Raw genomic sequence first — 144,179 nt, forward strand, 5'->3', positions numbered from 1 at the left:
AGCCGCTGCACCAAGTGTGGGAAGCAATATCAAACCGACGCCTGCGACAGACTCGATGAAGCCGATCCCGTTTGCGCCAACTGCGGTGCTGCTCACAAAGCTACAAGCAAGGCCTGTCCGAAGTGCACCGAGTTCATCGAGATCCGGAAGAAAGCATCGACGAGAAACCAACCAGGCCGCAAGAAAATGCCGGAAATTAATAACCAGAACTTTCCACCGGTGCCACGACGGCCGATTACAGTGCTGCCACCGCTGCCACTCAATCAACGATTGGCTGCTGCTCGTGCCGCTGCTACTGCTGCGGGGGCCGCCACCGCTCACGTTCAAACTGCCGGAGTCCCTGCAAACTCAGGTCAAGAGACGACTGCTGCTTCACAGCCGCAGGATCTCCCCACAGTCCCTGGCCTAAACTGGCGTCAGGATGGACCGTCCATACCGCAGCCCGAAATCAACGATGTTTCGTGCTTCATCGCAGTGGAACTAATGGTCACCTTCCTCAAGATGCACGAACATAACATCGACATCGCCATCATCATGGAAACTCACCTGAAACCGGAGATGAACGTTTTTCTTCCTGGATAACGGCTCGTGAGGCTGGATCGGACAAGCTCTGGGGGTGGTGGAGTGGCCATCGCTACCAGAAACAACATCTGCTGCCGGCTGCTACCCAGTTTTTAGCTGAAAATGATTGAAGCATTGGGAGTGGAAGTCTCCACACCCGTCGGCCCCGTCACGATCATTCCGGCATATTGCCCGAAACAAGCCAACAAGCCTCGTTAAGTGCGTTTCACGTTACAGCGTCACCATCATCGGCGTCGTGAAGCAATGTCATCCGGGCGAGTGAATTTACCTTTTCAGGGCAACGAATTCAAATACAAAAGGAGTTAATAAAATAGATTTTCGAATAATTAAAATAAACTAAGAGCCAACACGTTTGCTCCGACCACTCTCGGACTTTGCGCTACGTATTCCAGATCTTAGATTTAAGGTATTCAGCACCTATTTCTCTTACCATCGGCCTATACTTACTGATATAGGTAAGTAGTAATATCATGATTCAGAATTTAATGTCACAAACCAACTTTTAAAATTATAGGTATCATTAATCACTATTTTTCATCAGCTACACGGTAGCCATCCCAAACGACCAAAAGGACTCCAGAAAAAAATAAGGCCCTTCTCAGGGCCACCATTTGAAAATCAACCAGCCCCTTTCAGGGCCAACAATTCAAAAACGGGAATAGTTAAGATAATAGATTATCGATCAATTAAAAGAACTAAATGCTCAAGATATTTGTTCCGTCCACTAGCGGTTCTACGTCAAGCTTCCGTTCGTATCTCTAGGCACAGACCCTTTAACTTTTTCAACTACTTAGATCAACTTTGAGTAATATTGAGTAACTCTATTTTACTCGGTGCAAACATATGAACACAGCTGGCTTTCCCCTAGGTTAAAAATTATAATTTGAAAGGTTTAAATTTTAAATATTAAGTGCATATTTTAAAGATTAAATTTTCAAATGGTCATTTTTAAAATTTACATTTGAACTTTTTATTTTAAAATAATAATTTTAAATCTTACTTTAAATTTAAAATAGTTCAAACTGAAAAGTTAAATGGTAAATGTTGAATAATAAATTTAAATTTTTAAGTGTATTTTCAAGTGATAAACGTTGTATGATGAATATAAATGCTAAATATTACATGTTGATTTTATGTTCTGAATGTTGAATTTTAAATGTAAAATGCTATATGATAAATTCTAAACATGAAATGTAATATGTTCAATGTATATTAAATTGTTCATTTCAGAAATTAAATTTCAATTGTTAAATGAAAATTGGTTATATGTTAACTTATTAAAAGTATTCAATGTAATGTAATGTATTATGAATGACACATATGAATTTCATAATCGTTATTTATGACTGATGTTCGTCTAACATGTAGTATTTAGGATACACCTTTGACCATTTAATTTACCCGAGTGTTGAAAGGCGAGTGGTCAACACACGGGCCCCGTAATCTCAACGTCCATGGTTCGGTTCGAGTCTGCACCGTTTTATTATTTATTTGTCAACAATATTTTTCATAAGGCAAATCAATGAAATTCATACCGTTTTACGATGGCTGAAATTCCTAATTCTCATAACATTCTTACGTGTTTCTGAAACACTAAAATATTAATTAATTTAGAATTTATAAATTCAAACCTTAAATAAAAAATAAGTACCATGTTTGATTACTTAGATATTGGACTGGAATGATAAATTGAAAGTAGGCGAAGATAAAACAGAAATCAGCGCTTCTCTCCAAGACTGCTAAGCTGAAACACAAGTTCCAATAAAAATATGTTTTTTCTCAGTGTAGTTCCACACAACCGCAGCCCCGTTCGAATTTATATTTTTAGCCACAATAATGTACAAAACACATGAAAAAATTTCCCATTATATACTGCTGTGCAATGAACTTCAATTGTGACTTTGATCGGTCGATGATTAACGCACGTGAGTAATTGAAGAGCCTAATGGCCGAAACAAGTGAGTACATAAGGGAAAGTGGGTCAAGATGGCGATATGGGGCAAGTCGAGCATCGTTTCTAAACCACATCTTTTAACCAAGGTTGCAAAGACTCATTTCAGCTAAAACAATGTTTTTCTAAATTATGAAATAATTAGATGCCATGATCAAATTTTGAATTGGTAGGATACAAAAAGAGGTTGCAAAGAATGTGTTTGACATATTAAACCTGTTTATTTCACTTCATGAGAGTCACAATCAGCGATTTTTCACAAACTCACTCACTCACTCAGCGATCAGCAAATCGCTGATTGTGACTCATAGAAAGCAAAATTTACAGGTTTTATGTTTCCAACGCATACTTTGTAACCTCTTCTTGTAAGTTACAAGTAAAACATGCCATCATACCATCTTTTGGTTTTATTATTCCGAAAAACATTATTTTAGCTGAAATGACTCTTTGCCACCTTGCTTTTAACAATTAAATTAGGAAAAATGGGTCAAAAATACTAAATCTCATGCTGCGTTCATTCAAATTCATTCCACACACAACAATATAAGGAAATTGATCAATGATTGTTGATTCAACATAAAGTGCAGTTAAGACTAGTTGATGATAAAAATTAGAAAATATAGGAATAAATTGTAATTCCAAATAAAATTTCATGAAACTTTTAATCTTTGAAAAATAAAACTAAATGTACCAATTGGGATTATACAATAAATATTCAAATAATTTTTGACAGAAAGACTATGTATGCCTGCAATTTTTGTTGACCCATAGTACTGACACTTGCCAGAAAATCTAAAGTATAATTTTGATTTTTTTTTTAGAAATGTAACAATTTTGTAATCAACAAGTAAAGGATTATAAGCCAACCCTTGAAGCTAGTGTAAGATTATAGGAAAAACATATTTTCTGAACAAAATACTGAAATTTTAATCCAGTTCTGCTATGGTGGCCATCTTGCCCCACTTTCCCCTAAATAACCCCAAACGAACAATGCGAAACCTGGTGGGAGCTGCGCGCACTTTTTTTTTCATCCTCTCGTGTATGCTCATACACGACTCGCTCGACTGATGAATCAATGATCTTACTGAGTAGAACCGTCTGGAGAGCAAATAATCTTGCCCTGACCATGGCTTTGGCTAGAGAGGTCAAATTATTGACGTCAAGCATCTTGAACCGGTCAAGATGGCTAGCGAAGTGAAAAAAACAGGTATCCCAATGTTAGAGAGTGACTCAGTGATTCGGGCTGATTCAATGATGCGTGGATTTTCTAAAAGTTCAATTCCCGTTCATTGTCTCAGCATATCATTGAAAAATTCATTTTGCCCCGACGTTGAGTTTTACCCCAGAGCCCTGATTTCGGTGTCACTCATGGTGGTAGGCTCCAACCGGTATTATCCTCGGATTAAATCCAGATCAAGAATTTACAGCTGCTTTGACGTCAACATCAGAGTTAATCAACACAACTCTATGCAGACATTTGGCAGATCGTCCAAACAGTGTCGGAATTAAAAGTTAATCCAAGGTGGAGCTTACCGCCATCAATGATGGGGGCCTTCCTTAGCCTAGCCGGCAAAGGCGCACATATACAAAGCTAGATCAAACTAGAGGCGACAGGTTCGATTAGGACTAGCGCTTCATTATACACGAATGCAAAAATGGTATAAAGTTCCTGTTGGGACGTAAAAGCTAAGAAGAAGAAGAAACAGAAGAAGATCCCTCAATGATGATGTCACGAGAGGCAAATAAAGCTGCTTGAGATACAGCCTCAGCTCTCAAACCCCTTAACCCAATCGTCCCGCACCGGTCCGATGCAAATCCAACCTCCACCACCCGTGGGTAGAAACGTAAAGTCGAGCATGAAAGTATAAACAAATTACTTGGATGTTGACGAGCCGGTTTGATCGTTGGAGGGTCAGCATTGATTCACTCGACGTGCTCTCAAGCGAGAGCCAGCAAATGGCAGTGGCACACTGATGAAGAACGATGGAAGTCCCACTGCGTGACCTTGGCATAGACGCGCTATTATAGGCGGTCGTTCTCCCTTTCCAGCATCTTCTACACCCCAAACTGCGCTACGGCTGACTATAGTCATAATCGCAAGGCCACCACTGTCTGTAGACGGTGGTGTCTACGGGCGAGCGAGTTTTTCTAATACATGTACCGTAAAACGGGGTAACTTTGATAGTTTTTTAAGGTATATTAAAAATATGTTTTACAACAATGAAAGTTTTTCAAATTACTGGGGATCCTAGAATCAATTCGTTAGTAATATGTTTAACGGAAATTAAAGCATTTTTACTATTTTTTTTAAAACATCAATATTTTGATTTGGGGTTACTTTGATAATGCTCGGTGAATGTAGAGAAAAGTGGGTGAAACTCAAACAATTTAGTTAAATAAATAAGAAACTTTGAATGAGTATCTAATTAAAAAACATGAAGTAATAAGAATACAACATTAATTTTGTGATGGTTATATCGTAAATACATTTCATAAGTGATGGTTTGAGTGTTTTTTTTCAAACAGGCGAAAAACAAGAAAATTGTTTTTAAATATGTTTGGAAATTATGTAACACATACCTACTATATAAAAAAAAAACTATCTACGATATCAACGGAAACACCCTAAGCTACTATATATAACCAATGTTTCCAATTTGGAAAAAGCACAAAGAGTTAATTCAATCATTAGGTTCTACTATCAAAGTTACCCGCATTATCAAAGATACCCCGTTTTACGGTACTTACTAATACAGATGGCTTGAACAAAACCGACCGACGAGATGAACTTGGAACGCGACCGGGTGTGAACGCTTCAAATCGAATGAAAATTAAAACAACAGATGCAATGGTGACCGTTGCTCCGTTTGAACACTGATAAAGTTGTAATGACAGTCAAGAGAATACACTGAATTCTGTTTTTACGCGATTTATTTTTTTCTATTTTATCAAATCCATGCGTCCTTTAAGGAGCCATGATCAGAGCTAGTAAATATCACGGCCATCATGTGACAATGAGAAAACAGGCCTTCTCACTATCACGAGACGAAGCATCATTTCATTAGCTTTCTTGTTATTTTCCAATGATGAAGCACTCATGAGAATAATTCTTATGCGGATTTGACATCAACATTTCAACCGTATATTATCGGTAGAGCGAATATAGTTTTAAGATTTCCTCGCTACAAGCAACTTTAATAGCAATAAATGAGCTAGTATTCAAGATGATCAAAACACTGTCACGTTCTGTCATGACAAAAAAATCGATGAGATTTTGAAGAAAATCTCTATCATGTTTTCTCATCCGAGGATAGTGACAAGTATCTCTGTAAATATCGCGTGAGATCTTTCATTGAAAATGACATTTGCCAGCTCTGACCATGATTGTAATTTGGTTACACACAATTTTCCCCTCCCCTAACTAAAGCTACGGTACGGGTAAAGCTAGTCTGCAATCAGCTCGCCAAAAAAAAACTTAAAAATACTTATCTAAACGCTACTATGTTTTATTTAAAATGTTTCGGTACTTGGACTTGGCCTTTCTCAGGGGACATAAAGTGATGCCGTCTTTCGTTGAGCGCAAAGAGTTTTACGGTCTTGATGATGATGATATGGATATGGAACTACCACTCACTGTAGCAAGAAAATTTTCGGTAGACGGTGAACTATCTTCGCTGTTCGACTTGATCATGTGTAATAACCTCTAATTGTTCTCAACCTGCCATTGTATGAAGGGCCAAATACGGTTTGGGTGAATCCGTGGTCAATATCGCCCACGCGCTTCCACGGGATAAATGAGAATCTCCTACCAACAACAAGATCATACAACCGGTTAAAAGACAAGCCCCCAAACAGGAGGATGATTCAATGAAGGGGGGCCCTCTATTCACGAAATGTTAAGGACAGAGACTTGGAATTTCCACTCTCCCCATCCATTTCGCTTCAATCGTAACCCTCCCGAACCCAACATCTAGTGATTCATATAATTCCCAAGTAAAAAATTTGGCTTTATTATGGTTCTGAAGACCATGATTTAGACTTGTAGCATGCTTTAAAACCTCAATAAAACTTAAAATGTTACTTGGGTTATGTAATGTCAATTAAAAAAAATCAAACAATAAAAACTGGCTTACCCTTATGATGAAACAACTTCAACCTATCCGATTTCCTCTATATATATATACATGGTATTATTTGTGAAATGCATGCAGAGCTTGTTTTACTTAATATACAGTACTTTCAAATTAAAAGTTCTCGGCTAAAGTATTTTGAGCGTGCATCTCACAATTTGAGTTCATATTCCTGTTCTTTTGCCAGTTTCTCGATTATTTTCTACTTACTAGTAAGTAAAACCGTTAGCATCTTTGAGTAATTACTTTTTTCATTTCCAGTGTTTATACATCCTATCAGTTTTGCTTTCATCATCTGAAATTTCGTTACTTTCTTCTTTATACATCTATTCAGCTAAAACATTTGTTTTCCTTTTCGTCCTCCAAAAGCACCCCCATTCGTTGTGGTTTATACGATGATACTTACTCAAGTCTTGGTTTAGTGAATCTATTCAAGTTAAGCTTCTTATTTTCCTGTCGAAATTCATATTAAATGCTAATCTGATGGGATAATTATGATACTCAAAATAAAGGCTGACTAAAAGTAAGTATCACTTCTCTAGTGTTGGGAGTCGAAATTCTTTAACAGTGGTTTGTTAACATTTATATAGAGAAAAACTGGTGCAAGTTTGATCAAAGTAGTCGATCGCGTTCAAATATAACGTTAAATGGAACTCGAAAGAAGCAACGGCGCCGGTGGTATAGTGCTAAGCGTGATTACCTCTCACCCCAGCAGGACTGGGTTCAATCCCAGTCGGCGCCGCCGGGATGTTCTGAGGCATAACATCTCTGATCACGCCATCCTTCGGATGGGAAGTAAAGCCGTTGGTCCCCGATTCATGAGTTGATGGGTCGATAGGTAGGGTCCAGGTATGGGAGCTGCCTTCCTGGCACGTCGGTAGCATTGGTGCTCAGCACGGAAAACAAGATCGACGGAAAAAACAAACCAAAGGAAAAAAAAACTCGAAAGAAGAAGAAAATGTTGTGCACAAACACCTGGAAAATCTGAAGTGGTCCGGTTCCTAACCAGCTTGGATGCCGAAAACAACATGCCGAAAACCTACAAGGAAACCCTGAGTGTGCAAAGGAATCAGCGGACCTACTTACAAAACTGGAACCAGGGATCGTCAGCTACGCATTACACGGACAGAATTTTTTTTGTATTGAACCAAACAAAACTTTAGTTGTATTTAAACAAACAATTCCGGTTGAAATTATATTGCATTTTGTTGTTTCAATAATACTTATTCATATAAATTCAAAAGAGGATTCTTTTTGTTTTAATAAGCCACTTTTCAACTGCAACTCCAACAATAGTTCATTTTAATTTAGCATTTATTTGCTGTGTCCATTTCCCGGGCCATGAATGCAAAAATAACTACCAACCATTCCCTCGTTTTCACCCGGACAAAAATGTAAACAATAACAAAACTTGTGAATTTCGGGAAATAAGTGCAAAATTTCCGAAAATCTTGAGACTTGAGGTAAGTAAGTATGCTGCAGTTCGAGCTGCAGTTGCCAAATATAATCAATTTTCTGTTTTTTTCCTTGATTTTTTTTCCGTCGATCTTGTTTTCCGTACTGAGTACCAATGCTCCTGACGCCAGGAAGGCAGCTCCCACACCTGGACCCTACATATCGACCCATCAACTAATTAACTGGGGACCAACGGCTTTGCTTCCCTTCCGAAGGATGATCAGTGAAAAAGAAAACAAAACATAAAAAAAATCGACCATATTATTTCCGGAGTGGTTTGAGATTTGAGCGTAATTGCATTTGCAAATAAATACGTCAATCACTGATTTCTCGCGAATAAAAGCTCAATCTCGAAAATTAATAACACTATGAGATAGAGGAATGATTCCTCTATCATTTGGTATAGTTTGTTTGTGAGATTGAGCTTTTATTCCAGAGAAATCAGTGATTGACGTGTTTGTTTTCAAACGCAATTACGCCCAAATCTCAAATCACTCCGGATTTTTGAATCAATAAACATATTTTTATTTCTATTGCGTGAATTTTCAGACTTCTATTATAAATATGATTGAATCAACAAGAAATCTCTTTTCAATACAAACATTTTTGTTGTTGACCCAGCTGCCAAATTTGACAGCTTACGTCAAAACCATGGAAGCTCTTGTAAATTCGAAAAGATTTTCTTTTTGATTTAACAATCCATGGGTTTTGAGGAACAAAAATACTGGATTGTTGAAACAATAATGATTTCTTTTTGCAGACAAAACAAAATGAAATTTTTATTGATTTTACGTCAAATATTATTACGTTTAAAATATTTTTTTCTGCGTGTAGGGTATTGAGGTAGCCAGTAAACATCCGAACCGGCACACGCAACTCAACCTTCTAAATGGCGGCCAAAGATACGAAACGTGGAATTCTGATGTCAGCCAGGATGGGAAGCGTAGCATGGAATTGCTTCCACTCATCCTGTAGCTTCTGCGGGAGCGGGCGGTCCCATTCGTAGGGAGCTTTGTCTTCGTTCTTTAGTTTCCAAAGTCGCTGCATGAACAATTTGGCAGTGGCTATAGTAGGTCCAACGAGGCCTAACGGATCGAAAATCTTGACAATGTACGAGATGACCTTTCTTTTCGTAAGAATCGGTGCTGGTACTGGAAGATCGACGTTGAAACGGAGCATATCCGTCTTCGTATCCCATACAAGGCCAAGTGTGGATACTGACTGATCATCTTGCAAATCATGGAAAGATTTGATCGCCAGATCTTCAGGCGAGATGCCAGCCAAAGCTTCAGGAACGTTGGAATCCCACTTCTTCAGCGGTAGACCAGCCGATGCGAGCATGGTAGATATTTGACGACGTTTTTCTATGGCAGACTCCAAGTTGTCTGCGCCAGTAAGGAGATCATCGACGTAAAAATCTTCGACGACAGCTTCTACTGCTTCTGGGTAATTGTCTTCTTCGTCTTTCGCTAGCTGCTGCAGTGTACACACTTAAATTTTTTCGCCGAGATTCCAACAGCCGAGTAATTCTGCAATTTATTTTGCTGAGAGTCAGTCAAACAATTGCCGAGACTCAGCTAACAAATAAAATTTTGCTGAGATATCAGCTAACAAACAGATATTTTGCAGTGATATCAGCAAAAGTGAATGCCGAAGTAATCGGCTGTTGGAGATTTTACCGAGCTAGATTAAGTGTGTACGTGTTGCCAAGAATGGGGCGGAGGATTTTCCATTCGTAACCGTGAGGAGCTCGTATGTGTCGATTGGATCTGATGGCCTTCGACGAAATAGAATCAGCAGGAAAGTGGAAAATCTGACGGTACATTTTCTCTACGTCAGCCACAATGGCAACAACGTGAAACGGAAGCGGATGATGATGGTGTCGAGATTCTGCTGCACAACTGGGCCGACGAGGAGTGTGTCGTTGAGCGACATTCCGGAGGAGGTCTTACAGGAAGCGTCGTACACCACGCGTACCTTTGTGGTGGTGCTGCTCTCCTTGAATACCGGATGATGCGGCAGATAGCAATGCGGAACTTCGTCGTCAACAGAATTGAGCTTGCGCATGTGATCGAGGCGGAGGTATTCTTCGACGAAATTGTGGTAGGCTTTCTTCAAGGCAGGATCTCTTTCAAGGCGGCGCTCAAGGCTGTAGAAGCGGCGTGTGGCAATTTCTCGGGACTCTCCGAGTGTGACTTGCGGATCTTCGGACCGAGGAAGGCGTACGACGTACCTTCCATCGTGAGTTCGAGTGGTAGTAGTGGCATAGATCTCTTCGCACAATTTCTCTTCTGAGGAATGCGTCGGGCCATTATCGACGGCTTCAAGCTCCCAGAAACGTTGAAGTGCTGATTCGAGGGATCGGTCGGTGGTCGATATGTAGCATGCTGGCCCAAGTAACAAATCTAGAGCTGCTTGGCTATATTCAAAATTTATAAAGGTTTTATTGCAGCTGCAACCATTACCTACAGCTTTATGACGGTCATATAAAATGCAAGTCATGAAACATCCTTATAGCTATCTACAAAACCCCTATAAAGCTAATTAAAAAACCAACTGATGCTTATGCTAATTTCACTTATGAAAGGTTTTATGATTGCTTTGAAGTATACAAAAAAGTAATATAAATTGCCCTTATAAAACCAAAAAATAAATCCTATCGTTGCTTTATAAGTAAGCGCAATAAAACTAGTTGGCCATGAAACAGTTATTTTAAAACAATTATAAGCATTCAGTTGCAACTTGTCAGAAATGTAAATAGGTGGTTTATTTTTACAACATAGAAAAGAATAAAAACTTTCCGGCACTTCCAAGCGGAGCGCAAAGAAAATCAACAAAATTGTTAGCATGAGCATGAAAACATTTCGTGTATACGTATACGCGACGTAGTGTGCGTAAGAAAAACGTCAGCAATCTCCATGATTCTTCCGTTCTCGCTCGCATATACATGGGGTGACACGGTCGAATCTTGGTCGAAATACATGGAATGGTGACAGTCCTAGGGCAAAAAGGTTGAAATCACGCATAACTTTTCAAAAAGGTTAATGTACCATTCAAAACTTATAGGACTATATAGGAATATATAGGAATATATAGGAATATATAGGAATATAGTAATATAGGAAAATAGTAGGCTGTAAAGTTTTAACGTATTAAGAAAAGTTGTTTATTTTATCAAGATAACCAACTTTGACAAAGTCGTGAAGTCTTCGAAACACAAATTCAATGCATTAAAAAAAGTTATAGAAAAAAAATCATGTTCCACTAAAATTAAGAAATCTACAAAACACCAAAATATACCTCTCTCAAATTTTGATATTTTGTTTATCGAGTATTGCTTAATTTTTGCTGAAAATGTCAAAATTGTGTTTCTTTTTCTCGTTTTTTCAACAATTTCTTTGAAATTTGAAGCTTAATCCAAAATGTTTCTTCACAAAAGCTGTTTATTTAATGTATTTTCATAAGAGAAAAATATAACATTATAAATCTGTAAGCAAAAAAAAAACCGAAACAAAAAAAAATCCATATTTTCGACATTTTTTTTCTTTAACTCCATATAACTTGGAACCAGTAGACTGTGGAAATTTTACGTCTTTGAAAGAGCTGTTTGTTTTGTCAAGATAAACAACTTTGCCGAAGGCATCAAGTTTCCAAAACGTCAGAGAAAGAAGTTAGATTGTGACACCATCTTTGCGGAAGAGTTTTGAACTATTTGACATAAACCAATAGATGGTCCTTATTATGACGAGAAATTTTGCCTAAGACACCAAGTCGCGGAAATGCTTCGTTTCGGAGTTATTAATTTTGCTCCGCTAGGTTGCATTCCTGACCCAGTGTGCAATGTAAGCATTAGACATTTTAAGAAATTGCGCTTGGTGTTTTTCTTGCCTGCTGTCTTTTGTCGCCATATTGTCATTATGAAAATGCCATTAGCCTTGGAATAAAATCCAAGAAATTTCAATAAAATAATGGCTAAATAAGAGATCCGAAATGATTTCCAGTGTGCATTGGTATGAATTTATGTATTGAGATCTATTTTCTGAAAAATTAAGGTGATTCCATCAAATTCATTTGATTTCTGAAACAATCTTTTTTGTAAACTTGAATTATTTTGGAGGCGCATTTATTTAACGCTCATATTATCTCAATATACACGATAACATTTCAAGCGCATATGTTTTGGAACTTCTAAAAAGTAATATATTTTCTTTAATATTTTCACTAATGTCGCCATGAAACAAAATTGATTGCATGGTGATCTTGACACCAACACTCAAACCTATTTTTACCGCTAAAGATTTCCATTTGGAAAAAATAAGTTTCAGCAGAACAGAACAACAACAAGCTAATTTATGGCGGTTGCTTTGAAGCCAATACAAATTAAATTGGCTTTATAACTGATTTTCACCAAAGCGTAATAAAACTGCTTGGATACAATATTACTCTTATAGAGGCTATGAGAACCTTTTGTAGAGTATGAGGCTTCCTGACAAAAGGTTTTAAGACAGCTTTATTGTGATTCTCAAACATGCTTTATAAACCTTATCAAGAGTGGTCCACTAAGCTGTATGACGATCTTATAGCGGTTATCAAAAGGTTGTGCTGGAGCTATTAATTTTATTGGCGGTTTTATGAAATTGATCTCAATAACCACTAATAGAGTGCAATAAAACAAGAAATGCTACTTGGGGGTGGTGCATCAGCTGAATTGGTGGACGTTTTTCCAGAAACTGCCCACCCGAAGTGTGTTTCGACCAGCAATGGTAGACCGTTTCCGAGTGTGGATTTCGTGGTAGCATTCCCCACCGATGATGATATCGATCATGCCCGGAATATTGAAGTGCGGATCGGCCAGTGGAACGCTTGGTAAGTTCCACGCAGCTGTGTTGATGGCGATAGTCGGAAGATTGGCAGATGGTTTCTTCATTACGAGAAATTCGAGTGTGGTGGAAAAAGTGTTCGGTTTCGATTTGATCGTAGCCGTGATTTGGCGTTTGATCTGCTTGATGGATTCTCCTAGTCCTGATACAGCAACGTCCACTGCAGTACGCTGCGTGACAAGAGCGTTTGCCAGCCGCTTGGTGATGAAGTTGGACATCGATGCAGAATCTAGGAGCGCTCGTACGGTGAATTCCTTGCCGTGTTGATCGACGACGATTACAACAACCGTTTCCAGTAGGACCGTGTTGTGGTTCGATTGGATAGCCATGCTAACTTCCGGTGGATGCGCTGATCCAGAGGTCCCCGCGTGCGCTGACGTGGATGGAGTTGGTTGTTGCATAGGAGGATTTGACGGTACGGCAGGAGTCGTCCTTTTCGGAACTGCGTCGTGCAGCGAGGTGTGATGCTGCAACTAAATTTGGATTTGCAGGCCCGCGCTTGATGACCAGAACGAAAGCAGTTCCAACACAAGCTTCGCTGGGTTACCAACTCTCGTCGTTGGGATACGGACAGCTTGTTGAATGTCGGACACTGGTGTAGTAGATGCTTCTCGTAACATGCAGGGCAATGAAGAGTGTTCGACTTGACTTCACTTGTAACAGCATTGACAACGGACTTGAATGTGGACAATTTCTTCGGGTTTGGACCGGCCACCTTGATGCTAGTCCCTTGAGAGCGATGTTGTAGATCACTTGATACAGACTTCAGCATTCGAACTTGCTGGATGAGGAATTCAATCAACTCATCGTAGCTTACGTCATCCTTCTGACGCGTTTCTTGTTCCCAAGAACGTAACGTAGATGCGTCGAGCTTATTGCCGAGGATGAAAGTGAGGGGAGTATTCCAGTGCTTGATTGGTTCACCGAGCTTTCCTAACGCTTTCACGTGCCGCTGGAATTCGTCGACCAATGTGTTTAGCTCCTGTGCTGATTCACGCTTGATTGGTGGTAGTTCGAACAGTCCTCGAAATAACTCCTTCCTCAGGAACCGCTTATTGTCGTAGCGCTTCATCAATGCGTCCCACGTAGACGCATAATTGTCTGCCTGAATGTCAACGCTTTCAAACGGCTTCTTTGCTTCTCCCTCCAACGATTGCAGCGGATATTGGAGTTTGTTGACGGTCGGAATGTCTTCGTTGCTGTGGATCATCGACAGAAAGTTGTCCCGGAAAGATAGCCATCTTGATTCATCCCCGCTGAACTTCGGCAGATCGATCTTCGGCAACCGATGGTGAAAACTCGATGCTGTGTGGTGAGCGAAGGTGTTGATCATCGTCGAATTTAATGGAGGCTGGCCGTTGTCCATCTTGGAGAGTAGAAATCCCTTCAGTACGCAGTACCGATTTTCGAATCCGGTGCGTACCTCGATGTGATCCTCGAACTGATCGATATCTAATTTCTCTATCTCCCCTTGGACCTGTTGAAACTCCTTGTTGACCTTGTCCAAGGTTTCCAACCGAACCGATACTTGGTTGACGTCCCGCTCATGGTTGTATTCCGCCACGAACCTTTCCACCACATCTCGTATCGCCAACACTCGCTTAAGGATCAGAATGTTTCCTTCCAGCTTCTTTTCCGCCTTGTTTGCCATCTTACTCACCACTCGAATCACGCGCGAGAACGGAAACGACACGTTTATCTCGTAATGATTGCTCCTTCCCGACGCGACGTGCCGTTTCTACACGAACCCAAACGAAAACAGCACAGAATCGAACGAATTTATCCTTCCCGGCGCGATGTACTGTTCAAACGCGATCAATACGACGGAAGTACCACGAAATTCGATCGATATAATCCTTCCCGTCACGTCGTGATACTTCTACGAACGCGAACGACCGAAAAGGACACGTGAAATCGATACGATCAATCCTTCCCGTCACGACGTGCCCTTTTTTACGATACGCGTGTCCGCTAAAACGCCACAAATATCCATGTGCCTTGGACGGATTGATCATTCACCGTTTTATGTTGTTGATTTCCACCACCCAGTACGGTGTACTAATTTCAATGCGCGCCACTGTATGCGCAAGTGCAATTAATAAAACAGGCAATCAATTTACCAATCAGCCACCAACGATAATCAATTTGCAAAAAATCGTTAATTATGCCGCCTCTGCTTAGCAATTCCACCGTACTAATTATGTTCACCTTGTATGCGCTTCGATCAATCGGATCGGTCATGCGATGTTGTCATGCAATATTCGATTATGCCGCCATTCCTTGTCTCCTTATATTGGCGCGAAATATTGGCGTTGGCCGTGCGTGAAAAGGCCCAAACTTCTCCACAGAGAATGAATAGAGTGAATGGCCTACCTTTGTGTGGTCACTGCCTTTGACCACTTACCGCGATGGCGCTAACTTGCCTACGACGCTGATTCCTGGCTTGGGTATGTCCTCCGATCCGGCTCGAAGGACCAATGTTCGAGCAGTGGGCTCTGTATTTGCCGGGATTCGGAGGTGTTTCTTTCCGTTCGGCCTTCGAACGGCGCACAGAAACCACTGAGGAAGTTGGCACGCTGAAACACTGCTAATGTTCCACCTTCACGTACGTACACGACCGTTGGCTATCTTTCGGACATACAAAAAGTTCAATTTACACTTTGACTGATTTACTGTTACCGACGGATGGATAGCGAGACACAATAGGTAGTCGACAAATCAGAAACGACCGGCTTTGGGATGTTGCGAACGGTTCCGCGGTATATTTGCTACTGATCTACAATGTCCCTATACACATTTCTGGTGTGTGGTCAAGTGCAATTGAGTGACCACTGGATTGAACAATCTCTCTCGCGTGAGAATTGACGATCCTCATTAGGGTGGGTCATATTTGTTGTTGTTAGTCGCATTGGATCGATTTAGTTTTAATTTCAATGGTTTAAGGATTTAGCTTTAGTTTTATACTTATGATTAGGATTACGTATTTACAATATTTACAACACTAAAGATTTTATTATAATCAGTGGCTACTGATCAATAAATTCGGTGGATAAATTCGGGTTTTTTATAGCAAGTGAATGAAAGCAACCCTGATTCCTACTGAAATAAGTTAAATACAATTAACCATAACTGTTCAGTGACAAGAGTGCTGCTAGGGTGTGGACCGTTTACAGTATCCAAACACAATATACAAATTCATGCATTGGTATTGGCATCGAAAGCTCTCAATTAATAACTGTGGAAGTGCATTTTAAACACTAAGTTGAGAGCACGCAATAAGCTAATATGCGCTAAGCAATAAGCTTGAAATGCGAACAAGAAGAAGAAGAAGCCTATGATGCGGATGCGAAAATATATGTTAATATTAACATTCAATTTACGGGAGGTAAATCACTAAGCTGTCGACGGATTTGATTCCTGGATTCGGTCAACATAAAAAGCAAAGGTTGGTTAGTGATGGAAGCTCTCGGATAAGAAATTTAGGTTAGTTGAAAGCAGTCTTTGGTTTCAGCTTAACACCACAGCTAAATCCTAATCAAAAATGACAAGTTCCTTCACACTTCTTCTGCTTCTAGGCTTTTACGCTTCTGTATCGAGCGTTTTGCCGACTAACAACTTAGTGTTTTATTAAATGCACTTCCGCAGCTATTAATTGAGAGCTTTCTATTTTGCACACTGTGTGGCAAGCACAATAACACTCTATGCTCAGGGAAATCGAAAAAATGTCCAACCCGAAAGATTCCCTCGACCGGACCGGGAATCGATCCCGCCCTGTAACACCGTGCCTTTACTGAATAGGCGATCTGAGGCCCCTTCCTCCACGCTCCAGCTAGGTTTCTCACACCGGCGGCGGTAGTCCCATCGTGAGGCTATTTAGCACGTTTGTGGCAAGTCACTTAACTACCCGCTCACTGGCTAATTCATGGCTGTTTCCAGTTCTAGCGGTTGAGATAAGCAGCCTGTGCGATACAGCGAGCCCACTCAAACACTACACACAATACAATCCGCGCGAAAAAAAAGGATTGAAAATACGTCGAATAACGATTGCTGATTGCCTATATACAGACAGCCACACACAACCGATCACCACCGACGACGACGACATGTAAGCGCCGAAAAATGAGCAGAACCCGTCGAGTCAGTCAGATTAATTCCAACCTCCGATCGGGCGGGACAGAGAGCTGCAATCTCTCGCGTGTAGTCGAGCAGCAGTTGGCAGAACTCGAACTGCAACGGCGACGGTGCATTATTCAACATTCTTGCTACAGAATGCTGCAGAACGTGTGGAATTGCGTCTAATAATAGTGTAACTCTAACCCGGATTATCAGCTATGTCGGTCGTGTAACGAGTGTGTGCATCAATTACATGCAAGTGTCAATTGCTTGAAGAAACTCCAGCTCATTGTTCAACGGGAAAAAAAAGCACTTACGTCTACTACAAGTAAATAAGTAGTGGGTTAACGTGCATTGTGGTTATCAATATCCGAAACGCGTCATCGTTCCAAGGGTTCATGTGTGTGTGTGTGAATTTAGGTGATAATAAAGTGAAGAGCACAGTCGCAGGCAAGCACGTGTTTTGAAATCATAAACCCAATCGAAGGGCGGGTTACTCGACTGGATGTACGAACTTGTGTGAAGTTATAGCTGCTTGCCGGCGAGTGTGTGGCATTATAGCCGGCTTCGTTTGTTATCAGTATCCAGTCGGTGCTGGTTGGTTTATCGGCAAATTGCGTTTGCCGAACCATATGCGAGCGGAAAGGAACAGTGTTGTCAGTTGGTTGTGTAAAATAGCAGTCATAGCTGGAGTGTCTAAAGCCTCTTCAAAGCTTAGGCCTAACTAAAGCCGCATGATGTCTTTCGATATTGACCTTTGATAGTTGTCTCACATCGTCATGTGTTCGTCGTCGTCGTCGTCTTGTGAGGCTTATGGACATGGTAGAAAAAATATAGCCATCAAGTTGCTTGTTAGTCAACAAGTGTGTGGTGTGGTCGGTCGTAGAAGCCACGCTAAATTAAACGCTGTCGTGATACCTCGGTAGCTGATGGTAATGAAATTTGTGGTTGAAGCCAAAGAGCACAGTATCAGTTACGACGGCATGGATGTGGCCAAGCGGTGCAGTGCATAATGTAACATTGTGGCTACATCCTTACCTCTCCACAAATGTGGGAGCATCTTGTGTATTTTAATTGTGTAATGTGATAGCTAGAAGTAGCATGTTTTAGATGAACTTATCTGAAGTGCTACATAAGTTATAGCAGAAGAAATTAATCAACTTCGATACAGAGAAACGTTTGTTTCTAAAATCCGAAGCTTTTCGAAACATCGCAAATCAAACCAGTTTCAACGGAATTTTACCATTTATTATAATAAATGAACCATAAGGACTGTTCAAGTAATAAAACGGACACACACTTTCAGCCCACGTCGGAGACGAACCAGCCCAGGGCTGAAAGTCTCCTTAATAAAGATATAAAAAAAATAATAATTTCAGCTCCAACTTAGTAATTTGATTGCTTAGCTTAAAGCTTTCTTCACCAAGTTTTAAGCTTTACTTATAGGCATCATATAAAAAATAAACACTTTATGTTAAGCAGCATGTAATTTTTACGAAATTTTAAATCACATGTGCTCTAAAATGCAATTTTTATACTCATGTCAGTATAACTTGAACACCAGGATAAATTTTGCAACTGTGTCAAGCCAGATATTTTTTATTTCAGTTCTTCTAAAAGATGCTAGCCACAAAATCTTTCACCCCCTCCTCCCTTAGAGCGTGACATAATATATGCATCACCCCTTACAGGGACTAAGAATTTAAATTTCATTATTTGTGCTGTGTAAAATATTTACTGGAATCGGAAAAGAGGAGGACTGAACAGTATGAGTACTGAGTATCGATAAGTATTTAAGATGGTATTTTAGGTGTTAGCCTTAGTTTCTCACCGCGTTTCAAACAACCGTACTGTCTAATTTCTCAAAATTTCACTTCCTCTCTCGCGAGATACAACTATTCGCTTTTACATCCCTGATCAGGAGACGCGTAGACTGAACCCATTGCTGATTCGTTCTTTTCTCATCTTCCTACCGAACGAGAGCTATTCAGTGTTACCACATTTTTTTCCAATTTCAATCTGCATTTTCACCGTAAAAAATCTTTTTTATCTATATCTGGCTGACAAAAATCTGTAAAACATTCTTATAGTTTCCTCATTATGATCTTAGTGCACATCACTGTTGTAAAAATATCAAAAAATCAAATATCACCAACAAGCAATACGAAACTAACGATTTTAAATTGGCTCACTACTTGACTAGCCTATTGGTCCCAAGCAAACGATTAACGTACCCCATTCTAGTCGAAATTCTAGTACTACACAATGTTTGTTTTGATTCGCTATGAAAGTTTGACAGATAAAATGAGGAGTTAGTGGATTTTCCTATGTTTCGAGGGGTGAATCGATTAGCTTGGGACCGAAGAGAGTACCAGAGCTAAGCCAAAAAGTTGAGCACGTTATTTCGGGACCTTCTATTCTTATAGTTACCTCTATGACACAACTGTGGTTGATATTGCAAGCTGTGATGTCGCAGCTCGCAATATCAAGCTTACAAAACTCACCAACTGCAAATATCTCCAAACTGTGGTGAGATTGAGTTTCATGATTTTAGCTTTACACCCGAATGCAACCGAAACTTCCATAACGTGTCTTCCACCGGTGAATATAAAAAAGAGATAGCATTATTATACCTTCTCTTTCCGAGAAAACGAGGTGCATCGGAATCATTTTTGCGTGGATTCAACTCTCAGCATTAATCGAGGCTTCAACTTTACACGTTGTGAATAGTCTCGCAATATCAAAGGAGCTTGTAAAATCAACATCAAACATTATATTTTGCTCCCATATCACGCGTGACATAGAGAGCGGAAAAATATCAATTTGCTAATGATCATGCCACAGACAAACAGACATAACACATTGAATATTTCTCACTGTAAAACATCGTCACTAAAACATTACCGCCATCTGTTGAGTACACTGTGGTGGGTAGTACGCTAAACAGATGGCGGTAGTGTGTATGCGTCAAACGTATGGGAATTGAATATGCGCGCCACAGATGGCGGTACTACCAACTATGATACTTTCAAATTGACCGTTAAATGCTTGTTCGATGAACAACTTGCGAGTGTTATGTCTGTTTGTCTGTGATCATGCCATCACTGGTGCGGATCTTCGTGAATCTCCTTTGAGTTCATTCAAAGTTCAGAAAGAGTTTGTTCAAAGTTTATAATCTTGAAAAATGATTTAAGATTGCTTTCTAAAGACTTGATCTGTATCTTTTCAACAAAGCTAAAAATACAGAAAATAAGTCCCAGTAGTGAGAGACCAACCTGAAAATTTCTTTTATGAAGTAATAATCACATTTTCCTAGAATTTGAATTTGGTATGTCCGCAATTACGTAAATCTTTGCCTGGTAATTTTCTTTCAACTCAACAATTTGAGAAAATGAAAAATCGAGCATTAAAAGTTTATAAAGCATTACTTGTTAAATTTTAATGATCGATATTTTATTTTCTCAAATTCTTCTAATCAAATCATATATATATCAAATATCCACTTTACTTTGGGGTGAGTTGTTAAAACGGCTGGTTAACCAATTCCACAAATCAAAAAAAATGAATTAACCATAGTACCGGTCACCATGTGATATGGTTCATTTAACAAAAGATAGGAAAACTAACAGAACATCTGAACAGCATAAGTCCGTTGAAAATTAGTGATTGTAGGCCAAACTGCCACCCGTACAAAATGGTTCGGTGTTTTAACATGGCCGCCATAAAGTAAGGATATGTTTGGAATGGGATCGACGTTAGAGAGGGTCTAGTGTAAGAGAAGAGTAGATTCATGCCTAAGTTATTTGCAATCAAGATAGGCACTGCTCGATTGTCTCTGGCTTTGGCAGTTCGTTTGTCTCAAAACCAGCCAATCTGCTCCTCTCTTATACTAGAGCCTCTCTAATCGACGTGTAGAAGCAAGAAATTTATGTCTAACGTCGGTTTGGAATTGAAGATGGCTACATCTGGTTCACGAAACAACGTCATATCCCAAGTAAACACTAAGCACTTATAGGTTGCACTCTTTCAGCATTACATGCCAATATAATTTCGTTCATTTAGAGCCGACTAACTTTATAAAATTTCGCAGAAATAATTGGCCAGTAAAAGCTTGTGCTAATTATTGAAATAGCTTTAGAGAATGCTGATATTACGCACGGAGTGAAACGTCAAACTGAGCATAAGATTGCATGCTTTGTTTTATCGATATGAAATGTACCAGATGAAAACAAAAATATTGATGACTCTCTCCATCTCTTTCACTCATACGCATACTGCTGTGTTGGGCTAGTATAGAATTTTTTAATGTTTTTGATTTTAAGACTCGAACAGAGGACCAAAGTTTAATGATTTGACAAGCGTTTTTATTATCGCTGCTTTCCTCCTCCCTTCCTTTCATTGGTGAAATGGTGAGCGATCAACCGAGCTTTGAGCTCGATCTTGTGAGCATGCGCAATGTGTTTGTTCGGTTTGCGATCTATCGTTGCGTCCGTGTTTGGGATGTTTCGTTACATGCCTGAATTTTGTTTGTTTTTTTTATGTGATCCCTATTATAGAAATTAAAGACGTAGTCCTACGTCAAAAAACTTCGGCTTGTACTGATTCTGTGATGGGGTCTTCCAAAGAAATTTTAAATATTGTTGTTTTGGTTGATTAATGAGCTTGACCAATATCTATTGGTATATCATATCAAATCATCTTACCAAGGTTTTGTACAAAAAAAAATGATTCTATAAAATGTAGTTTGTTTGATACAGTATGCTTTATGAGCTAACATAGCATTTTTCGTAAGATCCCTAGCAACATTGCAAGTTTTGTCGAGATTTTAAAGCATTCTACAAGTCTTTATCCTATGGTTTACGTTTCCTTCTAGCATAATTCACAAATTCCCGAGACATTTATGAGGGGTCGTAGAGTTCTCTGCATCTCTGTTAAGTAAATGTTGGACTAACACACCTTTCCTATCCCTACCAGTTGTAAGGACGTGGCCAGGACAATCCTTAACTGTTGGAGCGGGATAGGTCTTTATCTGGGAGATAGTGATTATTTCCTACCTACTATCTGTCCAGTAATAGATATCCGTCTTGCTCCTAATAGTTTTGAATTCGTACCATTGTGCAACTTGTTCAATGCTAATGCTAATACTTATTTTAAAGCTTTCTACAAGTCTAAATCATTGTCTACAGAACACTTATAAAACCATAAATGTTACGTTCAATGAAAGTGTGTTGTTACTTCGTACGTGAAGTTTGAGATTTTCAGAGTTGGTTCGAAATGCTATCTAATATGAAGTTAGTGGTGATAATTTATTTGCTAGAGAAAGGCCTGAAGAGGGCAGGTTGATAGATCCGCTAGAGTATGGCAGTATAAAAATTGAATAGAAGGTGAAAATAAGCGAAGGATTTTAAATTGGCTCACTACTTGACTAGCCTAGTGGTCCCAAGTACATCTATAAGTGTACTCCATTCTAGTAGTACACTATGTTTGTTTTGATTCGCTATAAAAATGTGAAACATAAAAATTAAGGGGTTTTTTGTTTGCTGTTGTCTGATGACGGCTAAGACCATGGTTGGTCCATCTTGCCAAAATTAGGGGTTCGTGGATTTTCCTATGTTTCGAGGGGTGCATCGATTGGGACCGAAGATTGTACCAGAGCAGAGCCAAACAGTTGAGCACGTTTCTTCGGGACCTACTGGTCTTAGAGTTACCTCTATGGTACTAGTCAAACACACACTCCTTTACCTAACTCATACATGAGGATGAGGAGACTTCAAGTATTTCTTCAAATCTACAGGCAAAAGAGTGCGCGTTCGACATGCTCATATACTGTCTGCGACTATGGAATAGTTCTAGCGAAGTTTATCACTACTTAAAGCCCCACGTTGCCGCAAGCATTTCCAGGCGATGATGTGTGATTATGTAATTCTTCTTTACCCAACTATTGTTTGACTTCTTTCGTCATGACCAACGTAGTCATCTCAGAGAGAAGCGCAGTAGGGTGGTGTTGCATGCTGTACCATCATCAGCATTTTTGACGGGTTTTTCCCTCTGTTCGGGACCTAACACCAGTAATTTGATCTATTGTAGTATATCCCGAGTCCTTAGTTTAGTGCATGTCGTATTACTCCATCACTATTAGTTGGTTGGTTGGTTGGTTGTCTTTGTTAAGGAGATTTTCAGCCAGACGCTGGTTCATCTCCGCCATCACTATTGAGAAATGATGAAGTATTCGATTTTTTTACTGTTGCCATTCTCGCATTTATCGCAAGGATCCGACTCTTATTGAAAGGTCTCGCTATTTATACCCTTCGGAGTGCTGAAACACCCTCCAAAGGGGGGGCACTTTGTCAGTCAAAATTGGATTCCTTAGCAACAAAATTTAGGAATGACACTGATAATGACCATGCATCAGAACCCAAGTCTTAACAACTTTAAACTAGATAACAACGAATAGAAGATTAGGAATCACATAGATGAAGACTAACTAACTCATTTTTTCCTTGCTTCAAGATCATCCTCGGTGGACAAAGCCGAGTCTTGTCACTATCAACAAGGCATAAAAAATAACAAGGACTAAGATGTGTTCCTTGGATTACTGAAAAATCCTGCTCCCCTAGTTTGAAGTAGTCAGGACTAGGAATCGGTGGTAGATCTTACATCCCGTAACGTACCACGAGAAGGTGATCTACCCACGTTACGGGGCATTGTTGACCATTACGCCCGCCTTGAGTTATTACATTCAAACAAAGTGTGTTGTTATTTGGGATGCTTTACATCTTTTAAAAGAAACCGAAACTTATTTGTGAACACTGTACAACATGTATAGTAGGACGTTGGGCCTGAAAAACCAGGAAAATTTGTGATTGGAGCGTAGACATACAACAATTTCCGTTTAAAGAACACTTTTTTTACTATAGGATAAAGATAAGCTAGATTGTGTATTTATTTCCTCGCTTTGACAACACCATATATCTGACAACACTTCTGATAAGAAAGACATAAACATTCTCAAAGCGCGCGCCTCATCGATGGGTGGGGTACTGTGGATATCGAAAATCATAAATTTCAAACCAGGTGTTCAAATTAGCTCGGCTTAACCTTCATCTGGTGGTTCTTTTGTAAACTTACATTCAAAGACTCTCCGCTCAAAGGGAACCACGTTTGCGAGCTACAAAAAAAAAAGCTGAAAAGTCACTCTCCTTCAACTCACAGATGTTTCACCAATCCATGATCATGGTAGGACCGAATTTCAAAGGCACCATATAGTGTAACAACAGTTCTTTTTATTGTTATAATAATTTGAAGGTTAATCACACTGCGCAAGAAGCAAAAAAAGTACAGAGAACGGTGTTTATTGTTAACTATTTACTGTGGCGAACAGTGAGAAGCAACGAAAAGCGAAATCCAGCTGAATAACGAAATTTTCTTCTGCAGTCGTTTAGCACAAAAGCAATCATCCTAGTGCGTGGGCAAGAGATTCGAAAGCGAAAGCAAACAAAAATAAGTGATAAGAAGTGCCAAGCAAATTGCCAAAAAAAAAATACGAAGAGAGTGATTAAATTAAGGTTTGCGAAAATCTTCTTCGTTCTTCTCGCTGCCTGATAGTGAAGAAGAATAGTGACGGTGCAAAACAAGTCTGAATACACCGAATAGCTTCCACACAGCCGTGCTTCCAAAATGACCCTGCCAGACACACTAAATCCCGGCCCGGAGGTCGTCGATCAGCTGCGGCAACTGTTCAAGCAAAGATTGGAGAAAGATGCGGCGAAAATTCCCTGTAAGTACAAAATAGAACGGAGCGTATTATTTAGTGGCCGGTGCTATATGATGCAAGCGCATGTATTAGGGTGGGTTACAGCTAACATTTAAAAAGAGCGGAAGAGCCTAAATGTAAACAAACCAAATTTGCCACATACAGAGAGAACAGTTTACTAACTATTGAACAAACACGAAAAAGTAAAAGAAAACATCGTTCCAAATCATAAAAAATCCTTCTAAGGGAAATGGACCTAAGATTGGGCCCATCGCTAAAAATCTGCTATTTATCAATTTTATCTAGATGAACGCGTCATTGGAACGGTACTAATGGATATTTTTGGTTGCTATTGAAAATTTAGTCGATTGCTGAATTTATGTATGGGCCCAAATTAGAGGCATTAAGACCGACATTACATCCATTTCCCCTATGTGGCGTATATCCAAATGTCAACTCAATGATGCATCGGGTTGTTAACCTTGTATGTATGTATGTAAGGTAGCCACCATTTCTTCAAAGATCTTGTCTTGTATGCAGCTCCACTTAATAGCAAGATCAATTTGAGCTACCGATCTGAATTCACAATATCGCTGTTTGAAGGGCCAAAAACGGGGGGGTGGACCCGTAAGCAGAGACACTTACGCGAAATCCACGGGAATTTGAGAATCTCCTTCCAACGATACGATCCAACAAATCGAATAACGCAATTCGTAATACTTATTAAGCTTTCTACAGGATGGTTTGTTAAGAAGGGTGCGTCAATCTCACTGAAACTGTTGGAGTAGAATTTACACCACCACAATCGAATCGGTAGGATAAAGAAAATGATAGTGTTTATTCCCTCCTAGACTCCGGTTGTCATACCACTCCATCGTCCAGTTTCAGGTCAAATGATACCCTGATGCTCCCACCCAACCCAGTATTTATTTATATAATGTAAATATATGTAATGGTGAAATGAAGTATATCGGAACATTAAAATATGAAATGTAGGGAATACAATTAAATGGATGCAATAAAAATTATAAATATTGTACACATAATAAGATGCACCTCTATGTCTCCTCTGCTTACAATGGTAGGTGGATGTAACACTGAAATGTTAAGGTTATAGTAATAATAGCAAGTAAATATGTTTAGCTCGAAGGATACTTACTATTCTCTTTTTAGAGTAATTGAAAAAGAGTGATGAATAACTAACAGGACTAACAATAAAATTGAAATTGAATCTCATCTAAATGATGTCATGCATGACGAGAAACAAAACCTGAAAAATAATTATTTATGTATGTAAGTTATCCACTATCCCTTCCGATCTAAATTCACAAGAATAATAAAATAATTATCAAGCTAAAATTAAACGATCCATAAAATATTATGAGAAGTGCGCAACATAATAAGAAATACAATGAGATATATATGTTAAATTGTATAGTTTTGCTTTGAGTAAAATATAAAATAATCAACGTACTGCAATTCGTCAGGTGAATTCTTTTATTAAATGATTTCTACATGATTTTTTATAGGAAGGGTTTTTGTAGCGAGATACCTTTTAACGAATGTTCATTGCTTCAATTAAGTGTACAGCTACAGTACCCGTTCGATCCTGACATGGTTAGATTTTGGCCACACAAATTTATTGGGTTTGTTGCCAAAATCGACCGGGTACCGTACTATAATCGATGGGAACCAATTGATAAGATAATGTAGAATAATTTAGTCATGAGCTGAAAAATAAAATGAAAAAAATATGATATGGCAATGTTGCTATCCCATCAATAAGAAAATGAGATAAAATAATATGTCATGAAATATATGACCAACAAACATATTGAATAGTAAAATCTTATATAGTTTGAAACGTAATTATTCTCTGTTGATTTATGCAACCATCTTCCCCTGCACTGTTATATAAAACATTTTATAATCATTATATAACTGTCGAATCTCTCGCTAGTAAAGATACATCGATACTTGTCCCCGGCAACAACAAAATTAACTTTTCTGAAATATTAATATAGGGGAATTTACGTATTCTCGGCAACCTAAGCAGCGACCTTCTTTCTATAGCCTTTTTCTCTGAAGAACGCACACATATGCAGTATTGGTTTGTTTACAATCTTTTGCTGCCAGCTGCTCTAACAATTTCAGTCGAAAGAATTGTCAAAAACTGTTTTGAAACGCTTTTACAAAGCTCCAATCTTCTCTAGTGAGAGCGAGTATTGTCGGCAACCAGTTTTTTTTCGGCAACCGTTCCAATTGAACTGCATGTAAATCTGCTGTTCTATTATCGGCAACTCGAAATCAGCTACAATTTGTAGTGCGTGTGTTTCATTTCAAGAAAACCCTGCTAGATTGCTTTTTCTCAGTGGTAAAAATATAGTCAATTGAAGCTGAAAGCATAAAGAATCGTTTGCATGCATTAGCGAAGTGTTTTCGTAAGAAAATCCAGTGAAAATAGTGTTTCAATTTGGGTTGCCGAAAATAGTCTGGCATGCCGAAGCCGTTATTTCCCCTAGCATTTTTCCACATTTCCTCAGCCAGACACTTTTAGGAAAACTCCCTTCAACCCAAGATTCAGACCTCAATTCTAGACTAGACTAGAGATACTAGACAGTTAAGCTACCAAAACGAGATACCCGCTGCAATATTGAAAAGGATTATGATGTAAGATTAGCCTATTTTAAAATTATTAATTTTAATCTTGATTAAGGATTAATTATATAATAAAATAGAAAAAGAACATACATTAAATTAGTTATGTTAGCATCTGCTGCAATGTGGAACAGTAGTAGTGTACCCGTTCGATTCTTGTAACAAGCCTGAAAATTTAGTGTTAATAAAATCTAACGGTTCTATTTTGAAACATAATTTATGATTTCGTTGATTTTTGACTGCCGTTAGTTATCTTTATGACATAAAAGTTATTACAATGTTATTACAATGAGCAAAAATACATTACACGGTTACGGATACACGGTTAGAAAAAAGTACCCAAAATTAAGTTCTTTTCACTCATCTCGGCACTATAGTGCAGGAACCCAAAAGTAGGTAAAGCTGGTCAAAGTAATTTTCATTTACTTGTGTGCAGTTCGTATGGAATTTTCCACTGGCTTTTTAACCAAAAGTAAGTTAGTTGTACCCAACAGTAGGCAAATATGGTTATACTCAACGTTGGGTTCCCACACTTTACTACCCCTGTTGGGTGGTTTTACTCCTCCGTTTTTGACAACATTAGAAGGAGAAAAGGAGACAAACTAGTCAAAAGTAGGTAAAAGTGAACTTTCCGTTGGATACTTTTTTCTTACCGTGTATAAGAAAAACCCACCAAAAATAAAAATAGACAACAACATACACGGCAAATGAATCCGACTCATATCCGAGCCCATGCAAACTCGCAAAAGCGCAGGTCATCCACAGAATGAGTTAATCTCCAATCAAATATGAGTAAATATCTCCCATTAATACCCGAGCAGAGATCCACCTTATCCACACCTCCTCGAACCCAGTGAACGGGACGCAAACATGAGCCAAATTCACTTGCCGTACACCCTGCAACCCGCGTCACTGAGTATTATTCAACGGCAGTGTATGTGAATCGCTCTTTCGAAAAAGCATTAGTTCACCCATAGGCAGATAGCTTAACGACATTTAAAGAAGAATATACTTGAAGCAGCTTACGATGAGCAGACAAAATGAAGGATGGACAATGTTGTCAGCTGAAACCGAATCGATCATAAATTGCTAGCATGTGGAACAAATAAATCGGTTAAAATAGCTTAATTTAGCAAACCAGTCATTCTTACTGAAAAATAAGTTATTTAAATGGACAATTGGTATACAATAATTTCAATAAATATCAGTGAGTGAAGAATATTTCAATGATTTTTTCAATGAATTGAATTAACAAAAAACTTATCTTCTGTAATCCTCCGGTGTTCTGGCATCCCAGTAACAAAAACTCAGGTATGATGATATTTTGAATGCAAGATTCAGCAGGTCGTAGCTTTGGTTTGCAGAAAACTATCACTCACACCACAAACCTATTTGCCTCGGACACCATTTTGTTCGTTGCTTTGTCATCTTCTGACCAATTTATCGTTTAACGGGCATTAAAAAAATTACAACACTTGGTGCTCCAATCACCATTTCAATTTTGTTTTCCTTTGTTAAAACTGAGGTCTCAACCACCGCTAAATAAAAAAACTTTCCTCATTACGGAATGAAATCATTTTCTACAAAACACTTTATGCACTACACATTGACTCTCGTTGCACGAATCAACACAAACAACCGCTCAACACGCCATCCTGAAGAAAACTGATGATGCATCGGGTTGTTAACCTTTGCATCAAAACTACGAAGTACAGTGCTTTCTCGATTTTGTCAGTCCCTTCGCAAATTTTAGGCTGACAAAAACGGGAAAATTACAAATTCGACTTTAAAGACATCGGCGTTACGGATGAAGCTGACGATTTTTGGACAAAGATTGTTGAGCTGCGGAAAAACGATGATAATTTCTTATTTCCATTTCTTCGGCGGCTACTGAAGGCGATTCTTGAATAACCGCATTCTTCCGCGTCGGCTGAACGAATATTTTCAGCCCAAAACCTCAACAAAACTTAAACACGAAACAGATTATCAAACAAAACGCTGGTTGGAATATTAAGAACAAAGAATTGGCTGAAAATATTTTGAACTTCTAGCTCAGTTTCAATCCCAGTAGACATGCAAAGCAAGCTCAACTCTGCAATGTATGTCACTAATTCACAAAAAAACGAAGACGAGGAAGAAGATTTCAGTTATTTTCTGCAGATTTTAAGCAAAGTTTAATTTGTTATTGTTTGATATGGTAAGTTATCCTAAAATCATTTTAAAACACCTAAATGTAACAAAAATGATAAAATACACAAATATATCTCAAACAACTGTCTGATTCACCAAGTATTTTTATATTTCTTAAATGAAGTAATAAAATTGGGTTGTTAGCGCAATGCTTTAAATAAAACAGCAAAAAAGGTTATATTTCATTTAATTCCACTCAATTAATTTTGGTATCCATGACATTTTTATACGTGTGATCATGACTTTTTTACCTAGGGGATGACTACTTAAGGGGGTTAGGTTTTGATAAGTTCTTTAATGGAAATGACACTGATGACGACTGCACATTTTAGTCGAAATATGTATCTGTCATGGATACCAAAATTAATTAAGTGCAATTAAATGGAAGATAACCGTTTTTGCTGTTTTATATTTCTTAAACAAAGTATGCATAGTACTTGTAAAACCAGCTATTGATGTTAGATCCGGAGGGCAGAGTGTCTTATACCAATCGACTAAGCTCGACGATATCGACAAATTGTATGCGTGTGAGTGTGCACGTGTTAGTACGAGTGGTTCCGAAAAATCGAAATTTGTAACCATTTTTTTCAAAAGTTCTTCCATCGAATAAGTCTTTGGAATTGCAAATTTAGTTCTAGTAATAACCAGTATTTGTATTTTCGTTGTAAAAATGAAGTGAGAAATGGTCGTTGCACATCTCGGACTTCAAGTGTAAAAAATCATTGGTGTTGATTCAAATGTTAAGATTTACCTACTCTTTGCAAATCTATAGTAAACTTTGATCCTAATCGAACAAATTTCAACAACTGAGTGAAAAGTTATTAACAAATGAGTAGTTGGTGTATACAACTGTGCATGCCAAGCATGTTGGACAATTTTTGACCTATGATTATCTTAAATAAATGAAAGTAAATTTGGATGGGTGTTTTTGTATCACATACAATGACAAAAGAGCAATAGTTTGTATCGCTTAACGCGATTTGTTTACATTTGTTACTTAGGTCATTTTGAAAAGTGACGCGAGCATTCCACTCTCACAAAATTTGCAAACCAAGACGGGACAACAAACAAAAAATCCCGAGGGTGTATTTCCACGGCTTATCACCAATGTTGGCAATTCAAACGGTGGAAGATCGGGGGTGTAACAACATGTTAGAAATTATCAGGGCCTATGATGTTTTCTTCTCAATTTCACAGCAAAAACTTTTTTTTTGTTTTTAGTGATGCATGATCTTAGATTACACTATTAACTATATGTCAAGCTAATAAAATCATCCAGAAAATGGGAGGCCGGGAAATGGGATTATATTTTTGGTCATCAAAATTTGGAAGCGGTTTTCTTAATATGGTGATTTTGAAATTCAACCCTTTTCAAATATTAGCCTGGAAAGATTAATTTCCATGTCAAATATTCACACATTGAAGCAGTCCCAATAGCAGCATTAAAAATTTGTTTGACTCTACCCGCTCCGATTTGCATTACATTTTGTATAATTCAAGCTGAACATTGCATAAGGTTCTAAGTAACATTGACAGATTCTCTTCGTCGACTTTCTCTTTGTATTCCCACGGCCATGTGAAGACATTCTTGGGTATTTTCAGCACACAGATCGATAGCTTTTATCTGGCATCTAATACGACGAACACAACAAGAAACGTGTTGCAAGTTCCCCGGTAGCGGTAGTACCATCGGACACACAAAACAGAACACTAATGGGCAAGTGCACCAACAAAACAAAATGGGGCCGAATGTTAGTTTAGCATTGTTTTATTCGCACCCAATCTCCCACATTCCTTCTCCTAAATCACGCTTCCTGCCACCTTCCTCTCCCGATCCTTCTTCCTTTTTCTCTACTAATTTCCTAGCTTATCGATATTACTCACATACATATCTTCTTCTTCTCGGTGCGGGGCACCATCTTCGTTGCCGTACACATGACACACAGCACCGCGCCGTTCTCTTGCCTTGATCTATTCTCGACGACTCCGATGATGGCCTATCGAAGAAACAGCTCCGAAGTGGGTCTCGCACGACACGCCAACGTCGCGGGACTAAGACCCTGAAAGCACTCGCCTGGTATTGGTGCTTTGTTCAAGCCAAGGTAGAAAAAAGAACCCTAGAAAAGTGGGCTAGTTTACTTGTCTGAAGGCAATTTCCTCGAGTTATTTCTTACCTCCGTGGAGGGCCTCTTTCGCTCTGAATCCGGTCTGGTCCTCGCTTCTCTGCGTCAGCAATTGGCTCTATTCCACAGGAAAACACGTTAGTTGAAAGGCGACTGACTGAATGGTTTTCGTTACCTTATAATTTGAAGACAGCAGCCACTGAGCAGTTGCTGTGTTAGTGCTACGTCTGAACGGTAATTAGCAGATCGCAGATCGCCGGATCGTTTGCTATTCCGATTTGTTGCAACCAACTTTCCTCCCGGGATGCGTTCTCGCCGTGCCGGACGAACGTTGCTGGACAACCACACTGACGTCGTTCAGGTGAAATTTTTCTCACCGTGCAAAATGTCACTGGGCAAACGTGCAATGTCGACGGATAAAACGCGGATCGCACTCCCGTCGTAGAGAATCGAGAAACCGCACTTCTCCACCGAATAATTTAACGCCACGCACTTCTTTCAACCAGCCAATCTGGTTTTTCGTTAACTGCGCTCGGTGCGAGCGACTCACTCACCGACGAACAATGAGCTTCTGCTGACCGGAAATCTTCCTGCTGTTGATGTGCGTGAGGGATTTCATCCACCAAGCAAATTCCTTGTATGTGCGACGTTTTCCAGCGGGTGTGTGTCATGACAGCCCTGTTCTTCTCTCACTTGTGTTTACGCGTGAAATATTTCGATTACAGTTGCTTCGACTTAATCCGAACTCGAAATGATTCGCTTCCAACAAACGTATACGTAACAAACGGTTTTGTGCTCAAGTTATTACGAAAGAGAAGGTCGACGAAGAGAATCAATAAATGTTAGTTTGGACATAATGCAATGTTCAGCTTGAATTGTTTGTTATGGGCATTCATTCACGTTTGAGCTAAATTTGCGTCATTTTTAAATTTAATTTTTTTTTTCAAAATACAATGACTTTCAATGAATAATAGAATCTTTTTGCTCAGAATTCGAACCGAGTGGAGGTCTTGGACAAAGTTCTTCTGCACAAATTGCCAATAAAGTTGAGCACTGACAGTTCCTTTCCATTTCCCCCACTTACTTTAAATTTCTCCCGCAAATCCAAATCGCCACCAAATTCGTTCAAACATGGCCCAGTATTTGAGGACCTCAATACAAATCGAATGAGTAATGTGAAACCGGGAGTTGTCTAATTTGACCCACCCTAGTGTGCATTACATTATCTGTTGGCGGTGTGCTCGTACATAATGATGTTTATGGTTAACTGAGATAAGGTTTCGATTACTTCGCCATCAGAATGAATCGAAAAGAATATTAATGAAGTTGAAGAGCATCGCAATGCGGTTGAAACCGCTTCGGACTGGAGAAGGATGTTTTTCGTGACTAGCAAGAGCTAGTTGCAATTATCTATTTGCATTTACAAAGTTGCCTATGCCAAAAAAATAACCTTCAACTTAGAAGATTCCAATTCCGTTGTCAAAAGCATAGAGTGATTGATGATGAAGAAATTGCCATGACGAGTAGAAAGCATTTCACATTCTACCTCTCTCAGTCAGAATTCCATGAAATATTAACATATCAAATTTTTACTAACGCCTAATTTTTTAAAATGACTTATTCGATGTGTTTCAATAAATCATAGCACGAAAATGGCTATTATAATCGAAATTGAAAGGGTAAAGAGTGTCCCACATCAAATTGGACCACGGAAAACGCTCTAGAAAATTACCTAGTTGACCGATCCTTTTCAAACTTTCAGACAATAAAATATAACTCATTAGTAAGCTTTTGGCATATTTCATTTAACTTCAATACCATAACCGTACGCTCGCACTTTACGCTTAACTCCACTCATTAGGTTATGTACAACATCTGGCTGTAGCTTATTCTGTATGGAAACTCACTTTTTCTTCATGTCGTCCTCAGTTTTGAACTCCTTGGGATGCTTCCGTATTTTTCGATGGGCCTTAGTTCCGGTGCGTTGGGGGGGGGGGGGCGGGTCATGTCCGTGGGTACGAAAGTGACCCCGTACCACACAACGCGACCACAGGCTCCATCAAGACGATCATTTCGATAAATGAAGTAATTTGCGTCCCTTTTAACCTTATGGTCAGGTTTAAGGAACGTTTCAATTATTACGGCGATACGCACGTTATGAACTCTCAAAAAGTTAAGTTAATCATATTCATTATCTTTAGGAGATCCAGCATTCCAATTCAAAATATTTAATGATTTAAAACCCATTACTGAATTTCAAAGTCATGACGATATCGTTCGCAAAATTTTACTCCATCAAACATGGAGTTAGATTTGAGCATATTAGTAATCATGTCGATTAATGATTTCTGAAAAAAAATCCATTCTATAAGCAGTAATGCTACGTAATTCGAAATCAGCAACATTTCCGTTACAATTATGATGGCTAGAATTTTAATTTCGATTTCTGCCAGCTGCAATAGCAGCATAGGTAACACCATTTAAGGCCGGCGCACAATAGATACGTTTTCAGGTTTTTTGACAGATAATGCATGGGCTAACTGTCAAAAAACCTGAAAACGTATCTATTGTGCGCCGGCCTTTACTTGCTGAACATTGTTAGCAGCAGGTAAAGTTGAAGAATTTATGCCAAGGGAGCTGTTTGTACCTATGGGTACGAATGTCCGCTGACCGCTGTTAACAGCAAAGAAATTAGTACCTGGTCGGGAACGTGCAGCGTTTCCTGTCTGTTACTTAGAACGAGAATGTAGGATCGCTTTGCGAGTCGTACATTCCCAAACATTAGATTTGTGGTTTTCACCGCAATTTGAATATTTGATTTCTTAGAGGAATCACCACAATTCATGCATTTAGAAATTTTTGGTCCCCCAAGTGACCCCATCCCTGGCACTTACGGCACTGGGTGAGGTTTTGGAAATTTCCTCGAGTCTTCCTGAAATGTTCCCCCTTCACTTGGACATGGAGCATAAGGCTAGCTTTTTTCAAGGCCTTAAGATTGGTTAGTTCAGGTTGTATCACTGTGTAAGCTAGGCGGACACAAAAGCCGTTGCCTGGCTGTTGCTTTAGTCACTTTAGACTCGCACAACTTCTTACCGCACATAACTACTAGATACTATTAGCCTACAAGTCACACCGAAACAATTAACGAGATCACGCTCCTTCTTCCAACATTGTCTAGAACAAAGTGGACGAGAAATTACTGTGATTCCTCAGATAAGGACTTATTTAAGACGTATGACTTCGGGGAACGGAATTCCAGCGAATTTTGTAAGTCACGGTCATGAGAATTTAGTTGAATAGATCTCCCTCTTGAACCGTTACAATTTGCTCGTCTCATTCCTTCTCATTGCTAACCAATTCAAAGGGTGGTTAAGAAGAGTTTCTCAAACCGAATAACAGGAGCACGAATAGTGAGTCGTTCATAGATGGTTGTGCAAACGATACGTTACAGTTACGAGAGTTACGCGACTGTAAATTAATTGTATGCTATTTAGCTTTTCGAGTTCGATGGGCTACTGTTACAAATATGATCTAGAGATTCACCACTGGGCGGACCTTTCAAGAAAACCTTGAACAGACGTTTAGTGTTGGAGTCGTCAGTAAAAATGTGTGCTGCTTCTCAATAAGATACTTGAGAAGACGTTTGAATCTGTTCAGGGTTTCAGCCAATGCACAGCATTCACCCCGACGGCCAATTTGAAGTGGAAGCTTGAATTTAACGAAGTCGGAAGTGGTTATCACAATACGGGGGACCTTTTCCTTCTTAGCATCAAGCGGGGAAAGTTTAGTGGAATGTTGTCTGGGTGATGGATCATTCTCATCATCCGTGAGCATATCAAATTGATTGCTCAAATAAATTTCATCAGAAGGGGGATCAAGAAATTACCCTTTTCTTTTGCGTTTAGGCGCCATAGCTTGCACGCAGATTACTAGAATATATAATTTCCCAAATCGATATCCAAGCAGGATAACCTCGGGTAGGGTCCAATAAGGAACGAAGAGAATTAATAGTCGTAGAAAATTTGAGGTAATATTGAGCACTGAAACGTGCTGTTTAAATTTGTTGCTGCTTCTGGTAGCAGTAACACCATAAAGGTAACTTTTTGGCTCAGCTCTAAAGGGTGATACGGTCAAAATTTGGTCAATATCAACTTGACGTATTTCTTTCAATTTTGCATTTAAAAAACCTGAACACCCCTCATTTTGAAGGTGTGTGTGTGTAGAATGTTGCTCCTATTTTGATTTTGGAATTCACTCTTCAGTTGTCAAAATGCCGTCCAAGCAAGAAGAGCAGCGTATCAAAATTTTGCTCGCGCATCGCGAAAATCCGAGCTACTCGCACGCAAAGTTGGCAAAATCGCTAAAAGTTGCCAAATCAACCGTTACAAATGTAATTAAAGTGTTTGGGGAACGTTTGTCGACAGCCAGGAAGTCTGGATCGGGGGGAAATCGAAAACCGGAAGCCGCTGAGATGACAAAGAGAGTTGCCGGTAGTTTCAAGCGAAACCCTAACCTCTCTCTCCGAGATGCCGCAAATAAGCTGGGTGTATCGTTTACAACCGTGCATCGAGCCAAAAAACGAGCCGGACTATCGACTTACAAGAAGGTAGTGACTCCAAATCGCGATGATAAACAAAATACGACGGCCAAAGCGCGATCCCGGAGGCTGTACACGACGATGCTGACGAAGTTTGACTGCGTGGTAATGGACGACGAAACCTACGTCAAAGCCGACTACAAGCAGCTTCCGGGACAGGAGTTTTATACGGCAAAAGGAAGGGGAAAGGTGGCAGATGTTTTCAAGCACATGAAACTGTCAAAGTTCGCAAAGAAATATCTGGTTTGGCAAGCCATCTGTACCTGTGGCTTGAAAAGCAGCATTTTCATAGCTTCCGGGACTGTCAACCAAGAAATTTACGTGAAAGAGTGTTTGAATAAACGTCTGCTGCCTTTCCTGAAGAAACACGGTTGTTCCGTACTGTTTTGGCCGGATTTGGCATCTTGCCATTACGGTAAAAAGGCCATGGAGTGGTACGCCGCCAACAACGTGCAGGTGGTTCCCTAGGACAAGAACCCTCCCAACACGCCAGAGCTCCGCCCAATTGAGAAATACTGGGCTATTGTCAAGCGGAACCTAAAGAAGACCAAAAAAACTGCTAAGGGCGAGCAGCAGTTCAAGGCAAACTGGCTTTCTGCGGCGAAGAAGGTGGACAAGATGGCTGTACAAAATCTGATGGCAGGGGTCAAGCGTAAGGCCCGGCAATTCGGATTTGGAAAAGCGGAAGTCTAACTGAATATTTTTCCTGAATTTTATACTAATTGAACTTGAAAAAGAAATTTAATTTGATTTTTTAAATAAACGATTTCACCGATTTACACGCGTTTTCCCTTGACCAAATTTTGACCGTATCACCCTTTAGTACTATCTTCAGCCCCAAGCTAATCGATGCGCTCCTCGAAACATTGGAAAATCCACGAACCCTTCATTTTATTTGTCAAACTTTCATAGCTAATCAAAACAAACATAATGTAGTACTAGAATTTCGATTAGAATGGGGTACGTTAATCGATTTGCTTGAGTTTCCACCGGTTGGTAACACTTCCTTCAGCAAAAAGCAAATAGATCTGCACGGCAAGAGTGCACAATGTGGACTGTCACTAGGAACAGCTATTTTATATTCGCAACTGAATATTTTACGTACCTACCAATCTAATCACCAAGAAGGAAAAACTCCAATTTAAAACCATGTGGAATTTAACAACAACAACTGAAAATGATGACTCAGAACTGTTTTTTTTATTGAATATGTATCATACTGTCGCTCAGTAACGCACACGTGTCTCGAGAACAGGGAGTTGAAATATAATTACATGCGATGAAGTAAACTAATTATCTTCGTAAATGGCAGTTTCTCAGCCTGATTTCATTATTTACAACCATCATAATGTATCCGGTCTACGCCATCTACACATTACAGTCAACGTATGTATTGATTACCTTGGACATCATCAACAAAAACAGTACGATAGAATCCCCCCCCCCTCCTCCTCCTCCAAAGGTGGCGTACACTCTTTCAACGAGAATTAACAACAAATAACCTTTAACGTAGGGTAGAGAACGGCTTCAGCTTCCCCTCCACCAAGACCCTATTCCAAGCATGGGGTAAACAGAGCCCAATAAGAGACGCGCGGAGAGAATAAAACTAAATCGAGTTGCACGGCCAACTAAGTTATTTTGTTTGCAATGTTTGGCAACCCGTAGTTTTGTGTAAACTTCTTTTTAATTTAAGCGACTATCGTCTGCTTCAGCGTCACGGTGAAACGAATACTATTTTGACCGAATACTTTTGTAGTCATTATTTGGAAAATTCCATTGTAATACACGGCATCCTTCTGTAAAAATACACCGAATAAAATGTGACAACATGTTAGTTTATGGTTTCCCAAAGATAGCGTCGTCAGGGAAAAGTGGTTTCAATTCTGTCGGTTTCTTCCCGATCAAAGCATAACGAAATACTCTCGATTATGTAGCGTAAGAAATCTTCCATATTGATGTATTATAATTCAGATAGATTTCAATTACGATTTAGATTTATCCGTGGCATTGGATAGCGGAAAACTATTATAAATCTCAAACATTAAATTTCAACCTCAATCACAATACTTCCCACGCTTTACCTCGTGCAGCACTACTGTTTATTATCATTGCTCGATTGGAACCGCTTTTGACGGTTCGATTGAAACTTTTGGTTTCAGTCTTCGTGCGTCTTTTACTTAACGGGGGGGGGAATCATTTAAAGGGTGGAACGATCAAAAAGTAGTAACCTCAAATATTGTGTAATTATTTTTAGCGTGCACTTGCAACAATAACAATCGTTGATTTTCTAAAGCGTGTGTCTACAAAATCTCTTGTCATTTTTGGTTTTGGAATTTTGCATTCAGTTTTTAACATGGCTACCGTTATAGACGTTAAATTCAAATCATTCTTTGTGAAAGCTGATTTTAAACGGATTCCTGGTCAAGAATTGTATACTGCAACAATAACAGAACTAGTTCAGGACAACTTAGGCAAACAAATCAGATGATACTTACCTTACCAATAAGGCCTTGTTGTCCTCTGCTGTCCGAAGAAGTCGTCTCCACTCATCTCGATCCATAGCCACACGTCACCAGCCTCGTAGTCTACGAAGGGTCCGCAGGTCGCCTTCTACTTGATCGATCCACCTTGAACCATTTTCACTGGGTCGTCGTGCGGCATTCTTACGACGTTCCTAGCCCACCGTAGTCGCTCAATTTTTGCAATATGGACGATGGATGGTTCTCCCAGCAGCTGGTGCAATGCGTGGTTCATTCGCCTCCTCCACGATCCGCCATCCTTCTGCACTCCACCGTAGATGGTACGCAACACCTTCCGTTAGAAAACACCACGTTGGTCCTTCACGAGCATAGTCCAGGTTTGGTGGCCGTAGACGACCACCGGTATAATCAGCGTCTTGTAGACAGTCAACTTCGTGCGGCGGCGAATTTCATTCGACCGAAGCGTCCTCCGAAGTCCAAAGTAGGCACGATTCCCTGCCATAATGCGTCTATGAATTTCTCTGCTGGTATCATTTTCGGCGGCCACCAGTGAGCCCAAATACACGAACTCATCGACCGCCTCGATTTCGTCACCGTCAATCTGAACTCCGAGTGGGAGGCTAACATTGTCTTCCCTAGAACCTCTTCCTTGCAAGTATTTTGTCTTTGATGCGCAGTCCAATCCTCCTAGCTTCAGCCTTCAATCTGATGTGCGCCGTTGTCTCAAAGTTCCGTGCCATAATGTCGATGTCATCGGCGAGGTCAAGAAGCTGGATGGACTTCCTGAAGATTGTGCCACTCGTGTCTATCCCAGCTCTTCTGATCACACCTTCTAACGCGATGTTGAATAGCAGACACGAAAGTCCATCATATTTCCGTAATCCCCTTAGAGATTCAAAGGTACTCGAGAGAGTCCCCAATACTCGAACAACGCCCATCACTCGATCCATCGTCGCCTCGACCAATCACGTTAGTTTATCCGCAAATCCGTACTCGTGCATAATCTGCCATAGCTGATTTCGTCGTAAATCGATGAACAAATGATGTGCGGGCACGTTGTATTCGCGGTATTTCTGCAGAACCTGCCGAATCGCGAAAATTTGGTCCGTGGTAGCGCGGGCACCCATGAATCCCACCAGGTATTGCCCCACGAACGCTCTTGCAAATGGTGACAGACGGCGGCATAGAATTTGGGAGAGTACCTTGTAGGCGGCGCTCAGCAGTGTGATCGCACGGTAGTTGCAGCAATCCAACTTGTCGCCCTTTTTGTAGATTGGGCATACGACACCTTCCATCCACTCCTCCGGTAATATCTCCTCCTCCCAAATCTTGGCAATTGCCCAGTGCAGCGCTCTAGCCAGTGCTTCACCACCGTATTTTAATAGCTCACTTGGTAGTTGGTCTACACCAGTTGCTTTGTTGTTCTTCAGCCGACCGATCTCCTCCTCAACTTCTTGAAGATCAGGGGCCGGTAGCCTGTCGTCTTCTGCGCGTGCTCCAAGGTCTGTTGCCGTGCCACCTTCGTTTTCTGCTGCTTCACCGTTGAGGTGCTCGTCATAGTACTGCTTCCACCTCTCAATCACCTCACACTCGTTCGTGAGAAGGTTACCGTCCAAGCCCTTGCACATATCGGCTTGCGGCACGTAGCCTTTGCGCGAACTATTTAGCTTCTCGTAGAACTTCCGTGTGTCGTTTATGCGGTACACATTTTCCACCGCCTCACGATCTCGGTCTTCCTGCTGACGCTTCTTCCTTCGGAAAACCGATTTTTGTCTGTATCGATCCACATTCAATCTCCTGCGGTGCATTCTCTCCTCTCGTGCATTCTTCTCCTCTACTAACAGTTTGCATTCGCCGTCAAACCAGTCATTTCTTCGGTCCGGGATTGTAGTACCTAGTGCCGCTGCAGCAGTACTACCTATGGCGGAACGGATGTCCCTCCAGCCATGTTCAAGAGAAGCTGCGCCAAGCTGCTCTTCCGTGGGTAGTGCAACTTCCAGCTGCTGCGCGTAGTCCTGGGTAACTTCGGCGTCCCGTAGTTGCTCAATGTTAGATCGCGGCGTTCGACTTCGACGGGTGTTATGCACCGTCAAGAGTTTTGAGCGCAGGCATACTGCAACTAGTCGATAATGTCGGAGAAGAATTTCCCGTCGATTAGAACGTCATCGATTTGGTATTCTGTGTGTAGGTCAGGTGATCTCCAGATGGTTTTGTGGATATCCTTGCGGGGGGAAAAAGGTACTTCAAACTGCCATTCCTCGAGAGGCTGCAAAGTTCACGCATCGTTTGCCGTTGTCGTTTGATATGGAATGCAGGCTGTTTGGCCCGATTGCCGGTCTATACATTGCCTTCCGTCCTACCTGAGCGTTCATGTCGCCGATGACGATTTTCCAGCTGCGCATAGAACGCTTCTTTCTCGTCGTCGGGTCTCCCTTCGTGTGGGCAGTGCACGTTGATGATGCTGTAGTTGAAGAAACGGCCCTTAATCCTCTATCACGCGTTGGCGCATCTTACCCAGCACTACAAAGCCGGCTCCCAGCTCGTTGGTGGTGCCACAGCTCTTATAGAAAGTAGCCGCTCGATGCCCGCTTTTCTATACCTTTTGTCCCGTCTAGTAAAGTTCCTACAGTGCTACGACTTCGAAGTTGCGTGGTTGAAGTTCGTCATAGATTAACCTATCGCAGCCTGGGAAGCCGAGCGATTTGCAGTTCCATGTTCCGAGTTTCTAATCATAGTCCTTATTACGTCGCGTAGGTCTGTGCCGATTGTCCCGATCCGTATTTCTTTCTTCAGTATTTGCAACTTTATGTTTTTTTCCTGGTGGTTCCGTGGTCAGGGCTTCATAAATAACGTAAAATACATGATTAATTTATTAACATTATTCTTCTACACTTAATTTTGTGTGACTACTTTTTGCTCGTTCCACCCTTTACAGCGTTTAATGTTAGCTGTATGATGCTTCAAATCATAGAGCATATTTTGGATAAATTTCTGATAAATTTTCATTAGAAAAACAGCGTGCTTGGCATAGGGTTTGGTGGGGGGGGGAGGGGCTGAAGTCGTTATCTTCCCTAAATTAGTGCCTATTTTTTTGTTAATTCTCGTTGAAAGAGCACGTCACCTTTGTTCAATTTGGGTAAATGGGAGCCAACCACAAAAAAACATTGGCTTCGTTCGAGGCTTTTGCTAGCTGTTTGTTTCACTAATGTGTAACCGTAAGGGATTGGATAAATTATAATGCTTTTTTTCGTTTCACTTCTTTTTTTCACAGCCGGAGGATTTCACGAGCACGATCTCCGTAAAATAACAACCAACGATGTGTGGTTATCCAAGTTCCTGGAGAACAATGATCTCGACATGAAGAAATCCCTCGAACAGCTTTGGGAGACGTGCGTGTGGCGAAAGACCGAAAACATCAATGGTAAGTGTGAGATAACTTCCTGCTGCTTGGCAGTGAATCAAACGAGCATGAGCATGAGTCGGACTCTTTCAGAACTCTGCGAGGACAACATTCGGTTAGACTACGTCGAAGATGGGATCATGTTTGCACAGGGGAAGGACCTCGACGGCAAAACGGTATTCATTTACCGATCGAGGCTTTATACGCGAGGCTCCCGCAATCTGGACGAGATGAAACGAGTGTTCCTGTACTGGCTGGAACGGTGCATACGTGAGGCCAACGATGACTACATCACCTTCATGTTCGAACTTACCGACGCCGGACTCAGTAACGTAGATATGGACTTTACGAAGTATATTATCACTACGTTGAAAAGCTACTACCCGTATTCGCTGAACTACATCCTGGTGTACGATCTTCCGTGGATTCTGAATGGTAAGCTTTTCGAAGGAATTTAGAAGACTGGTGGAAAGTCCTTTGATCGAATGCCTAGCGAAATTAGTATTCCGTTCCTTTTGATTTTTATGATTCGGTTTCAAGACCAGGGTGTCGACGCAACGAAGAAAACAAAATTCCCTGATATTTCCTGATTTTCCAGCAATTTAAAAAAAAATCCAGGTGCTGTGTCTACTTGTAACACAACCCCATTAGGTATTACTTTCCCGAGATATATAATAGACAATAACACATGGCCCTCTAACCCAGTACATTTTCAAATTGAATAAATCGTTCGATACATTTTATAGAATGCAAAAAAGACAAAAATCGGGAGGAACCGCATTTTTTTAATACACACATTTTAAACGTGGTAAACGAATGGACCGCAGAAATCAACTCCGGTATTCAGGAACGGTAAGGTTGGTGTTACTCGAACCGATGGTAAGTCTCCCATGATCTGCTCGTTGAAACTTGGACGGTTGCGGAAGCAGGTGATGCATTCGTGCGTGACTTTTCGTACGACATCACGCAGCCGGAGAGGCCAATACTTAGCACGAACGGTGGCTATGAGGAGCGTAGGTCCAGCGTACAGATGACTAAAGTGATATTACCAAACGACTAGAAGTGAACGGATGCTTGTTATCCAGGATCATAGGCTACTTTTGAGCATACGGTATCGCTGCGTTGTTGAGGTGACCTCTCGTGCGAAGAACACCATTTACTAGCACTGGAGATAGTGCCTTCGGCTTTGACGTAGACTTCAGTTGACCGGTGGTGCGGACGGAGTGCAGATCTTCCACGAACGATTCTTGCTGGGCAAGTTTGACCAAATTGACCAGCGCGTTTTCCAATTCAGCCGTAGATAGGGGTCAGGATCTCTTGGTTTCTTGTTTATGCTTCTTAGTGCTGCCACCACATCGTGTGTTCCACCAGCTCCATTGCTGGCATTCCACGGGATATGACATCTACTGGATTCTCGATGCCTGGAACGTGTCTCCATATTCCGTAAGCAGTGATTTGCTGGATTTCAGCCACAAGGTTGTCAACCAATTTCTTCAAGCGAGACGGCGATGCGGCCAACCAGTGGACGACAATCGTTAAGTCACTCCAGAAGAATATACGGGCTTTGATTTGTAGACTGCTTTCCACCTTTTCAAACAAGTGGCTCAGGAGAAGTGCTCCGCAGAGCTCGAGACGAGGCAAGCGAACAGTAGGGTCAAGTTTCTCGGTTCCCTTCGGTGCGACTTTGGACTTCGCTGTGAGCAAATGCACCGATACATTTCCGCTAGACGACATTGTACGGATATATATGCAAGCGCCGTATGCGCTTTCGGAAGCGTTGCTGAACCCATGTAGCTCAACGTTGGCAAGATCTAGACAGGAAGCAGCCCACCGTGGGGCGGTGAATGAATCGAGTACTTCAAGGCCGCTCCGGAAGGACTTCCAGGAAGTGTTGTTGCTGGTCATTCAGTGGGTTATCCCATGAAACTTTCGCCCTGCACAACTCCTCGAACAAGAGCTATTGGCTTGGAATTGGAGGATCCAGCTACGGGTGCGGTGACGAAAGTTTGCGAGTGCGAGGCAGAGGAATTGTTAAATTTGCAACTAAGGGCTGACTTTGAGGAATAGTGGGTTTAGTGGGTTGCGATTGCGAGTTATCTTGTCCTTGACTGGAACCGTTGCCTACTGGGCGCAAATGCAGCATCGTATGGTGCTTTTGACCACAAACACGACAAGCAGAGCTAGGACAATCCCGTACCAAATGGGAAGAGGAAAGGCATGACTGATTCAAGCCTTTGGGAAGGATTCATGTTATTAAAGGAATCACATTTGAAAGGAGAGTGGATAGGTTTTTGACAGTGCGGACAAGTTTTCTTTTGCGTCGTGGTTGTTGTGAGTGATCCCGCTGTGCATTGAAATTGGCAACAAAAGACTCTATATTGGCCTTGGAATCAAAGTACCCTCGCTCAGTCTTGCTTAGTTCGCGCCATGACGCCATGCTGTTGTCTATTTCAGGTATAATTCCAAATCGCAAACCCAATCAAATTCCCTACCGGATCCACAATAGCCGATTTATCCTCCGACGCTGATGGATTGATGCAACACAAAGGTGATACCAATGCCGCTTGTGGTATAATCACCACACAATAGGTCACTTTCTTCGCCGATTCGGCCACTTAAAACGCACAAATCCGGCTCGAAGGACCATTAAATGTAGGGGAGCTGATTCTCCGGACTAGTGGTGGACTCGCGACGGATAGTGTCCTTCGGGTGTGGCTTTAACCGTAGCCAACAATGTGAACTATTGATGATACGCGGTACACTGAACTACTATACTCGGAACTTTATTTACTGCGATAGAGTTTTAGATGTACACTCGTCGATAGCTTTATTGTACTGATTTTATATAAATATGAGTGCCCTAATTCAACTGGCGCAAATTCATTTAGGGTACATTTTATAATTATTAGAAGAACCCTAACAGGCTTGCTTAATCGCTTAAAGTGTTCAAGCAAGTTCATGATCCGTTTAAATACAAGAACATGTCCTTGGCATGGCAATTTTCTCACCCTTAGAAGTTCTTTTCTGACTGCCTCCGAACTCAACCCAAGGGGTAAAATTCATCCAGATCTCCTCCATCTTCATGTTGACCCGCAAATTTCGTCCTACTTCCCTACATTTGCATCCGTCAAAAAGCTTTATAACTAAAATAAAGCCAATATTGTTTTGAATATTCAAGAGCTATTGCAATATGAAAATACTGATTCAAAAAAAAAATGGAGGCGAACCAGCCCAAGGCTGAAAGCCTCCCTAATAAAGATAAATTAATTAATTAATGATTCGAAAAAAATGATTTAGTATATTGCTTGATCTTTGGCATCTCTTGATAGGTAATCGGAGATAACTAATTAAGGGAAGGATTCCCTCAGTATGGATAAAATACTGTAGTCTGGGTCCACTTTAGGCCATTTTTAATGTTTGATGTCTACTTTTAGAAAAAGAATGCTTTACAAGTTTGTACGGCATACGATCAAACGACCCTGTATTCTACAATTCAAATTTAAATAATAATGATTATGCAAATCTATTTTAGCCACTTTCCAAATCATCAAAAGACTCCTACCCGCAAAAGCCGTAGATAGATTAAGAAATATCAACAACAAAAACATCCGGGACTACATCGACGAGGACAACATGCTGGCCCCATGGGGTGGCAAAAATGAGTACGAGTTCGAATTCATCCCGGAGAAACGCCAGCGAGAGCCTTCGCTACTTAACCACAACAACAACAACAACAACAACTGCATCAATCACAATAACAATAACATCAAAAAGGTGAGTTTTTCCAACCCATTAAATTATTTTCACGGTTCGCTCGCAATCCAAATTGCGTCGTCGGCGTCGTTCCAAATTTAGGTACACATGCAATGCGTTAAAAGTCCCTTTCGCAGAGCATTCGCTTCGGTAAATCAATTCCAGGAGAAAAGATTGAACGGAACTTTATTTCACGACATTAATTCCGTTTCGTTTCATTTTTTGTTGTTTCCCTCGCCGGAAACAAGTTTTCATGCTGGCTGTGAATGGAGACAATTTCCGAAACTGTAATCTGCTTGGTGAAGGGTTTCTCACACATACCGCACATCGATTTATGTTGATTTGCGATCTGAACAAGCTGATAGCTGGGGAAAAGTTTTACGGAACATAAACTTTATTAACATAGGACCTATGGATATGATTCATCTCCATTTCAAGTTCAATCCCCTCGACAAAGGGTGGCATTTTTTTTAACTAGAAAAGTGGCCAGTTTCAGTTTTTGCTAAGTCCTTTAAATGTGGGAATCCAAATTCTTGATTTTGCAAGCTGGTGTTATTTGAAACTGTGGCTGCGCTCCTGCACTTATCTTTGTTAAATCGCTGCTCATCTCTCCAGTTACGTTGCAGCTCCGAAAGTATTTGCGTCACTGTCCTGCTGACGGTATTCCAGGTGCCTTCCTCTCGATACCTCCTTTCTCACTGTTTCAAATCTAGGACATTCGATGACCATGTGCTCCGATGTTTCGTCCATGTTTCCACACTCCGGACAAAGTGATGACCTTGCGTGTCCAAACCGGTGTAGGGAATCTATGACAAAAGGTCGAAGGGAAAAAGGGCGAATGGAAAAAAGGACGAAGGATAAAAGATCTAATCGACAACATGTCAAATTGAACATAGAGGGGAAAAACTACAAGGGACAGCCCTATGGGGTAGTACGCAATGGTGACGTAGGACTATGCGGTCTTATATAATAAATGTTATTTGTTAACTACAGCAGGACCTTGCCTTTTGTGTAGGAATAGAAATTTGAGCGGGGTTCTCTCTGTTTATACTCTTTAGTATGACTATGATTGCTCTGAAAAGAATCTTTTGATATGAATTTTAGTTTAACTCTTTTGGAAAATATTGGTGGCCATATTTGGCCACATTGGCTGATGCAAAATTAGAAATTTTCGCTCCACAGTGTTCAAACGGTTTCAAATCGGGTCTTGATTAGCCTCCGAAAGTTTAAACTCATTTGATAAGAAACTGACTTGGCACAAACCATTTGAAGTGTATATGGAAATTACTATGGGAAAACAAAACTTTTTGTTCATTGACTTTTAGCCTCTTAACATATTGTAGGGGTAAGAGGGACATAGTGAGCATCCCGTGCACCAGCTTGGACTTCCGGCCGTTCGGAACAAATTGATCGGTGGTAGGATCAATATCATAATGATATTGGACCTACTATCAGTTGATTTGTTTCATGCACCTAGAGATCCAGAGCCAAAGTGCGGGATGTTCACTATGCCCCACCTGCTCATTGTGCCCCTTTTACCCCTACTGTTAACAAATTCTATTGCTATTCTTAGGGGCTGTTCATAAACTACGTAGACAGCTTAGGAGGGGGGAGGGTTGGCAATCATCCACGGCCCATACAAGTTTAATTTTTTTGTATGGACAATTGTCTACGCATGGAGGGGAGGGGGGGGGGTCAAGAATCCCAAAAAACTGTCTACGTAGTTAATGAACACCCTCTTATGAGAATTTTTATCAGCTACAACTTTGCAGAAAATTCTTTTTCAGCCAAACGTCAAATTAAATAGTTAATAATTGTTTAAGAGATTAATAATCTTATGGCAAGATTAAGCAACTGTATTGTGGGCAACACTGTATTCTTCAGTGTGACATAGTAGCCATGATTTTTGTCCTCTATTCTTCGCGCCATTAACACCAATGTTGCCTGCTGAATAGTTGATTGAGCATAATCTTAAGACATCAGTGACTTGAATCATTAATAACTTGTGTTCCTTACATTTAACGAAAACGAAAACTGATCTTCAACAAAGTTGTAGCTGAGAAAATTTTCTAAAGTAGAGTGAATTCTGAGATAGATATGAACCGAAATTATGGTTTCTCCATAGTAATTCCCAAATAAACTTCAAATAGTTTGTGCCAAGTCAGTTTCTCACTAAATGAGTTCAAATTTTGGGGGGCTAATCAGGGCCCAATTTGGAACCGTTTGAGTGCTGTGGAGCAAAAATTTCAAATTTTGCATCAGTTTAGTCTCTCGTGAAGATAAATTGGTGGCCCTGAAAAGGGTCGTTTGTGTAAATTCAATCAGCGATTCAACCGGTTCAGATGTGACAGGTGAACGGAAATGAGCGGCACGCTGAAGGTAACAAACAGTTTGCTACCAAGTACCCGAATTTTCCGGTCCATGAATAGTTTGCTGTTTCTCCGCTTTCTCTGGTGAGTTCGGCTGGTCTTCTGCTTCTGATCGTACACAAAAGCCTTTATTAGAGCAGCAATTTGCTGTTTGCAATTGCATGAACCAGAAATGGCAGGCGGACGGCTTCCTCTCGAACAGTTACCCACAAAAGACTTCATAAGAGCGGCAATTTTATGCCTGGAAATTAGATATGGGCGATCCGCTCCCAAGCTGTTCTATAGAGCCGAGTCTCTAAAGTGAGCTGATGACCCCCGCTTAATTTTTTAGGAACCGCAGCTTATCAGCTCACTGGTATTACAAGTCTAAACCATTCAATCCATCACTCATAGCGGAACTTTTCAAAAAAGGACTCATTACACCACTTACACATTGAACAGTCACCGCGTAAACCAAGACGTGCGCGTAATACAACATGTGCCTACTCATCTCACTGCGTCCTAGCAAGAAGTACGGTCGACTTGTTTCGCGCTCCGTTAATTTGGAAGTTTTCTCGCTATTATCTGACGTAAATAATCAGTTTTTTCTCGCTTAGTGATTCCTGGCATAATTCCCGATAAATTTATCAAAAAGTGAGTTTTTTTCTGAGAAGAAAGTGTGTTTTCGGCATCATCGGAAGGAAAATTGTTTTTGCGATTGCCAATTCACCAACCATTTTGCGCACCATCGGTGCGTGGTCACGCATACCTGTGCACACGGATCATCGTCATCGAGTGTTAGCATCTGCCTCCACATTCAAACCGCTTATCCATCTCGTGTGTTCAGCTGAGTGCCGAGCTTCATACAAGCACACACCAACGAAGACCGCCCGCACACGCGGATCGAAGATCATCAAAGCTGCGCATCGCTCCGCTGCTGCTGTGTAAACGCTCGGTGGTAGTAGTATAGGATTATCAGATAAGTTTTTGTTCTTGTTTCTTCCTTTCTCCCATCAGTTAAATTTTAAGTTTGTGTTTCTGTGTTTGTATTTTTTTTTTCTCGTGTATTGTGTCCGAGTAATTTTGATTATCGTTGCAGTGGTAGAGCGTTTTTCGCTCCCACTAGTACGGCAAAATGGACATTTTGTCGGAAGACGAAATGGACGTTTTGTCGGAAGATGACACCACTTTGCCACGCGATAGCAAGAAGGGTCGAAAACGTCTGTCATCCCAGAAATCAGATGATGCCATCCCTGCTTCGTCATCTCAGTCTGGTAATGGACAGGGACAGATAAGCCCCCGATCGCGAGCCTACCCAGAAGACTCGACTGGCCCATGGGTTGTTTACTTTCAGCCCAAAAAGAAACCTTTGAATGTAATGCAAATTACTAATGATCTGACGAAGCGGTTCTCGGCCGTGACCGAAATCTCGAAGGTGAGGTACAATAAACTTCGCGTTGTCGTCTCTAACCTGAAACAAGCTAACGAGATTGCTGCCTCCCAGCTCTTTACACTAGAGTATAGAGTGTACATCCCAGCTCGTAATGTGGAGATCGAAGGTGTGGTCACCGAAGCGAGTCTGACCCCCGAGATCTTGGCGAAGCAAGCGGTTGGCCGTTTCAAGAACCCCTTGCTTCCCACGGTTGAGATACTAGAAGTCCAGAAGCTGAACTCAGTATCTTTCAGCGAGGGTAAAAAGAGCTTTACCCCCACAGACTCGTTTCGGGTGACCTTTTCTGGTTCAGCCCTTCCTCACTACATCGAGTTGGGAAAACTTCGGCTACCTGTGCGTTTGTTTGTTCCTCGGGTCATGAACTGCCAAAATTGCAAACAGTTGGGACATACGGCCTCTCACTGTGGCAGCAAGGCACGCTGTTCCAAATGCGGGGAGAACTTCGGCTACCTGTGCGTTTGTTTGTTCCTCGGGTCATGAACTGCCAAAATTTCAAACAGTTGGGACATACGGCCTCTCACTGTGGCAGCAAGGCACGCTGTTCCAAATGCGGGGAGGATGGCGCCTGCACAGTCACTGCACCAAAATGCGTGTACTGTAAGGGAACTCCTCATGGTCTCTCATCGTGCCCGGCGTACAAACAACGCGGGGAGAAACTAGAACGCTCTCTTAAGGAGCGTTCCAGGCAGTCTTTTGCAGCAATGCTAAAAACAGCCACACCATCAACCAACGACAAAAATCCCTTTGCTGTTTTGTCTGATGACGAGTCTGACTCTGACTTGGCTGAGGAGGGAGTTTCTTTCAGTTTTCCGGAAGGTTCTGCACGGAAACGAAAACGCATCCGTTCGCGGAAAGTTGCAGATAAGGAACCCCAAATCAGCTTGCCCAAATCAAGGAGTGATGGAAAAAAGGAAGTTTCAACTCCTCCTGGTTTCCGCAGAACTGACTATAACCAGAACTTTCCATCTCTCCCGGGGACATCAAAAACCCCTGATGGCCCATTTTTAAGAACAGAAGCCCCTTCTTCATCCGGGTTGTTCTCATTTGATAAAATTGTGGACGATATTCTCAAGTACCTCAATATTTCTGATCCTCTCAAAAGCATTGTTCTGGCAATGCTTCCTTCTGTGAAGACCCTCTTGAAGCAATTGACATTGAAGTGGCCCCTCATTGCAGCAATCATTTCCTTCGATGGATAATTTTCCAAACGAGGTTGGGGATTTGATCACTATTCTACAGTGGAATTGTCGAAGTCTCATTCCTAAATTAGATTCTTTTAAGTTTTTAGTTCACAATAATGATTGTGATGCATTTGCTGTTTGTGAAACTTGGCTCTCTTCAGATATCGATCTTCCTTTTTATGATTTTAACATTATTCGACTGGGTCGTGAGGATTCGCGTGGAGGAGGGGTACTTTTGGGGATCAAAAAGTGCCATTCCTTCTATAGAGTGAATCTTCTACAATTTCCAGGTATTGAAGTTGTTGCATGTCAGGCTATTATTAAAGGTAAGAGCCTTTGTATTGCTTCTGTTTATATTCCTCCTAGAGCCGTTGTTAATCGCAAACAACTTTCAGATATCTGTTCGGTACTTCCTGCTCCACGGTTGATTATGGGAGATTTGAATTCCCACGGTACAGGCTGGGGGGAACCGTATGATGACAACCGTTCTACTTTGATATATGACCTCTGCGACAGCTTTAATATGACAATTCTTAACAATGGAGAAGTAACACGTTTGGCTGGCCCATCCTCGAATGGAAGTAGATTAGACCTCACACTTTGCTCTAACTCATTATCGTTGGATTGCACGTGGAATGTGATCCAAGATCCCCACGGTAGTGATCACTTGCCGATCAAAGTTTCAGTTGCCAGTGGGTTCAATCCGTCGGAACCCGTTAACGTCGCGTACGATCTTACCGTAATATCGATTGGACAAAGTTCAAGAATGTGATAGGAGATGCCCTTACGTCGGTAGAAGGGCTTCCACCGTTGGAGGAATATAACTTCCTCTCCAATCTGATCTTGGACAGCGCGCTTCAAGCTCAAACTCGGCCGGTTCCTGGAACGTCTTTGCGTAGGAAACCTCCTTCCCCTTGGTGGGACCAGCAATGCACTGAGGTTTATCGTAAAAAGTCCGACACGTTTAAGCTTTTCCGGAAACGTGGAACACCCGTACATTTCGAAGCGTACTCGGCTCTTGAACGCGAACTCAAGAGCCTCATCAAAGCCAAGAAACGCGGATACTGGCGGCAATTCGTGGACGGATTATCGCGCGAAACGTCGATGAATACGCTTTGGAACGCGGCGCGAAGGATGCGTAACCGGTCTTCAAACAACGAGAGCGAGGAGTACTCCGATAGTTGGATCCTCAAGTTCGCGCGAAAAGTATGTCCTGATTCTGTGCCGGCACAGATGATTCCTCGCGAAACGACGAATTCGGTAGACGAGATCAGCCAGCCTTTTTCAATGCTGGAGCTCTCACTCGCGCTCCTTTCGTGTGGCAATTCGGCTCCGGGGGCTGATAGAATCAAGTTCAACTTGTTGAAGAACCTCCCAGACGTCGCTAAGAGGCGCATGTTGAACTTGTTTGGTCAGTTCCTGGAGCTTAATATTGTTCCGGATGATTGGAGGCGGGTGAGAGTTATAGCCATTAAAAAGCCTGGAAAACCCGCGTCAGATCACAATTCGTATCGTCCCATTGCGATGTTATCGTGTATTCTAAAATTGTTGGAGAAAATGATCCTTTTTCGTCTGGACAAATGGGTTGAGTTGAACCACCTACTCTCAGATACTCAATTTGGTTTCCGTAGGGGCAAGGGAACGAACGACTGTCTCGCGTTGCTTTCCACTGAAATTCAGTTGGCTTTTGCTAAAAAAGAGCAAATGGCTTCTGTATTCTTGGATATCAAGGGGGCTTTTAATTCAGTATCGGTTGAAGTCCTTTCAGACAAACTCCACGCTTGTGGCCTTTCTCCATTAATTAATAACTTTTTGTACAATTTGCTGTCAGAGAAACATATGAGCTTTTCTCATGGAAACTCTACAGCTTCACGATTTAGCTACATGGGTCTCCCCCAGGGCTCATGTTTAAGCCCCCTTCTGTATAATTTCTACGTCAGAGAAATTGACAATTGTCTAAGGGACAACTGCACGTTGAGACAACTTGCAGATGACGGAGTAGTGTCTATGACAGGACCCAGAGAGGCCGACCTGCAAGGACCCTTACAGGATACCTTAGACAATTTCTCTACTTGGGCTATCCAGCTAGGTATCGAATTCTCCACGGAGAAAACTGAGTTGGTCGTTTTTTCTAGGAAGCATAGCCCAGCACAACCAAAACTTCAACTTTTGGGTAAACCGATCACTCATTCTATGTCCTTCAAATATCTTGGGGTCTGGTTCGATTCAAAATGCACCTGGAGATCCCACATTGAGTATCTGAAGCGGAAATGCCAACAAAGGATCAATTTTCTCCGAACAATTACCGGAACGTGGTGGGGAGCCCATCCGCAAGATCTTCTAACGTTGTACCGGACAACGATTTTATCGGTTTTAGAGTACGGTAGTTTTTGCTTCCAGTCGGCGGCTAAAACGCACATCATCAAACTGGAACGGATCCAGTATCGCTGTCTTCGTATCGCTGTCTTCGTATCGCGTTAGGATGCATGCACTCGACTCATACGATGAGTCTCGAAGTGTTAGCGGGCATGTTGCCACTCTCTGATCGGTTTTCGGAATTATCCCTCAGGCTCCTCACCCGTTGTGAAATTATGAACCCACTGGTGATTGCAAACTTTGAGAAGCTTCTTGAGCTAAACCCTCAAACTCGTTTTATGTCATTGTACTACGTGTACATAACACAGGATGTCAGCCCTTCGCAGCATAATCCCTATCGTGTTTGCTTCTCCGACTTCGACAGTTCTGTTCATTTTGATTTATCAATGACGCAAGAGATTCGCGGAATCCCAGAGCATCATCGTTCCATGATTGCTCCGTCAATTTTCGCTGCAAAGTTTGGCCAAGTTGATTCCGCAAGATCGTTCTTCACAGATGGATCACTAATAGAGGCGTCCGCTGGTTTTGGTATTTATAACAAATTTCATAGCGCCTCTCGAATGCTTCAAGCTCCTTGTTCCGTATATGTTGCTGAGCTGGCGGCAATACATTGTACGCTAGAAACGATCGCCTCACTTGCACCAGATCATTATTTTATTTTTACGGATAGTCTCAGTTCTGTCGAGGCTATTCGCTCCATGAGGCCGGTAAAGCACTCCTCGTATTTTCTCATTAAAAAACAAGAGCTTCTAAGTGCTTTATCTTTAAGATCTTTTGTCATCACCTTTGCATGGGTCCCATCTCATTGCTCGATTCCGGGCAATGAGAAGGCGGACTCGCTTGCAAAGGTGGGCGTTATGGAAGGCGATATGTACGATCGACAAATCGCCTACGACGATTTTTTCTTCATTTATCGTCAACAGTCCCTCGCCAGCTGGCAAAATAAATGGAGTGAAGGGAGTTTGGGACGATGGTTATATTCAATCATCCCTAAGGTGTCGAAGTGTCCTTGGTTCAAGGGGTTGGATGTGGGTCGAGACTTCATTCGTATGATGTCTCGCCTCATGTCCAATCACTACTCGTTAAACGCTCACTTGTTCCGTGTTGAGCTGGGGGACAGTAATCTCTGTGAATGTGGACAAGGTTACCAGGACGCAGATCACATTATTTGGTCATGTGCTGAGCACCGTGGAGTCAGATCCGAGTTGTATGATTCCCTTCGGGCTCGAGGTAGACAACCTAATGTTCCAGTTCGGGATATTTTGGCTAGACGCGATCTGGAGTTTATGCAACTCATATATGTTTTCTTGAAGAATATTAACCATAGATTGTAAGTTTGATTAACCTTGTGTTTAGTTTGTGTTTTGTATGTGTGTGTGTATTTTTTTTGTATATTTGTTTCTGTAATAATTGTATAATTACAGAGTTGATATAACGTCGATAGGATTAAGTATTTGTTTTAGAAATAGTGAAATTTTTGAATCATAAATCATATTCCAAATCTCCTTTTCCCTCTCCCGATCCAAACAATTGTCATCCACTAACCTCGAGAAGACCGCGAGTAATCGGTTCCAATCCTTTAATTTTAGATTTAAGACATTTATAATGTATAAAGAAAATGATAACTTGGCTCTGTAAAGTTTATTCGAATAAGCCTGTACAAATAAAGTAATTAACAAAAAAAAAAAAAAAAAAAAAAACATGTGCCTACTGATCGACAGCACTAACGGTAAAAGCAAACTTCCAAGCGGTTGTTTGGGAGAGAGAGAAATATGTTCATGTGCTACACGATGTTAATTTTCTACTGGTATTATCCAATTTATTTATGCACCCGGCTCTTATTGCTGATGTTATTCTTGCAGCATATGTGCTCTCACCTCTCCTCCCGTCATTCTCTGGGGGAGCGGAAGATCCGCACAAAAGCAAATAACCGAAAAGCGAAATGCAGCTCTTCAGCTTATCAGCTCAGCTCCGGATCTGTTTAGGATGATAACTAGCGGACCCGTCCAGCTCTTCGAATCTTTTATCTCTCTCTCGATTCTTCACGATTCAGCTCCGGATCCGGATCTGAGCTGATGATCTGGAGCTGATGAATGTGAGCTGAAGAGCTGTTCAAAAGAACCGACTCCCTTTAGTGAGCTGAATGGGTTTTATCAACTCTGCCAGGTGAGCTGATTTGCCCACTTCTACTGGAAATTCAGGAACTAGAATTGACAGGAGAACGACTTCCTCTCGAACGGCGAGTCATAGTTGTCATTAAGTTCTTAACACTTCCCGGATATTGCCTGGACCTTCTTTAATGTTTGTAACTCCTACAAGGTTCTCACTTTTTTCATGGAACCCTGAGATCACAGAACTGCCCAAAGCTACGTAATCTCCTTCAAATCTATAAACTCAACTGAGGTTTTGGCAAATTCGGTCAAGTTTGCTGTTATTTTCCCGAGGTAAATGGAACTGCCCTGAAGCTCTTGGATCTTCAATGATTTTTTACAAAATTTACCTAAAATCTTTGGAACTGCCCCCACTTACCCGAAAGATCTTAAAATTTACCGCAGTTCTGGACGTTCTTGAGGGTCTCGGAACTACCTTTAAGTTTTCGGAATTGCCTATAAATTATTGGAATTTCCATGAAGTTCTAAGATCTTCTTCCCACCTATTGTCTGATGTTCGCAAAGTTCTCTAACTATCATTAAATTTCCAACAAGTTCTTTGGAGTTTTCTGAAATTTATTTTTGGAACATCTGTAAAGTTCTGATCGGGACTATTTTCTGAAAAAGTTGCAGGTACTTTACAGATGATCCAAGAATAAATTCCAGAAAGCTCTCAAAATGTTCCTGAGTTTTCAGAACATCCCTAAACTACCACAATTTTCCGGATGTTTTCTGAAGTTTTCAGAACTTTTCCGAAGCTACTTGAAGTTTTCTGAACTTTCTTGAAGTTCTTGAAAACATCCTGAAATTTTCCTGAAGTTAATGGAACTACCCTAAAAATCTCAGAACTTACCCATAAAGATCTTTAAACTTTCCATAGTTCTGTGCTTTTCTGTAGTTCCCGAAACTTTGCTGAAGTCTTTTAAACTTCTCTGAATATTTCTAATTTTTCTAAAGTTCTTGGAACACCCCTGAAGCTCGAAATTGCTTAAAGACCTCTGAATATTTCTGATTTTTTTCTGGACTTCCGTGAATTTTTCAGTATTTATTTTAATTGTGCTGAACTGTCCATAACCGCAATTTTTTTCTATGTTCGGGACCTAACACCACTGCGACCAGTAATTTGATCAACTGTAGTATATCCCATGTTCTTATTTTACAGTTGTCACTCTTGCATTTATCGCAAGGATCCGACTCTTATTGAAAGGTCCCGCTATTCATACCCTTCGGAGTGTTGAAACACCCTCCAAAGGCGCGCCCCTTTGTCAGTCAAAATTGAATTCCTTAGCAACAAAATTAAGAAATGACACTGATAACGACCATGCATCAGAACCCTAGTCTTAACCACTTCAAACTAGGGAACAACGAATAGAAGATTAGGAATCACATAGATGAAGACTAACTAACTCATTTTTTTTCCTTGTTCCAAGATCATCCTCGGTAGACAAAGCCGAGTCTTGTCACTATCAACAAGACATAAAAAGTAACAAGGACTAAGATGTGTTCCTTTGATCACTGAAAAATCCTGCTCCCCTAGTTTGAAGTAGTCCGGACTAGGAATCGGTGGTAGATCTTACATCCCGTAAAGTACTACACAACAGTGATCTACCGACGTTACGGGGCAACCGCAAGTTAGTCCTATCTGTAAAAAACTGGAAATGAGAAAACGGCGTTTATGTTTTACAAGTATTCTCATTCTACACTTATCTTGGAGGGATAATTTTGAAAATAAACGTGCAATGTGATAGAATGCATCTATGTTTAGTAAAAAATATTAGTCAAAATATCGTGAAATTTTGATTTTATGACCAAAACTAGAGCGCGATTACATTTAACGTCGATGAGAAAAATTACCGCAAGTCAGTCACAATGCCATGACGATGCTGCATAGTATTGAATAGTAGATAGATACCATGGTCCCATATACCATCATTGAATGATTTTGGAATCATTCCGCTCTTTCCGGATCACTGGCCGGAACATATTCCGGCGAATATGGGCCTTGAGACCAGAAATTTTCAAAAACATATCGAATTAGAATTCGAAAAGAAGATCAATAAGAGTCATGACGAGTAACCAACACAATGTTGGTCACACCCAAACATGTTCCGGGTATCTCCGGGGAAGTCATAAGACCTTTTTAAATCAAAATCCATCATGCGACACATAAAATCACATGAGAATTCAGAGCCATAACGATTGTCGGTCATACTGAGGATCGTAAGAACTGTATGGATGGACTTTCGTGTCTGCTATTCAACGTCACGTTAGAAGGTGTGATAAGAAGAGCTGGGATAGACACGAGTGGCACGATCTTCAGGAAGTCCATCCAGCGTCTTGGGTTCGCCGATGACATCGACATCATGGCACGGAACATTGAGACGATGGCGGAAACGTACATCAGACTGAAGGCTAAAGCTGGGCGGATTGGACTTGCCATCAACGCTTCGAAGATAAAATACATAAAAAGGGGTCTCCCACCCCGAGTTTAGACTGACGAAATTGAGGTGGTCGACGAGGTCGTGTATTTGTGCTCACTGCCGAAAATGATCCCAGCAGAGAAATTCAAAGTGTTTCGAACGGAAAGTGTTGCGTACCATCTATGGTGGAGTGCAAATGGATGACGGAACGCGGAGGAGGCGAATGAACCACGAATTGCACCAGCTGCTGGGAGAACCAGCCATCGTCCATATTGCAAAAATTGGGCGACTACGGTAGGCTGGGCACGTCATAAGAATGCCGGACGACGACCCAGTGAAAATGGTTCTCGAAAGCGACCCAACAGGAACAAGAAGAAGAGGTGCGCAGCGGGCAAGGTGAATTGACCAAGTAGAAGGCGACCTGCGGACCCTTCGCAGAAGACCCTTGGTGACAATTTCTTCGGACAGCATAGGACAACAAGGCCTTAGCCTGATTGGTAAGGACTATATTGACCACATCCAGACATATTCCGGATACCCTAGGTAAAGTGGACTGAATCTGTCTTGAGTCAAATCTCATATGTTGTCTAACTTTCTCAATTCAATAGAAGTACTCTGGCACCATCTCGGGAGTCAATTATATTTTCCATAAAAAAGTTGTTTTCTTAGTGATGATTTCATCTAAAACATTCCTGAACAGTGAATAGTTAAGTTGCTTAGCAAAAAGATGTTTCTATCAGTATTAGAATTCATGTTACTGAATTTTATTTATAATTTTCTAGAAACTGTTTTTGCAACAATGGCCAATGATTGCTGCTAGGATACTAAAAACAGCTACAAAAGCTGTTTCGCCCTAATTCCAGCTCAATCTAGATATAGAGATTCGCGGAAGCGGCCATTTTGAGCCAATCGAGCAGCGGGAACTGTCAAAATGTGAGCCAAACGAGCATTCTGATTAGAAAATATTCAGAGGATTTCTTATTGAGTTGAAAAGTATTGTAATCGGGGTGAAATAAATTCAAACAAAACGTTTATAAAACAAAAAATAAATATAATTAGTATAATACGTATGTTAAGACAAGAGAGTTTTAAGCATAATTAACAATTATATAATAAATTTTTAATTGTTAGTTTTTATAGATTTTTCTGTTCGGTTGGTATTGCTGATTGCAAAAAGTGTTATAAAAGCATACGATTCTGTTAAATAATTTTGGTGTCTTCGGAGCACTTAAGGCTCACACACATTAGATCCGAATCGGACGCGTTGCGGCAAAGTGACAGTTAAATCTATGGTCTAACTGTCAAATTTACGTCAACGCAACGCAAACGGATCTAATGTGGGTGGCCCTTTATTGCTTGTGTCATAAGAAATTAGTGCACCGAAGACACCAAGATGATTAGAAGAAAACTCACACACCCTTTTTAATAAGTGAAAATGCGCTTATGTTGCCTGTTTAGTATGAAGTGCGCAATAAGACTGAACGCAATACTTTTGTTTTTTCAGCAATATATCTTTATTTTTGAGCAAAATACAATTGCGTGTGCTCGAAGTGGTACTGGAACAAGCATTAAATTTAAACTAGATACCACATAGAATCCACTAGGGAAAAATCCGACGGTAGTCCGCAAAACTCCAGCAATTTTTTGCGAAGTTCAGCGTTTTTCGGAAACTGAAAAAAAAACTCTAATTGCTACACTTCGTTGCACCTCTACCAACAATCAATACGAAACTAACGATTTTAAATTGGCTCACTACTTGACTAGCCTATTGGTCCCAAGCAAACGATTAACGTATCTTATTCTAGTCGAAATTCTAGTACTACACTATGTTTGTTTTGATTTGCTATGAATGTTTGACAGATAAAATGAGGGGTTCATGGATTTTCCTATGTTTCGAGGGGTGCATCGATTAGCCACACAATTATACTAATGCAAAAATGGTACAGGCATCGAAAGCTCTCAACTAATAACTGTGGAAGTGCAACTATAGAACAATAAGTTGAGAGCACGCAAAAAGCTAATGTGCCATACGCAAAAAAGCTTGAAATGCGAGGAAGAAGAAGATTTATATACTGATGTAGTGGAAACAGTTAATATCCTGTAGCCCATCTGGAATAAGCGGTACTGAATTTGGTGCTTGTATTTTTTATAATGGATGAATTTTTGTGTGTCGTTGTGATAGCCGAAAAAATGCAGTTTTCTATCGAAAATAAAAATGAGATACTGCTTGAATGAGTTCATAAAGATAATTTATCGGAACAAGCTTTGAAATACTCATTTTTTATGTATTTCTTGTGTTTATGGTGGAAAAAGCATCGGAAGTTGGAGGTGGCTATTTTCACCATCACAATCCCACTTTTTGATGATCGTCATTGATAACACCTTCTGAGGCTGACAGTAAGTTGCCTCTTAAGTAGCATGTTTTCTAGGGTGGCTGAACTCTCCCCCTGGGGGTGAATTCCCCACCGGTTGAAATCCACCGGACTAGGTTATCTGAGGCTCCTGTTCTAACAATTTCATCGATTAAACTAACTATAAGACGCATAAAATACTGATTGTGAAAATACAGATCTTTTTTGACGTAGGACTACGTCTTTGATTTCTATATGGGGGTACACTTTGTGAAAACCGAAAATAGAACATGTAACAAATTAAGAATTTGAACGTTAATAACTCAGCTTCCCCTGGTCCAATTTCAATAATTTTATCACCAATCGATCAGAAATATGGCTACATCCGAATGTTGGTTTTCAGCAAGAAACTATTGAAAAACTGGTAAATGTCCAGCATTGTCCAAAAGCGTCGAATTAACTAACAAATCCACCAATTACCTACATGCATATGCTGCTTCCCCAGCACAGTCGTCAGAGATTAGAAAGTAGACGAAACAAGTTGGAAGTGGCATTCGCCTCCGATCCTCGCCATGGCTCGCCATGGCGGTGTCTGACGTATCTCCGGTCTGATTTACGAGGTGTGCTGAAGGTGTTTCTGAAAAATGAGATCCGTGATGCTGTCACCTACACTAAACACGCCAAGCGTAGGCGGCCATAGATGTCATCTACGTTTTGAAGTGACAGAGACGCACTCTGTTTGGTTTCGAAGGTTAAATCATCACCAACTTTGGCAACAAAACGGCTCTTTTCAGGGCCACCAAGCTTATTACAGTAAAAAGTAGAAATAGAATTCATCTGCCTGTTTGTCCATATTCAGAACCAACGACCACACAAAATGCTCATGTAATCAAACTGGAAGCAGGGGTATAAATTATTTTGATCAACCTTGATCAACTTTGAATCGCCACGGCCGGATATTTTCGATGGAAGAAGCAACAATCTAGCATCTAATTCGACGAAGACGGCAGGAAACATTTGTGAAGCCGAGTTATTTACGAAAGAGAGTGTCGATGAAGAGAATCGATCAATGTAGATAGGACCTATTGAAAAGTGACGCGAGATTTGTTTTCCGTACTGAGATCGGACCCAGGCCTGCTGGGGTGAGAGCTAATCACGCTAATTTCCTCATTGTCAAATTCGGGTCGTTCTCATTGGCCGTAACGCAAAAGGAAAAGAGCCAGTGTCGCTACTTGATAGCAAACTACTCATAATGGGAGGAGTCTTTGTAGCTTTTATACCACTTGATTGCACATCATTCTGCTTCAACCTGAAAAGTTATAAAAGAGCGCTGCTGTATAGCATTAGCTCACTTTCGCTTCGGACGGCGTGGTGAACAGCAATAGCAGCAGTAGGAAGGTGGTGGCTAGTCCACTCCTTCACACCCTACAAGCAACAATTGACTGGTCGTGGCAAAGGAGGAAAAGGTCTGGTAAAGGAGGCACCAAGCGTCATCGCAAAGTTCTTCGAGATAACCGCCATCGGTCGTCTGGCTCGCCGTGGTGGTGTCAAACGTATCTCCGGTCTGATCTACGAGGTGTGATGAAGGTGTTCCTGGAAAATGAGGTCCGTGATGCTGTCACCTACACTAAACACGCCAAGCGTAAGTGGCCATGGATGTCCTCTTCAATAAAACGATCCTTTTCAGGGCCATCAAGCTTACATCAGTAAAAAGTTGGAATAGAATTTATCTGTGCTTGTTTGTCCATATTCAGAACCACAAGCCCCCAACGACCACACAAAATGCTCTCCAGAGTTGTAATCTTGTAACCAAACTTGGAAGCAGGGGTGCAAGTTATTTTAATTGATTCTCTTAATCAACTTTCTCTTTGAAAAAGATTACTACAAATTTGGTACGCCTACAATTCAAAAACGGAAAGAGTTGAGATAATAGATCATTGATCAATTAAAAGAATTAAATGCTCTTCACATTAATTCCGTTCACTAGCGGTCCTACGTCAAGCTTCCGTTCGTGCCCCTAGGCACAGACCCTTCTACTTTTTTTTACTCTTTATTTGTTCCACATTCAAAATAAATTACATTTCATTTTAACCTAAGTGCTCCAGTTACTACAGTAACTTACCAGCCTTAATTGTTATGATATATATCTAAGTGTTTTTACATTATTCCTGTCTTGGCAATTCAGTATTTTAAACAGGTTTTTTGAACCTGCATGTCAGTATAACAATTGAGATCTTAAAACTAAAAACTAAAACTAAATCTTATCTAAGTATAAAGGGAACTAATCGTTGCAATGGAGGATTGCAACGATTTTTGCCTGAAATTATTAATTATTTTGTTGGACATTTGTTCTAAAGTCTCAACATTAGAAATTCTATGTACCTCGGTAGTACTGTACCAGGAAGGCAACTTCAAAATCATCTTCAGAACTTTGTTCTGAATCCTTTGAAGTGCTTTTCTTTTCCTGGTATTGCAACAACTAGACCATATTGGCACAGCGTAAAGCATGGCCGGTCTAAAAATTTGTTTAAATATTAGAAGTTTATTCGTCAGGCAAAGTTTGGATTTCCTGTTTATAAGAGGATACAAACATTTCTCGATGAACATTTCAAATGGTCCTATCTGCTTTGATCGATTCTCTTCATCGACTTTCTCTTTTCATAACCACTGCTATGCAAACAGATTTCGCGCTAATTCTACCACATAGTTCGATAAAGGAGGTTCTTATCTAGCGTCCAAAATGTCAAATACAACAGGGAAATGTTTTGCAGCTGAGTTATTGACGAAAGAGAAAGTCGATGAAGAGAATCGATCAATGCAGATAGGACCATTTGAAATGTTCATCGAGATTTTATATATTTTTTACATTTGGCTTGAATGCCCTCAATGTGATATTTAAAAGTTTATTTTTGGTCAAGTATTAATCCAAAATATTTCACTTGGTTTGACCAGGAAATTGGAACTCCGTTCATAGTGACTAACTACTACTAGGTTTCAAAAACGAAGCTCTAGGCTTATGTGGAAATATTTTAAGTTGAGTTTTGGAAGCGTTGAGAGAAATCTTCCATTTTTGAAAATAAGAAGAGAAAATATCTAAACTTTTCTGCAGTCTGCTGCAAACAACACGAAGACTTCTTCCTTTAGCGGAAATGCCTGTGTCATCAGCGAACAAAGATTTGTGGCAACCCTGAGGCAAATCAGGGAGGTTCGAAGTGAAAATGTTATACAATATAGGCCCAAGAATGCTACCCTAAGGAACTCCTGCTCTAACAGGTAGTCGATTAGATTTGGAATTTTTATAATTTACCTGCAGAGTTCTGTCAGTTAAATAATTTTGAACTAATTTCATAATGTAAAGTGGAAAATTAAACTTTTTCAATTTAGCAATCAAAACTTCATGCCAAACACTGTCGAATGCTTTTTCTATGTCTAGAAGAGCAACTCCAGTTGAGTGGCCTTCAGATTTGTTTGAACGAATTAAATTGGTAACTCTTAAGAGTTGATGAGTAGTTGAATGCCCATGGCGAAATTCAAACTGCTCATCTGCAAAAATTGAGTTCGTATTGATGTGAAGCATCATTCTATTTAAAATTATCTTTTCAAAAAAGTTTACTTATTGAAGAAAGCAAACTTATTGGACGGTAGCTAGTTTCAGATCTTTTTATTTGGGCAACATGGGACAATTACGCGTAGAACGGTCAAGCAACAGAAACCCCCTATAGTGCACAAGTGTTATCTCCTTTAGTTATACTAAACCGCGTAGCATGCAGCAGCATGTTTACTGTTTTGGCTGTTGCCATTATTGTTCTCTCAATCAATTCAAATCCACTCTTTGACTTGTTATGACTCCAGAGAGAACCGGCCTTCGTAAACACGTGCTACCATCATCGGGTGCAGAGCAGTGGGTCGTCGCCTTGTAGGTATATACATTTTCAAGCAAACCCCCACAGAAGTCGATCCGGCGGTGGCGTTTGTTTAGCAGTCGCTCGCGAACCATCGCATCACCCACCGCGCTTTTTGGCCGCCCGTCGAACGAACTTCACATCACATGCACGGGGTACGGATGTAAACCGCGGTGCTGTGTTCCATTCCAAGTTCAGTGGCCTTTCGCTGTGCTTCGGTCGCCGGTATGTGTACAAGCTGCTGCGTCATATCGCGCGTCTCGGTCCAGATTCAAACGATGATCTGTTGAGGTTTCTGTCGAAACTAGAAGTGCCATTAAGCGTCTAACTAAACGGAACCTTCAATTATCTACTCATACATATCTACCTAATCACTTGTGGATGCAATTTGAAATGACAGGCGTGTGGTGCTGCAGTTTAGAGTTCGAAGCTGTTGTGCTGTGATTGCGGGTGTTGTTGGTGACTCGTGACTGCGTGATAAGGTCGGTGTTCTAGATTTCGAATACCTACCAGTGGAAAAGTGTTGTTTTCATTGCTGATTGAATGCAATCGTTCGATTGGGAATGACATTATCGAGTGCAATCAATATCGGGTTGAATCCAAAAATAAATCTATTGATTGCGGCCTCACACGACTCGCTCCGTGAGCGATGTTGACGATAAAGTGAAAGTGTACGGCAACAAAAAGCCATAGATAAAATAAACATAGTACGAAAGGATGCGCCCTGCATGGAGATCGAGCTGTGTATAGAAGGAAAAACCAAATATTCATATTCTCGTGCAGGATGTTCTAAATAATTGATGACAATTGTTTTCGTGGCGTAACTAACTTACTTTTAAGGGTGAAAGTAGACTGGTCAAAAAGAAGGGGGAAAAGTGGATACACGACTTCAAATCGTGAACTACATTTTTAGTGAATTGAAAATGAAATTGATGGCCTAATATTACATTCGAGGATTTTTTAAACCGAGTACCTATTGGCGAATATCATTTGCACCTATATGCGAACAGCAAAGCTACTTGTGGCCACAATCTGTCGTTTTTATTAAAAGAGCATCACGCGCTACAACCTGATTTCGATGCCCTGCATTCCAATAATCACCAATTCACTCCCATAACCTTGAAAACTTTGGTTGTCCCAGTAAGGCCAGGCCATAGGCGTAGCGTTATAGGCCTATCTTGATCCCATTTTTACCTTGTAGATACTTATTATATATAATTCTGTAATCTACACATAGCGTAAAAGAAACATAGCCGAATTTTTTTACTATTTTCAAGCCTCTAAAAAAATCATTCAGGACATGATTTGACTTCAACATGTTTTGTTTTTCATGGTCGCCCAATTTATTAATTTCAAAGAATCCCATTGTTTTTGTTTTTAGTTTCTTTCATTTGAACCAGTCTACCTTTCAAGTAAAGCACGTCTGCTATTAGTAGCCGCAACCACAAAAAATCTGAATCGTATCGAAAATGATACCGTGATAAAAACAAGCGATAAACTCTCCTCTTTTGTCAATCAAATTAGTGCCCATAGGAAGAAGCAAGAAGAAAACTCCGCAGTCGGTCAAAAATAACGAAAACGGAAATCTGATCGCTTTCGTTCCGGAAAGCCCAGCTAGTGATTGGTTGTGGCCAGCCGTGGTGAAGAACAAACACAAAACCAGCCAACACAGCTGTAAACGAAAGGAATATGTGCCAAGGGCTTCCCGGTCTCTTAACAGGGATTTAACGGAAACCAGTTGGCTTAACGTGACGTGGAAGGAAAACAAAAGGAAAATTAAAGCAGACTGAACTGTGCTGTGCTCGAGTAATTACCATCAGTGGAGCGAAGAATCCCTTGTGTACGGTCGTTGTTCAGCCTATAGTTGAGTTCCAGTCAGCGAGCGTCTTGGAGCTTTAACCGGAGTATTACGTATGCATCTGGTTGGTGGTCGTGAATTCGGCAGCGTAGCATCAAAATGGCAAGGGTATAATGAACTATTATTATTATTTATTGACTTTTCGCATTTGATTTACTTTGTAACATACTGACTTGCATCATTCTCAAGTACTGTTTAGCATGAAGAAGTAAGAAATTGGAAATAGAAACCAAAACTAATTGAATCTGCCAACGCTAAACAAAATTTACATATGCAGGTAAATGGCATCGCAAAGAAAAGTAAAACGAATAAGAGTCGGTTTGAATGGACACTTGCATTGCTGGTGCTGCATAATGAAGGGTGAGATACGTATCTAAGTAAACTTGCCGGTCAACTGGCAGAATTAGGTAACACTTAAGTACCTATGTGCACTTGTGAAAAAAAAGAAGCAATATATGCAATATATTCCGACCCTGTCCAATACTTAAGTTCACATCTCGCGAGAAAGATGCAAAATGAGTGGCTTAGCTAAATAAGCAGCAATAAATGGATAAATCGAAAAAGAGCGTAGAGCATTTCCACGCCTAATAGTAAATCGGTTGGACATGACTCTCTGAGATTTAAATAAAACTGTGGCACATACACAGCAGAGTTACCAAAAGGAAATCTGTGTTTTTGTCAAAAAAAATCTTTTCATCTTAGTTTTTGTCCAGAAAATCTGTTATGATACCTGTGTTGATAATTTATTAATTGAATCCTTGAAAAATTTCCTTTGAAAAGTGATTGAGCCATTTTTATTATTAAGGCAAAAAATAGATAAAAATATATGTTCATAAATTACTTATGGATTGATGATGATAAAACTTCACTTAAGTGAAAAAAAATTGTTTTTAACACCTCAAGTTTTTTTTTTAATTTTTGATCATGTTTTAAAAATCTGTATAATCTGTTTAAATCCTAAAAATCTGTAATCTGTGAATACAGAATCTTGGTTTTTAATACTCTGAAAAATCTGTAGAAATACAGATTTATCTGTAGTGTAAACCCATCAAACTTCAATAGAAGGGTATTTTTTTCATATTTTTCAAGTACTGGCTTTACTGCAAAATATGTAAAAAGTAATTATTTATATAATTTAAATATGATGGGGACGCATGGTTTTTTTTTTAATAATATCGGAGTTTTCTTATTTGTGTCAATGGTAAAATAAATATTCATCGGATTCAATACAATTTTATTAAAAAAAATCGCAGCCAGACACCGGACATTGAAAGCCTTAATAATGTTTTTTTCTAGGGCTTACCTATGAAAATAATATAAATAACTTACCCTCTGGTTTATCCATCGTTGCACTCGAAGGGGACGACACATCTAAATCTCAATTCTAGATGCTCAAAAATCTCACCCTAGCGAATCAATCTTCGAAAAATCATCTTTCATTTCTCGCATCTACTTGCATCGTGCTTGATCTTTTTGCAGGAAATCTTCAAAATCGACATAAATCTTCCTTCTATCTACTCAGCGTGCCTGCAGCTAGCCACAGCAAAACACAATCTTTTCTGCATCGTAGATAGAGTCGTCCCCCTCGGTTGCACTGTACATTTTGGACCGTAGTTCCTTCATTTTTCTGCTAACATTGCTTAATTTTTTCCGCTTAGGTAAATTGCGTGCATCGACGAAGCAGGCTGCAGCAAGTTTTGAAGATTTTTTTACCCATTAATGAATATAAAAATACGCATTTTTTGACGGATACTACACACTTAAATTTTTTCGCCGAGATTCCAACAGCCGAGTAATTCTGCAATTTATTTTGCTGAGATTCAGTCAAACAATTGCCCAGACTTAGCTAACAAATAACATTTTGCTGAGATATCAGCTAACAAACAGAAATTGTATAGAGATATCAGCAAAAGTGAATACCGAAGTAATCGGTTGTTGGAGATTTTACCGAGCTAGATTAAGTGTGTAAATTCTTAAAATGTGTATTTTGTCTTCTTTCTTCTTCTTTCTTTTATTTAACGTCGGTCTCTGTTCCGCAATCTAGTGCCAATCACCGACGGACATCGATTGCCATCCATTGACGGCATTCGAATGTGCAGGAAGGTAGCGTTCACACCTGCGTACACGCTATTTTAAAGCTACTCAGTGACTGGGTGGATCGCACTCATTTTTGCATGCTGTATGGAGTTGTCAAAAAATGAGTAAACTGGTTTTACTCCGATGAGTGGAGTCCACCCATATTCTATGTAAATGATTGGGGGTGACCTCGGCGTAGTGGTTAGCATCCATACCTCTCACGCCAAAGTCACGAGTTCAAATCTCACCCCCGGACAAGTCACGAATGACCCAAGAGCGTTAAAGTGACTATAAAAAAAAAATGTAAATGATTATGATATCAAAACATTTAGACAAATTTATGTAAATTTAGGGGCTCTGAGGCTGACACATACGAGCGTCAATTTTGACATAAAATTGAGTCATAATAGACGCGAAATTCAGCTCAATCAAACGCAATTTCAAACTTTTCAGTCTCTGTGTACTTAATTTTACATGACATGTTTGTTTACGTCTCATTCTTTATGTCAAAGAAGGCGTCCATGACATGTATTTTTTTCCTAAGTTCAGAATGGTGCACTTTGAACTTGTGGTAAGGCGAGTTTTGCGCAGTGAGTCCAACATCTTTTTTAAGAAGTACACACTTATAAAACAATCATGTAAATTTAGGTGCTCTAAGAGTGACATATCACGGAGAACAAATTATAGCAGACGCAATTATTTTTTCGGTCAAAATTACTATATTGTTCAATTGTTTTACAGATAACCCGAAACTATAATTGATTTGACTATATATAGAGGGCAACAACTAAAGTCCATAGTTGGCTCTTCGGTTAACTCAACTATATTTTTCAGTAGATGAACAAACGTCAAACTTCAAAATACAACTATGCTTTAGTTGATTCAAGAAAACTATTGTTAGGAAAGCAAAATTTTACAATGTTTATCAAACAAACTGCTCTTCATTATCGACATATTAAGGAAGTTTGTGTTGCTTCTTTATCGATCTCAAAAACACAAATGCAAAATCATAAAAAAGTTAACAAGAAAATTCAACTAAGATTTGAACCGTATTCATCTGCGTGAGAGCCAGCTATCTTATCGCCTACTCTACGCATCACAAGTTAAAAGTATGTGAATTTATGATGATCACTTGAAACCAAATTATATAAATAAATTACTTTTGACGGTTGTTATAATTGGTCAAAGTTATAGTTGAATTGAGTATAAGATGAACAGTTGATTCTATTAGGTAGATATGATTGAGTTGACGGTCAAATTCATGTTGGATTAACTATAGGTTTCTTTCAAACAATAATATTTTTCCATGTGAAAGTAACTATTGGGATAGTTATCTTAACTTAACGAATTTGTTCTCCGTGATACGAGCGTCAATTTTAACAGACGAAACATTCAGCTCAATCAAAGGTGTTTTTCGTCGAGTAACGAACTTTTCGGTCTCGGAGCACTTATATTTCCAGATTTTTTAAATATGTTTCAGAAATATCACTGCAATTGATTTACCCTCAAGCTACTTCTGAGTAGAATTACATCCATCTTTGTGGGCCTCGGGGTTGTGTGGCGTCACCCATCATTTAGGCGTATTGTGAGTTCCACGGTTCCATTCCCGGTCCAACCGGTGCAAATTTAGGCAACCTGAAAATTTCCCTACTGGTCTAATGGGTGTGGTGTGTTGTCCGTTGTCTAGTGTTAAATATTCAGTCTTAGCAACCTCTGGTTGAAGACGGTGTCAATTGTCTTGTCAAGTGTTGACAGTGTGATGACAATTGCATGGAGATTGTGTCAATAAAGGAAATACAATCCGGAAGAGAATTCATAGAAAATTCTTATGATGACACTTAAGGAGTATGCTGATACGAATCGTGAGAATAATTTCAATGGAATTCTGTCCAATGTTTCTATGGAGATTAATTTTAATAAAATTTTAAGCGCAATTTCTGGGAAACTTTCAAAACCATTTAGGCAAAGTACTTGAGTACTTAGGTAATACCAAAGATGAATACTGAAAAAGAATTCAAAACAATTCTGACCTTACCTGCAAAGCAGTTAAGTCGGAGAAGAGTGTGACGGTCATTCTGAAGAGTTTACCAAGGAAATTGTTAAGAATATTTTAAGAATTTCATAGAGAAAAATGGACACAAAATTGAGCCAATTCTTGGGAATTATTACCAATTTGAGGGAGTTGTGGAATTGGAGAGTGATTTATAAGAGATTACAAGAGGTAATGCTGAGAACTCTTAGAATGTTGCTGGAAAAGTTTAGATATGTTCAAGATTATTTTAGGGGAATATAGAAAAGAAATATGATGGAATTCTATGATGATTCAAATTGAACTAAAAAAGCGAAGATATCCTGTGAAGAGTTCCAAGTAAATTCAGACTAACAAAAAAATTCATGATCTGGGACGTAGGAAAAATATAAATTCCGGAATTTAGAATCATTGCAAGATCCTGAGACTTTAAAAATGAAGCTATCAGACTTTCATTTTAGTAATATAATAAAATTATTCTTTGGCATAATGGTCATGCGAATAGTGAAGTTACCCGTAGTTTAGGTAAACTGTGTGTGAGTTCCACGATGTTATGCTTCGATTTCCACTTCAGCCCAGTGAATTTTGCTTCAAAATAAAATTGCCTACTGGTCTGCTGGGTATTGTGTGTTGTATGATGTCAAAAATTAAACTGTAAATCTGAACAACCTCAGAGTAATATAAGATTTATTTAGAACTAATAAAATCATTAAATTTTAGTACACCATCAAATAGTAAGGACTACATTGACTATTAGTTCAAAAAATCCATCCTATCTTCCTTGATTCTTTGCTTCTCATTCTTTTTAAAAAAAAGTTACAGTTTAAAAAACAATCATAACCATATATTCTGCTGTTTTTTACCCACATTTAACTCAATTTTTTAAATAGTGCGTAATGGATATTTGAACTTTTTGGGCACACCGTGTCAATACTTTTCAACTTTTGGATGATTTTACCAATGCTTACAAGTTATTTGCTTTATTTAATTTATTTAAACATGTAATTTATAACCATTCTAGCACTTTAAAAAAATTCCAGATGATCATACTGACCTATTTTTACGGGAAATTGGCACATCACTTTGATGTCAATACCATTATGTTAAAAAGAGGATTTTTTGGAGCATTCCAGATTTTTCCAGATTTTAAATTTTACCTGGTCCAGATTTTTCTGAAAATGGCCTGGCAACGCTGCTCAGCATGATTTTGCAAGTTGTGAATAGTCTTGCAATATCAAAGGAGCTTGTAATTTTATTCCAATATCACGCGTGATTTTGCGAGCGTATGAAAGCGAACAAATATTATTTGATTGATGATTTTGCCAACATTGAGAAGATATGACCAACAATCAATACGAAACTAACGATTTTAAATTGGCTTACTACTTCACTAGCCTATTGGTCCCAAGCAAATCGACTAACGTACCCCATTCTAGTATAAATTCCAGTACTACACTATGTTTGTTTTGATTCGCTATGAAAGTTTGACAGATAAAATAAGGGGTTAGTGGATTTTCCTATGTTTCGAGGGGTAAATCGATTAGCTTGGGGCCGAAGATAGTACCATAGAGGTAACTTTAAGACTAGTAGTTCCCGAAGAAAATCATTATTATTTTTGGCTCACTCAGTACCAGAACAACGGTCCCAAGCAGTCCCAAGCTATTTCACTCACCCCTGCATGTTCTGCATGAATCCACACACCCCTGATGTTATCTGTCAAACTTTCATAGCGAATCAAAACAAACATAGTGTAGTAATAGAATTTCAACTAGAATAGGGTACGTTAATCGTTTGCTTGGGACCAATAGGCTACTAAAGTGGTGAGCCAATTTAAAATCGTTAGTTTCGTATTGATTGTTGATAGTACTACCAACAATCAATACGAATCTAACGATTTTAAATTGGCTTACTACTTGACTAGCCTATTGGTCCCAAGCAAATTGATTAACGAACCCCATTCTAGTCAAAATTCTAGTACTACACAATGTTTGTTTTGATTCGCTATGAAATTTTGACAGATAAAATGAGGGGTTATTGGATTTTCCTATGTTTCGAGGGGTGAATCGACTAGCTTGGGACCGAAGATAGTACCAGAGCTGAGCCAAAAAGTTGAGCACGTTTCTTCGGGACCTACTAGTCTTAGAGTTACCTCTATGGTACTAGAGCTGAGCCAAAAAGTTGAGCTAGTTTCTTCGGGAACTTCTGGTCTTAGAGTTACCTTGACAATAGGTCTTTAAAATCTGATCAACTTTATCAAGAACAGCAACCATCTATCTAGTTGAGCTTTCAAGTTAAAGCAAGTAAGTCAAATTGTATACTCGCTGAGCCTGGTGGGAGAATTTAGAACTGAGCTGACAGCAACCTTCTATCTAGTTTACTTCTAGATGTCAACTTAAGCAAGCCAACAGTATAAAATGGCATTAGAGGTTAGTGATTTTTTTTTTCGAGTGAGATACGATAGGTCTTGTGTTTCAGAACTGAAGACAGCAAACTTCTATCAAGTCGTACTGTCAAGTTAAAGCAAGCAATAAGATTTCAAATTGCACACTAGCTTTACATGGTAACTGAATTCTGAACTGAGATGTCCATCATCCAATAGGTCTTATTCAGCTGAACAACTTTGTACAAGACCGCTACCTTCTATCTAGTTGAAGTCGCAAGCTAAAGCAATAAGAAGTGAAATGGTACACTAGCAATAAGTAGTTAAAAAGTATATTAGTGTGATGTACACCATCCAATAAATCTCTTTCACTTGAAAAACTTTTTCTTAGACAGAAGTCTTCTATCTATTGATTGATTTCCTATAATTAGGAGATTCTCATCCGCCATTTGGTGATTTTTCATTTAAATTGGACAGATGGAAAATTTTCAAATAAACCTGCTATTCCAGCAAACTTATTTCTGACAGATAAGGAATCAATTTTGACATACACCTTCTCGAAAATCGACCGATCAACAACAGAGGGATTTTCGAACATCTTAATTTATTTTCGAAGTGTGAAATTTAAGTGAATATTTACCAAATGGACACAGCCTAAGAAATCGTTTAAATACATTAAGGGAAGTGTTTTGGACAGACAATACTGCGAAATCCACGTTTAAATTTTGTTGTCCGAATACAGTCTATTATATGTTGTTTTCATTTTTGCGGTGTAGCACCGGTGTAGTGTAAGCAGGAATAAGCGTGAGTTTTCGACAGCTCAACATCATTTGTTTATAATCAATGGTGCATCCTATACACGAAACGAAAATCAATAATTTTTTTCATGTGTTTCACTTATACATTTTTGCCAAACCATCAGCCTTACACATTCCATAAGACAAACCACATAGGTCTTATAAGAATGCATAAAAGGTATGTGTGACCGCTTATACATTTCATTTGACACATGATCTTCATTAACTTTTTGCAAGGCGTCTGCTTATTAGTTGACTTATACATTTTATGCACACTTACAAAATATTACCGAACTCGGTTTGATTTCAACCGAGTTTTTATCTGCTGAACGCTCGGTAGTCTGTTCGGTTCAAAGAGGAATAACCAAACTGTCGTTAGTTCTTTTTGTTACTCACAATCTGTCAAAGTTACCGAAAATCTCGGTTGACGAAAAATAAATTTAAGCAGAAATAACCGAACATCGGTTTACTCAAGAATTACCGAACGCTGTCAAACAAACCGACCCACCTGTTGTAATTACAGAATTCGGTTCTCTTCGGTTTCCACTTCAAATCCTGCTTTGAATTTTGATTAAGGATGCGTGCTTCGAATTTTCATAAAGATAAAAACACCCGAAAAAAAAATTACAGTGAAATTTTCAGTGGAAACAATGCTCTAACATTAATATTTATTGTCGACAATAAAAATGATTGTTATAATGTTGTACCCTTCCGAAAACGGAAAAACTGCTACCTAGCTGTACAATGAAAGTACATAATAAAATTTTGTTTTTTATTGTATCTTTCATTTATTTTATTGTTAACATGATTCGATCACGAACAATAATGAACAACTCTATTACAATAAAAATTGTTGTTACATTAAATATTGGTGTGTTTTCATTGTGGGTTACTACACGAACAATAAAAATAAATCTGATTGAAGCATGCAGACTATGAGAGGGTCAGCAACACTGCCAATGTAATCAAGATAGGCGCTGCTCGTATGGCTCTTACTTTGACAGTTCGTTTGGCTCTATTCGTTGCCAAGTCAATTGAACGCCTACGACCAGATCGCATAGCGCATCATTCAACGAAGACAGCCCAATTAACCAATGCACGGAATGAAGTCACGATAAAATTTGACTTTTGAGCGGTGCCTTGTTTCCTAGGAGTGAACACGTGATGTAGTGCTCGTGTCTTTTTAGAAAAGGTCCTATCAACTATTATAAACAACTTGTTAGGCCCTTTTCTCACGAGCCGAAGAGCACCCACGCAAACCAAACCACTATCGGAAAGGGGAGAATTCACTCTACCCGATGGTGTTGTTGGTTTGCATGGGCGTACTTCAGGTTGCGTGAAAAATGTCTAACAAGTTTTGTGTACATAATTTGATGGTTCATTTTTGAATGTTACGCGAGTATTATTCATGTGTTCATTTTTGGTAAACACGGCACCGCTCAAACGTCAAATTTGTTCGTGCAGTTCATTCCGTGCATTGGTGTCAATAGATGCGACGTTATGTTTAACGTACATAACGAGAGTAAAGAATCGATTGTCGCGAGTGGGTCATTTCGGTTTCCAAGTCTAGCGACAATAGTCTGGCGGATAGAATCTCGGGAACCAATTAGAGCTGTCAAATAGCGGAACCAATCGACCAACAACAGAAAAGAGCACATCAGCTATTGCGAACAAAACTTTGGAAACTATTTTCTCGTGACTCAAGGCTCGCCTACGCAAACTAACACCTTCTTTGGGTTTGGGAGTTTTTTGTATCCGATGATTCCGGTAATTTGCGTTCAATTGGCGAGGAAAGAATAATTAACGTTTTATTTATAAAAATTGATAGTAAGGGAAATGGCTCTAATGTTGGCCTATGGATCTAAGATTGGCCCCATCGCTAAAAATCTGCTATTTATCAATTTTATCTAAATGAATACGTCATTTGGATGGTACTAATGGATATTTTTGGTCACTATTGAAATTTTAGTCGATTTAAGGCCATCGTTCGGACATTTTGAGCCGTTTGTCTGTGATTTGGGTGGTTTTCCAGGAAACGTCCCGAAAATCCTGTGAAGGAAAGCGAATATCGGGAAACAAATTCCGTCCGATTGTAGCCAAGGATTTTGTTTTCCTAGTGGGGTAAAATTTGGGTGGAAAAGTGCATTCAACTTCAAGTGGTGTGCTTTTTCCGGGAAAATGGCATTTCCACCCAAAGAGAATATGCACGTGAGTGTATATGTGCGCGCAAGGAAATGCAATCTTGCGCCTATGTTTTCCCGGGAATTTCCCAAGAAAGTATACCATATTTTTATACCAGGACATTCTGCAGACTATGCACAACATGATGGTATACATAAACATATGATTTTCGAAAATTTGTAGCATGGTTTTTCAATTTCCAAACCATGCGCCAAACATTCTCGCTGTAAATTCGTCACGGACATAGTAAAGAAGCAATCAGCAATTACGCATTTGTTTTACCACACGCTAACTCTAAAGTACCCATTAATGAGTAAAATTTGACTCATTTTGAAGAAAAGTGGCTTAACTCATGAAATGAGTAAAAGCGACTTTACTCATTAATGAGTATTCGAATAATACTTCATAAAATGGGTAGTTTTTAATCATCTTGTTTTTTTCTGTAAATGAGTAAAAAGTAACCGTTTTATTGATTGTTTTTTTATTTGCTTCATTGGGCTGGCTGCCATCAAATATAAGCACTGAGAAATATAAGGGATTTGAACATTTGTAAAAGCTAAAATCATTAAAACACTTCATAGTCTTTATTAAACATAATCACATAGCTAATCATAAACACTAGAATTAACCGATGTACTGGAATATGCGAGTGTTGCAGTAAGTTGTAGACATTATTGTAATTTTTGTAGGGTAAAGAAGTTGCCTCTATTCGTTCCAAATGTACAATCGGATTTGAATTCCTGGGCATATAACCATCGTTTTATTCTCCGAACCCGCTATTAATCTGCTAACCTGAAACGGGACCGTCGGTTTTTAGAATACATACCTAAATTTAATCATAATTACATTCTTCGTAGCAATCGGGTCTTGAAAGCACACAGAAATGCCGTGCTGATCTTCTCTCGGATCTTCCCCAACACTTAGGTTTGCGGTTTGACTCTTATGGAAATAATGGAACTACCCGATCACCCTTTTAACCAGAATCAACACCGGCCGGAAAGAATCTGCTGCCTCCGCCGCATATTTTTTTTGAAACGCGGTATTTATCGCTCGAATTCCGATCAATTTGCAGGACATAGCACACGCGAAATCCGTTAACTTTCAAAACACTTTGCTCTTCCATTTCACCAAACCCTTTTTTACCCATTTTTATTGCAAGAAGATAATTTTAAAATGATTAAAAATTACCCGCTTTTCATTTTTTGAAAATACCCATTTTTTGACAGTTTGGAATAATAGCATAAAATGAGTCAAATTTACGCATTTAATGGGTCATTCAAGTTAGCGTGCACGTTGCCACATTTTCTTGTTCGTAGGTCCACGAGTCCTTTTTCGCTAGTTCGCTCATCATATCAAATTGATCAGGAATTCTTCCGAATGTCAAAAATTATATCGAAGACCTACGACGGATCCGAAATTGAAATTGAGATCTCCATATATTCTTTCATCATATCAAACTGAACAGGAGTTCTTCAAAATCTTATCTTATCTATCGAAGACCTACGACTTATCGGGAATTGAAATCGAATCCTGCATATTCCCTCATCACATCAAATTGATCTTTAATTCTTCCGAATAATCAGAAATTATATATAAAACGTATGACTAATCAGAAATTGAAAATGAGTTCTCCATATATTCCACCAACACATCAAATTGATCATAAATCCTTCTGTAGACATTCGGGCAGTTAGAATATATTTCAAAATACAAGGATGGTCAAAAATTCTTCCAAACTATCAGAAGTTATATGGAAACCCTTCGATTGATTGCAAATTGAAATCAAATTCTCCATAAATTCCTTGATCATATCATATTGGAATTATCAGGAATTATTCCGAATAATAAGAAATTATATCGGAAAATGAAATCGAGTTCTCCATATGTTCCCTCATCACATCAAATTGATCAGGATTTCTTCCAAATTATCAGAATTAATATCGAACACGTATGACTAATTGGAAATTGAAATTGAGTTCTCCATATATTCCATCAACATATCAAATTAATCAGAAATCCTTCTGATGAACTTCGGGCAGTTCGAATGTATTTCAAAATACAAGGATGATCAGGAATTATTTCGAAATTTCACCGAATTATCAGAAGTTATATGGAAACCCTATGACTGATTGGAAATTGAAATCGATTTCACCATAATGTGTACCCTATGTACCATATCAAAGTGTTCAGAAATTCTTCCGGATTATCAGAAATTATATTGAAGGTCTTCGACTAATAGAAAAATTGCAACCAAGTTTCCATATATATCTCAATCAAATCAGGTTGATCAGGAATTCTTTCGAATTACCAGAAATTATAAAAAAAAACTTCCTGATCAGAAATTGAAATCGAGTTGTCCTTATGCCCTTACCATATCAAATTGATCAGGAATTCTTTCGTGTGACCAAAAATTGTATCGAATACCTACGAATGGTGGGAAATTGAAATCGAGTTTTATCGGGACATCTTCCGAATTATCAGAAATTATATCGAAGATCTACGACTGATCGGAAATTGAAATCGAATGATCCATATACACCCTAGCAAAGTGATAATGAATTCTTCCGAATTATCAGAAATCATATTCAGGGCCTTCGACTTATAGAAGAATTGTCATCGATTTTTCCATATAGGTATATCTTTATCATATCAGGTTGATCGGCTATACTTCCGAATTATCAGAAATTATATCGAACACGTACGGCTAATTGGTAATTAAAATTGAGTTCCCCAAATATTCCCTCATCATATCAGATTTATGAGGAATTCTTCCGAATCAGCAGAAATTATAAAAAAGACCAATTACTGATCGGAAATTGAATTCGAGGTCATTGAATATTTCCTCATCATATCAAAGTGATCAGGAATTCTTCCGAATTATCAGAAATTAAATCGAAAATCTACGACTGATCGGAAATTGAAATCAATTCTCCGTACATTCATCACATCAAATTGATCAGGAATTCTTGCGAATTATCAGAAATTATACCTAACACGTATGACTAATCGGAAATTGAAATTGAGTTCTCCATATATTCCATCAATATATCAAATTGATCATAAATCCTTCTGAAGACATTCGGGAAGTTAGACTGATTTTAAAAATACAAGGATGGTCAAGAATTATTTTGAAATTCTTCCAAATTATCAGAAGTTATATGGAATCGCTACGGCTGATTGGAAATTGAAATCGCATTTTCCATTAATTCCCTCATCATATCATATTGATCAGAATTGTTTACGAATTATCAGAAATTGCCACTGATTGGAAATTGAAATCGAGTTCTCCATATATTCCATCATCACATCAATTAATCAGGAATTCTCCCGAATTATAAGAAATTACATCGAAGACCTACAACTGACGGGAAATTGAAATTGAGTTCTCCATATATTCCATCAACATATCAAATTGATCAGAAATCCTTCTGAAAATCTTCGGGCAGTTAGAATGTATTTCAAAATTCAACGATAGTCAGGAAATATTTCGAAATTCTTCCGAATTATCAGAAGTTAGTTGGAAGCTTTACGGCTGATCAGAAATTGGTATCGAGTTCTCCGTATATTTTCTTATCATGTTTAATTGAGCATAAATTCATCTGAAGATCTTTTCAGTTGGAATGTATTTCAAAATATAAGATCTTAGGAATAATGTCGAGACCTTCAAATGACCAAAAAATGAATCTACATCGTTTGAATAGTATCCCACCATATAAGAATGATCAGGAATTATTCCAAATTTTCGCATCATATAAAATTCTTTCGAATCATCAGAAATTATATAGAAGCCTTACGGCTGATCAGAATTTTTTTCTCCGAAACACTTTTTATTGTAATTCTGGTTTATTGTAAGAATTTCAATCACATGAATAGTGCATCGCAATTTCATAAAAATAATAATTAGGAAGTCATTATCCAATCTTAATCTAAAGAATTTGAGCGTGTGTGGGTGAAAACAAATATAGCAGGTGAAACTTTTATATTCGCCACAGATTATGATTGTAATATTTCTATTGAAATATTCTTCCAAATAGCCGAATAAATAGTATCTTAATTTCCTCCTGAAATTAAAATACATATCTATGGCATTTTCAATCAACGCATGCTGATTTCATTCATTTCTGATTCAGAAAATGAGAGCATTCTGCTCGCAGTCATTGGTGTAAATGAGACATTGCAGTTTATTAAAAAAAAATGTTTTCTTAGGACTAAACCAAATAAATCAAGTAAAAATCAACAGAATTGCTTTCAAGATTTTTTACTTAGTCTAGTCACACGATAAAAGCGCAAGAGGTGATGTCTATATAAAACACATATGTCATGGTATATAAATGATTAGCGCAACTTCATTATATTTATAACGCAACCTACTAATTTGGGCATGTTGTAAATAAATTTCATCCTTCCAACGAATGGATTTTTTTTTATGTTTCCATCATCAATTAACAAAAGTTATTATTCTGGGGTATTTAATTGTGCGAAAAAAGGGCATAAAATGAAATCTCATACTCCCAATGCAGATGCAATTTTTTGGTGAATCTTTACATTCTACTTTCAAAAAACTCATGGGCTCTTTAGAAAAAGCTTGATACTGTTAATAGAGTTGTACACCATATTCTTGATAAAATTCCCAATTTTTGCAAACTTTTTTTTTTTTTTGGGAAAAAATAGAATGTCAACGTATTTTTAGTTATCTTACGTTTCTCTTCTACACACCATACTTGGGATGATAAAACATGAATAAAATGTATTCGAAAAACAAGAACATTACTTGTATCATATAATGAAGTTATAATTCGGTATTGCAACTCTTAATTACCTGTTTATAACACATTTATAACTGATGCCACTGAAATATAACTTATTACTTTCATATTTTAAATAAGTTATATTTAAGATGTATTCATATTTGCTCACGTTTCTAAAACTGACATACGAAAAGATGTTGTTTATAAGGCTAGCAAGTTTTCACCAAGTTTTTTTTTTATAAATATGTTGTAAACCGATAATTGAGACATTCAATACCGAATTATAACTTCAAGATAAACAGCATGTCAGAAAGGTTGAATACTTCACAAAAACAATACAACGGGTATAAAACAAGACGTTTTGCATTAATATAGAACTTATTCACCACTGGGATTTGTTTTATTTGTCAAGAACGATGTTGCAAGTGATACTTGGGAACGGACCGTCAGACAATTGTAAGATACTGCGAGAAAAAAATCTAATTCATTTCAAGTCCTGTCAAGAGTTCCTCAGGGCTCGCACTTGGGACCTCTTCTTTTCATTTTGTACGTTAACGATATCTCTCTTATTTTGAAAAAGCTCAAAGTGCTTATTCATGCTGATGAAGTACATGTTTTTTTTGACGTGGTGTTGTAAAAGTTTGTTTGATAAAATAAATAATATATAAAATAAAAGATTTACCAGTTTTTCTAGATTCTAAATTAGTATTTGTGGATCATTATAACACAATAATTCTTAGAGCAGGCAATTCATATTTATTTTATAAAGCAATTTTATTTTATAAAGCGTTTTGGTTTCCACTTTACACCTTACACAATTGAACGAATAGAGTCAATCCAAAAGTAGTTTTTATTATATGAGTTAATTGGGATGGACAGCATTTCTTCTCCCATCTTATGAAGCATGTTGCTTGTTAATCAACATTCAGGTATTGAAAGAGTATCGTCTCTTGGTCTCTTCCGTAAACAATATAGCTTAGCAACGCATTGACTCAGGTTATTTATTATCAAGACTTAATTTTTATGCACCGTTTCGAAAATTGCGTAATAGCCATTTGTTCGCGGTACATCGCCACCGGCACTAGCTAAGCGAAATATGGACCGATAAGTCAGATGATATCTATATATAATGAAAACTGTGAAATGATAGTCCTAAATATGTCACCGCTAAAAATGAAAAATAATTCCAAGCACTGCGAAATCATAGATCATAAGTAATGATATTATAATGTAATCTACGCTTTTGATTAACGACTAACTAAATAAATAAATTGATAAATTGATATAATATTTCCTTATCAAATCGAAATTATTAAAAATTCTTATGAAGATCTTCGGTCAGTAAGAATGCATTTCAAAATATAAGAATCACATGATTAAACATTAAAAATAATTCCATTGAATATTCTCTCATCATATGAGGTTGATTAGGAATACTTTCGAACTATCAAAAATTATATCGAAGACCTTGGACTAATAAAAAAATTGAAATCGAGTTCTCCATATATTTCTTTATCATATAAAAAAAATCCTCGGTTTGTTTCCGCCGATTTTCTTTTGCGTACCGAGTACCAATGCTACCGTCACCAGGGAGATAGTTTCCATACCTGGACCCTACATATCGGCCCATCGGTCAGAAATTTAAATAAAATCCTTTGAATATTCGAAGTTTTGCTACATTCTATCTGACCGACGATCATCATAATAATTACTGATCACTTTGATATGATGAGCGAATATATGGAGAATCAATTTCAATTTCCTGTAAGTCGTAAGTCTTCGATATAAATTCTGATAAATTGGAGGAATTACTGATCAACCTCATATGGGACGATAATATTCAAAAGATTGAATTTCATTTTAAGATCATTTGAAAGACTTCGACTAACCATCTTTATATTTTGAAGATACATTCTAACTGACCGAAGATCTTCGGAAGATGACTTGATATGAGAAGCGAATATATGGAGAACACAATATAAATTTTTCTATAATTTGGAAGTCCTCGAAATAATTTCTTATAATTCGGAAGAATTCCTAACCAATCTCATATGATGTAAGAATATTCAAATGGGTTTATTTCAAGATCATTTGAAGATCGTCTACATGGCTCCTGATCAATGCTAAATTTTGAAAATACATTCTTACAGACCAAAGATAATCAGAAGGACTCCCGATCACTCTGATATGACCAGGGAATATATGGAACGCTCGATTTCAATCTCCGATCGTAGGTCTTCGTATCATTTATGATAATTCGAATGAATTATTTATCAAACTGACATTGTTGGATAGTATTTAACGGGTTTAAAACAAATTTTTGATTATTTGAAAGTCTTCTATATGATTCCTGATCATTATTACATTTTGTAACGAACTGACCAACTGACAATTTTTATTCAATTTGATGGAAAAAGGATGTATATGGAGAGCTCGATTTCAATTCTTCTTTTAATCGAAGGCCTTCGGTATAATATATGATAATTCGGAAGAATTCCTGATCACTTTGATATGATGAAGGAATATATGGAAAACTCGATTTGGATTTCCGATCAGTCGTAAGCCTTTGATATAATGTATGATAATTTGGAAGAATTCATTGTCAAGTTGATATGGTCATGGAATAAGGAGAACGCGATTTCAATATCTGGTCAGAAATAGTTTTTTTTTTTAAATAATTTCTGATAATTCGAAAGAATTCCTGATCAACCTGATTTGATTGAGATATATATGGAAACTTGGTTGCAATTGTTCTATAAGTCGAAGTCCTTCAATATAATTTCTAATAATCCGGAAGAATTCCTGATCACTTTGATATGATGAGGAAATATTCAAAGACCTCGAATTCAATTTCCGATCAGTAATTGGTCTTTTTTATAATTTCTGCTGATTCGGAAGAATTCCTTATAAATCTGATATGATGAGGGAATATTTGGGGAACTCAATTTTAATTACCAATTAGCCGTATGTGTTCGATATAATTTCTGATAATTCGGAAGTATAGCCGATCAACCTGATATGATAAAGATATACCTATATGGAAAAATCGATGACAATTCTTCTATAAGTCGAAGGCCCTGAATATGATTTCTGATAATTCGGAAGAATTCATTATCACTTTGCTAGGGTGTATATGGATCATTCGATTTCAATTTCCGATCAGTCGTAGATCTTCGATATAATTTCTGATAATTCGGAAGATGTCCCGATAAAACTCGATTTCAATTTCCCACCATTCGTAGGTATTCGATACAATTTTTGGTCACACGAAAGAATTCCTGATCAATTTGATATGGTAAGGGCATAAGGACAACTCGATTTCAATTTCTGATCAGGAAGTTTTTTTTTATAATTTCTGGTAATTCGAAAGAATTCCTGATCAACCTGATTTGATTGAGATATATATGGAAACTTGGTTGCAATTTTTCTATTAGTCGAAGACCTTCAATATAATTTCTGATAATCCGGAAGAATTTCTGAACACTTTGATATGGTACATAGGGTACACATTATGGTGAAATCGATTTCAATTTCCAATCAGTCATAGGGTTTCCATATAACTTCTGATAATTCGGTGAAATTTCGAAATAATTCCTGATCATCCTTGTATTTTGAAATACATTCGAACTGCCCGAAGTTCATCAGAAGGATTTCTGATTAATTTGATATGTTGATGGAATATATGGAGAACTCAATTTCAATTTCCAATTAGTCATACGTGTTCGATATTAATTCTGATAATTTGGAAGAAATCCTGATCAATTTGATGTGATGAGGGAACATATGGAGAACTCGATTTCATTTTCCGATATAATTTCTTATTATTCGGAATAATTCCTGATAATTCCAATATGATATGATCAAGGAATTTATGGAGAATTTGATTTCAATTTGCAATCAATCGAAGGGTTTCCATATAACTTCTGATAGTTTGGAAGAATTTTTGACCATCCTTGTATTTTGAAATATATTCTAACTGCCCGAATGTCTACAGAAGGATTTATGATCAATTTGATGTGTTGGTGGAATATATGGAGAACTCATTTTCAATTTCTGATTAGTCATACGTTTTATATATAATTTCTGATTATTCGGAAGAATTAAAGATCAATTTGATGTGATGAGGGAATATGCAGGATTCGATTTCAATTCCCGATAAGTCGTAGGTCTTCGATAGATAAGATAAGATTTTGAAGAACTCCTGTTCAGTTTGATATGATGAAAGAATATATGGAGATCTCAATTTCAATTTCGGATCCGTCGTAGGTCTTCGATATAATTTTTGACATTCGGAAGAATTCCTGATCAATTTGATATGATGAGCGAACTAGCGAAAAAGGACTCGTGGACCTACGAACAAGAAAATGTGGCAACGTGCACGCTAACTTGAATGACCCATTAAATGCGTAAATTTGACTCATTTTATGCTATTATTCCAAACTGTCAAAAAATGGGTATTTTCAAAAAATGAAAAGCGGGTAATTTTTAATCATTTTAAAATTATCTTCTTGCAATAAAAATGGGTAAAAAAGGGTTTGGTGAAATGGAAGAGCAAAGTGTTTTGAAAGTTAACGGATTTCGCGTGTGCTATGTCCTGCAAATTGATCGGAATTCGAGCGATAAATACCGCGTTTCAAAAAAAATATGCGGCGGAGGCAGCAGATTCTTTCCGGCCGGTGTTGATTCTGGTTAAAAGGGTGATCGGGTAGTTCCATTATTTCCATAAGAGTCAAACCGCAAACCTAAGTGTTGGGGAAGATCCGAGAGAAGATCAGCACGGCATTTCTGTGTGCTTTCAAGACCCGATTGCTACGAAGAATGTAATTATGATTAAATTTAGGTATGTATTCTAAAAACCGACGGTCCCGTTTCAGGTTAGCAGATTAATAGCGGGTTCGGAGAATAAAACGATGGTTATATGCCCAGGAATTCAAATCCGATTGTACATTTGGAACGAATAGAGGCAACTTCTTTACCCTACAAAAATTACAATAATGTCTACAACTTACTGCAACACTCGCATATTCCAGTACATCGGTTAATTCTAGTGTTTATGATTAGCTATGTGATTATGTTTAATAAAGACTATGAAGTGTTTTAATGATTTTAGCTTTTACAAATGTTCAAATCCCTTATATTTCTCAGTGCTTATATTTGATGGCAGCCAGCCCAATGAAGCAAATAAAAAAACAATCAATAAAACGGTTACTTTTTACTCATTTACAGAAAAAAACAAGATGATTAAAAACTACCCATTTTATGAAGTATTATTCGAATACTCATTAATGAGTAAAGTCGCTTTTACTCATTTCATGAGTTAAGCCACTTTTCTTCAAAATGAGTCAAATTTTACTCATTAATGGGTACTTTAGAGTTAGCGTGTGGTAAAACAAATGCGTAATTGCTGATTGCTTCTTTACTATGTCCGTGACGAATTTACAGCGAGAATGTTTGGCGCATGGTTTGGAAATTGAAAAACCATGCTACAAATTTTCGAAAATCATATGTTTATGTATACCATCATGTTGTGCATAGTCTGCAGAATGTCCTGGTATAAAAATATGGTATACTTTCTTGGGAAATTCCCGGGAAAACATAGGCGCAAGATTGCATTTCCTTGCGCGCACATATACACTCACGTGCATATTCTCTTTGGGTGGAAATGCCATTTTCCCGGAAAAAGCACACCACTTGAAGTTGAATGCACTTTTCCACCCAAATTTTACCCCACTAGGAAAACAAAATCCTTGGCTACAATCGGACGGAATTTGTTTCCCGATATTCGCTTTCCTTCACAGGATTTTCGGGACGTTTCCTGGAAAACCACCCAAATCACAGACAAACGGCTCAAAATGTCCGAACGATGGCCTTAAACGTCACCTGCAGGCCTGTTCTGCGAGTAGTATGACTCTCTGTCGCTAGTAGGGTGACGGTGGTCGCCTCGGGTGAGGTGACTCTTCATTGATTGCACGGAGAGTCGCCCCACTAGTGAGTGACTTTTGTTGACTCATTGGTGGTGGAGATTCGCACGACTCGCGGAATAGGTCAGATAGAAAGATTTGCATTTATTAAAGATTTTGAAAAGCTAAGAAGTCAAAATGGTGTTGACAAAATCTAACGGGTAATGACGATATAAATATATATATATATATATAAATATACACACATTAAATGCAAAGGGGAGGGATGGGACCACCAGGGCACCGGATTGAAGCGATTTGGATGGGGAGAGTGGAATTGCCAACTCCTTGTCATTAACATTTCGTGAATTGACGGCGGGCTCTTCTCCCCACTCATTGGGACGTTCCCTCGTATGATGGCTTGTTCTACATCGGGTTGTAGGATTTTATCATTGGAAGGCGACTCTCCTGATCCCGCGGATTACGCGTAAGTGTATCTGCTTACGGGTCCGCCCCTCCGTTTTTGGCCCTTCTTACAATGGTAAATTGAATACAACCAGGTATCGTACTTGATCAAGTCATACTTGGAGGATGATCCACTGTCTAATGGCTGTGCCTTGCAACAATGAGTGGTATCCTTTACAATACATACACATACATATTCGGTTCAGTTTACCGAGTTTCTCGGTTTTCGCGTAGCGAATTCGTAAATGTCGATACTTTACCGTACTTTTTGGTTCAGTCTTCATTTCTATCTGTCAAATTTATACTATTTTACCGAAATTTGGGTCTGCTTCGATAAATACGTCTGAAAAAATGTTTTTAAACCATTTATTCGGTTTCTCGTTGGTAACCGAAGAGATTCGGTAGAAAATTAAACCGAGTTCGGTACTATTTTCTAAGTGTGTGAATAATCAACAATAGAAATTTGCCAAAAGGTATAAGGAGATTTCTATCCGTGTATATCTATAGCCTATAAATTATTTCGGTGTATGGCAGTGTAGCACCGGTGTAGCTACACCGCAAAAACGAAAACGACATTAGATTTTCGATTTACCCCTTGCATGTGCCTCCCGGTAAGACGTAGTCCACGTCAAACACTCATAAAATTCGACACATTTTTATCGGCGAATTTCCATGTAAAATTCCACATGATTTTCATGTGTCCACATATAAACAGAATCCACTCAGAAGTATATATGAAATGTATGAGTCAAATGAATAGTATGTGCACAGACAAACAGACATAACACTCGGAAGATGTTCATCGAACAAGCATTTAACGGTCAATTTAAAAGTATCGTAGTTGGTAGTACCGCCACCTGTGGCGCGTATAGTCAATTCCCTTGAGTTTGACGTTTACACACTACCGCCATCTGTTCAGCGTACTACCTACCACAGTGTACTCAACAGATGGCGGTCATGTTTTAGCGACGATGTTTTACATTGAGAAATATTCAATGTGTTTTGTCTGTTTGTCTGTGGTATGTGTGTGGTTTCACATGAATTTTATGTCTACACATGAGAACTATGCTACCCATAATCGCATATCAGTCCCATCTTTGCTTGATTTCCTATCCATATGGGACTGATATCCGATTATAGGCAGTATGGCGATGGTGATCGATATATCATTTGTTTATCACATTGCAAAAATTCATGTGTGGGACACACAAAAATTATCATTGAATTTTTATTAGTGAACATTACCGAACAGGGAAACCGCGATTGTGTGTCTTGATTACATAACATTGGGCCATATGAATAAAAAGAGTTTACTTTCCCGTGCTTTTCTTACGGGAAAAGTAAAGTAAACGCTTACGACCTATTTTACGACCTTCCGTGTATTCCTTGCCTCCGTTAAAATCCCTTGTTTGCAATCTGCTTGTACGAAACTTTTTCTTGTTTGGGAATCCATGAAATGACAATGCAGGACAGCTGTCATTTGATGCATCAAGCCGTAAACAGGCGCAAAGAAGAAAAATAAAACAATCCATATCGTCATCAAGCAGTCTGGGGGTGAAAAATTCAAAAGTATCATCAACAGTAAGCTGTGATTTTTTTTTCGGTTTGAGGGAATAAAAAGTTGAAAAAATAATTTTCATCCGTGAATTTCGATCGTAAACGATTAATTTCATGAAGTATTAATGGGCTATACGAAAATAATAACATAAACCGGTGAAAAAAGCGTGTGTTTTTACAGTTTTTGTTGAAGTGTTTGTACATTCGGAATTGCCGATCGATTTTTACCTTTTCGCGAAGCGAAATTTTATTGCTCACTCTTTTTTGTTGTCACTTTTTAATTGTGCATCTGTGTGTGCGGCGGAATCTGTAGTTTTAGTATTTAATATACCTAACGTGAAAATCTACGTGACCTGTTCCTTCGTCACAACAGCTTGAAGCTATTTTTATCCTACGAAACAATATAAAATCAACATCCCAACCTAAGGTAAATTTTGTTCCGTGGTGCGGTAGAATACAGATATACGTAGCACCAATACTTGGTAAAATTTGCTTTCCTGCCGTTTGTCTAGATTTATGCCGGAAAATATTCCCTGAATTCTAGTGATGCTAGTTGACGAACTGAAATCAATTAATCAATTTAAAAGCTAACAACAATTTTCCTTTTTCCTTTCACCTCCACATAGGTTCACTTCGCTAACCTTAGTCCATCGGAGTCCGCTATGAACGAGCCATCCAACTCCAACTTCGAGAACACAGACGGTAAGTCATCTATATTTTATTTCCTATATGTAGGTATCCCATTTCAGTTTATCCGGTCTGGGCTGTTGCATCGTTCCTACCACTTTTACTTTCTGTGGGCTATTTAAATGAAAGGACAAAATCTCCTGTGCGATTTGAAACCCATCGACAACAGAGCAAAATGTATTCAAAACAATGACCTTAGCAAGTCGCAAGAGCAAGTTGAAATCTGATAACACACAGTGTACCTAGGACTGGAAGTTTTTGTTTAGCTTGCGCTCGTTAAGGTGATTTCCGATAACAACCACCGACTTGGTGTATAGGCCAAAGGTAATCGCTTGTGCTGTTAAGTCTTGGGAACGCGTTGTTTGCTTTGATTCTTTATGATGACTGCTAGCTAATCTCTCTAGGAAAATGAGCGTTGTCTGTGTATGAATGATCGTAAAAAAACAAATGATTGTGAGCTTTATCTAGAGAATGCATGGTAAAATAGAGTTTACGCATTATAATAAAATTTACAGTGACTTTAAAGGACTGTTTATGTTTGAAAGATGGATAAATAGGCGAAACCATCAAAAACTCACTTAAGCACTTTGACCATATGTTTAGTATTACTTCTGCGTGAAGTCAACGATTTACATAGTTGAAGATGCTAATTTCAAATAACATACTAAAGTGGTAATTTTTATACGATAGATGAGGAGATGAAAGTATAGAATTAATAGTTTCGTTAGAGTACGGCTGTGTAAAAATTGCATGTAGAGAGTAGAAAGCGAGCTAGGACAACTTTATGAAGGTACAAATCGGTTTTATCATCTCTCTTTACCAAACTCCCCCGTTGGAGAGGGATAGTGAGGGGTGTCCCCCCGCCATCAGTCTGTTTGTTTATTTGTTTATTTGTTATGTTTGCATCAACAGACTAGAAATAGTCCCAATGATGTCTTGTAAAAAAAAAGTACAGATTATACAGACTACATAAAGGGTGATACGGTCAAAATTTGGTCAAGGGAAAACGCGTGTAAATCGGTGAAATCGTTTATTTAAAAAATCAAATTAAATTTCTTTTTCAAGTTCAATTAGTATAAAATTCAGGAAAAATATTCAGTTAGGCTTCCGCTTTTCCAAATCCGAATTGCCGGGCCTTACGCTTGACCCCTGCCATCAGATTTTGTACAGCCACCTTGTCCACCTTCTTCGCCGCAGAAAGCCAGTTTGCCTTGAACTGCTGCTCGCCCTTATTGATATTGACCAAATTTTGACCGTATCACCCTTTATACCTACTACAGTTACTACAGTTACAAACGAAAATAACTAGGAAAGCATTGTCAAGTTACTAAAAATTTATAAGTCTTAAATTTTACACTTAGCTGTTGGGCATCAAGCGCCTTCGGTCAGCAAAAAAGGTAGAGAATCTTCGGCGAAGCATATTCCGTGTCAAGTGGAAATCGAACATCTTCCCTACTCGGTTGAACACTCGCTGCAAGCAGTAAATAGCGCTCCCTAAGCTATAATTAGTTCAAAGAAGTGGAAGTCTCAGCATATGACTGTTGCGTAGTGATCGAGGTTGAACATTAATGTTCACTTGTTGCAGAATTGCTTCGCAGTCGATTCTTCCTTGCAGAGTATCGGCGACGGTTAAGGCTCTGAAAACATCTCTTCGGATACGTAAAGGCTCGACATTGATCAATTGGCAGCGATTCTCGTAGCTTGGAAGACGAAGTGTGTATCTCCAAGGTAGCTTACGGAGCGCGAAGCGAAGAAAACGTCGTTGAACAGATTCAATTCGCTCGGCCCCATTATTGTAGTTCGGGCTCCAGACTGCAGAGCAGTATTCTAACGTAGATCGTACGAGAGAGCAATAGAGCGATTTCAAGCAGTAAATGTCTGTGAAGTTCTTGTAATCTTGAAGACAAAGCCAAGCGTTCTGGACGCTTTGTTGACGACATACGATATATGGTGTGAGTATGTCAGCTTTGAGTCTAGAAAAACGCCTAAGTCTTTCACGCAATGCACCCGTTCGATAGTCGTGCCTAGTAGTTTGTAGTTGAAAATAATCGGTTGTTTCTTGCGTGAGAAAGTGATAACTGTACACTTAGCTGGGTTGACCACCAGTCGGTTTAGACTACACCAGTCAGCAAAGATGTCAATCTGATTTTTGAGAGAACGGCAGTCGGCGAGTGAGCGAATGCGCAGAAAAACTTTCAGATCGTCTGCAAACGATAATCGTGGCTCTGTGATAACATGGTGAACGTCGTCGAAGTAAAGGAGAAATACCTATGGTCTCAGATGGCTACCCTGAGGTATACCGGACTTTGCGCAGAATGCTGAGCGACAAGTACCCAAAGTTACTGTCAGTTGGCGCTCCGTGAGGTATGAACGAAACCATCTCAAAATATTCCTAGCCTATCAAGCTTAGCGATCGCAATTTCGTGGTTCAGCTTATCGAAGGCTGCCGTAAGATCTGTGAAGATAACGTCCGTTTGGGTCCGCGCAATCAAACTGTCTGTGATGTAAGACGTTAAGCACAGCAGGTTCGTAGTTGTAGAACGCCCAGTTATGAATCCGTGTTGATCTGTACTTAGATATTGCTTGCAATGCGCATTTAGGGACTCTATGACTATGTTATTTGAAATTAGCATCTTCAACTATCACTACTTAAGTAATTATTTACCAAAACAAAGTAGTCACTAAAATCACCTTTTCACCTCCAATTTATATTGGTGGTGAAAAGGTGATTTTAGTGACTACTTTGTTTTGGAAAACAAAGACTTAAGTGAGTTTTTGGTGTAAAAAGTGGCGTTTTAGTGACTGCGAAGGAATTGCAATTGGAAAATCACATCACAATGATTAAATTGACTGCAGTGGTGCTTGGGTACTTGGGTAATCATAGTAAATTTATTGACAATTCTTTCAAGTTGAAATCAGTTGCAATGAAGCTTGCATGTTTTGTTATATCATCGATAAATATGGCGATCCAAAAAGCAGAACTGTGACTTGACCTCTGGACGAACGAATTTCAGGATGGGACTGATATGCGATTACTTTGCTTAATGGGACAAACTGACTTGATGTTGTTTTCACTTTTTTCATGATCAAAGTCCGTAGTTTTATCACGTAATATGTAAGGAGATGCCAATTGATAGTGGATAACGTTGTTATCTTAAAATTGATAAAAATCCATATGAGACTGATATGCGATTATATGCAGAATATTAAAGTACCACACTGCGAAAATCTTTTGTAAATGTCGATGATATGAGACTGACAGATACGAGCATCGCTTTTGAAATTTATTTCCATGTTTTATGTCACATCTGAATTCCAATGTTCGTTCTACAGAGGAACTTCAAAGGAGATATGCCTAGAGCTCCAAAGCAATTTTACGAAGAATTTCAATATAATTGAGAAAGTAGACAAGGTCCAATTCTAACAACTAATCAACATATTTTTTAAGGGAAAAAATCATTCCTCTTCATGGGGTAAACAATGTAAGATCCGGAGTGTTCCATTTCTTACATAAAAATAACTGTTATTAAAGTTGAAGTTGCTAATTTCAAATAACAGACTAAAGTGGTCATTTTTATAAGATAGATGAGGAGATGAAAGTATAGAGTTGATAGTTCCGTTAGCCGGCACCGGTGGTGTAGTGGAAAGCGTGACTGCTTTCCCACCCCAATGGGTATGGGTTCAATCCCAGCCGAGGTCGGTGGGATTTTTCTGAGGCATAAAAATCTCTGGTCACGTCTTCGGAAGGGAAGTAAAGGTGCACAGGTAAAAAGTGAGGCTACGAGACGCCAGTCTTTAAGGTGTGAGTCCTTATAAAGTCCACAAATGGCTGCCACCTAGGCTATACATGCACTTCCACTTCGAATGTTCAATTACACAAATATCGGAAATCGCTACTTCATGTATGCTGCAGTGCATCAAACGTGGAGTAACAATTTGAATGTTGCACGAAGTGGTTCCCGAAGTGGATGTCACAGCGATTCACCGTAAGATTACCGAACTGCCCAACAAGCTTATCTTTTGCCGAGATGATTGCCAAGCACTTGGCGGTGAAAATCTCGGCATTTGGTTTGCCTTAGTACTTTTAGTGTGTACGATTTCCCATCAGCGGAATCCGGTCGCGAACTAGCGTACTAAAGGGTGATACGGTCAAAATTTGGTCAAGGGAAAACGCGTGTAAATCGGTGAAATCGTTTATTTAAAAAATCAAATTAAATTTCTTTTTCAAGTTCAATTAGTATAAAATTCAGGAAAAATATTCAGTTAGGCTTCCGCTTTTCCAAATCCGAATTGCCGGGCCTTACGCTTGACCCCTGCCATCAGATTTTGTACAGCCACCTTGTCCACCTTCTTCGCCGCAGAAAGCCAGTTTGCCTTGAACTGCTGCTCGCCCTTAGCAGTTTTTTTTGGTCTTCTTTAGGTTCCGCTTGACAATAGCCCAGTATTTCTCAATTGGGCGGAGCTCTGGCGTGTTGGGAGGGTTCTTGTCCTTGGGAACCACCTGCACGTTGTTGGCGGCGTACCACTCCATGGCCTTTTTACTGTAATGGCAAGATGCCAAATCCGGCCAAAACAGTACGGAACAACCGTGTTTCTTCAGGAAAGGCAGCAGACGTTTATTCAAACACTCTTTCAGGTAAATTTCTTGGTTAACAGTCCCGGAAGCTATGAAAATGCTGCTTTTCAAGCCACAGGTACAGATGGCTTGCCAAACCAGATATTTCTTTGCGAACTTTGACAGTTTCATGTGCTTGAAAACATCTGCTACCTTTCCCCTTCCTTTTGCCGTATAAAACTCCTGTCCCGGAAGCTGCTTGTAGTCGGCTTTGACGTAGGTTTCGTCGTCCATTACCACGCAGTCAAACTTCGTCAGCATCGTCGTGTACAGCCTCCGGGATCGCGCTTTGGCCGTCGTATTTTGTTTATCATCGCGATTTGGAGTCACTACCTTCTTGTAAGTCGATAGTCCGGCTCGTTTTTTGGCTCGATGCACGGTTGTAGACGATACACCCAGCTTATTTGCGGCATCTCGGAGAGAGGTTAGGGTTTCGCTTGAAACTACCGGCAACTCTCTTTGTCGTCTCAGCGGCTTCCGGTTTTCGATTTCCTCCCGATCCAGACTTCCTGGCTGTCGACAAACGTTCCCCAAACACTTTAATTACATTTGTAACGGTTGATTTGGCAACTTTTAGCGATTTTGCCAACTTTGCGTGCGAGTAGCTCGGATTTTCGCGATGCGCGAGCAAAATTTTGATACGTTGCTCTTCTTGGTTGGACGGCATTTTGACAACTGAAGAGTGAATTCCAAAATCAAAATAGGAGCAACATTCTACACACACACCTTCAAAATGAGGGGTGTTCAGGTTTTTTAAATGCAAAATTGAAAGAAATACGTCAAGTTGATATTGACCAAATTTTGACCGTATCACCCTTTATCCCGAAGGATTTTCTTTCTGACCTGGGTCTCGACCAGTGCGCAAAACAGCCTGGATCAATGAGTCAGTTTTCATATGAATATGATCTGCCATCTGCCTCATCATTCACTGCCTTGTGAGAGTCTGAATGATTGAGGGGTAAACGAGTCACTGACAGCCGAGCACTCAGTCAGCACGTTTATTTTTTCGTGATGGTACCCAATCCTTGTTTGGAATGACTGAGCGTACATTTTCTATGGAAAAATGCCTCAATTACATGCTGTGTGAGCAGCCTATTCGTGGGTGACTGAATGCTTTTGTATGCTCTTTCATTGCCTCGTCCTTTACCGTTTGGTACAAACGGTCTGGACAGAGCAATGGATTTAATAGTGCAGTCACAGGAGTGGAACTTCGGATCAGATAGTGGCTCCACTTGTCATTTGCGAACACTTGTCATTTGCGAACCACCTAGCGGTAGAAGGCACTTCTGCTTGCAGCTAAGATAGGCAGCATGCTATGATAGTGTGAGTGCACATAGAAAGCCCGTATGGAACGCTACCGCTCAAAAGTGCCTGTAGATTTGAAGACATACTTCAAATCTCCGCGTACATCGGACGGGTTAGGCAAAAGGTGTGCGTTTGACTTTTTGCTGTCGCATTAATGTCCCTTCGCTCATTTTCAACTTCTATTCAATTTTCATACTGCCGTACTCTAACGGAACTATCCACCTACCCTCTTCTAAGATCATTCTCTAGCTAATAAATTATCAAACTAAAGCTTCATATAGCATTGTAGATAGCATTTCCAACCAACTTTGTAAATTGAGAAATTTTTCGATAGTTCTGGCACAGATAAACAGACGTGATTCTTCAATCTGGATCATCGTTCACGCATTTAACGATTGATTTGAAAATTATCATTTCACTTTGACGTTTCTATATATTCTGTTCACCTTGTATGCAATATTGTTTGCGACTTTACGAGCAAGCTTGTTTTCCGCGAGAAGCCCAAGAGATGTCGTTACTGAGGTCACATGTTTTGAGGTACTATGTTTTCAAGAAAAACTTATTCAAAGATTTCGTTTGTTTGTCTGTGGTTTCATTTTATTTATTTTTTAAAAGAGGTTGACTTCATTGAGTCGATACCCTCTGATAAATCCTGAAGGTGTCAACGCATGAAAGTTCCTTAAACTCTAGTCAATCGGGTCTGGAGTTCAGGGGTTATCCATCAGCTGACCGACTGGAGTTTGAAAGGACATATTCTTCATTTCCTAAAGAACTTAATTTAACGGTAGATTGTTCCAGGTTTTAATCGGATCAGATCGTCTACTAGGGCGTAGGAAACAAAGGTACCGCAGAGATCACTCAATCTATTTTGGATCGCTATGAACGGGCTCTTTACATCCCTACCGAAAGGCATATTTCTCTATTACTTTTTCGGAGGGACGCATCAGCTTTTGTAAATAAAGCATTTGATCGTCGGTTTGGCGTTAACTCTGTTAACTCGCCCACGCATACCACTATTAGGTAGCAGACAATTTCCCCTATCTGATGGTAGTGTTAGCATGCGTGTGCGAGCTACCAGTTACGTCAAATCAACGATCAAATGCATTGTTTACAAAAGTTGTTACGTCCCTTCGAAAAAGTAAACAAAATTTGTCTTCGTTTATGCGGACGACATCGTCCTGCTCGGACATGGTCTCAAACCATTGCAGAGGAAACTAGAAACAGTTGCATCAGCCACCCAGCGATGGGCATCTTAAGACTGGTGTCGTCCTTTCAGCTGAGAAGAGTGTTGTTTCCCACACCTGTCGTTCCCGCTACGTGCTAAAAGCTACTAAAGAGCGAACACGAAATTATTGCAACACATTTAATTTGCTCTCAAATTTCACGTATTTATCAGATAAAAACCAAATTTGTAGGGTGGTTCTATACATGTATTTAGCTCATACATATATTGGATCAATTTTTGGGGGTTGTTTGGTAAAATGCACGACACTTTTGCTTCACGCCTTACAACCTGTACTCGAAAAAAAAAATGCACCAGATAAAAGTGTTCGCCAAAACTTCATTTTAAGTCGGATTTTCTTGAAACTTTCAAGGAATGAACTAATACATATGGATTATTTTTATGTCGCGAGACCATCGCACTAAGGTGGCACTTATCCCGTCATCAGGGGCAGGAAATAAAACGCGCACGTAACTATAAATACTAATTTATTACGGCACTACTAAAAACAGTCACGCGACACAAAGCAATCTAAAAACATTCTAACTTGCTTGACAACATAATGTTATTGTTTTGCTCTTTCTGTTGCTTCACACGAGTGGCAGCTATGTTGATGCCGTCGGTGAGGCCTGCGATAAAGATAGGGCAACTGGCAGTGTTTCCAAATCCATTTTCGTTGTCTGCAACATCTCCCCTCTTAATAGAGCTGGTAGGGGTCAAACCATCGAGGCTGCCTTGGAAGACGGGAAGAGCGCCGAGGTAGAACTTCTACCGGTTCGGTTTCGGCTGCTAACTCGAACTCAGTTGATGTTGCTGTCGTAGAAGACATTGACGACATCGATGTACTCGTGGTCGCTGGTGAACTACATCTCGGTGACGGCGGCAATGATTGAGGCGTCATCGGATTCGTAGTTGATGCTGAGCTAGAGGCTTGCGATGATGATGATTGGACGGGCTCGTCCGGTGCAAGCGACGACGGTGACTGAGGTAGGCTCCAGGCAGACATCAGGACGTTCAACGGAAATGAACTGTGTGAGCTCACGGCTTGTCTGACTGGTAACTTGGCATTCGAACTCGTGGAATTTCGACTACGCAACTGGTTGACGTGAGAGCGCAGCATCCGAGCATCGGTCCACACGTTATACATTACGTTACCGATTCGCTCGAGAACTATGCCAGGTACCCATTTCCAGATGTTTTTTGGTGTAGACCTTGGCGTAGACAGCATCGTCGCGGTTGAACGATCGTCGCTTTTGTTCTTTCTGCTCTTCTGGAGCTGCCATGGGCGCGGGAGGCGGGCGTAACAACTCAAGGCTGGTTCGGATTTTACGGCCGAACATAGCCTCTGACGGCGTCTTGTTTTCTGGTACAGAGTGATTTGGCGTGCTCCTGTACGTGAGGAGAAACGTATCGATTGCTTCATCCATTGTTCCTCTTCCCTCTCGGATCTTCTTGACGGCCCTTTTGAATGTATCCACGAAACGCTCTGCTTGTCCGTTTGATTGTGGATGGAACGGGGCTGTCGTGAGGTGCTCGATGCCGTTCGTAACACATAATTTGCCAAACTCTGCACTGGTGAATTGTGTTCCGCTGTCCGAGACCAGTGTAACCGGCATCCCCAGTCGAGCGAAGAGTCCACGCAAGATGGCAATTGTGGATATCGATGTAATGCTGCGCGTTTTGACAATCTCAGGCCATTTGGAGTAAGAGTCTACGACGATTAAGAAGTAGTCACCATCGATTGGTCCGGCGTAATCGATGTGAACGCGTTGCCATGGGCCGACTGTTTTCGGCCACGGCATCGGTGTAGCATGAGGAGGAGACTTCGCAACGGACGCACACTGCGCACAGGCCTTGACGCAACCAACGATGTCTTCGTCGAGTGACGGCCAGTACACGTAGCTCCTGGCAATCGCTTTCATCCGCTGCATACCCGGATGGCCTCGGTGAAGCTGGTCCAAGCATCGTTTTTGGTGTTTCGATGGAATGACGAGTCGTTCGGCAAACAGAATGCACCCATCCACTACGGTGAAGGATTCCAGTCTGGCGTGGAATCGTTTGATCTCCGGTTCGAACTTAACGGTCGTTTTGATGCACAACCCGAGCTTACAACTGAACACCTTCGGGAAGGTTGACTTGAGAGTCGACAAGGATGCTGGAGAGGCAGAAATATTGCAGCAAAAATTGTCCATCGGTACTGACCAGAGATCGAAGCTGTCCACGAAGTCGGATCCGAGAAGCTGCAGTGGTTTCTCCGTCACTCGAATCACACCATTTCGTGTTGTTTCACCGATGGTAACGTTGCACACGAACTCGCCTTCAAGCAGCAAGGTATTACCAGAAGCGGTCTTCGCCTTGACCGTCGATGGAACCAGCTCCGGACTTCCGATCTTCTCCCAAATTTGCTTGCTGATGACCGTGATGTCCAAAGCGGTATCGAGTTGCAGCTGAATCGACGTCCCGCATATACTTACGGGCACGAACCTCCGTCGTTGCTGCACGCTGCATACGTCGACGATTACCACCTTGCTATCCACCGAATGCTTCTTCCTTCTCCTCATCGTAGGCTGGCGTGCTTTGTTCGCACTACTACAATAGCCTTCTCGATGTCCAAATTGACCACATTCGGAACACTTGTGCTGCTTGTAGCCGCAGTTGCGAACATAATGTAGTCCGCCACAAAACCAACACGGTAAATCTGGTTTGCATTCACTATCGCTCAATGCCTGGTTTGGGGACTCAAAGTCACGCTTTTTAAATTGCCTGTTGCTATACTTGATCGCGTTCACTTGATCGAATGGAACCGACTGTTGCTGATGGACCGGGGCTCCCTGCTGTAAATTCAACTGCTGCTGTTGCTGCTGCTGCTGTTGATTCTGAAACCGCTGCTGCTGGTCGACATCGCGTGGAATTTGTCCGTTATTTTCCATTACACTAGCACTATGTCTTTTTTTCCTCCGTTTACGCGCGGGAGGCGAAATGTTGGGTTATCTTCGGGAACTTCACACGCGAAAAAAAACTCAACAAATCGCTCACAACTCGTCGCCACTTTAATGTCGCGAGACCGTCGCACTAAGGTGGCACTTATCCCGTCATCAGGGGCAGGAAATAAAACGCGCACGTAACTATAAATACTAATTTATTAAGGCACTAATAAAAACAGTCACGCGACACAAAACAATCTAAAAACATTCTAACTTGCTTGACAACATAATGTTATTGTTTTGCATTTTCTGTTCCTTCACACGAGTGGCAGCTATGTTGATGCCGTCGGTGAGGCCTGCGATAAAGATAGGGCAACTGGCAGTGTTGCCATATCCATTTTCGTTGTCTGCAACAATTATGTTTCGGCATAATTACTTTATTCAATTTCCTTTCCATCGCTGAAAGCCCGCACCTTTCCCTTAAGACCCCTCATTACATTTTGTGCAATGGTGGAGCCGACCTTTTTGGTCACTTACATCCATTTTTTCTTCAACTCCAGCTCGTTCTTAAACACCTTGGACGGTTTTCGAACTTTGGCCTTCATTATGGCCCAAAATTTTTCCACCGGACGAATCTCTGGTGAATTTGGGGGGTGGCGGTTTTTGGTTCAAAAACAACGTTATTGTCTCTGTACCAATCCAACGTCGATCGCGCGTAATGGCATGATGCCAGGTCCGGCCAAAATAATGTCTCGCCTCTGTGGGACCGCAGGAAGGGCAACAGACGCTTCTGGAAGCACTCGGTGTGGTAAATTTCGCTGTTGATGGCACCCATTGTGATGTACGGTTTACTCAGTTTACCGCACTGGCATATGGCCTGCCAGAGCAAGTATTTTTTGGCGAATTTGTCCACTTTCTTCTTCTTATGTCTTCCGGAACATCAAACCGTGATTTGGCAACGTAGAACTCCAGCTCCGGTATCTGCTTTGCGTCTGCCTTGATGTAGGTTTCGTCATCCATAACCACACACATCGGTTTCGTTAACCACTCTCGATACAGCTTCCTTGCGTGGGATTTGGCCGCCGTGTTTTGTTGATCACGCCGGTTCGGTGCCTTCCGGACCTTGAATACACGAAGTCCAGCTCGTTTCATTGATTGCTGAACGAACCATGCGGAACACTTTGCCTTCAGAGCAGCGTCGCGAATCGAAAGGTTCTGATTACGCTCGAAATAATCCAACACCTTCCGGGCCTTCACAGGGTCAGCTGTCTTCGATTTTCTTCCACTTCCAGCCCGCCGCTCGGTCGTATGGGACTCCTTAAACGATTTTACCGCTCGAGACACAGTTGTATGGGTGATTCCCAGTTGTCTTCCGATCCATCTCATGGTCGCAGTCGGATTTTCCATGACGGCGCGCAAAATTCTCCGGCGATTTTCTTCTTGTTTCGATGACATCTCTTCTTCTTCTTCTTTTCTTTATTTAACGTCGGTCTCTGTTCCGCAATCTAGTGCTAATCGCCGACGGACATCGATTGCCATCCATTGACGGCAATCGAATGTGCAGGAAGGCAGCTTCCACACCTGCGTAGGATATCGCACCCATTCAACAACACACATGGACCGGGACCAACGGCTTTACTTCCCTTCCGAAGGAAGACGTGACCAGAGATTTTTATGCCTCAGAAAAATCCTACCGACCTCGGCTGGGATTGAACCCAAACCCATTGGGGTGTTAGAAAGCAGTCACGCTTACCACTACACCACCGGCGCCGGCTCGATGACATATCAATAACCACTGAACCGATTGTTATGAAATTTTGCACATGTAAACAATTTACTCCAAACTAGTTATACCTAGATTTTCATCAATTTTTACCCACGGATAAAAAAGTTACACACGGATAAAAATGGTGCATTTTTTCGAGTACAAATGCCCCTAATTTGGGCCCATACATAAATTCAGCAATCGACTATATTTTCAATAGCGACCAAAAATATCCATTAGTACCGTCCCAATAAGTTGCAAAAATCTTCTCTATCCTTTTTGCACTTTGGTTTTCTTATATGTAATTCCGCCACTGTTAATTATAACTAGAACCAGAAAAAATCGATTCGGTCATGCAAAATTTTATGAGCAAAAAAGAAATGCCTAATGCCACAGCTAGCTGATGGATGGAATTCACACTGATGAAATACATAGCTATTGGTCCAAATCTGCCCATCGCATCGAAGGTTTTTTTTTTATTATACCGGCAAAGGCCAGCTATTCAGAATAGCAATCACATAATAACGCGTCCGTCGATCGGCACCTCTACCACATATGATTCGACGTTGGGTATGTTTGTGTAAAGTGGTAAATGCAACACGCGAACTTGAAATGCACAACCCCATCATCCCTCTCTACTGCAACACATGTCTCTGTTTGTTTTTATCACATCGCCAATTGTTTCCTATCACTGCCGAACGATTGAGATAGGGTACAGCGCACTTAGTGTTGTATGAATCTACCACTTATACCTACATCCTTCTAATATTAACCGTAATTTTTGAATTGATTCTATTTTGTTTTCCTTTTTTTTCAGGAGAGATGTTACGAATAATTCCACAGAATAATATTGCATTTACTAAGTCTGGAAACGAACTGGTCGGGAATGTCGAAATTATCAACATCCAAACGGAACCGGTTACGTATAAGGTAAGTTTTGTTCGCTGAATAAAGTGTAATAGTAGTTAGGTACGTTAACTAAAACTAACGAGAGGTAGTTGACTGAATTTGTTCGTTGATTCAGTTGATGATTAGAGGTATAGTTGAGGCTTTCATTTTCCTCTATGCACCACTATACTATTAGTTGGGCATGGACGATCAACGCTTTTGCCACAGGTAGGTAGGTACTTGTTGAGAGTTTGTTTCAACCACGGAGAGATGATTTTCAAAATTGCTTTATTAACCTGATAAATCTAAAATGCAAAACTTTCTGCTTTTCACAAACAGATCAAAACGACCGCACCGGAAAAGTTTCGAGTACGACCTAGCACCGGAGTTCTATCTCCGGGAGCTAGCGTTACCATCAATGTAGTCTTACAGCAGGGTCAGCAAGTCATTACCTTGAACCGAGAGAAATTCCTAGTGATGTGCATGGCATTCGGAAGCGACATGTCCACAAGTTCCCACGATCTGGCAGAGCTATGGAAGGTATTGTCTAACCATCTGTCTGTTTTTGTTCCCCTCATAACCGATATTCCCTTATTGCAGAACACATCGCCAAACAGTGCCTCGGTGGAGCAGCACCGACTCAAGTGTTCCCTGCCGGTCAACCTAGACGACAATAGTTTGCGGAACGGAATGCCACTGTACGGTGCTGGTGCAGGCGGTGATACGTTCGGTGCTGGCGCCGGATATGCCGTTGGCGGAGCTGACAAACAGCTCTTACACTTCCAGCAGGTCGTATCCCAGCTGAACGACTCGAACCATCGATTAGAAGCGCAATTTAAACACAATCAAATGATACAGTGGATTACGGTCGGTTTGTTTCTAGTACTGTCCATAGCGATCGTGTACATTCTGAAGGCCGAAATTAAGAATTCTGCCGCGCAGTATTGTTTGAATCATTAGGGTGCGGGGCAACACATCGATCGAACTTTTTTGTTTTAATTTGATCATGATATTTTTCAAGTCCGCCACGGAACTTTTCTTTCAGCTTCATTTTCCTTTGTGGTGGACTACTATCTTTGGTGTGAAATTCGATTACTAGTTAGTCATTCATTGATATCATCATGTAACCCTTCTTACTGTTTGTTTTTCGTTAACATTGTATTTATTCTGTTCTACTCTGCATGCTATGGATGGTTTAGTATGGCCCGGTTAAACATAAGGTTTCTTGTACAAAATTCGTTGAGGACTTTTAATTTATCATCATAAGATATTTTTAGTTGCGCAATCTTATCGTTTAGTGAGTCTACGGAATGTATCATTTGATAAAAAAAAAATATTAAAATGCCTAGCATCTAACTAACGTAAACTTGATGATTGGAAAGAAAATTCCTAATGATGGACTGATGGTGAGTGAACTCGTTTTGTTTTAAATTCGAGATCCTCCATGCACAGGATTCACCTCGATGATGAAGTTCTTGCCGCTTTTGAGTGTTTTTGTTTTGTTCTTTGCTGATGCACTTCACGTCTTGCTGGCTTTATACCTAATAGTAAAGATTTCACGTTAAAAAAGAAAATTGACCCGTGCACCTCTGTCCGTGCTGACATTCAACTATTTGGTCTTGCTGACGTTGATCGGGGACCCGCCGCAGAGGAGCGTTCGGCCAGGTCGTTGAGCTTTTTTTTTAACTTTATTTGTTCCAAATTCCAAATAAATTACATTTCATTTCAACCTAGGTGCTCCAGTTACTACAGTTACTTACCAGCCTTAATTGTTATGATATATATCTAGGTGTTTTTCATTGTTCCTGCCTTGGCAATTCAGTATTTTAAACAGGTTTTTTAAACCTGCATGTCAGTATAACAATTGAAATCTTAAAACTAAATCTTATCTAAGTATAAAGGGAATTTATCGTTGCAATTGAGGATTGCAACGATTTTTGCCTGAAATTATTAATAATTTTGTTGGACATTTGTTCTTAAGTCTCAACATTCGAAATTCTATGTACTTCGGTAGTACTGTACCAGGGAGGCAACTTCAAAATCATCTTCAGAACTTTGTTCTGAATCCTTTGAAGTGCTTTTTTCCTGGTAGTGCAACAACTAGACCATATTGGCACAGCGTAAAGCATGGCCGGTCTAAAAACTTGTTTAAATATTAGAAGTTTATTCGTCAGGCAAAGTTTGGATACCAACATACAGATATTTCACTTGGTTTGACCAGGAAATTGGAACTCCGTTCATAGTGACCTATAGGTTTCAAAAAGGAAGCTCTAGGCTTATGTGGAAATATTATAAGTTGAGTTTTGGAAGCGTTGGGAGAAACCTTTCATTTTTGTAAATGAGAAGAGAAAATATCTAAACTTTTCTGCAGTTTGCTGCAAATAACACGAAGACTTCTTCCTTTAGCGGAAATGCCTGTGTCATCGGAGAACAAAGATTTGTGGAAACCCTGATCAGGGAGGTCCGAAGTGAAAATGTTCACCCCTATTCTGTATTTCGTTTCGAACGAAATTCTCATACAAAAAAATATTTTTTGTATGAGAATTTCGTTCGAAACGAAATACAGAATAGGGGTGGTTATACAATATAGACCCAAGAATGCTACCCTGAGGAACTCCTGCTCTAACAGGTAGTAGATTAGATTTGGAATTTTGATAATTTACCTGCAGAGTTCTGTCACTTAAATAATTTTGAACTAATTTCATAATGTAAAGTGGAAAATTAAACTTTTTCAATTTAGCAATCAAACCTTCATGCCAAACACTGTTGAATGGTTTTCTATGTCTAGAAGAGCAACTCCAGTTGAGCAGCCTTCAGATTTGTTTGAACGAATCAAATTGGTAACTCTTAAGAGTTGATGAGTAGTTGAATGCCCATGGCTAAATCCAAACTAACTGCTCATCTGCAAAAATTGATTTCGTATTGATTTTTTTTTTTTTTTTCCTTCGGTTTGTTTTTTTCGTCGATCTTGTTTTCCGTGCTGAGCACCAATGCTACCGACGTGCCAGGAAGGCAGCTCCCACACCTGGACCCTACCTATCGACCCATCAACTCATGAACCGGGGACCAACGGCTTTACTTCCCATCCGAAGGAAGGCGTGATCAGAGATGTTATGCCACAGAACATCCCGGCGGCGCCGACTGGGATTGAACCCAGGCCTGCTGGGGTGAGAGGTAATCACGCTTACCACTACACCACCGGCGCCGTTATTTCGTATTGATGTGAAGTATCATTCTATTTAAAATTATATTTTCAAAATGTTTACTTATTGAACGGTAGCTAGAAGCTTCAGCTGGATTTTTATCCGGCTTCAAAATTGGAACAACTTTTGCATTTTTCCATTTATCAGGAAAGTATGCCAAATGGAAACATCTGTTAAATAATTTTACCAAGAAAGACAAGGTACTCTCTGGGAGTTTTTTGATGAGGATATAGAAAATTCCATCATCACCTGGAGCTTTCATATTTTGAAACTTTTTAGTTATAGACCTTACTTCGTCCAAATCAGTCCCCCAGGAATCATCAAAAATATTTTCCCGAGAGAAAATATTCAGAAAATCCCAAGCAACCTGATTCTCAATAGAACTAGTAAGACCCAAACTGAAATTATGGGAACTCTCGAATTGCTTAGCAAGTTTCTGAGCTTTTTACAAATTTGTGATCAAAATTTTACCACCTTCTTTAAGCGCTGGAATTAGCTTTTGAGGTTTTTTCAAAATTTTTGTGAGTTTCCAAAAGGGTTTGGAACTCGGGTCTAATTTAGAAACATTATTGACGTAGGACTACGTCTTTGATTTCTATATGGGGTTACACTTTGTGAAAACCAAAAATGGAACATGTAACAAATTGAGAAAGATTTTGAACGTTAATAACTCAGCTGCCCCTGGTCCAATTTCAATAATTTTATCACCAATCGATCAGAAATATGGCTACGCATTGATAAAAATGCTTCCAAATGTTGATTTTCAACAAGAAACTATTGAAAAACTGGTAAATGTTCAGCATTGTCCAAAAGCGTCGAATTAACTAACAAATCCACCAATTACCTACATGCATATGCTGCTTCCCCAGCACAGTCGTCAGAGAGTAGTAAGTAGACGAAACAAGTCGAAGTGGCATTCGCCTCCGATCCTCGGGCGCGTGCGAATAGGGAGGATGGAGTTGCGTAATACTTTACACACTCATCGCCATGTTCAGAACCAAACGCAAATTCTTCGAGATAACCACCATCCGTCGTCTGGCTCGCCGTGGCGGTGTCTGACGTATCTCCGGTTTGATTTACGAGGTGTGCTGAAGGTGTTCCTGAAAAATGAGATCCGTGATGCTGTCACCTGTACTAAACACGCCAAGCGTAAGCGGCCATGGATGTCATCTACGTTTTTGAAGTGACAGAGACGCACTCTGTTTGGTTTCGGAGGTTAAATCATCACCAACATTGGAAACAGCTCTTTACAGGGCCACCAAGCTTATTACAGAAAAGAGTAGGAATAGAATTCATCTGCCTGTTTGTCCATATTCAGAACCACCGACCACACAAAATGCTCATGTAATCAAACTGGAAGCAGGGATACAAATTATTTTGATCAACCTTGATCAACTTTGAATCGCCACGGCCGGATATTTTCGATGGAAGAAGCAACAACCCTAATAAAAATTGTATGGTTAATTTGCTTAACGACGTGTTCTGGGTATCATCTAAACCATTTGGGGAATAGTTCAATGATTTGGGTTATCGTTCGTTTATGGTTATTTTTTATTAGGGAATCTAGCATCTAATTCGACGAAGACGTCAGGAAACATTTCTGGATCAACAATAGAATAGGGCCCATCAGCATTTGTAAACAAACCGTTCCAAAGCCTCACAAATCGAAGGCCGCTCACACAAACCAACACCAACATCTTGTAGGTAGAAGTTTCCCCTTTCCGATGATGATGTTGGTTTGTGTGGGTGGCCTTCGCTTTGTGAGTAAACGGTTTGTTTACAAATGCTGATGGGCTCTTTTCTATTGTTGATCCAGATTTGTGAAGCCGAGTTATTTACGAAAGAGAGTGTCGATGAAGAGAATCGATCAATGTAGATAGGACCTATTGAAAAGTGACGCGAGATTTGTTTTCCGTACTGAGCTCCAATGCTACCGACGCCAGGGAGGCAGCTCCCAGAGATGTTATGCCTTAGAACATGCCGGTGGCGCCGACTGCTGGGGTGAGAGGTAATCACGCTAACCACAGACGCCGATATCTATCACGGCGAATGAGAACGACCCAAATTTGGGTTTAGTTATCTCAGAAATAAGAAATAAAGTGCAGGAACTCAGCGATGAGTAAATTTGCCTCATGTTTTCCCAGATTTTTCCAGGATTTTCCAGGGAAAAATTCCCGAATTTGAGAAAAGTAAAGATGGGATTCACTCAGTCTATTGGCACTACTCCGAGACTGAATAAAATTTTCGTCAATTTCCTCATTTTCTGGCAGATTTTTTAGGTTTTCCACACGAAATCATGAGACAAATTTACTCATCGCTGAGTTCCTACACTTTTGGCGATTATGAGTGAACTAAACTCAAATTTGGGTCGTTCTCATTCACCGTGTACACAAAAAGAAAATAGCCAGTGTCGCTACTTGATAGCAAACTACTCATAATGGGAGGAGTCTTTGTAGCTTTTATACCACATCATTCTGCTTTAACCTAAAAAATATAAAGCAGCGCTGCTGTCTGGTATCAGCTCATTTTCGCTTCGGACGGCGTGGTCAGCAATAGCAGCAGTAGGTCGTGGCTGGTCGTGGCAAAGGAGGCGCCAAGCGTCATCTCAAAGTTCTTCGAGATAACCGCCATCGGTCGTCTGGCTCGCCGTGGTGGTGTCAAACGTATCTCCGGTCTGATCTACGAGGTGTGCTGAAGGTGTTCCTGGAAAATGAGGTCCGTGATGCTGTCACCTACACTAAACACGCCAAGCGTAAGTGGCCATGGATGTCCTCTTCAATAAAACGGCCCTTTTCAGGGCCATCAAGCTTACATCAGTAAAAAGTTGGAATAGAATTTATCTGTGCTTGTTTGTCCATATTCAGAACCACAAGCCCCCAACAACCACACAAAATGCTCTCCAGAGTTGTAATCTTGTAACCAAACTTGGAAGCAGGGGTGCAAGTGGTTTTGATTGATTCTATTAATCAACTTTCTCTTTGAAAAAGATTACTACAAATTTGGTACGCCTACAATTAAAAAACGGAAAGATTTGAGATAATAGATAATTGATCAATTAAAAGAACTGAATGCTCTTCACATTGATTCCGTCCATTAGCGGTCTTACGTCAAGCTTCCGTTCGTGCCCCTAGGCACAGACCCTTCTACTTTTTTCAAAAGTTTTGTTCCTCAGGGCAGAGAATCGCATTTTAATTTGTTTTTGCAAATCCCGCCAGATAACTTTCATGGCAGGATCGCGTGTTCTTTGATATTGTCTCCTACGGACATTTTTAAGACGGATCAAGAGCTGAAGATCGTCGTCTATTGCAATTGAATCGAATTTAAACTCGCATTTTGGTACTGAGGCAGCTCTTCCTTCAACTATAGAAGTAGTCAGAGATTCAAGAGCATAATTAATTTCATCTTTGGTTTGCAAAAAAATGTTTGGATCGAAGTTATATTCCATAAATGTTCGATATTGCTCCCAATCAGCTCTATGGTAATTGAAAGTAGAGCTGTTGGGATTAGAAATTATTTCTTGGGATATTTCAAAAGTTACTGGAAGGTGATCAGAACTGAAGTCAGCATGGGTAACCAATTGGCTACAAAGTTGACATGAATCAGCTAAGACCAAATCAATAGTGGAGGGATTTCTTGCAGAAGAAAAGCATGTTGGGCTGTTTGGATATTGAATAGTGTAATAACCTGCAGAGCAATCATCAAACAGAATATTACCATTGGAATTGCTTTGAGCATTGTTCCATAAGCAACACCGCTTATGGAACAATGCTCAAAGACCTTCCATTAAAATCACCAATAATGAAGAATTTAAACCTATGACGGGTAAATTTCTGGAGGTCACCCTTGAGAAAATTCTTTTGCTGGCCTACGCATTGGAATGGCAAATAGGCAGCTATAAACGTAAGTTGTCCAAATTTTGTTTCAACAGAAACTCCCAAAGTTTCAAAAACTTTGGTTTCAAATGAAGAAAGAATTTTATGTTTTATTCGTCTATGAATAATGATGGCAACGCCACCACAGGGTCCATCAAGACGATAATTTCTATAAATCAAATAATTTGCGTCCTTCTTAACCTTATGTTCAGGTTTAAGGAACGTTTCAGTTATAACGGCAATCGGGTTAATCCCTTCAGAAATATGCCCACATCAGTTCGTTCGTGCGGATTTTCAAGCAACGACTGACACTCATGACTGACAGCAGAGGGCTGACAGCTGCGCCATCCATCAACAGCAGCTGGCATTTTTTGTTGTTGGAATATAAGATAATATTGGTCGATCTGACAAAAGATGATCGATTAAGGCAAATCGGATGGATCAGTGCACAGAACATGAACTAACTTAAATCTCCCCGTCCCTTTCCTCACCTACGAAATTTTGATAGTTCTGCCCTCGGAGGGAGAAGCAGATAGCAAACACGGAATTCATTGTATACTTGTTCTTCATGTCATGAAAGTTTGTGCCGTTGAAATCAAATCAAAACAGGCGTAGCAAAAAAGCGTGTTTTGCTTTGAGCGTTAAGTGATTGTTTGAGATTGTTCAGTGTGCAGTGAGAAACTGTACTTTTCTGTTTGGTATTTTACTATGCCACTAGATGTTTTGACAAAACCTTGGCTAATGGTATCTTTCAATATTGATTTGTGTGTACACTGGAGTCGCTTTTTACGCGGGTGATACGTCCCGCGTAAAAAAAACCGCGTAAATTCCGGAATCCGCGTAAAAAAAACCGCGTAAATTCCGAAATCTGCGTAAAAAAAACCGCGTAAAAAAAGACCGAGTAAGAAAAAACCGCGTAAAAAGCGATATACCGCGTCAATTCTGAAAACCGCGTAAAAAAAACCAAAATCCGCGTAAAAAAAAACCGCGTAAATTCCGGAATCCGCGTAAAAAAAACCGTGTAAATTCCGGAATCCGCGTAAAAAACCGTGTTAAAAAAAACCGCGTAAAAAGCGACTCCAGTGTATTTTGAATTAATTATAAAGAAACGGTGTCCCATTGAATAAAATAGCTGGAAACGACAGTTTGTCACAAATTACTTTACGCAAGATTTCAATGCCGCCTTGTGCATTCTTGTTCAACTGTAAGAAAAGCATCATAAAAACAAGGGGGGAGGTCTATCAAATACGAGCAATCGTCGCCTACCTCGCATAACTGGTTCCAAACGTAAACAAGCCATAAGAAACCTACAGGGTTTGTTAACGTTTGGAACCAATTTCATACAAGAATGATCAGTAGGCTAATTTGACAGTACGTCCCTCCCCAGCATAAAATTGCTTGGCTCCAAATGATAGTTCGTGACAGCAGCCGTCTGGCTGCATTTGACGTTCCCTTTTTCTCTCTTCGCAACTCTCCCTCAGGTTCTGCCAAGCTTTTTTTGCTACCATTCGTTGCTATCTCTTTCATTCTCATGGATAACGGAGAATAAAAGGAACGTAACAAGTTAGCTCTTGCGTTCACTGATCGGTAGAAAATAAATGGATAGTTTTTGAACTCTAATTGAACCCAGGCCTTTTGGGTTGAAAGGCAATCACGCTTACCACGCTTACACTGCGCTTCTGTGAAATAATTACAGTCGAAATTTGCTGATAGGGGAATTGGAGGTAATGTCGGTCTGATTGCCCCTAATTTTGGCCTATACATAAATTCAGCAATCGACTTAATTTTCAATAGCTACCAAAAGTAGCCATTCGTATCGTCCCAATGTCATCTAGATAAAATTAATAAACAGCAGATTTTTAGCGATGGGCGATGCATAGGCAAACATTAGAGCCATTTGCCCTAGGTTTTTTAATACTTGGGCTGATTTGTAATTTGGAATCTGCTATTTCGGTCATGACCCAATGGACCCAATGTCAAGCAGTTTTGGCGTGACTTAATACCAGCGATTTTGGATTTCACAGATCTGGACCAACAAATCACAACTTTTTTTATGAAACACAAACTCTCGAAGAAAAGTAGTAAACGGCACGTTGCTCGAATGAAGTGGATAGTTAAAATGTATTTGGATATCAAAATTCCATATCAGATTAGATCTGACAATCAAGCAATCAAGGGATGAGCAATGCGAGGGGGGGGACTCCCTCTGTCAACCACATATAGGGTAGGGAACTGGTTTCAATCAGCTCAAACACTCTCACTGGGATATTTAACTGAACTTTGCGTGATGTGCGATTGGAACTGAAATATAGAAATAATGTGATCTGGATATGAATCTACCAGCTTCACTAACAAAATTTGTATGGTTATTTTGCTTAACAACGTGTTCAGGGTATCATTTGTGGTAAAGTTCTATCATCTGGGTTTAATCGTTCGGATATGGTATTTTTGTTATTAGAGTTACTTTTCATCTAACAGAATATACCTTCAGAGAAGAAAATCAGCAAGCGTTCAGAGCTAGATTACCACGATCGCCCATTTCTACATACATACATAGTAAAAATGCTTCTTCACCCTCTTTCGTATGCGGATATACGTATTTGAACCGACTCTATGTGTACGTGTATTCCTCTCTCGTTTGCACTCATAACTCATCATAGCTACGAACCGTACTAACCTATACCGCCGGAATGCTTCATTCAAATGATGTATACAGTGGTGTTGTGACTGTGAGCTTACGATTTCGGCCGCCGAGCAGCAGTTTGTGCTGGACCGCGCATCGTGCTACTAACGCCCTCAAGGAACAAACAGTGCAAGCAAAGTGAGTGTGTACCAAAAAAGTTGCAGTAGTTTTCCCATTGGTGCTGCATTTTAAGGTGAATACATTTTCTACGGTTTTTATGAGGTAACTGCTTGAAATGTGAAATTTTCTATATCTATTTTGTAAAACGTTCATCGATTAGCTTAATTGTGCTGTAAAAGTCAAAATTTTAAGAGTTTTTACCGTGTTTCGAAGAGAATGATAGTGCGACTGATGTTAAGCGACTGGGACGCCATGTTCATTTTTGCAAGATGGCATCACAGCGCTCGTGGTGAGAAAAACTAGAAATCTATCCGGTGGACCGGGTGGCTCCCTCTTGCTGTGATCCGAAAGTATTAAAATTGTAAACAGAAAACAAATCCCTTTCAAGATATTTTGCATTTGGTCGGCAAAATGTTCCATGAGCTTATCTATTTCGAAAGATTCGAATTTTGTTGGCTAAAATCAATATGGCTGATGCGCTGTGAAAAGGGTGCTTGTTTCAGAAGGAGAGTGATCGATCGGGTGCTAGCTGATTCAAATGGAGTGTTTTGTAATAATACAAAGACTAACAAGAAGCAGCAATTATGAACTGACGTTCTTCAGTGGCGAAAAAATGTAAACAATCGAGGGGTTCTTCAATGATGAGCTACATTACCGCTCTTAGTGTTAGGGTTCATTCAAATATTACGTAACAAGAGGGGGTGGGGGTACACTGTAACTGGCGAGTGGTACCATAGAGGTAACTCTAAGACCACTGGGTCCCGAAGAAAATCATTATTATTTTTGGCTCACTCAGTACCAGAACAACGGTCCCAAGCAGTCCCAAGCTATTTCACTCACCCCTGCATGTTCTGCATGAATCCACACACCCCTGATGTTATCTGTCAAACTTTCATAGCGAATCAAAACAAACATAGTGTAGTAATAGAATTTCAACTAGAATAGGGTACGTTAATCGTTTGCTTGGGACCAATAGGCTACTAAAGTGGTGAGCCAATTTAAAATCGTTAGTTTCGTATTGATTGTTGGTGGTACTGCCATAGAGGTAACTCTAAGACCACTGGGTCCCGAAGAAAATCATTATTATTTTTGGCTCACTCAGTACCAGAACAACGGTCCCAAGCAGTCCCAAGCTATTTCACTCACCCCTGCATGTTCTGCATGAATCCACACACCCCTGATGTTATCTGTCAAACTTTCATAGCGAATCAAAACAAACATAGTGTAGTAATAGAATTTCAACTAGAATAGGGTACGTTAATCGTTTGCTTGGGACCAATAGGCTACTAAAGTGGTGAGCCAATTTAAAATCGTTAGTTTCGTATTGATTGTTGGTACTGCTACATTCATAAAACTCAACTCATTTTTATATGTGAATTTCCATGTAAGATTGCATATGATTTTCATGTGTCCACACATAAACAGAATCCACTTAGAAGTACACATGAAATTTATGAGTCAAATGAATAGCATAGAGGTAACTCTAAGACCTGAAGGTCCCGAAGAAACTAGCTCAACTTTTTGGCTTAGCTCTGGTACTATCTTCGGTCCCAAGCTTATCGATTCACCCCTCGAAACATAGGAATATCCAATAACCCCTCATTTTATCTGTCAAACTTTCATAGCGAATCAAAACAAACATTGTGTAGTACTAGAATTTTGACAAGAATGGGATACGTTAATCGATTTGCTTGGGACCAATAGGCTAGTCAAGTAGTGAGCCAATTTAAAATCGTTAGTTTCGTATTGATTGTTGTGAATAGTATGTTTGGTTACACATGAATTTTATGTGTACACATAAAAGCCATAGACCAGAAGGTCCCGAAGAAACGTGCTCAACTTTTTGGCTCAGCTCTGGTACTCTCTTCGGTCCCAAGCTAATCGATGCACCCCTTGAAGAATAGGAAAATCCACGAATCCCTCATTTTATCTGTCAAACTTTCATAGCGAATCAAACCAAACATAGTGTAGTACTAGAATTTCGACTGGAATGGGGTATGCTTATATGTGTAGCATAGAGGTAACTCTAAAGGCCGGCGCACAATAGATACGTTTTCGGGTTGAGATAATGCATGGGCTAACTGTCAAAAAACCTAAAAACGTATCTATTGTGCGCCGTAAAAGCCATAGAGGACCAGAAGGTCCCAAAGAAACGTGCTCAACTTTTTGGCTCAGCTCTGGTACTCTCTTCGGTCCCAAGCTAATCAATTCACCCCTCGAAACAAAGGAAAAACCATTTTATCTGTCAAACTTTTATAGCGAATCGAAACAAACATTGTGTAGTACTAGAATCTCGACTAGAATGGGGTGCATTAATCAATTTGCTTGGTACCAATAGGCTACCCGCATAAACGCGAACCATAAATTGACCTTACGTAAAATGGTTAAAAATTGTTTATAATCCCTGCTAAACTTTAACTGAAATGGTTATGGAACTTTACATGAACGTTTAATGATAATGTTTCAACCTTATGTATTATGGTTTTTTGGAACTGGACCTTACAAATAATGGGTTGTTAAGAACCATTACCGTTCCAAATTCTTGTTTTCTCCATACATTTTCGGAAAGAAAACTATATTAGAACCTTTTAACTTATGGTTTGAGAACTTTAATAGTAATGGTTATGGTAGTCAGTAAGGTCCACGAATGGTTTTGTAACATCTATCAACTTTATGTGGAATATATCGCAAATTGGTTGCCTGTAATTTACTGATTACCAATTCACGATATATTCCACGTAAAGTTGAGCGATAATACAAAACCATTAATGGACCTTACTGACTACCATAACCATTGCCATTAATGTTCTCAAATCATAAGTAAAAACGTTCTTATATAGTTCTCTTTCTGAAAATGTATGGAGAAAACAAGAATTTGAAATGGTAATGGTTCTTAACAACCCATTATTTGTAAGGTCCAGTTCCAAAAAACCATAATACATAAGGTTGAAACTTTATCATTAAACGTTCATGTAAAGTTCCATAACCATTTCAGTTAAAGTTTAGCAGGGATTATAAACAATTTTTAACCATTTTACGTAAGGTCAATTTATGGTTCGCGTTTATGCGGGTAGTCAAGTAGTGAGCCAATTTAAAATCGTTAGTTTCGTATTGATTGTTGGTACCACTGAACTGTCATCAGATTGAGGTTAACTCCGACAGTGCAAAACCTAATTATCGAAAAGAACAATGATCGCAAGCGATATATGACTTATGTGTTGCCGGCACCGGTGGTGTAGTGGTAAGCGTGACTGCTTTCTCACCTCAATGGGTCTGGGTTTAATCAACAATTAATACGAAACTAACGATTTTAGATTGGCTCACTACTTGACTAGCCTATTGGTCCTAAGCAAATCGATTAATGTACCCCATTCTAGTATAAATTCCAGTACTACCCTATGTTTGTTTTGATTCCCTATGAAAGTTTGACAGATTAATGGCGGTAAGCTCCAACTCGGATTAACTTTTAATACCGTCCCTGTTTGTATGATCTGAAAAATGTTTGCTCAGAATTATGTTGATTAACTCTGATGTCGACATCAAACCAGCCGGACATTCTTGATCGGGATTTAATCCGAGGATAATACCGGTTGGAGCTTACCACCATAAATGAAGGGTTCGTGGATTTTCCTATGTTTCGAGGGGTGCATCGATTAGCTTGGCACCGAAGATAGTACCAGAGCTGAGCCAAAAAGTTGAGCACGTTTCTTCGGGACCTTCTGGTCTTGGAGTTACCTCTATGGTTCAATCCCAGCCGAGGCCGGTGGGATTTTTCTGAGGCATAAAACATCTCTGATCACGTCTTCCTTCGGAAGGGAAGTAAAGCCGTTGGTCCCGGCCCATGCGTGTTTGAATGGGTGCGATATCCTACGCAGGTGTGGAAGCTGCCTTCCTGCACATTCGATTGCCGTCAATGGATGGCAATCGATGTCCGTCGGTGATTGGCACTAGATTGCGGAACAAAGACCGACGTTAAATAAAGGAAATAGGAAATAGGAGGACTAATGTATGCAACGTATCATTTCTCTTTTCTACAGCTTTGGTTCGCTCCAATCCTGACGGTTAGCCACAATGACGGCCCCAACGGCGGAAGTGATGATCAAGATGGAAGGGACCGAAATCCAGTCCTATCTGGAGTCGTTCAACAAAGAAATTGGAGAAGGTGAGAACGATGCCGAGCTGCAGGAAGGCGAAGAAGAAGAAGACGAGGACGAAGAGGATGGAGGATGCTATTTTGTGGACCAGAGTGGCAACTACTATTATCAGGCGAGTAAGGATTCGGAGCCGGTACTGACTACGGCTCCTCCGGATGCGGAAATCGAAGAAGAAGATGAAGAAGAGGAAATCACAGAAGAAATAAGCATAGATCAACCTGCCAAACAAGAGTCCAAGGACATCAGCTATGTGTTGATCATGCAAGGTGACGAAAACAAGGAACGAAATGAAGGCGAGGAAGAAGACGATGAGGACGAACTAGAGGAAAATGTTTATGAGTTTGAGGACATTGAGTTGACGGAAATGGAAATGAAACCGAGCGGGAGCAAACAAAATAGAGCTAAAACACAATCCACGGGTGGGATAAATCACATGTGCAACTATTGCAACTACACAACCAACAAACGGTTCTTGTTGGCCCGTCACATGAAGTCTCACTCGGAAGATAGGCCCCACAAGTGTTCCGTTTGCGAACGTGGCTTCAAAACCCTTGCTTCTCTGCAAAATCACGTGAACACCCACACTGGAACGAAACCACACCACTGCAAGCACTGTGAAAGCTCCTTTACCACTTCCGGTGAACTGGTGCGTCACGTGCGCTATCGACACACACACGAAAAGCCACACAAATGCCCAGAATGTGATTACGCAAGCGTGGAACTGAGCAAGCTGAAACGCCACATCCGCTGCCATACCGGGGAACGTCCATATCAATGTCCACACTGCACCTACGCCTCGCCCGACACCTTCAAACTGAAGAGACATCTGCGAATCCACACCGGGGAGAAACCTTACGAATGTGACGTCTGCCATGCTCGATTTACCCAATCCAACTCGTTGAAGGCTCACAAGTTGATCCATCAAGGTATGTATCTCTTAAATAAACCGCTCCATTTTTTAGCCCGCTTGTATCAACTTATTATATTTCTAGTCGGCGACAAACCGGTGTTCCACTGCGAACTTTGTCCGACCACCTGTGGTCGCAAAACGGATCTGCGAATCCACGTCCAGAAACTGCACACTCCCGTGGATAAGCCTCTCAAATGTCGCCGGTGCAACAAGACCTATCAGGACCGTTACACCTACAAGATGCACACCAAAACGCACGAGGGCGAAAAGTGCTACAAATGTGATCTCTGTCCGTACGCTTCGATTTCGGCGCGCCATCTGGAGTCGCACATACTGGTGCACACGGATCAGAAACCCTTCCAGTGTGAAATGTGCGAGCAATCCTTCCGGCAGAAGCAACTGCTCCGACGACATGTCAATCTCTACCACAATCCGGATTATGTTCAACCGGCGCCAAAAACCAAGACACACAAATGTCCCAGTTGTCCACGTGCATTCCGCCACAAGGGTAATCTAATTCGGCACATGGCGCTGCACGATCCGGAATCGTCGGCACGGGAAGAACAGATTGCGCTCAAGGAGGGTCGCCAAAAGCGTGTAAACGTTACCTTGGAGGAGATTGACGAAGAAGACGAAGAAGAGGACACAGACGAGGACTCGGAAGATCAGGAAATAATGACGGTCGAGGGCGAAGATGGTCAATACGTGGTATTGGAAGTCATCCAACTGCAAGATGATGAAGACCAAAAACCATTGAGTAAGAATAAAAAAAATGTCAACAAGGATGTAGCGGAATCCGATGAAGAAAAGGATGCTCTAGCGGATACTAATGAAGAGTTTATTATGAACGAAGGTACCTAATTTACAAACTTCCTCACGGGAGAAGATGCTCCAATATAATCGTATTGTTTTTATTTTGCAGATTTGACCAGTGACATCCTCATGTCTACAATTCGATCACCCCCTGCGAAGAAAGCGCGGTACGGAGGGCTTAATAGCACGACCGTATCTCAAGGGAACAACATTGAGAAAGATATGACCAATTGTTTTGGGTTTGATGTAAGTGGGCCGCTTCCTGTAGTTGGGCTATAAATTATTCAACCAGTTCTCCTTCTTTCGATCGCTTAGGATGACGACGACGATGACCCAGAAGGTAAATCGACCATTACCTTGCTCAACTAGGGCGTGTATGGTTTGGATCTGCTTGGATGAACGACAAAAGTGATAGCAGGCAAACGTTTGAAAAAATCAACCCTTAAAAGTAGAAATCGAACACAGCGACTTTTAGGGCAGAAATTACCAGTCTATTGTTTAGATTATTTTGCATGGATTTCGGACATCCCTAGTCAGGATAACTTTTAGTTCGTTGTGAAATGTTAAGTGCTTAAGTATTGTAGGTAAGTTAGATGCTAGAAACTCGAAAATGGAACATGTGTGAGTACTGCAAAGATTTGTAAAAAGTTTGTTTAAGGAATAGCAGTACAACCAAACCAAGTAACACGCTTATAATTATTATTTTTTATATGCATAACTGTCAAGGTTCAATTTAAACGAAATAAATACAGTAAAATCAATCCAAAAATATAGTTTATTTTCGTACAGATATTTCTCACTCTCAAGACTGCGCTTCGGTCAGAGAGCGTATAGGGCGTCGTTGTGCCAATTTGGTCGTGGCACATTTCGAGTATGAAAAAGTGATTGAATTTAGATCATAAGTGCCTGAGAAAATGCAAGTACTTTCGCCGATTACCCGAAGTTGCGATGGTGAAGGTATGATCACATACACTGTACACAAACATCATCAACAAAAGACCGAAATCGCTTTTTCGAATGATAGCTGCAACCGGATGACGGCTGTTTTGAAATCAAATGATTTTCCTCTCGAATACTGGATGAAACTTGTTATGAGAAGGGATAGGGCCTTCAGTTGAAATGCGTAATGCTCTCTGTAGAATGACTGTCATACTAAATGGAAATGCATATGGTATTGGTTCAGCCCCATAACGCAAATCATTCAAAACGATGATCTAAATAATTCTATCGAACGTCATTTGCTGATCTGAGCTGACAAACGAGACGGAAGCATATGCATCGCTATCAGAGCTTTTACGAACAAAGGTAAAGGATGAAAACCAATGTTTGGCTAATTCGCGGTAGAGGAGGTTTTCTCTACCACGATTTTTTTTTTGTATCTGTGATGGCTTATTATGGCTATTCAGTATGGAATTGTACATAATCAAATTATAAATCTAATTAAAAGCACTTGCATGTCACACTATTCTTAAATGTTTGTCCTCTGAGTGCCGTATGTTTTATAGCTAATTTTCAAACGAAAATCATCCTGTATTTGGATGACAGTCATATGGATGTTCATCATCTGACGACGAATTCAACCATAAGAAATTCATCCGAAATTCGAATGCATATTGTTAAAGGGCTCGAGCAATGCAATAATCATTCGAAGTATTGCGGATGTTTTGGTTCAGTGTACAAGGTGGAGAGCGGTCGTCCAGATTATGGACAACGCCCGAAACTTTCATTTCGGAGTGAGTTCATTCTGGAAGTAATATGCCTGTTCAGATCGACCATTTCCAGTTTTTTGACGAGATCTCCAGTCCTCTGAAACTGGCGTCTTCGAACATTTCTCAACCGAATCAGTAATGGGTGTGGGAATCAATAGCAACAAACTTACCCCTCACAGGAGCTTGACGAACACACGCCTCGTCAGCCATGGATATGGCCTGTTGGAGTCCTTCCAACGCCCGGTCGATGTCATCTACTGTGGCGAGCGGTGTATTTTATTCGATGTTGCTGTCCACCATTCGTCCGTACTGCACCCAGTTGACATGGTGGTAGTCCTTACGCAGGTAGCTTCTAGCAGGAACCGACTTCAGTCACCACCGGTTGGTGGTCGAAGCTGAGATCGTTGTGTGCTTCCGGTTTGGATAGCCCGATGTTCGACAGGAAAAAGTCCAGGGTGGAGGGATTTCCCACCGGAGAGATAAAAGTTGGTTTGTCCGGAAACTGCACAGTTTACAGTCCATGTTGTGCGTGGTCGAACAATAGACATCCGTTCCGGTTCCGCTGGTAGTTCCGCCAAGCTTCATGGCGGGCATTCAGGTTGCCCCCAATGATGAATCGGGATCTAGTACGGGTGATGGCGGTCAGGTCGTTCTTGAATTGGATTCCAAGTCCGTTGCTTGCGGTACACTGGCGTGTGCAGTAAACAGCGATAAACCGGTCGTTTCCAGTTGGTGACACACGAATGGCCTCGATGATAGAAGTGCGGATATGGGGCAGAGTGCAGAACTTTATTACGTTTCAGACGATTTCTTATTGTTGGTTGTCTCCAGAATCCAGGGGGGATGGAGAGCTTTGTCCAGCAGAAGATCCAGACTTTTCTTGAGGGGGAGCAGATCGCACCCGTGAATTCGATTGTCCGTGAAAGGGTAGAAAGTCCTCCGCCCTGAAAGCTGGGGCCTTATCCTTCCTTCGACCTGATTGATTGTTGGTGGACGCCTGTTTTCGGATGCGCTTGAAATCCTCGCATTTACGGCACTGCTTGTCGGATCCTTGGTGAGCACAACCACAGTTGGCACTTTTGGACGCCACAGCTTCATCCGCAGCACGTTCGGAGGTGGCATGGTTTTGAGCGCAATTGCCACAGCGTGGCTTAATGTTGCAATTTCGGGGGCCGTGTCCAAAGTTCAGACACCGTTGGCACTTGAAAAATCTAATTTGTGCCTTCTCTCGCTGGCCCTAATAATCCCGAGAGCTCCGTGAAAGCGTCCGTATCATACAATCGTCTATACTTGGATCCCCTACTCTAAACTCAGCATTGCTGCCGAACTCAACACCCCGATCATATCGCGTTTCCCGAACAGCTGTCATTCGCTATTACAGTGTGACCAGCTTACTTCGTTATCCCAACTCTAGGCGTTACCAATAACGCTATGTTACCCATCGTTACAGCACTGAGTCACATCGCGATTGCCGCCACGATATGGTTCCCAGCGGACGATGATAGAATTGATGGAGCGGATGACTTTTAACGCGTTGAGCGTCACCGTTCCCTTCTGGAAGTGCTCCAGGAAAAGGCAATCCGGATACGCCTTCACATTCTCGTCCTTCCTTGTCATCTGATAGACGGCAGCTTGTACCGGTCTCGGATTTCAGCTTTGATAAACTATGGGTCGATGTTTAGTAGGCCCCTGATGACGACCTTGAACGGTTTATCCCCGGGAATGTCGTGGGTGAAGAATTCCACTATTTACGTCCTCAGGTGGGCGACGACCAAGTCATACTCCGGTTTGGTATGGAGCACCACCAACAATCAATACGAAACTAACGATTTTAAATTGGCTCACCACTTTAGTAGCCTATTCGTCCCAAGCAAACGATTAACGTATCCTATTCTAGTTGAAATTCTATTACTACACTATGTTTGTTTTGATTCGCTATGAAAGTTTGACAGATAACATCAGGGGTGTGTGGATTCATGCAGAACATGCAGGGGTGAGTGAAATAGCTTGGGACTGCTTGGGACCGTTGTTCTGGTACTGGGTGAGCCAAAAATAATAATGATTTTCTTCGGGACCCAGTGGTCTTAGAGTTACCTCTATGGCACCACCTTGTTGCTGACTCTGCCCAACTTGTATTCGGCTTTACGCCTACCGTCGCTAGATCCGCGATGAGTTCATTAAGATGGGCATTTTTCACTAACAGGGGAGGTAGCTTCACTTTTGCCGCACTCAAGCCGGCAGAATTAATTATATGATTTGAGTAGTAGCTATACTGAAGATCCGAGAGATGTCGCCCCTTAGGTGGTAGGATCTTGGATCGCTTCACCGTGACGGAGGTGGTATTCCCTAGAGTCGGGGTATAATGAGTCACGCCAAGAGAAAAACAGTTGAACTCGCATCACGGTTTTCGAAAGATTCCCTTTCTTTTCACTTGGCAACAGAGGACTTCTGCATCAACTTCAAATGACTTCTAGCGAGGAAAAAAAGTAACGGCTGTAGTAAATCATTAAATTAGTGATTTTGTCAATTTATCTTAACGAAAAATAGTAGAAATTCTCACTAATGACCATTACAAAACGTATCGCATGACAAATGTAATGCTCACTGCGTGTTTATAATCATTTGTTCGATTATATTTTATGTTTGATTGCAATACCTTTCGTGGACCTTTTATAGCATCGTAATGCTTGTTTACTTTGCACGATAGGTAGCCGGTTTGACAGTTCAATAGGTAGACTTGGCTTCACTCTTGGCGTGACTCATTATACACCGACTCTAGTATTCCCAACATCGGTGGGAAGAGTAGCGTAACTTTTTGAATTCGGTACACTCTTGCTACCCTCATCACTGTTCTTCTATGCTGGAGCCTGCTCCGGGAGCGCTGCCTTTCCATCTCACGATGCGACCGACACTACTGACGATGCGCAGTACGTGCGGACGTTGATAATGTCGGAGAAGAATTTCCCGTCGATTAGAACGTGATCGATTTGGTTTTCTGTGTGTTGGTCAGGTGATCTCCCGGTGGCTTTGTGGATATCCTTGCGAGGGAAAAAGGTACTTCGAACTACCATACCCCGAGAGGCTGCAAAGTTTACGCATCGTTGGCCGTTTTCATTCGATACGGCATGCAGGGTATTTGGCCCGATTGCCAGTCTATACATTGCCTCCCGTCCTACCTGAGCGTTCATGTCACCGATGACGATTTTGACGTCCCGTTGCGAACAACCGTCGTACACCTGCTCCAGCTGCGCATAGAACGCTTTTTTCTCGTAGTCGGGTCTCCCTTTGTGTGGCCAGTGCACGTTGATGATGCTGTAGTTGAAGAAACGGCCCTTAATCCTCAACTTGCACATCCTCGCGTTGATCGGCTGCCAACCAATCACGTGTTGGCGCATCTTACCCAGCACTACAAAGCCGGTTCCCAGCTCGTTGGTGGTGCCACAGCGTGGCTTAATGTAGAAAGTAGCCGCTCGATGCCCGCTTTTCCATACCTTTTGTCCCGTCCATCAAAGTTCCTGCAGTGCTCCTACGACTTTGAACTTCGACGTAAAATAAATATAGCACTTTATTTACCCCCGAAAATCTAGAATAATATCACATTTCCGGAGTGATTTGAGATTTGGGCGTAATTGTATTTGTAAACAAACAGGTCAAACGCCGATTTCTCGTGAATAAAAGTTAGATCTTATAAACAAACTATACCAAATGATAGAGGAATCATACCTCTACCTCATAGTGTTATTAAAGGGTGATACGGTCAAAATTTGGTCAAGGGAAAACGCGTGTAAATCGGTGAAATCGTTTATTTAAAATATCAAATTAAATTTCTTTTTCAAGTTCAATTAGTATAAAATTCAGAAAAAATATTCAGTTAGGCTTCCGCTTTTCCAAATCCGAATTGCCGGGCCTTACGCTTGACCCCTGCCATCAGATTTTGTACAGCCACCTTGTCCACCTTCTTCGCCGCAGAAAGCCAGTTTGCCTTGAACTGCTGCTCGCCCTTAGCAGTTTTTTTGGTCTTCTTTAGGTTCCGCTTGAAAATAGCCCAGTATTTCTCAATTGGGCGGAGCTCTGGCGTGTAGGGAGGGTTCTTGTCCTTGGGAACCACCTGCACGTTGTTGGCGGCGTACCACTCCATGGCCTTTTTACCGTAATGGCAAGATGCCAAATCCGGCCAAAACAGTACGGAACAACCGTGTTTCTTCAGGAAAGGCAGCAGACGTTTATTCAAACACTCCTTCACGTAAATTTCTTGGTTGACAGTCCCGGAAGCTATGAAAATGCTGCTTTTCAAGCCACAGGTACAGATGGCTTGCCAAACCAGATATTTCTTTGCGAACTTTGACAGTTTCATGTGCTTGAAAACATCTGCTACCTTTCCCCTTTGCCGTATAAAACTCCTGTCCCGGAAGCTGCTTGTAGTCGGCTTTGACGTAGGTTTCGTCGTCCATTACCACGCAGTCAAACTTCGTCAGCATCGTCGTGTACAGACTCCGGGATCGCGCTTTGGCCGTCGTATTTTGTTTATCATCGCGATTTGGAGTCACTACCTTCTTGTAAGTCGATAGTCCGGCTCGTTTTTTGGCTCGATGCACGGTTGTAGACGATACACCCAGCTTATTTGCGGCATCTCGGAGAGAGAGGTTAGGGTTTCGCTTGAAACTACCGGCAACTCTCTTTGTCGTCTCAGTGGCTTCCGGTTTTCGATTTCCCCCCGATCCAGACTTCCTGGCTGTCGACAAACGTTCCCCAAACACTTTAATTACATTTGTAACGGTTGATTTGGCAACTTTTAGCGATTTTGCCAACTTTGCGTGCGAGTAGCTCGGATTTTCGCGATGCGCGAGCAAAATTTTGATACGCTGCTCTTCTTGCATGGACGGCATTTTGACAACTGAAGAGTGAATTCCAAAATCAAAATAGGAGCAACATTCTACACACACACACCTTCAAAATGAGGGGTGTTCAGGTTTTTTAAATGCAAAATTGAAAGAAATACGTCAAGTTGATATTGACCAAATTTTGACCGTATCACCCTTTAGTTTTCAAAATTGAGCTTTTATTCGAGATAAATCGGCGATTGATGTGTTTGTTAACAAATACAATTACGCCCAAATCTCAAATCACTCCGGATTTAAGATAAGAATTCAGCTTATAAACAAGGTAGGATCAATGCATAAGGTTGAATTACATTTGACTCAATCTGAAAACAGGCAAAAATACCCCATGTTTGTTAAATTGTTTCTTAAAACAAATGGTCCACTAAGGGAAACATTCAAATTACGTTCCTTAATTTGGATCGGAAGACTCTAATGGCGGTAAGCCGTCCCTCTTTGGATGATCTTCAAAGTGTTTGCTTAGAATCGTGTTGATTAACTCTGATGCGGACATCAAAGCAGCCGGACAGTCTTGATCGGGATTTAATCCGAGGATAATACCACCATAAGTGAACGTTCACGAATCATAAAATCGCTGACTGTGACTCTCTGAAAGCACATTTGACAGGTTCTATGCATCAAAGACTAACTTTACAACCTATGCGAAGGGAGTGGAATCAACCTTGCTACACGGAAGTTTCCGCCTTATTGACAGTTCATGGTCACACTAGCCCTCCCGGGCATGTTCTGGTGCCCCCGGGGAAGTGGCGAATTCTCGACAAGAACCAAAACCCGTCGTGCGACATATCAAATTTCATGGTTTTTCAAAACGCGGCCAGTAATGGCCTACTTGAGAGTTCACGGTCATATTCGCCATCCCAGTGCCCCCGGCAATGTACCAGTGCCTCCTCAAGAAAAGTATTAATTATCCATCCACAGTACGTCTACGTTATCGCAAATCAATCATGTAGTCAACGAGAACAACCGCAGCTTGGACCTTTGTTTCGTCAGTTCTCAGGATGTCGCTCCATTCATCTCCTGTGCACCCGCTCCACTAGTGAAACCAACTCCACATCACCTTCCTTTGATTGTGACTGTGGAGAGCAAGTTACTTCACGATTTCGACGAAACGCCCGTTGCTGTTTCCTACGATTTTCGAAAAGCAGATTACCGCAGCATCTCAGACTTGCTCTCCAGCTTGGACTGGGAAAACATCCTCGATCATCACGATGTTGAGGTAGCCGCAAGAACGTTTTCACACATTTTGGCGTATACTATCGACAGACATGTCCCGAAGATAAGTCACCAGAAAACAGCTCATCATCCATGGCAGACTAAGGAGCTCCGTAGACTGAAATCTACTAAAAGAGCTGCACTACGCAAATACACCAAGTACCGTACGTTCCAATTAAAATGCTATTATGTTCGACTAAACCATCAATTCAAACGGATCAGTCGCCAAAGCTATTCGCGATATCAGCAGGGAATTCAGCGCAGGATGAGATCACATCCGAAATCCTTTTGGAACTATGTAAACGAGCAGCGAAAGGAATCCGGTCTTCCATCGTCCATGGTGTTCAATGGCGAAGTGGGATCCACAAATCAGGAGATTTGCCGACTCTTCTCTCTCAAATTTGCCGATGTTTTCACTGACGAGAGCCTATCTGACGAATATGTTAACCTCGCAGCAAGCAACGTTCCAATGCACGGCGATACATTAAATGGCATCGACATCAACGATATGACTATTTTAAGAGCTGCTTCTAAGCTGAAATCTTCTTGCAACCCTGGACCCGATGGAGTCCCGTCCGTTTTTCTCTCTCTTCTCTGTGGTATTTTTCCTTCTTCCTGGAAGTTTGCTCACATGTTTCCTGTTCACAAAAAAGGAAACAAACGAGATGTCAACAACTATCGTGGAATTACCTCACTGAGCACCGTATCGAAGCTTTTTGAACTAGTCATAATGGAACCGCTACTTTCTCACTGCAAGCATGTTTTGAGTGATGATCAGCATGGCTTCATGTCAGGTCGTTCCACCACCACCAATCTGCTATGCCTCACATCTTATGTAACTGATAGCATGGTTGACCGAGCTCAAACGGATGTGATTTATACCGATCTGTCAGCAGCGTTCGATAAGCTAAACCATGCTATTGCTATTGCTAAACTAGACAGACTTGGGATCAATGGTAACCTATTACAATGGTTTCGATCGTATGTAACCGGTCGCCAACTGATGGTTGCCATAGGCGATTACCGATCTGATACTTATCCTGCTACATCGGGGATACCCCAGGGTAGCCACCTTGGACCTTTGATCTTCCTGCTCTACTTCAACGATGTGAATTATGTGCTTGACGGACCTCGACTATCGTATGCTGACGATCTAAAAATCTACCTTCGGATTCGTTCCATTGCCGACTGTCACTTTCTTCAACGCCAGCTTCATGCTTTTGCTGACTGGTGCACCTTGAACCGAATGGAAGTTAACCCGGCGAAATGCTCAGTAATCTCCTTTTCTCGGATAAAAGAACCAATCATCTTCATCTACAACCTATTGGGTTCAGCAATTGAACGAGTGAGCCACGTGAAGGATTTGGGAGTCATTTTGGATTCGCAACTCACATATAAGCAGCATATTTCGTATGTCGTTGATAAAGCTTCCAGAACACTAGGCTTTATCTTTAGAATAACCAAAAACTTTACTGATATTTATTGCCTGAAGTCATTGTACTCCTCACTGGTCCGATCAGTCCTTAAATATTGCTCAGCAGTTTGGAATCCAAGCTACAACAATGGTGTTGAAAGAGTCGAATCAGTCCAGCACCGATTCTTACGCTTCGCCCTTCGGCGATTGTCTTGGAGAGATCCTTTCCGTTTGCCTAGCTATGAAAGCCGATGTCAGCTGATTGGTTTGGAAACTATTTCGACCCGAAGAGACGCTGCAAGGGCTTTACTTGTTGCCGATACATTGCAAGGGAGAATCGATTGTCCTACTATCCTCGAAAAAATCGATTTGAATGTACGACCACGTGCACTAAGAAACAGTCTTATGCTGAGACTTCCCTTTCGTCGCACGAACTACGGAATGAATGGAGCAATAAACGGACTGCAGCGAGTTTTCAACAGAGTTGCCTCAGTGTTCGATTTTCACGTACCACGTCAGACGCTTCGCCGTAGTTTCACCTCGATATTTTCGGGCACAGGTAACCGTGAATAGCAGTGTAATGTTTAAGTTTTAAGCACAGACAATCATGTTGTTTTTTGTATTACTTAACATCATTGGGGCTTATTGAAGCCTGTTGATGGAATCAATTAAATAAATAAATAAATGAACCAAAACCCGCCATACATCAGACTTCAAGATTTAACGTTCTAATCGGGAATTGCCACTTCCTCGGGGCACCGGAATATGCGCGAGAGACCCAATGTGATCGTGGACTCTCAATGAAGCCAAAACTGACAGAGCACCGTTAGATCTTGAAGTTTGATGTATGACGGATTTTGGTTCAGGTCGAGAATTAATAATTTCCTTGAGGCACTGGTACATTGCCGGGGGCACTGGTACATTGCCGGGGGCACTGGGATTGCGAATATGACGTGAACTCTCAATTAGGCCCCGAAGAAGTAGCCGGGGCACCGGAACATCCCGGGAGGGCTAGTGTGACCGTGGACTCTCAATAAGGCCATTAGGAAGTTTGATACGTCACACGATGACTTTTGGTTCTTGTCGAAAATTGTCCATTTCCCCGGCGGCACCGGCACATTTCCGGGATGCCCAATGTGATCGTGGACCAGCGGTGTAGCTGCCATTTGTCTAATTGCATCATTTGAGAGAAAAAACATGATGTTCATTGTGTGTGTACTTATAACAGAACAGTAAAGCCGAATCCCGACCAAAAGTGACCCCAACTAGAACCGGAAAACTTCAATAGATTTCCGACAAAATGCAACATGTTGTGAAGAAAAAGATTGAGAAATTGTGTTTTAGAGCTAATTGAATTTTGTAATCTATGCAAATTTAGACGATAAGCACACAAAGGTTAAGGTACACCGAGGCTTGTTGGAAGTGGTAAGGCAATTTAAAATTATAAATTAATATCTGAACCAAGGATCAAAATCGTTTTCTGTCGAGAAATTTTTCTAGAGTCGGATTAATTTTTATTAATTGTGAAAATTTGATAACATGATAAAATACTCCATAACCTGATGGATGTTCTGTTTGCGATGGATGTATGGATGTTCAATTGGAAAATTGCGAAATATTTGATAATCAACGGTATACTCAAATAAGGTTAATTGACAGTACATGTATTGTTGATCTTCAACGTGAACCCCATAAACTACGTATACCCTACCCCATGCGAAGACAGATGTCCATTAGACTGATGCAAATTTTGACATTTTCGCCCCACAGTGCTCATACGGTTCCAAATCGGGTCCTGATAAGTCTCCCAAAATTTGAACTCGCTCGATAATAAACTGACTTGGCACAAACCATTTGAAGTTTATATGGAAATTACTATAGGAAAACCAAATATTTTGTTCATATCCATCTAACAATTTACCATATCGCTCTGCTTTAAAAAATGATAACTGAGCTCGTAGAAAATTTTCTCAGCTACAACTTTGTCCTTAACCACTTTTCAATATAATGTAAGCATCAAAAGTTATCACTAATTCAAGCCACTAATGTCTTACGATTATGCTCAATCAACTGTTCAGCAGGCAACATTGGTGTTTCTGGCGCTTGGAATAGAGCACAAAAATCATGGCTACTATGTCACACTGCAAGATACAGTGTTGCTCACAAAACAGCTGCTTGATCATGTCATAAGATTATCAATCTCTTAAACAATTAATAACTATTTTATTTGACGTTTGGCTCAACAACTATATTCTGCTTTGAAGCTGAGAAAATTTTCTCTAAGTATAGCTTTTGAATTTTTGAACAGTGCAATATGGAAAAAGCTAAGAAGACAATGAACAAAAAGTTTTGATTTCCCATAGTAATTTCCATATAAACTTCAAATGGTTTGTGCCAAGTCAGTTTCTTTGCAAATGAGTTCAACTTTTGGGAGACTAATCAGGACCCGATTTGGAACCGTATGAGCACTGTGGAGTGAAAATGTCAAAATTTGCATCAGTCTAATGTCCATACAATAAAAACAAACTTGAATTAGCTTTATGGTCCTAGCTCTCTAGCTTTCCGGTTTTTAACACTTTTCAACCTAATTTACATTAACCACAGACAAACAGACATACTAACCGCAAGTAGTTCATCGAACAAGGATTTAAAGGTAAATTTAAAAGTATCGTAGTTGGTAGTACCGCCACCTGTATACTCAACAGATGACGGTAATGTTTTAGCGACGATGTTTTACAGTAAAATTATTCAATGTGTTATATCTGTTTATCTGTGCATTAACATTCCAGTTTCCTAGAGGAGCATTCGAACTGAATTCGTATTTTTTCTTTCTTTCTTAAAGATGCAGCCATACCTGATTCTAACAAACTGAAACCGCCAATCAGTATCTAATTCTTGCAGCGACACGAAGACGCCCAATTACGTCAACCTGGGATCCGGGATCAGACATTTTCTGAATCCGTTCGATATGAAATAACCTTCACCGTATGCTAAGAAATGTCATGTTTGGGCGGGACTTGTTTCCAAAGTTTAAAAATTAGCTCGGAAGCCACATGCTCTTAACATATTTGCTACCCGTTACATGGATATGGTTAATGTTATTCTATGTGTGCAATGTTATCTCTATCAGATAAATGACCATTAATTATCGTCTTCTAGTGTGTAACATTGTCATCGCGAGGCGAAATTGCTAAATATGTTTCACGCTGATTGCCCATCGACGTCGTCGTCTTCGTCTTCGCTGAAGTTCAATCCCTCTAGCTGGTTTGCTTCAGTGGCTTTGCAGGTAATCGGTCTGTATTTATTAACTTTGGCGATGCAATTACTGTTGATTGTTTGTACTCTGCAGGCAAAGGCAAGTCGATGGCCCAGACCCTTTCGCCACAGAGCGATTTCACTTGATATTCATACGGCTGTTGGTATGTTCTAATTATTGCAGTTAAACATATTTTGTTACAACCGGTTGGAGGCTTTCGTTTGGCAAGTAAAACATATAAACTGTGGTAAGTTTAAGGTAGGTATTCCTTCGGACTGGATTTCCCAAACCTCACTCTGTTTAGCAGAAGGAAAGAACGTGGAAAGAGAAATGACGAACGTGCAGCTAAAAAAAAAAGACGAATTGCACTGTCGAGCAGCCGAGAACGATCGTACATTGCCCGAATGCTCTGACATAACCGTCTGGATCAGGCTTGCTTGCATGCAATTGCACATTTAGCATATCGACGGCGGATGGAGCAAAGACCAAGATCGAAGTCGGTTTCGTGAATGTTCATGTAGCTGGAATGTTTGCTTCCTTAATTGCAGTGTATCGTAGTAGGTACTTGAAAGTAGAAATCGATCGATGTGTGGCATTTCTTCCTTCGACGAGAAGACGTGACGGATAGCATTAATGCCTTCACATTGAAGTTCACGTGTTCAAATCACATCGTTGTACAGATGAGTTACCCCACAGTTGCATATCAGTTCTATCTTTACTTGGTTGTGTATTCATATGGGACAGTTATGCGACTATAGTTCCACGCCAAATGACGAACCGGAAAAATACTACCAACTCCGATTTGCATAAAACTTTGCATGATTCAAGCCGATCAGTGCATTAGGCTCTAAGTAACATTGATCGATTCTCTTCATCGACTTTCTCTTTCATTAAAAACTTTCTTGTCCGTTTCTCGTCGTATTTGTCGTACAAAATGCTAATAGCTTGTTTCATCGATCTGTGCGCTGAAATTAGCTGGGAATGCCTTCACATGGGCGTTAGCATGCAAAGAGAAAGTCGACGAAGAGAATCAATGTTACTTAGGATCTAATGCATTGTTAAGCTTGAATTGTTTGTAATTGTCAATGATTCACATTTTTGCTAAAATTAATTAAAAACTTTTTAGCTAACGTCTTTGTTTTAGGATTGTTTGTTAATTCTTAAGTGTCCATAATTTTAAACATTCTTAAAGTTTTCATTTATATGTGACCTTTTTTTCAGAAACCGGACGAGGACATTTTGTGATATTTAAGATTTTATTATCTTTTTATTTATTACTTGAAATAACTAAAAATATCAACTTTAACTAATCACATGGTTGGAGATACTCAACGTTAAATATCAGACTTAAAGTGGTCATTTTATACGATCGATGAGGAGATGAAAGTGTAGAGTTGATAGTTCCGATAGAGAGTGTGAAAATGGTATATAGAGAGTACACAGCAAAAAAAAATGTAATATCGATCAATGTAATTCAAGCTGATGTATGAAATAATGATGTAATAGCAAAAAGCAGGTACAATATTACATCAATGGATGTAATTTTGTTCGCAAAATCGATGTACATCGTACAACGTTATATTACACAACCGATGCATTGACCTGGTTGCAGCAGTTTGGATGTAATATTCAACAACTTTTTTTTTTTGTGTAGATACTATAGATTCCATAGATAAGCGGAGGCAAAGTATAATGTAGCCAAACGAACTGTCAGTTAGTGTAGCCAAACGAGCATGACGTCATCATGGTGTTGTTTGAGGGAGAAGTATTGTAATATTATGAGCACAAAACGCTTTCCATACTCCACATTCCGATTTATTTCGCGGACAACGGAAGAAGGAAAGATATTATTTTCAGACCTTTGATGATGGAAAATCTTTAGATTTATATTTTACAATCATATTCTCGCTTTCGTTCGAGCCGTGTTTACCATAAAAAAGTGTCGCGTTTATCTCCTTAATTGAAGCCTAATGCCTTGTTCAGACTGGAGAGTTATAACATGTTATACCGGTTGTCAAATAATTGCAACACAGAAACCATGTTATAACTCTGTAGTCTGAACGTACTATAAATCACGATTTGAGGGGTGCTCAGGGGTTAGAAATCTTTAATTGCATTTATATTCTTAATTAAGATCCAAATTGCGGTTTATTTTTTAGCAAGTTGATGAAGGGTGGAAGTTATTGCGCGTAAATTTTTCTTTGTTCAGTATTTTTTGATGTACACACAAAAAAATAACGTTAATAAAATAAAAAAAAAACCATTGGTGAAATTAAACATTTGCGTTGGTTCTTTTTGGTAGAAAGTCTTCAGCATTCAACTGTTAATTCAAAAGTTACTCGCTCCCTATTTTTTAAAGTTAAAACTTTCAAAATGAATTGTTGTCAAATGGAAAGCATGGCAGGGTTGAAATTAAAAACGGATTAGATTTTTTTAATTAAAATAACTTTTAACACGAAAGTATGGTATTTCGGATCGTAAAAATATATGTTTTCAATTTAAAAACAAGTAGGGCAAGTGAGCCAGTTTTGGCCCTTCGTCCAGTAATTGGCCTTAGTGGATAAATCATTAAAATTATACGATGCTACACAAATATAGATCTCTGAATGATTATAATTTCAAAGAGCAATACATACTTGAGCTGTAGGCAAAAGTTGCAATGTTTTGAAATTCAAATTGAAGCGATGGGACTTGTTTGAAGTAATGACTCCGTCATATGAGACAGTTCGTTAACCATATGGCTAAAAGTCAGTCACTTTGATTTAGTGTGTAACAATGGAAATATGGAGCAAATTATTTGATTTATCATGTAATTGTTGAGAAAACTATTTAAGTTTTAAACTTGAAAGTAAAAGAAGTCGATATTTCGCTTTATTTTATACTTTTTAACTACGGCCAAAAACTGGACCATCTGATCATAGTGTGCGCTAATTGACACTAGTGTGACAGCGTTTATTGTTGATATTTGCTAATAGTTCTTCGGTTCGGAATTCCTACTTCAATTTGGATTGGATCGTATTTCAAGGTAAGGAGAAACATTGTTTCATAACTTGACCAGTGTAAGAATATGATTTTTTTATGTCGATATAGATACTACTTGTCTCGATTGCCACGGCCTTATCGATGCAACAGAGCCAAATCCACCAACGCTGGACAATATGGATCTGCCAAGAGTGCTACAAGCTATTCCTCCGCAATCAACATCACCATCATCGTCCAAGCATTTCCCCGTTCCTGTAGATGACATCATTCAAGCAGTTGACATGATTGGTTGTCAGACAATGCAACCGTCTAGCTCAAATATTCTAGACCATGTTATATGTAAAATGGCCGATGCTCATCGTCTAAGTAATCACACTATCTTTAGCGATTTAAGTGATCATTGCATGATTTTATCTGAGTTCAAATTGCAGGTTGGCACCAATCGGGTAGAGTTATCAAAACAAATAGTTAATCACGATAAATTACAAATAGGGTTCAAAAGATACATTGACGGCGTTGGACCTGTACAAGATGTAAACACATGTTTTCAAAATATGTTATCAAACTACAACGTAATATTGAATGATTGCACCAAAACAGTTACAAAATATGTTAACGTTAAAGGTACACAATGCCCGTGGATGAGCCTTGATTTATGGACGTTAATTAAAATTAAAAACAATTATCTGAAAAAATCTCGTCGTGATCCTAACAACACTCGTTGTGCGGAACTATTAAAAACTAATATGAAATCTATTTAATATATCCAAGGAAATAGCGTCCAAGAGCAGTTTTACGATACAGGCGATAACAATCATACCGAGACTCTATCAGCAACAACCAGAACCAACAATCAAATTGATACATCAAATGGCATAAAAGAGGAACTTATCTGTCAATCGATTGGTAGTCAAAATCTGTTTATACAGATTGCGAAACTTCATCTGTTTTCTTTATAGATAAAACAAGCAGGAAAGAACAACTTGAGGAAAGGCATTTTTTACAAGATGTCAGTAACAGTCAGGCATCGAAACAGATAAGCTTATCTGATGTTTTACTGCAACCGCCTATCCCACGTCGTAGTGGGAAGCATCGATGTTACACAAAAAAGTTTCATCCTGTACTAACAGACAGAGAACGCCTGGAAGAAATCCGTAAGAAGGAAGATGATAAATTGAAAATTGAAGCAGAAAAGAAAATCAAAGCTCAACAGCGAGAATTAGCTAAAATCGAGCGGGAAAATTTAAAACGAGTGAAGGCTGAAGAAAGGAAACGCAAGAAGGAAGAAAATGATAAGAAAAAAGGAGTAAAAAAAACCAAGGCTGACTTAAAATATTAATTTGTCAGCTATTATATTAAACACATATACCATACTCGTAACAAATAACAATTAAATTACTTTATCCATGCTAAGCTAAGTGTTATCAATAAATTATTAGCTATTAAATACAGAATCATTGATCATTTTTCTTCTAATAAATTACCTTATAGAATAACATATCCCTTCTTCCATTCAATGAATCTAGAATTTCCCAGTTAGGTTGGGAGTTACAAAATTGTTTCAAACTGAGTTCATGGTCGTTGGTATCAATATAAATTTGATTATTGCCGGGGTCGTTCTACAAATACAATTCTACGCACGAATTGTAGCTCCCACACACAGATTGTTCGCAGTGAAGTCATTACCAAATTTTCATCGGGTTCTTCTATGTAAAACATAAGGTCTGTAAGGTTTTGTAATTCTGTATGTGAAAAATTGATGACCAACAATGTTACAGCTGCTGCTGTTGCAAAAGAAGGTTTTCCAATAAGGGAATATTGATATATGTTAAATCATATATATTCTTTTCTGTGACTCGCGCATGTGCCAAGAATAAAATAGTGGAATAAAATGGAAATTACATCTCCTCTCATTCCCATCATAGGTATTCCACTAGAGACGCCCACATTCATGAATTTAGATGAATTTGTTTCAAAATCTGCGAGATTTCTGCGAGAAACTGAAACATGCCTAGGGTATGTTCATAAACTACGTAGACAGTTTTTTTGAATTCTTCACCCCCCCCCCCTCCCCCTGCGTAGACAATTGTCCATACAAAAAAATTGAAATTTGTATGGGCCGTGGATTTATCAACCCCCCCCCCCTCCTAAACTGTCTACGTAGTTTATGAACAGCCCCCACGGCTAATAAAGGAACATGTGCTGTCAAAAGTGGTACTGAAGCTAGAAGTTTATAATCTATTTTTTTACGTTTTCGATACAAATTAAACCCATTCTAGATCTTTTCATTTTTCAGAATCGTTTAAACTTCAATTGAATTGTATCAGTTGCTGCACAACTAGGGCGTTTCGATTTTATAAAATTTGAAAACTAAATATGCTCACTAACTAGTGCCAAAACTGGCTCATCTACCCTATTTAAATTTTTACAGTATAGTTTTCATTTTAAGACCTAATTTGTATGACATTAAAAATTGTTACTATTCAAATGATTTATTACTAAATATATTTTATTTACATCAAAACTGGATTCCGTTATCTGGTTCAGGACTAAGCTGCTCTGGTATTGTCATCCGTCTGATTTATCCGAAAGATTTTGATCTCGGCAGCTGATGTTGCGGACACCCACTACCTATTGGGATCATTTCATCCACCCGATTTCCGAAAGCGTCGGTGCAGTGGCCTTGGAATCCTCCAAAGATTTCCTTTCTACGGACTGATTCGCTCCTTAAAGTCGAGTTTCTTAGCATAAACGTCCTGGTATGCTTCTCAATTGGGCTGGTACATCGGATGATTTTCTTCCTGTCTCAAGCGTGGCTGAATCAGCAGCTTCGTGTACGCTTCCCGATTCACAACCAACCTTTTCCGTTGAAATAAGCTCGTTTTTTTCTGCAGAAATTCAACAAAAACTGTTTTATATACTTACGGAGAGGGTTTTCAAATCTATTCTTACTTATTGCAGCTTTCAACATTTCCAGAAGCAATTTCGTGGCGTTGCTCCATAAAACCAGTTCCAATTGTCAGGATCAGAATGCATGTTTGTTCGAGCCGGACGTCACATTCGCTTAACCCTTGCTCGCTGATCATTCAGGTGCACTGAGTTTATTTCGTTGGATGCTATGACACTGCTTTAGCACGTGTAAAATTTAGCAGAAAACTAAGGTGCAGTGATATAGATGGTTTACAACCCATTGTAGCACGGAAACTAAGTCCGACAGCAGTGGGCTTTCTTCTCTGTTTGTCTTGATCAAGCTTAATAACCTCTGATTGTCCTCAACATGTCGCTGTATGAAAAGCCAAAAACGGATTGGGTAGATCGATAGGCAAAGTCGCCTATACGCATCTACGGAACAATAAAGAATCTCCTTCCAGCAACTTGATCAGCCAATTGGTCAAAAATACAAGCCCCCAAATAGGAAGATGCCCCAATGAGTGGGGCGAAGAGCCCACCCTAAATCCACGAAATTTTATCAACAGGGAGTTGGCATTCCCACTCTCCCCGTCCAAGCAGAAAAGTAAGGTGCAGTGCTGCAAATACTTTGCAATGAATAGGTATTTTTGACAGTTATATAATTTTTATTTAAAAAAAAAAACCACGTTTAAAACTACAAGTCAAAAATGAAAGAAACACGTTTGAAAAAAAAATCGTTTTGAATATTTTCGTAGTTAAAACTACGAAATCTGTGAAACTTTTAATTTGAAATTGCATAATTTTTAGAGCTACAATATTTGTTTTTTTTTGTGTGTAGGATTGCGTCTTTCGGCAACCTATTAGGCAATTAAAAAAAACAAAATCGACCGCGTTACGAAAAGTGGTCAGGTTTTGACCACTTATAACTCTGTCAATAGCGGATGGATTTTAATTCTAAACTAGCCAATCGATTGGAAAGTTTTCTAAAAATCTGCTAAGGTAAACACTTTATCAATTTTTAATAGGTCACTATCAAAAATTACACAAATTTTAAACTGTTTCAACGGTGATCAAAATTATCTCCGATTGCCTGCAAAAAGCGCTTTCCTTAACACAGATTTCAATATCGAATTCCATCCGGTCTCACCGAACGGTGCTTATTCAATCACCATGTATGGTGATGTCCGATCTATAAACATCAGCAGCAGAAGGAGTGCTTTCGGCGCGTGGTGTTGAACATTGTTCTCCAGTACACAACGAAAGGCAGCTCACATGAGTCCACCATTCACCGAAGAACCCGCACCGTTACTGATCGGATTCAGTTGCTCGTCGTGAGCCGCTGTGGTCCATTTATGTCAAGTGCGTCACCCTCGTTCCAAGCAACATACAGCCTCATCCATTTTGAACACCCCAATAGCTCATCATTGCTCAACCATCACGACAAAACGGTTCTTTTCAGGACTAGCTCTTTAATAATGTACCCAGCAGTTAAACCATAGAGGTAACTCTAAGACTATTAGGTCCCGAAGAAACGGGCTCAACTTTTTGGCTCAGCTCTGGTACTCTCTTCGGTCCCAAGCTAATCGATTCACCCCTCGAAACATAGGAAAATCCACTAACCCCTCATTTTATCTGTCAAACTTTCATAGCGAATCAAAACAAACATTGTGTAGTAGTAGAATTTCGACTAGAATGTGGTACGTTAATCGATTTGCTTGGGACCGATAGGCTAGTCAAGTAGTGAGCCAATTTAAAATCGTTAGTTTCGTATTGATTGTTGGTACTATCTTCGGTCCCAAGCTAACCGATGCACCCCTCGAAACATATGAGAATCCACGAACCCCTCATTTTATATGTCAAACTTTCATTGCGAATCAAAACAAACATAGTGTAGTACTCGAATTTCGACTAGAATGGGGTACGTTAATCGATTTGCTTGGGACAAATCAGGCATAACATTTGATAACGGCACAAAAGCATTTGTAAACAAACTTTCTAAGGCCCTTTACACGCGAACCAGAGTACGCCCACGCAAACCAACGACATCATCGGATAGGGGAAACTATCATCGTTCCGAAAGTGGTATTGGTTTGCGTGGGTGTACTTTGGTTCGCGTGTAAAGAGCCTTAGAGAGTTTGTTTACAAATGCTTTTGTGCCGTTATCAAATGTTATGCCTGAAATAGTCTAGTCAAGAAGTGAGCCAATTTAAAATCGTTAGGTTACACCGGTTGACATGACCTTGTCAATTAACCAGAATTAAGGTTATATTTGCTCCAGGACGCTGGAAAAAGCAAAAAAATCTTGAATATATATGATTGATCGCGAATTCGCGAATCGCGTTTAGAAAATTTTAGCAAGAAATTCCTCCAATCGATTGTGCCCAACAAACAATTTGAGCTGATCAACAGCTGAATAAGCCATTTGTTAGCCGAAGAGTCTTATTTTTGCCTGAATAAGCTCTTATTCAACATTCAATGTTTGTTGGGTGATCTATTGAATAAACCAGAAAAATCCGTGCGTTTTGTACACGAAAATGCGTAATTTTGTCATCAGAAATGGAGGCGTTTCAGTAGTGGGAAAAAGTGGTTTCCCTAACACAGTCGCCGAATATTGATACCAAGCACGTAATCCTATGTCAACTCTACGGTCGTGTTTTGGATACAACCTCTTACATTTTTATACAGAAATGACGATGCTCTTTTTTTAACATGCAGCGGAAATTGCTCGAATTTTTGCCTATGGATCTAAGATTTTTTAGATTGGGATATAGGATGGAGGGATGGAAAAGCGAAGGGACAGAGGTCAGATAGCCCACGAACGACCCGCCATTCCTCCTAACTATCCAGGCGTTCACGTGTGAAGGGTGTTGAACAGTTAAAGTGCTTGAAATAGTCAGTCGTGAGTGGTAATATTCGAGTGTGACAATTTGCTGCATCACAACTCAATTCAGGTAAATAGTTCTCTGCCCAAACTAAAGCTAACGGCTGAACTAACGTCCTTTCGATACCCTCACAGGACCTTTTGTTTATCGTTTGGTATACACCGCCATTTTGTCCATTGAGAAGATCAACTGACACGCACGTGATCCGGCTTAGAAGTCTCTATGGGCCGCTAGGTCTAAAAGCAAAGGAACAAGGTTTATTTCCCTACAAATTACAATTACTACCAAAAAATCGTCCGTCGTGGCGGCGATTATGGCGGTGACGCTGGCCGTGGTTACACCGGAGACTACGGTGTTGGTGATGGTGACGGTGGTTGAGTAAGGGTGGCGCCAGTAGGTATGCCCAGTCACAATGGTAGACTGTGGAGAGGTGTCTTCTTCGGTGGGAGGTTATGTCCCGGCACCTTACACGAGGTACTGGCGGGTCCCTCTCAGGATTCTGTGGCTCTGCGGGAACGATCGGGGTATGAATCCGGTTGGAACTCGTTCGGAACGGAAAGGTCCAAAGTGGTCCTATCCTCCGGGCCGTCGAACGGAACTGGCTATCCAGCGGTCAATCGCCCACGGAAGGCCTGTCGGCGTGATCTGGCCGAACACCTCGATCGAGCGTACTTAGAAGGAAAACTTAACGGGTCCTATAGTGCACAAAGGAAACGGTCTTAGGCCCTATTGTGACATGTGACCTGTTCAATTTCCTGTACCATACCTGACGCTCTCGCTCCACTCCTGCTACTACGACACTCTTACTTTTCTTCTCTATAATTTTAACGGTTTTTTTTTAGATTGTTCAACTGCTCTTGTTTAAGGTTACTTGGCAAGTGGCGGAAGAAGTTTCCGTGCTACTCGCCGTTCCATTTCTCTGTACTTCTTGTACCCAAGGCGACTACATATAGGTGTTCTAATGTGTCAAATTCTTGATTCAGCCATGTTGGATTTTTGTATGGGACAGCGACCGAGTTTGTTTACAATTTGCTCTAAAACCGCACTTTTCCCCCCCGCGACCTCCTCGCAGTGACAAAGCTGTATCACCATTTATATACCCACCATGCTTGTACCCATTCTCTTATGTTCCACTGAACTCAAATTGTTGGCTCATCACCTATTCCAGCCAACGATGTCAGATATACAGACTTTTGTACACGATAAAGGTGGACACTATCTTTTTTGAACCCTTGTAACTTTAATTATTATAACGATTTTTCTAATCTCATAAGATATAAAAATAATTACAAATATTAACTAGTTATTGCATTAATTCTAGCTTCAGGAAATACTTCATTTAATATTTTTTGGATACAATTAAAAAAGGGTGACCACTTTTTTCGTGTACAGAAGTCTGTATATCTGGCATCGTTGATTCCAGCAGTTGGTAGTAAACTGTGGTACTGTATAGTGAGCTAAAACTAGGGGTGTCAAATTGGCAATTATTATTTAAATTCAAATGGACATGCAGAATACGATAAACATACAGAAATACATTAACAAATGTTACAAACGTTAACAAAACCGACCCTCCCAAACAATAGTTGTCCTCAATCAAATGTTTCCATCTTGAACCACAGTTGCATTTTTTCCATAACGTTAATCAGGTGACAGTATTCTGCACGTTTGGTCGCGTAGCCCCTCCGATTGCCCAGTAGTAATCCGACCTTGAGACCCAGCTCGAAAGGTCTCTTGCTATTGAAAACCTACCGGGAACAGACAGTAGAGTTACAATTTATCAATTTTATCTAGATAAACGCGTCATTGGGACGGTACTAATGGATATTTTTGGTTGCTATTGAAAATTTAGTCGATTGCTAAATTTATGTATGGGGCCAAATTAGGGGCATTTAGGCCGACATTACATCCATTTCCCCTATTTGTATTTTTCAAGCGGTAAACTTGGAAAAACGATTCATTTTAAGCTTGTGAAACATCTAACCAGCTAATTACAGACCATTCGGATGAGATCCTTTCCAGTTATTTGTTTAAATTTAATTCAATCTTTACCAAATAACGTTGAAACAATGAATTGAGAAGCTTGGCTGCTTGATGGTTGCCACTTTATTTTGATCGAAAATCCATATCAAATCCTTCTCAAGAGCACTTGTTCTCGTCGTCTGTGAGGTCGCCGCTGATATAAGGAGCTTGGTGGCCTAGTGACGACCGATTTTGCGTATTGAGCAGAAAATTACGAGTTCAATCTCAAGTTCCTTCACATAATAAAGCTTTAGTGTGAATCGGATTTATTCTTAATATAACATAAAGCGTATTGAAATTCAGTTGGAGGAACGAGTACGTAAAAGAAATAATATTCGAGTTTAACGAAAGACGTGTTGATCGAAAATCCATATCAAATCCTTCTCAAGAGTAGCTGTTATCGTAGTAACAGCAAGTTGAAGTAACTGTTTTGTGAAATAAGGAGATCGAAGGCCTTGTGGTGACCAATTTCGCTTACTGAGCAGCAAATCATGGGTTCGATTCGAAGTTCCTTAACACTATAGAGTTATACTCTAATACGGCTTTCTTTCATAATATGATGTAAAGCGTAAAGACATTTTGTTGAAGGGTCGAAGAACCAGGTTCGTAAAAGTAGTAATAGGGGAAATGTCTCTAATGTTGGCCTATGGATCTAAGATTGGGCCCATCGCTAAAAATCTGCTATTTATCAATTTTATCTAGATGAACGTATCATTGGGATGGTACTAATGGATATTTTTGGTTGCTATTGAAAATTTAGTCGATTGCTGAATTTATGTATGGGCCCAAATAAGGGACACTTAGGCCGACGTTACCTGCATTTCCCCTATTTTAGTTTTAGGAAAGACGTGTAGATTGGAAATCCAAATCAAACCGTACTAAAGAGCAGTTGTTGTCGACGTCAGTGAGGCGCCACCGGGATAACGACAAGTTGAACGGAAACTTGATCGTAAAAACGATAATTTATTATGGGCAGACTAAAACGTGCTCTCGGTCTGTATAGCGCTGCGGATTATTTGACTCTAGTCTTCTACACCTGTTTCTGTTAACGGTTGACCGTTTGATCTATCGGGAGGCGATCGACACTCCACTGATAATATGGAGCCCATGTGGTCACTCAACGTTCATTCGATCCCTAACGTTCTATCGTGCTTCAACAGTCTTCACGGAGAAAAAATACTACCCAAAATTTGAGTTCTTTTTACTTAATATTGACTTCAGTCTCTCACTTGCACTCGTTATTGTTGTCAAAAAAGGAACGAGAGATTCGACCCAACGATATAGTTCAGCCCAATAAGTTACTTTTGAGTAAATTGCATATTCTCAAATTTGCGTGAATTAAACTTAATTTTGGGTAGAATATACTTAAGAGTAGGTAATTTTTTTTGCTGGTGTTAAATGGAAACTACTATATGCGATTTACTCAAATTTGGGTTATTGGGCTGAACACCGGAATTGAGGGAAAAGTACTTAACTTTGGGTTGTTTTTCATCTCCGTGTTGATTTCCTTTTCGATTTTTTTTTCCACCGTGATAATTTTCGTGGAGAAGCGTTTTCAAATTGGTTTTTTTGGATTGCTGAGATCATTTCCTAATAATTTCACTACACAAAGTTCCTTCTACGATGCTTGGTTCATAAGTTATGAATTCCGAAAATTTCAACTAAATTTTTTCGGGAAAATTAAATACGGTTTTGACAAGCACAACCCGCCCTTTGCCTCTATTTTTCGAGTGATTTTTTTATAAAATGAAACCCTGCTGAATGTGGGCGCCTTAGTGGAATACCTGTATAATGAGAGAGAGAAGGATTAGTAATTTCCATTTAATTCCATTACCTTATTTGCTTAACCTTGACAGTGTCTGAAGAAGTCTGCACATTGTAGACGAAATACGCGTATCTGTCAAGGTTAAGCAAATAAGGTAATGGAATTAAATGGAAATTACTAATCCTTCTCTCTCTCATTATAAAATGGAATGTTTTCACTGCAGATGACTTCTAAATTTATTTACATTTCCGTACGTGCCGTAAGATTTGATAAAGATAAACAAATTTTTGAGATATTGTTAAAAATCTAACATTGCTTCTTGACCCCAAACTCGACCTACGGATTCTAAATTTGGCCCAACGCATTGAAACGCCATTCAGCCTATCGGACGAAGGTTAAAATTGATTCGGTTGGAGCGCTTTTTTTGTTTTGTTTTTGAGAATAATGGGTGCAAACATTCATATCACGCGTTCTCATTGACTTCATTCCGTAGCTTTCGAACTAAAGTATCGTACCAATTGACTTGCTAACTCTGAAACAATGGATTTATTTGATGTTTTCTGCTTGATAGACCCAAAATGGGTGATTAGGCCGAAGTAGTTCTCTGCCCTACCCCGATTTTTGTTTTGCAATCATAAAATCATAAACTCTACCTTATAAAATTCTGAGACAGTATGTACAATATGCTTGCTGGTAAAAGGTAAGTTGTAGGAAGTTGTATGCACATTATGAAAAATTTATGGAGAATCACGCCTAAGTTATGAAAATGTGAATTTTAATTTAATAAAAAAACAAATACAAGAAATATGAAAGGGTTGGGTCCTAGACACGACCGCAGTATGACGTAGAACAACGCGAAATTGATGTATGCCATGCATTTTTAACTATCATACTTGATCTTAAATTTTTCAAGTAGGGGAAATGGCTCTAATGTTGGCATATGGATCTAAGATTGGGCCCATCGCTAAAAATCTACTATTTATCAATTTTATCTAGATGAACGCGTCATTGGGTTCTGAGTTCCACGTGGACGACCTCGCTTAGGTTTTGTTTCTGCAGTAGTTTTGACGTTCAGTTTCTTGTTTTTCTGAAGTTGGTCAATGTCCTTCGTAGCTTGCAGCTGCTTTAGCACTTTCCGATGAGAACTTGCTGTGATATTTGCTGCTTTTTCTCTTTTTCTGCCACGCGTTATGGTTCGTGTTGTCGACTTTGGTACAGGATGAACCATCTCTGGGGAAACCTTGAACCTTGATGTCGATGATTCCGGTGTGCAAGCAGCCGGAATTTCCAGTGATCCAGCGTTTTGCGTATTGTCCTCCGGTATCATGGACTTCACAGGTAAGTTAAGCTCAGCATTGTCGAATCCGTGAAACGGTGGTTCATCATCATCATTCAAAACATTGGTCACCTCTGATGGTGCAAAATCAATGTCATTGAAGGCGAAGCGATTCAAAGGAACAATTCCGGTTTTACGAAATCCATTGACAGCTGTTTGAGCTCGGCAAGTTTCACTAAAAGCTGTGCCTAGAAGACCACTAATTTCGTTGAGTGTAACTTTGCGTTTGCTTTCAAGTAATCTTCTACAGCTTTCGAAAAGCTGCTTGTAAATGGCCCCATAAAACTGACGTCCAGCGGCTGTAGGCGGTGGCTGCAATGGGGTGGAAGACAAACTACAGTGACATGATTTGCCGTTGCCCTCTCTATAAACACCAGTTTCGTAGTATGGGAAGC

At 40.0% G+C, this 144,179-nt stretch overlaps 2 protein-coding genes across 5 annotated transcripts; both read left to right on the forward strand.

Annotated features, from left to right (window-relative positions):
* The first annotated feature begins 17,162 nt into the window (after positions 1 to 17,162).
* On the forward strand, positions 17,163 to 103,003 carry LOC135711273 (motile sperm domain-containing protein 2-like). 3 transcript variants are annotated; one of them, XM_065234077.1, is made up of 9 exons: positions 17,163 to 17,515; positions 24,546 to 24,888; positions 42,184 to 42,333; positions 42,406 to 42,747; positions 45,845 to 46,086; positions 88,864 to 88,939; positions 101,573 to 101,685; positions 101,983 to 102,183; positions 102,244 to 103,003. In XM_065234077.1, the coding sequence occupies exons 2-9, from the start codon at positions 24,789 to 24,791 to the stop codon at positions 102,601 to 102,603; spliced, it is 1,584 nt and encodes a 527-aa protein (XP_065090149.1). In that variant the 5' UTR covers positions 17,163 to 17,515; positions 24,546 to 24,788; the 3' UTR covers positions 102,604 to 103,003. The 3 variants fall into 3 exon arrangements, with proteins under 3 accessions (XP_065090149.1, XP_065090151.1, XP_065090150.1); XM_065234079.1 differs by having other exon boundaries at positions 17,163 to 17,439; XM_065234078.1 differs by lacking the exon at positions 17,163 to 17,515 and having other exon boundaries at positions 24,469 to 24,888.
* An 8,448-nt stretch (positions 103,004 to 111,451) lies between these two features.
* On the forward strand, positions 111,452 to 118,158 carry LOC135711258 (transcriptional repressor CTCF-like). Of its 2 annotated transcripts, none has more exons than XM_065234054.1 (5): positions 111,452 to 111,623; positions 115,559 to 116,601; positions 116,668 to 117,438; positions 117,508 to 117,644; positions 117,714 to 118,158. In XM_065234054.1, exons 2-5 carry the CDS (start codon positions 115,593 to 115,595, stop codon positions 117,765 to 117,767), a joined length of 1,971 nt encoding a protein of 656 aa, XP_065090126.1. In that variant the 5' UTR covers positions 111,452 to 111,623; positions 115,559 to 115,592; the 3' UTR covers positions 117,768 to 118,158. The 2 variants fall into 2 exon arrangements, with proteins under 2 accessions (XP_065090126.1, XP_065090125.1); XM_065234053.1 differs by having other exon boundaries at positions 111,452 to 111,594.
* The last annotated feature ends 26,021 nt before the right edge of the window (positions 118,159 to 144,179 follow it).

Source organism: Ochlerotatus camptorhynchus, unplaced genomic scaffold (assembly GCF_037179485.1).
Source record: "Ochlerotatus camptorhynchus isolate MF236.1 unplaced genomic scaffold, CSIRO-AGI_Acam_v1.1 ptg000429l, whole genome shotgun sequence".
Classification (NCBI taxonomy): domain Eukaryota; kingdom Metazoa; phylum Arthropoda; class Insecta; order Diptera; family Culicidae; genus Ochlerotatus; species Ochlerotatus camptorhynchus.

Coding starts and splice junctions, on each gene's coding strand:
- LOC135711273 (XM_065234077.1), top strand. CDS start 24,789: ATGACCCTGCCAGACACACTAAATCCCGGCCCGGAGGTCGTCGATCAG. Junction 42,748..45,844: donor TCTTCCGTGGATTCTGAATG/GTAAGCTTTTCG, acceptor AATCTATTTTAG/CCACTTTCCAAATCATCAAA. Junction 88,940..101,572: donor CAACTTCGAGAACACAGACG/GTAAGTCATCTA, acceptor CTTTTTTTTCAG/GAGAGATGTTACGAATAATT.
- LOC135711258 (XM_065234054.1), top strand. CDS start 115,593: ATGACGGCCCCAACGGCGGAAGTGATGATCAAGATGGAAGGGACCGAA. Junction 116,602..116,667: donor TCACAAGTTGATCCATCAAG/GTATGTATCTCT, acceptor TTATATTTCTAG/TCGGCGACAAACCGGTGTTC. Junction 117,439..117,507: donor AGAGTTTATTATGAACGAAG/GTACCTAATTTA, acceptor TTTATTTTGCAG/ATTTGACCAGTGACATCCTC.